The sequence below is a fragment of the Trifolium pratense genome, linkage group LG2, assembly GCF_020283565.1.
Source record: "Trifolium pratense cultivar HEN17-A07 linkage group LG2, ARS_RC_1.1, whole genome shotgun sequence".
Lineage (NCBI taxonomy): Eukaryota > Viridiplantae > Streptophyta > Magnoliopsida > Fabales > Fabaceae > Trifolium > Trifolium pratense.
In genome coordinates this window covers 28,216,309-28,356,895 of record NC_060060.1, presented here as the reverse complement: position 1 = coordinate 28,356,895, position 140,587 = coordinate 28,216,309, and the positions used below count along the sequence as shown (strand labels likewise).

At 33.4% G+C, this 140,587-nt stretch overlaps 12 protein-coding genes and 1 long non-coding RNA gene across 20 annotated transcripts; 6 read left to right on the top strand and 7 right to left on the bottom strand.

Annotated features, from left to right (window-relative positions):
* The first annotated feature begins 3,710 nt into the window (after nt 1–3,710).
* LOC123905510 (receptor-like protein 4) lies at nt 3,711–9,359 on the top strand. The gene is made up of 10 exons (XM_045955140.1): nt 3,711–4,099; nt 4,705–5,760; nt 6,315–6,462; nt 6,814–6,885; nt 7,118–7,189; nt 7,612–7,683; nt 7,762–7,839; nt 7,982–8,163; nt 8,810–8,950; nt 9,048–9,359. Exons 1-9 carry the CDS (start codon nt 4,027–4,029, stop codon nt 8,932–8,934), a joined length of 1,878 nt encoding a protein of 625 aa, XP_045811096.1. The 5' UTR covers nt 3,711–4,026; the 3' UTR covers nt 8,935–8,950; nt 9,048–9,359.
* A 16,099-nt stretch (nt 9,360–25,458) lies between these two features.
* Nucleotides 25,459–26,956, top strand: LOC123905509 (ethylene-responsive transcription factor 12). The gene has a single exon (XM_045955138.1). The coding sequence runs from the start codon at nt 26,204–26,206 to the stop codon at nt 26,741–26,743; it is 540 nt and encodes a 179-aa protein (XP_045811094.1). The 5' UTR covers nt 25,459–26,203; the 3' UTR covers nt 26,744–26,956.
* A 6,233-nt stretch (nt 26,957–33,189) lies between these two features.
* Nucleotides 33,190–35,906, top strand: LOC123904499 (60S ribosomal protein L35-like). The gene is made up of 4 exons (XM_045954158.1): nt 33,190–33,193; nt 33,263–33,392; nt 33,488–33,566; nt 35,719–35,906. Exons 1-4 carry the CDS (start codon nt 33,190–33,192, stop codon nt 35,791–35,793), a joined length of 288 nt encoding a protein of 95 aa, XP_045810114.1. The 3' UTR covers nt 35,794–35,906.
* A 7,212-nt stretch (nt 35,907–43,118) lies between these two features.
* LOC123905508 lies at nt 43,119–46,468 on the bottom strand. Of its 3 annotated transcripts, none has more exons than XR_006808385.1 (7): nt 45,653–46,462; nt 45,349–45,395; nt 45,206–45,246; nt 45,027–45,128; nt 44,725–44,817; nt 44,322–44,361; nt 43,119–44,084 (listed from the first exon to the last, which is right to left on the bottom strand). It is a non-coding gene; the product is annotated as an uncharacterized LOC123905508 (long non-coding RNA). The 3 variants fall into 3 exon arrangements; XR_006808386.1 differs by lacking the exon at nt 43,119–44,084 and having other exon boundaries at nt 44,099–44,361; nt 45,653–45,998; nt 46,274–46,468; XR_006808387.1 differs by lacking the exon at nt 43,119–44,084 and having other exon boundaries at nt 44,098–44,361; nt 45,619–46,460.
* A 6,358-nt stretch (nt 46,469–52,826) lies between these two features.
* On the top strand, nt 52,827–59,913 carry LOC123905507. Its single transcript, XM_045955137.1, has 3 exons — nt 52,827–53,760; nt 53,887–54,619; nt 58,656–59,913. Exons 1-3 carry the CDS (start codon nt 53,378–53,380, stop codon nt 59,661–59,663), a joined length of 2,124 nt encoding a protein of 707 aa, XP_045811093.1. The 5' UTR covers nt 52,827–53,377; the 3' UTR covers nt 59,664–59,913.
* A 7,593-nt stretch (nt 59,914–67,506) lies between these two features.
* Nucleotides 67,507–74,565, bottom strand: LOC123905506 (protein EMSY-LIKE 4-like). The gene is made up of 10 exons (XM_045955136.1): nt 74,281–74,565; nt 72,823–73,031; nt 72,616–72,725; nt 72,240–72,492; nt 71,858–72,076; nt 71,700–71,768; nt 69,389–69,625; nt 69,218–69,286; nt 69,038–69,101; nt 67,507–67,918 (listed from the first exon to the last, which is right to left on the bottom strand). Exons 1-10 carry the CDS (start codon nt 74,306–74,308, stop codon nt 67,869–67,871), a joined length of 1,308 nt encoding a protein of 435 aa, XP_045811092.1. The 5' UTR covers nt 74,309–74,565; the 3' UTR covers nt 67,507–67,868.
* A 2,029-nt stretch (nt 74,566–76,594) lies between these two features.
* On the bottom strand, nt 76,595–81,954 carry LOC123905505. Of its 2 annotated transcripts, none has more exons than XM_045955134.1 (7): nt 81,746–81,954; nt 79,430–80,933; nt 79,258–79,339; nt 79,024–79,090; nt 77,533–77,718; nt 77,359–77,419; nt 76,595–77,170 (listed from the first exon to the last, which is right to left on the bottom strand). In XM_045955134.1, the coding sequence occupies exons 2-7, from the start codon at nt 80,745–80,747 to the stop codon at nt 76,968–76,970; spliced, it is 1,917 nt and encodes a 638-aa protein (XP_045811090.1). In that variant the 5' UTR covers nt 80,748–80,933; nt 81,746–81,954; the 3' UTR covers nt 76,595–76,967. The 2 variants fall into 2 exon arrangements, with proteins under 2 accessions (XP_045811090.1, XP_045811091.1); XM_045955135.1 differs by having other exon boundaries at nt 77,359–77,416; nt 81,746–81,937.
* A 4,833-nt stretch (nt 81,955–86,787) lies between these two features.
* On the bottom strand, nt 86,788–95,864 carry LOC123905504. Of its 2 annotated transcripts, none has more exons than XM_045955131.1 (6): nt 95,426–95,864; nt 94,187–95,231; nt 93,355–93,561; nt 91,532–92,432; nt 87,933–90,525; nt 86,788–87,329 (listed from the first exon to the last, which is right to left on the bottom strand). In XM_045955131.1, exons 2-6 carry the CDS (start codon nt 95,118–95,120, stop codon nt 87,300–87,302), a joined length of 4,665 nt encoding a protein of 1,554 aa, XP_045811087.1. In that variant the 5' UTR covers nt 95,121–95,231; nt 95,426–95,864; the 3' UTR covers nt 86,788–87,299. The 2 variants fall into 2 exon arrangements, with proteins under 2 accessions (XP_045811087.1, XP_045811088.1); XM_045955132.1 differs by having other exon boundaries at nt 94,187–95,122.
* Nucleotides 95,865–99,409: 3,545 nt separating this feature from the next.
* Nucleotides 99,410–107,161, bottom strand: LOC123905502 (cleavage stimulation factor subunit 50). Of its 4 annotated transcripts, XM_045955127.1 has the most exons (14): nt 106,804–107,158; nt 106,636–106,719; nt 104,871–104,983; nt 104,063–104,135; nt 103,858–103,941; nt 103,691–103,777; nt 102,936–103,006; nt 102,750–102,801; nt 102,602–102,659; nt 101,946–102,046; nt 101,694–101,848; nt 100,381–100,489; nt 99,995–100,051; nt 99,410–99,915 (listed from the first exon to the last, which is right to left on the bottom strand). In XM_045955127.1, the coding sequence occupies exons 1-14, from the start codon at nt 106,909–106,911 to the stop codon at nt 99,763–99,765; spliced, it is 1,305 nt and encodes a 434-aa protein (XP_045811083.1). In that variant the 5' UTR covers nt 106,912–107,158; the 3' UTR covers nt 99,410–99,762. The 4 variants fall into 4 exon arrangements, with proteins under 4 accessions (XP_045811083.1, XP_045811085.1, XP_045811084.1 ...); XM_045955129.1 differs by lacking the exon at nt 106,804–107,158 and having other exon boundaries at nt 104,063–104,246; nt 104,871–104,992; XM_045955128.1 differs by lacking the exons at nt 106,636–106,719; nt 106,804–107,158 and having other exon boundaries at nt 104,063–104,246; nt 104,871–106,147.
* A 3,734-nt stretch (nt 107,162–110,895) lies between these two features.
* LOC123905501 (protein COBRA-like) lies at nt 110,896–114,514 on the top strand. The gene is made up of 6 exons (XM_045955126.1): nt 110,896–111,257; nt 111,630–111,709; nt 112,318–112,774; nt 113,066–113,222; nt 113,562–113,839; nt 113,949–114,514. Exons 1-6 carry the CDS (start codon nt 111,197–111,199, stop codon nt 114,233–114,235), a joined length of 1,320 nt encoding a protein of 439 aa, XP_045811082.1. The 5' UTR covers nt 110,896–111,196; the 3' UTR covers nt 114,236–114,514.
* Nucleotides 114,515–114,944: 430 nt separating this feature from the next.
* LOC123905500 (COBRA-like protein 4) lies at nt 114,945–118,290 on the bottom strand. The gene is made up of 6 exons (XM_045955125.1): nt 118,120–118,290; nt 117,915–117,994; nt 117,070–117,526; nt 116,422–116,569; nt 115,733–116,028; nt 114,945–115,396 (listed from the first exon to the last, which is right to left on the bottom strand). Exons 1-6 carry the CDS (start codon nt 118,217–118,219, stop codon nt 115,110–115,112), a joined length of 1,368 nt encoding a protein of 455 aa, XP_045811081.1. The 5' UTR covers nt 118,220–118,290; the 3' UTR covers nt 114,945–115,109.
* A 9,268-nt stretch (nt 118,291–127,558) lies between these two features.
* LOC123905498 (UDP-arabinopyranose mutase 3-like) lies at nt 127,559–132,562 on the top strand. The gene is made up of 4 exons (XM_045955123.1): nt 127,559–128,013; nt 130,962–131,212; nt 131,367–131,535; nt 131,990–132,562. The coding sequence occupies exons 1-4, from the start codon at nt 127,699–127,701 to the stop codon at nt 132,329–132,331; spliced, it is 1,077 nt and encodes a 358-aa protein (XP_045811079.1). The 5' UTR covers nt 127,559–127,698; the 3' UTR covers nt 132,332–132,562.
* A 1,462-nt stretch (nt 132,563–134,024) lies between these two features.
* LOC123905499 (cuticle collagen 2-like) lies at nt 134,025–135,112 on the bottom strand. The gene is made up of 2 exons (XM_045955124.1): nt 134,967–135,112; nt 134,025–134,755 (listed from the first exon to the last, which is right to left on the bottom strand). Exons 1-2 carry the CDS (start codon nt 135,076–135,078, stop codon nt 134,139–134,141), a joined length of 729 nt encoding a protein of 242 aa, XP_045811080.1. The 5' UTR covers nt 135,079–135,112; the 3' UTR covers nt 134,025–134,138.
* Nucleotides 135,113–140,587: the final 5,475 nt, after the last annotated feature.

The window sequence follows — 140,587 nt, the reverse complement described above, 5'->3', positions numbered from 1 at the left end:
TCAATTTTTGCTCTCTTATTGCCTTGAGTATAGGGGTGTGGAAATAATCAGATTACCATTACCCAAATTACTATACAAATTTATCAATTTTTTAAAACCCAGTCCAAAGTTAAAAAAAGTAAACCGGTGGCTCATTTGTAAATAACCCATAAAATTTGTTACCCAAAAATCCAGTTTCGGATATCCTACTGGTATTCATTCCTTTTAAGATTTTTTTTTTATTTTTTTTCAAAGTATATTTATTAATTGATTAATAAAATAGATTTATATATTATTTTAAAAATAAATTTTTATTTTATTTTATTTTATGAAATGGTGTATAATAAAACACTTTTTTTTGACAAAGCCCAAACATTATTTTAGTGAGCCCAAAACATTTTTTCCACGCCTCCCTAAAATTTTTTTACTTAAAAATTTTACAATTTTAATAATAGGATTTAATAATTTTTTATTTAATGTAATTTAATAAATATTAAAAATAGGTGGTGGTGCTGGGTGGTCAACGGCCTAGTCAATGCCGAATATCCGGCACGGCGGCAGCAATTTAAATAAAAATTAGTTTTAAAAATTACTCATTTTTAAATAATAAAAAAAAGGTTTTAAAAACAATCCAAAAGACAAATTATTTATAAAAATAATAATAAGTAGTAACTTTATGTAAAGAAAATGATTATAACTAAGGCCTGGAATAATTTGAAACCCTTAATAAAAACATGAATTAAGATTGTACAAAAAAAAATATGAATTCAGATTTACTCTTGATAACTTGGGTTTGAGTAGAACAATCTTAAACTCCCCAATTAAGTGTACTAAATACATGTGAACTAAGCTATGATAACTTCAGTACATCCAAGGAATCAACCCAAATATTGTTAGCCTCTGTGCTAATGGAATCTGATAATTAAAGAACCCTTTTAGAGAATAAGTGTAACTCTAAAAGCGAGTATAGATTTTATGAATTGGTATTGGATGAGATGTTGGATAATTTTTTTTTGAATAAGTTAAATTAGTTCACCCAAATTAGCACCAGAGAAAATCGAACCTCAGACCTCATATTGGATGAGATTTTCAACTACTAATATTGCTTTGATCGATTAGCCTTCGTGCTAATATAGATTTTCATAAATTATTAGGAATCCGGATTGTGGAATTTTGAGTCTTGTTCCCTGTTAATACACAATTTTCTTCCATATTCTAATAAAAAAGGTAATTTGGAGTCCTTTCCTATCTGCAATTATGCTATCTTTATTGTCGTTAAGGTCATTTTTTTTACATTTATATCAACGAAGATTTAGTCAGACATCTGAGACCAGCTTATCTTAAAGTGTCCTAGGAGTATTAAAATTTGACAAGATAATTTGATTTAATATATTGAAACATTTTCCTTAATCAGATGAAAGATAGATGTACAAAAATTTAAGATTTAGATTGAAATTCACCGACACTTCGTCTCATCTCCCACATTATTGTTTCAGTTAGACAGGTAAAGATAGCAATTGGAATTGGACTGAGATGGAGTTGCTTGAAGGACTCTTTGCTGCTATTTATTTTCATCTATGCAGTTTAAAATATGTATGGTACCGAGAATTGTATAATTTGTTTTTGCACTTTTACACATGTTAAGAAAGGTAATTAATGTTGTATGGAAAAAAAAGATTATGAGTTGATTTATAAAATTGTCCTTCATTTATGATATGAAAAAAATAAATTGAAAAATTGAAAGAATAGAGAGTAATAAATAGTTAAGGGTATAATAGGAAAAATAACATTAAATGTTTCATTGGTAATATAAAACGACATATATTGTGATACAATTTTTTTCCCTAAAGTGACATATATTATAGTATGGAGGGAGTATTTAGTGTATGTATCCAACAACTATTTGTCAGAGTTAAATTGTGTGTTGTACCATAAATAAAAAAAGTTTAGCCATTGTGTTGTAATTTTATTTTATGCGGTAATTTTTTTTATTTTTTTTTCGAGTGGGCTAGTGTGACACATTTAAATGTAAAGAAATATGAAATTTGATCTTCGAATCCCAGCTACTCTAATAATATTACTGATAGCTATCATTTGAGCTACACTTATGAGACATTTATCCGGTAATGTTTATTAATACTCCAAGTAATATTCAAAACAATTATTTGGGACGTTATATCAACATTTTTTTTATCAAATAGTATAATGACTATAATTTTAACTCTAAAATGAATAAGTAAAATACTACTTATGGTTCAAATTATGTCATTTCATACTTATCAGTTAGTTCAACCGGTTAATCACCTCCCTCATAGTTTGTATGAGATTTCACTTATAAGTTAGTTCGACTATTAATTTTATTAAACATTATAAACTCAATCGGTTAATTTATAAATTATTTATTATAAGTTCATCTACCATAAATTAATTTATTTATCAGATATCCACTAATTTAAGTTGAAATTATTAACGTTGAAAAGGGACAAAAATTTTCCAAAAAATATTCCTTAGAATTTAGACCCTACTACATATGCGCTGCATAGGCGGAAATTGCCCTCCGATGATTGCGGCGCACTAAACCAAATCTCTATCATCCAATGTCAAAAAAGCACACCAGTGGAGTCAGTTCAACTCAACAAACAACCATTCTCCACCGTCCGATTCATCATAAATAATAGTAGTACATCACATAATCAAATTTATTTATCACTAGTGAAGGTTAATCTTGTAATTAACTTCATTTGGTAACATAGTATAGTAGAATAAAACAAAAATTCATATTCCCTACCCCGTGAACTTGTATCCTTTTCACATTGTTTTTGTCGCTTCTCACACCCCAAAAAACTAAATCCACCTCGACTAGCAATTTCCTCTTTGGAACTACTAGGAATTCAATTTATACTATTTTATTTCATTTTTTAATTTTATACCTAGTAAAGTGGGGTTCATCTGCCCCAAGTAAAGACACAAATCCACGGTACTTGCTACACTATGTCAAATCACACCCGTTAGATTGTGTAATTTTGCCTCCAAATTTTATTTTTATTTTTTGTAAACTAATTTAGTATTAGAATTCCATGGCTAACATCTCATGAGCTTAACTCAGTTAGTAAGAATATTATATTATATATATAGAGAGGATTAGAGTTTAAATCCGAACAATCCACTTATTCATCTCAAAAGTGAAATTTCTAATAATAACTTGACAAAAAAAATTTCATCGCAGACTAAATACATTATGTATTTGGAATTGCGACAAAACCACGTAGGTTTAAGTCAAAACTACTATTTATAACTTCTTCATTTTCACATAAAAAAGTTTGAAACGCCAAAAATATCATGTAAATGTTGATCCAAACAATGGCCAAGCAAAGGAATCTAAGTTTAAATTTGACTCCAACTTATTATAATGTTTCTATCAATTGATTTATGTTTATGGAAGATGCAGTTTTCTTTTAGATCATTATGATGTTGATACGAAGTTTTTATCGTAATGACTAATTTTTATTGTAGAACGCACAAGATGAATTCTTCTCTTTCAACCAATTTTTCTTTATACCAGAAATCAAACTCCTAATCACATATTTAAGAGAATCAAAATCCTTATAACTTGAACGGTTAGACCAATTCATTATTTGTTGCCGGATTTTTTAATATTTAAAAATGAATGTAAATGAAAAAAAAAAATTTTGGAAGTCAAATAAATAGAGTACGAAAATAATAAAGAGATTAGATGCGCAGCTGTAGCGGTTGTAATAAAGGTGAGCAGTAGAGTGACAGCTCTTGATTCACGAGTCAACTAAATGAAGAAAAGGGAAATACTAATAGATAATTAATTATTGTTAGTTAACTAATTAATACTAGTATAGTTAATTGATTTTGTAATAAATATTCAACTGTGAAGTGTTACTTACTTACCAGTGCAAACACGTTCAAGCACTATCTCTCTCTCTCTCTCTCTAGGAAAAGCAGTGATGTGAGAGAGAGCAAGAAGAAGAAGAAGAAGAAAGCATTATCTATCTATATATCTATCTATCTCTATTCACAATGCTTCGATTTCTTCTGCTACGGTTGTTCTTCCTCTGTTTTGCTTCTTCTGTCACCAATGCAGCTCAACGAGGTTATCTTCCTTTTCTTCTTCATTCAATTTCAAAATTGATTTGTAAGGATTTGTTTCAATTTTTACTTTTTTAGCTTTCAATTGTGTTATTAATCTGTGTAATTGGGGATATATTTGATTCCTAATACACTGGCTGAGAATTTTGGTTATTAATTATGCTTCAGTAAGAAACAAAAGGAAAATTCATGAATTTAATCTCTAGAACTTGTTGTTTTGCTTATGGTCTGAGTTTGAATGCTCTGTGTAGTAAATTGTTTTGTTCTCAACAATAATTAAATTGCTTAATGTTAACAACCCTCACATCGGTTGCCAGATGACCTGAACATGATCAATTAATGCAATTTTATTTGTTTGTGTGTTGTGTGTGTGTGTGTGTGTGTGAGAGAGAGAGAGAGAGAGAGAGAGAGAGAGAGAGAGAGAGAGAGATCCGTTGTCAATTTACGAACTGTTTGAGATTCACAGCAAGAGGGTAGTTAGCACTTCCCATTGTTTTTGCTGTTTTATTCTTTGACTGCTTTGTGCATACCATAATAGTATTAGGATTTTCATTATTTGGAGATTTGTTTTGAGTTGGTTCAGATTTATGAAACTCTGTATCGTTGCAGGGCCATTTGCTATGCGCATAAGCTGTGGGGCTCGTCAAAATGTTCAAACACGACCAACCACTACCCTATGGTATAAAGACTTTGGATATACAGGAGGCATACCTGCTAATGCATCTACAACTAGTTACATTACACCTCCTCTTAAAACTCTTCGCTATTTCCCCTTGTCTGAAGGTCCTTCAAATTGCTACAAGATTAATGGAGTGCCAAAGGGGCACTACTCAGTCAGGATCTTTTTTGGACTTGTTGCACAAGCTAGAGCTACCAATGAACCTCTATTTGACATATCCATTCAAGGCACTCAAATATATTCTTTAAAACCAGGTTGGACCACTCAGGATGATCAACCATTTACTGAAGCCCGGTTGTTTCTTATGGATCGTACTGTCTCAATCTGTTTCCATAGCACTGGTCATGGGGATCCAGCTATCCTTTCGATTGAGATTCTTCAAATTGATGATAAAGCTTATTATTTTGCACCAAACTGGAGTCAAGAGATAATACTTAGAACAGTTAAAAGACTGAGTTGTGGATTTGGGCAGTCAAAATTTGGTGTGGATTATGGTGCGGATCCTAAAGGAGGGGACAGATTTTGGCAGCATATTAAAACTTTTGGTCAGGATTCTGACCGACCAAGATCCGTTGAAACTAGAATTAAAAAAGCTTCACTTCCCCCGAACTTCTATCCAGAAACTCTTTATCGATCAGCTCTTGTTAGTAGTAGTAGCCAGCCTGATTTATCATATACATTGGATGTAGATCCCAACAGAAACTATTCTATTTGGTTACACTTTGCTGAGATTGATAATTCAGTGAATTCCATTGGCCAAAGGGTTTTTGACATTATGATTAATGGCAATGTTGCCTTTAGAGATGTTGACATTGTAAAATTGAGTGGGGATCGTTATACTGCCCTTGTGCTTAATACAACTGTTACTGTTAATGGGAGGTCATTAATAATAACTTTGAGACCAAAAGAAGGTAGTCTTGCCACAATCACTGCCATTGAGATATTGGAGGTTATAATGCCTGAATCAAAAACTTTATCAGACGAAGGTTTGAATGCCAACCCTTACTTTTGTTAATTTTTTTCAGCATAAATTTATTTTGTGTGGGTACTACATGAATTTTCATCCTAATGACATGCAATATTAATTATATGATTAATTAAATTCTGGGTTGTTGCATGATTTTGTAGAACTGTACGCTCATGCAATATGGATTTTCTTTAGGTCTTTGTTAAGTGGGCAATAACATAATATTTTCATTATTGGGAACTTATTAGTGATGCAGAATCTTACAGTTTCTGCCTTCTTTTCTCTTATTAATTAACACATCTCAATATACTCTAATTGGGTACTCGTCTCATTGTTCATTATGAATATAACATGAAATTGGTTTTGACCATATTACATGCTGGTACTTGTTTGTTTTAGATCATCATACTTCTTAGGTCTCTTTGTCTTGTCACATTTTTCCTTAACTGATTGCTGTTGTTTTTGCATCCTCTTTCTATCAACGATGACAGTCAAACTTTGTATCGATTTGTTATGTTTACTTGTTCTCTGCATGTAAAGTTTTGCTAGTTGATTATTGTCCTTTTACTCTAGTTATGGCTTTACAAACATTGAAGAGGGCTTTGGGGCTTCCTCCTAGGTTTGGGTGGAATGGTGATCCATGTGTTCCTCAACAACATCCATGGACCGGAGTGGATTGCCAATTAGACAAAAGTAGCGGCAATTGGGTCATTGACGGACTGTAAGTTTCAGTTTACAATTATTTCTCCTTGCACAACAACAATATACAATAAATTTCAGTTTACAGAGATGTTTTCTTCACTCATTGGTTAAGTTTTGCATGCTTTCTGAAACAACCATTTCACGTTCATTATTTGATTAACCCTTACATCAGCCCTCCCTTTTTCTAAATTTCTTTGGGCTCTGGTTGCATTCAAAACATATTCTGACCTCTTCTTTGCACATAGCAAAGAGATTGATAATTGCCACTACCACTAGGGTAGAAAGCCACTGTGGATATGTTGTAAACTGTGTTAAATTTTTAATATCAACAATATCTTGCATATTTGATGTTGTATCTGTTGATGAACAGTGGTCTTGACAATCAAGGTCTGAAAGGTTTCTTGCCAAAAGATATATCCAGACTTCATAATTTACAAATCCTGTAAGTTCTAAATGTTTTCCTTTCAGACAAGCATTGAAATTCTTTATTGAATGGATGTATGAATTATTCTTATGTAGATCTCAACCAAATAACAAGTGGTATGACAATAACTGATATTTTCAATAGTTTGACCTTTTTCTTTCGTTTGTTTAATTCATTATCCCTAAGAAATAAAAACAAGATACACGTTCGTTGGCCAATTTCTCATGCTCATTTTACTTGTACGTCACAGAAACTTGAGTGGAAACAGCATTGGTGGAGCTATTCCGTCTTCACTTGGAACAGTAATTACCTTGGAAGTGCTGTAAGTGAATTCTTGTTCTTCTTAGTTCACATGGCAAATTGATTTAGTTGTTTTTTATATTCCAATTTCATGAAGTATACACTACAATGCCAATATGTGATTCTTATTTTCTGTACTGGTGTGTTTGGAGATTTATACGAGCTCTATTCCTGATATCAGTTCTTCCGTGAATAAGAAAGATTGAAGCAACAAGATATAATGAGATTGAAACATTAACTTTTATATGCTGTTTTTTTCATGGTTAATGTCATTTATGAATACCATGTATGATTTTGCTTTCATGGTTAATGTCATTTATGAATACCATGTACAAATGTCATTAACTTTTATATGTATGATTCCTGTTAGATTACTGGGAGGTTTGAATCTATGATTTTGCTTTCATGGTTAATGTCATTTATGAATACCATGTACAAATGCAGTGACCTGTCCTACAACATTTTCAATGGATCAATTCCTGATAGCCTTGGACAATTGATGAAGTTAAAGAGATTGTAAGAATCTATTCTTTAACTTGCTCATATGACAAATAAAAAAACTGTTAAGTCCATATTAAAATGTTTATCATGCAGGAACCTTAATGGAAACCTTTTGTCCGGAATGGTACCGGCAACTCTAGGAGGAAGGCTTCTGCACAGAGCTAGCTTCAAGTATGTTGTGATCAAAATGTTGAATAAATTTAAGGAGTATTATTTATATATGCAACATGAAGAGAACTGTTATATATACATTCTATTTCTCCCCTTTCTTTGTGGTTAAGGTTGCTAAATCTAAACATGTGGGCTGCTGCAGTTTTACAGATAATAAAGGTCTGTGTGGTATACCTGGATTACCTGCATGTGGACCTCATCTTTCCGCGGGTGCTAAAATTGGTATTGGGTTAGGCGCTTCTTTTGCTTTTCTACTTCTGATTACCTGTTCAGTTTGCTGGTGGAAAAGGCGACAGAATATCATCCGGGCTCAGCAAATTGCAGGTAAGGATGTTATTATCATAATATGCTGTTACTGCATTGAGCTTATTTTAGTGGTATAGATCTTGTAATTGTACTTTAACTTGATGGTGGCTCTGCAAGTGCACAGAATCGCAACCAAGTAATAAAGTGATTAGTTATCGTTTTCCACAGGGATAGTGCCAAAATTACTAGTTTCGCTTAGGAATTTAGATAGTTTGCATTCGCTTTGTTTGTTTAAAGATAGTTGTGCGGGTAAAAGTAAATAGCAGGAAAGTAAATGACTATAATAATAAAATGGTGCGTGTGTGTCCACGCGGGGTGGTTAAGTGTTTTCGAATCCCTCCCTTACTTCTGCTTGATAGTTAATTTCCTTTGTTCCCCTCTATTTGGATTAGTCTTTATAAAATAGGTTCAGGAGCACTCTTTGCCTATTTCTATTACAAACTGGTTAGAGCCTAGTTTAGGTTGCCTTTACTGCTTATATGTATCTTGCCCTAGTCGGTTCCACTCTTTGCCTATTTTGGCACAATGCTAGAATTTATCATTCTTCACTTATTTATTAATAAGTAAATATAGCAATGCATGGTATCGTGTGAACTGTGAAACACTATCAATAATGTCTTACTTTGAAATCACAATAGTAAATATTTTTTCTTTTCTTCTGTAGCGAGGGCAGCACCATATGCAAAAAAGAGGACCCATTTTTCACGCGACATTCAGATGACAAGGCATAATAATTATGGCAATTCTCACACAGCTGCGGAGAATGGACCTATCTTGCTTGGAGGATAGCATCCCATTTATTCTGGTATTTTTGGAAGACTATCCTAGCATTCTTCACTTTCTCATCTTCAATTGATTTTTTTTTTCATTCAAGATTCCTATTTATGTGGTATGTATGGCAGGGTATTCTGATCTTCTGATAGCCGTACACCATTACCTGCTTCCCCAAATATTGACAGTTTCTTGTGCCCATTGAATCACCTTCTTACAGGCTGGGAATCCTACTAATTTGTAAATCACAAAATTTTGTACATTACCACGTTTACGTTTTTTATTTCTCATTCTACATTTGCACTTAATTGTATACCTTTTTTAGTGTGTTGATAGAATACTTGTAACAGTTCACAAATTGAAATGTAAACAGAAATCATAATATTCGGTGGAAGATAAATGAGGGATGCTTTACATAACAAGTGCTCTGGTTCTTTCATTTATATCCATCTTTTGTATATGTTTTTTCAATTCAAATGTGTGGATCATTAATGGGAAGTGTCGTTGACAGTTGTCTGTGTCGATAAAGGGGAAAAACAACCAAGTTGCCAAATTGGCATCAGCTGAAATTTGGTTCCTGATTTTTATATTTTAAAGGCAAACAAATTTTATCAATGAACCAAGATGAACAAAGGCTCCTGAATTGTAGTGTACAAGTGGTTAAGCAAAGATTATTCGCAGAATGAAAGTAAAACAAAAACCATTTGGAACCATGTCTGAGCTAGATTCCAGACTGGCAGTGGAAATCCAAAGGGTTCTTGAGCCTTTGCATGTGGAGCACAAATTGGAGGAAGAAGGAAGAGCATTAAACATGGGTTTGGAAATACGAATTGAGTAGGACTCTTGCGGGAGCCAATATCGTAAAATAAATACAAATCAGCCTTGCACAACACCCACCGTTTTATTTGAGAAGTTAGATTTGTAATAAAGAAAATGAAGATCACAACTGTCTGCAAAATGGCTTGTTAAGTATAGTGCATCTTCTGATGTTTCCCTTAAAACAAGGTCTCAATGTCCTCCTCCTCAGTTGAACCTGATTCCTTATTGATGATCATTGGTTATACAAAGTGTAGTTTCTCTTCTGTTTCTCTTTTATTTCTTCTTGATAAAAAGAATATATCACAAATGTCTATTTTGATCTAGCAATTGAATGAATTGGTCATTTCAGTAGCTGAAATGCATCTATTTTATTAAAGGGGGAGCAGGAGCAGAAACTCTCAACAGGCCAAAACTAAATGCTTAATATGAAGTGAAGGACGATCATAGATCATGAAATCATTATCCAGCTCACCCAATGTTTCACCTAAATCATAATTAAAACCCAACATTGAGCACTACCAAGTACCAACATAATCTCATTTTAGACAAGTAACAGAAATATTATTATCCACATAATATAACTAGTGTCGATGATCATGTCGCGTCTTTACGGTTGTTTGTGAAGTGAAGGTACCTTCAAATACTTTAAAATTTCTGTCCAATCCAGAACAAATAGTGTATTGATTTGTCTAGCTCAATTTTAGTTTTAAAATTTTTCTTTGAACTATTGGCGCACAATTGCCGGCTTAAGTGTAATCTCTAAGATGTATGCTAGCTTGAGTTGTGTATGCGTAGATATGTTTATTTTTCTCTACTACAAATATTATCAAGAATCATATGAGAAATTTCATCAAAGAAGAATGATTAAACGATTGCTTAGTTGCTATATAGAAAAATATTTTTATTGATGTTAAAATATGTACTCCTCCGTTTAATTATGATGTATATAATCCTTCCGTTTTAAAACAAGTACGTATTTTTTTAAAGTTTTTGTACGTAAATTATAAAATGCAATAATATTGTCAAAAGAAAATGACAATTTTACAAACTAACCATATTTATTATTGTTGTAATGTTTTGAAAATAATGTACACTAAATTAATTAAAGTACATACTTTTAAATAAGCTAATCGTAGATTTCCATTACCATGAAGACAAAATGGAATGGAATAAAATGATTTGGAAGGAGTCTTGTGAGCATAGTTCAGTTGGTAGAGATATTATATTATATATGTAGGGGGTCGGAGTTCGGATCCTCGGTAATCCCACTTATTCACCTTAAGGGTGGAATTTCTAGCCACTAAATTACTTGACAAAAAAATAATTTGGAAATAGTCTATCCAATAAACCCTATATTTTAAAATGAATATCGTTTAAATTTTTTATAAATAAATTAATAAATACAATAATATTGTTACATAATATAACAATTTTACTAAACTAACATGATTTACTAGTGTACTATTTTGTATTTTTCTCTCTCTCTCTATTATTGTATTTAGGGAAGACATTGAAGCTAGCTTATAATTTATGTAGCATATAATCTTATTTGGTTAAAAAAATTCTGAAAATAACTTATATGTTATTTTATCAAATGTTATTTTAAGGTATCGTTTAACACTTTAACCTGACTTTTTTTTTCTCTTATTTAGAATTTATGCAAACAACTTATGCAACTTTTATATATTATTATAAGTTTGTCAAGGTAGTTTATGATAAGATAACTTATAAAATTACAATTTTTACTAGTGTGAACTTATAAAATAACATAAAACTTAATTTATATTGCATAAGCTCAAAAAAAAACTAGGCCAAACGGACCCTAAGTAGTTTATGAGCTTATATCTTATAACTTAATTTTTTCCCAATTTTATCCTTATCATCTTACTTAAAAAATATAAATATTAATTAAACATATAATTTTTAGGTCATTTCATACTTATAAAGTAGTTTAACTATTAATTTTACCAAACACTAAAATTTTAATCAAATATATGCTATAAACTAAAAGTTACGCTATTCGTTATAACCTAGTCCCATAATTTGAATAACACCAAAGAGATGTACTCCATTCATCCCATACTATAAGCAAAAAAAATTAAGTATTAATTAAACATATTTTTTTATGTCATTTCATACTTATAAGTTAGTGATGACAAATCGTCACACTCTCTAATCCATGCCTATTTTAGCAACATTAGATACATTTTAGTAGGTTTTTAGCAATAAATATGAGAGAAATCTAACCATTTAGCTTGATTACTTGATTTGCAAGAAAACAGGAAAAACTGCAGGAAATAAAGGATTTTCACTACGCTGGGGGCGTAGCCCATCACGCGCCGCGTGATGGAGCTCACAGGGAGCAAGGATTTTCACTCTGATCACGCGCGGCGTGATACTTGACCACGCGCGGCGTGAAGCTTGGTGCAGGAACTGGATTGCTCTCTGACTTGACTACGCGCGGCGGGATACTTGACCACGCGCGGCGTGAAGTCTTGATTGAAGATGAAGATTGCCTCTGACTTGATCACGCGCCGCGTGATTCTGTTACCACGCGCGGCGCAGTTGATGGATTTGCAACCACGCGCGGCGTGATGGATCTGGCGCGCGGCGTGGTTGCCTGCTGTATATATATTTTCTGCATAATTCTGTTTGGAGGTTGGAAAATTCTGCATCTTTTCACTACATTCTGGTCTTGGAACTTGAAGATCGTGATTCACACTCCAGCGGAGAGCTCCAAGCGCATCAGATCATGGATTCACAAGCCGTGGCGATGAAGCGAGGAAGCGTACGAAGAACGATGAGGAGCTAAACTCCCTCGGAGGTAGAATCTAGGATAATTTAGAATGTAGTTCAGTTGAATGTAACCTGCAATTGTGTAAGATCATACTCTCTTTATAGTATTCATTCAATTCAAGTCTGTTTCTAATGCTTTACAATCCTTCATTAGTGTTGTAATGATTTTGAGTTAAGTCACGTGCGAGAGTATTGATTTAATGTCTGAACTGAATTGTATTGAGCACTCGAGTGTCTCCGGTCGAGAGATTGAGGCATAGAGTGTAGCGAACGATTGACGCGCGTTAATATCATTCGTTGTAGGTAGCTTCCGCCCGAGAGATCGGGGGAGTATCGACAACGAATAGAGTGGATTTTGACAAGAGATTGCGATTCACTATTTTGTCGATCTAGTTGTGAATACTTGAGTAGTTCTTATACATTGTAGGTTGCATGCGGTTAGCTATAGCCTAGATGATTCCGATGATTCTACCTCACTTTTCCATATTATCAAGCACATTTTCTAGCAATTCATTACTCAACATACCCCCAATTCATGTGTAGTTTTTGTATAATGTCTATGAACACCGTTCGACTAGTTTGATCACACAATCCCTGTGGATCGATATTTTATTACTACGTGATTTTCGTACACTTGCGAAATTTATCATCAAGTTTTTGGCGCCGTTGCCGGGGATTGTGATTGATTCAACTAGGCAATTGTGTTCATATTTTCTGTGTTTCTGTATTATTTTCTGTTTTACATTTTTCTCCCGGAGCGTTCTACTTGTGTGTTTCATTGTGCATGCGGAGAACAGGTCCTCAAGAGTTGCATTTTGATCCAGAGATTGAAAAGACAGCTCGCGCAATTCGAAAGGCAACAAGGGAAGCTCAAGCTTTAAGGGGAACAGCTTTGCTAAGAGATACACCGGACTGTCAAGGAAGGACTGCAGCAACAATGGAGGAAGAACAGGTTCCACCGGTTCCTCAACCGCCAAGGCGTACCCTTGGTGATTATGGGAGGAGAGACAATGACGCGTTGGCAAACCAAGGTTTTCAGCCGGCGAATCCTGTCTCATTCGACATCAAGAACACGGTCCTTTCCGCCTTAAAAGAGAATCCGTATTCGGGTTCGGAAGCTCAATGTCCGAATTTACACTTGTCTCACTTCTATGAAGCATGCGACTATACCGATCCACCGGGGGTGAGCGAATCGGACAAAAGACTGAGGTTATTCAAGCATTCTCTCACCGGCCGTGCTAAAGATTGGTTAGACACGATACCCGCCGGAACTATTGAGACTTGGAGACAGCTGGAGCGGAAGTTTTTAGATCGTTACTTTCCTATTCATAAGTTCCTAGAAAGAAGGGCTGAAATTAGCAACTTCGAACAAGCGGATGGTGAAACATTGTATGATGCTTGGGAAAGGTTCAAAGTCTGTCTTAAAAGGTGTCCGAATCACGGTTTCGATGGCCACAATCAGATGCAAATGTTTACCCAAGGTTTGAGGGCTCAAACGCGAATGATTCTTGACGCATCAGCCGGTGGTTCGTTGAAGAACCGTGATGAAACTGAAGCAAGAGAATTGGTGGAAAGCATGGCTCAAAACGAGTATAGAGCTACTAATGATAGAGGAGCCAAAAAGAAAGGCGGAGTGTTGGAATTGGATACTCAAACAGCACTATTGGCACAGCAAAAGCTCATGACTAGCCAAATGGAAGCAATGATGAAGCTGCTGTCCAATCCACAAGTTCAATCTTCTCCAATAGGTAAAATTGACAATGTGCGCTGTGATTTTTGTTTGCAGGACCACCCTAATGGCGGATGCTTCCCGGAGGGTTCAGAGGAGGCTCGCTACTTGGCCAATTTTCGGAAGCCGTACAACAACAATAACAACGGGTCCGGATGGGGGAACGGTATGCAAAGTCAAGGTGCGCAGCAACAGCAGCAAAGGCCTCCATCAAGGATGGAAGAGACTCTAAATCAGTTCATGCTCATGACCCAAAGCAACTTTGAAGCGATGAAATCGAGTCAAGCAACCTCTAACAAGAATCATGAAGCTTCTATCAAGAATCTTGAGGTGCAAATGGGTCAGCTGTCAAGACAGTTTTCTATGTTGCAAAACCAAGGAGGTTTCGGTGGAAACACTCATGATAATCCGAAAAATGAAACTTGCAATGGAATCACTTTGAGGAGTAGAGAGATTCCGGAAAGGCCAGCTGTGGAGAAACCCTTGAAAAAGAAGGTCATTGAGGGAGAAGTTGAAAATAAGCAAGAGGTCGTAGTCGAAAATGAGAGATATGAGGGAGAAGTAGAAAAGGAAAATGTGTCTAAAGAAGTGGAGATTAGTGAGGATGAGAAAGAAGAAGTTGAAAAACAGAGGGAGATAAAAGAAAAAGAGAGTAAGAAGGTTGAGAAAGGTAAAGGAGTTGATGAATCGCCATATGCTAGGATGCCTTTTCCTAGGAGGAAGAAAGCTAAGAATCTTGAGCGGGAGAAGGAGTTCAAGAAGTTCATGAAGGTGTTAAACAAGCTTGAGATGGCTATACCTTTAGTTGAGGCTTTGGAGCAAATGCCGAGTTATGCAAAGTTTTTGAAGGAGCTGCTCACAAAGAAAAGAAAACCATTGGATGACGAAATGGTAAGTATGACGGAAGAGTGCAGCGCCCTCATCCAAAGGAAGCTACCGCAGAAAAAGAAAGATCCGGGGAGCTTTACAATTCCTTGTTCTATTGGAAATCTCACTATTGAAAAAGCTTTGTGTGATTTGGGTGCTAGCATTAATCTGATGCCGTTATCAATGATGAAGAAGATACCGGGAGCGGTAGCAAAGCCGACAAAGATGAGTCTCTCTTTGGCGGATAGATCGGTTGTGCATCCGGAAGGTATTCTACATGATGTGTTGGTTAAGGTGGCTGGGTTTGTGTTTCCCGCGGATTTTGTGGTCTTAGACATAGAAGAAACTAGAGAGTGGGAACCTTTGTTGCTTGGTAGACCCTTTTTAGCAACTAGCCGTGCCCTAATCGATGTGGAGATGGGGGAACTCATGCTAAGGACTGATGATCAGCAGGTCACGTTCAATGTTTTTGATAAGATGGAGTGTGATGATGGTGACCCCCAATGTTTTAAAATCCAGGTTTATGATCATATTGTTAAACATGCGCTTAAGTTACCTTGGAATGCACACTACTTGCCACGTGGTGGCGCTTCTTCTCCGTGACCCTTAGGGGCATGGAACGTCAAGCATCGGGACGTTAAACAAGCGCTGGTTGGGAGGCAACCCAACGGTTTTTAATGTTTTCATGTGTTTTCTTTTGAAGTATGTAGGTAGGTGTGCAGCAGAAGCAAAGACGAAAGCAGAACAGGGCAAAACAGAGTTCTACCACGCCGGGGGCGCAGTACAATCACGCGCGGCGTGATCCTTCATCACAGAGGAGGAAGTTTTCAGAAGGCATCACGCGCGGCGTAGGGGTATATCACGCGCTGCGTGAAGACTGGAGAAATATGGAGTCTCTGACTAGTTGCCTACGCGCCGCGTGATGGTGATTACGCGCGGCGTGGCCTGTTTGAAAGAAGTTCTTGACCGTTACAATTGGTACCACGCGCGGCGTAGCAGGGGTCACGCGCGGCGTGGTTACACAGGAAAGCGTGTCAAATTTGAATTTCTTCATCTTCTCAACCACTCCATCCGTCCCATCATCAATTCACACGGTCTCCCACACGGAAAACTCCATTAACAACCCATTTTCACTCTCCAAACTCCTCCAATTTCACTTCCAATCACCTCCAATCATCCATTTCATTCACATTCACATTACACCCATATCACCCACTCCTAATTCCACTCCAAATCCCTCATTTCATCTCATTTCACCATTCCCCCAAATTAACCCATTTCAATCGACCATCACCATGTTGACTAGGCTAACTGGTAAGGGAAAGAAGAAGAGTGATGCTAATCCACCACAAGAGCCTCCGAAGAAACCAAGAACGAAGATGAGTGCAAGCAAGGGTCAATCTTCTCGGTCTGCTCAAGCATCTCCTCCTCGCCGGAGCAATGTCACTCGGCAACAGGTTCATCCCCACTTCATCAGTGAAGTCCATGAAAAAAGGTACTCCCAAATTCGAACCTTTACTATTAATCAAGAGAAGGGTTTTGGTGAGGATTTGTTGAAAGGAGTAGCTGAGTTAGGGAATGAGATAAGGTCTAGGGGATGGGAGAGATTTAATAATTTGATGATTAAAGATGAAATGAATCCTGGAAATCAGATGTGGGCTAGGGAGTTCTTTGCAAATGCTTATTTACCGGATCAACCTATGTTTCCGGAATATGTTTCTGTGGTTAGGGGTGTTAAAGTGAGCTATTCTTTTGAAACTATAAATAATCTGCTTGGTTGTGCTGCTGGAGGAGTGTGTGAACTCTTGCGTGATAGAGAAAGGATTGACAAAAGTGGGATTGAAGTTAGGGAGGAACTAAAGAATATTGTGTGTCGTCCGGGAGCAATGTGGCTACCCCATTCTGCAGCTTCTCTTCCTAGAAGGTTGAGCTTAACAAGTTTCAATCCGGTTCACCGTGCTTGGGGCGAGTTTTGGTTGAAAAATGTGAGGGTTGTCGGCAACAATTCAGAAATTCAGCTGGATAATGCGCACGCGGTTCGGTTGTTGGTTGAAGGGAAATTTATTAATCTTGGGTATTGGTTACAAAAAGATCTTCACGAGATAGCCAATCATCCAAATCCGACCTTTACTTTGGGACATTGTAACCTCATCGCTGCTTTGTGTAGGGCGAATAATGTTCCCATGAATGTGCAAGAAGGTGATCTTCATCCCGTTCGTCCATTGTCTTTATCATACTTCATCAAAAAGTTTGAGAGAGGACCCATTGTGCCCCGAGGTGAGGGGAATGCTGCGAGAGAGGAAGCCTTGAGGGAGGAGGAAGAAATTAACAGGTTTGAAGAAGGTAACCATCCGGATCAACAGGGGGATCCGGTATATGAGTCGCAAGAGATACCAGCTCAAGACCCTCCTCGCTACTCTCATGACATGAATCAGCTTGCTTCTATGTTGCATCAAATGGAAATTTCCCAATATTCCGGCCTGCCGAATCTCTATTTTGATACCGCCTCTTCCATGTACACCGAGGCGATGACTTATCGGTCTACTTTCCCTCCTCCCACTTTTGGGACTTTGTATCCCATTGATACTGATTGGGAGGCCCATCAGGCGAGGGAGCTGCACTCATTTCAGGCCAGACAAGCCTATAATTCAGGTCTGCGAACTTCTGAGTTGGCCGAGATCGAGAGGCGACGCCGGGTTGAGCAGGATGAGGCTGCTGCAATTGAAAGGGAAATGCTGGATGTGGATGGGCTGAATTTGAATTTGAATAGCCCGTTCACAAACTACTTCACTGGCCAGCCGGATGATGCGGTTTGATGTTGTTGTGATGATGTTCTGATCTGCTGCTGCTGCTACTACACTACTACTCTATCTCTATCTTTACTTTTTGTCTTTTATTTGCTTGGTTTGTAATAATATTTGATGTTGCTTGGATATTGGCTGGATACTTTTATTTTGTACTCTAAATTTGAATCTTCTTTTGTTTAATTGTGGAATGATTTTTACCTTTAGAGTTTGTTTCAATATCTTGGCATGTTCTTTCTAGTTACTTGAGTATCAATTACTTGATTTTCTCCGTGTGTGATATGTGAAACTTGCAGTGCAATAGCTTGTTGCACTCATGTGATCAAGAGACAAAGGAAGGGAACGCACACTGTTTGACCGGTTCTTTGATTCGACCCAACCGTGAGGTATTGAGCCAAACACTCATTTTTCTTCTATGTGTGATATCCACTCTTGTATTGTCTCTCGATTTTGCTTGTCATCTTTGTATTTGATTGGTACTTTTGTAGCACACACGAGGCATGTTTCTTGGTACCTTTGAGCCTTTCTATCCACCCTTACTTATACTTATCCTTTGCTTAACCAATTTGAGCTGAAAAAGAATATGTGATTTTTGCAAAACCTTAAGAAATTTTTGATGAAAAAAAAAAGGAATGACTTTCTTGGAGGTTAGGCACCTAATTAGTGGTTGATGCGCATTGCTCACCACTAAGTTTGGGGTTGCTCTTTGGAATTAGCAACAAATGAAGTTTGGGGTGAGGGTACTAGAGAACTTACAAAAAGTTTTGAGTTGAAAAATTGAGAAAAATTTCAATTTTTGCAAGGCAAAGAAAAAAAAAACAAAAGAAAAAAAAAGAGATGTTTGTGAAAAAAAAAATGGAAAAGAAGTACAAAAAGAAGTGATAGCCTTGAATTCAAAGAATTGCAAAACTTTGTTTGTTGATATGAAAAAGTTCTCTAGTCCACTATAGTTCAAAAGGGGGTTTGGTTTATGAAATTTTGTTGACCTTAGGGGGATCTAACTCCAAGTTTTTCTACTACTTATCCAAAATGTCACCATCCACCCTAGCCAAGCCACGTTATAACCCTAAAGACCTCTAATGTGTGTGCACAAAGTGAACCGAATGAATTCTTAGATTACTTGCAAAATTATTGTTGACTTGCATTGATGTGTTGATTTGAGTGTATTACCAAAACTGAAGAGTGCATGTGAGTAGTGTGATGAAATCATCGAGCTTTGGTCAAAAAGTGTGAACTACTTGAAAATGTCTTGCGGGAACGATTGTGCAATTGAGCATTGTTTGCAGGTGGATCATTGATCATCAGGTGAGTCTCACGTATGTATGATTCGAGTGATTTTAAGGAAAATGCCAAGGTCTTGACACGAAAGCTTGAGGTAAAAGTTGTTTCCTTGAGGACAAGGAAAGGTTCAAGTTTGGGGTTGTGATGACAAATCGTCACACTCTCTAATCCATGCCTATTTTAGCAACATTAGATACATTTTAGTAGGTTTTTAGCAATAAATATGAGAGAAATCTAACCATTTAGCTTGATTACTTGATTTGCAAGAAAACAGGAAAAACTGCAGGAAATAAAGGATTTTCACTACGCTGGGGGCGTAGCCCATCACGCGCCGCGTGATGGAGCTCACAGGGAGCAAGGATTTTCACTCTGATCACGCGCGGCGTGATACTTGACCACGCGCGGCGTGAAGCTTGGTGCAGGAACTGGATTGCTCTCTGACTTGACTACGCGCGGCGGGATACTTGACCACGCGCGGCGTGAAGTCTTGATTGAAGATGAAGATTGCCTCTGACTTGATCACGCGCCGCGTGATTCTGTTACCACGCGCGGCGCAGTTGATGGATTTGCAACCACGCGCGGCGTGATGGATCTGGCGCGCGGCGTGGTTGCCTGCTGTATATATATTTTCTGCATAATTCTGTTTGGAGGTTGGAAAATTCTGCATCTTTTCACTACATTCTGGTCTTGGAACTTGAAGATCGTGATTCACACTCCAGCGGAGAGCTCCAAGCGCATCAGATCATGGATTCACAAGCCGTGGCGATGAAGCGAGGAAGCGTACGAAGAACGATGAGGAGCTAAACTCCCTCGGAGGTAGAATCTAGGATAATTTAGAATGTAGTTCAGTTGAATGTAACCTGCAATTGTGTAAGATCATACTCTCTTTATAGTATTCATTCAATTCAAGTCTGTTTCTAATGCTTTACAATCCTTCATTAGTGTTGTAATGATTTTGAGTTAAGTCACGTGCGAGAGTATTGATTTAATGTCTGAACTGAATTGTATTGAGCACTCGAGTGTCTCCGGTCGAGAGATTGAGGCATAGAGTGTAGCGAACGATTGACGCGCGTTAATATCATTCGTTGTAGGTAGCTTCCGCCCGAGAGATCGGGGGAGTATCGACAACGAATAGAGTGGATTTTGACAAGAGATTGCGATTCACTATTTTGTCGATCTAGTTGTGAATACTTGAGTAGTTCTTATACATTGTAGGTTGCATGCGGTTAGCTATAGCCTAGATGATTCCGATGATTCTACCTCACTTTTCCATATTATCAAGCACATTTTCTAGCAATTCATTACTCAACATACCCCCAATTCATGTGTAGTTTTTGTATAATGTCTATGAACACCGTTCGACTAGTTTGATCACACAATCCCTGTGGATCGATATTTTATTACTACGTGATTTTCGTACACTTGCGAAATTTATCATCAGTTAGTTTAACCGTTAATTTTATCAAACACTGCAAATTCAATCAGATAGCTTATCCCTTCAAAATTCATACAAAAGCTTATCCTTTCGGTCCTCTATATAAGAAAAACTTTACATTTTAAATTGAATGATTCATTGAATGATTGGAGTATTTGATTTAAAAAATAGACTAATACATCAATTATTCAATGAATCTAAAAAATTTATTTTTTATAGTATAAAGAAGTAAGGATCATGCTAACCGGTGCCCCCGGGGCACTGGTTAAGAAAACGAAAAAAAGAAAATTTTGAATAGAAAATAACATTTAAAATTTCTAAACTTTTGAAAAATTGACTGCACAAGTTTCAATGTCAAATTATTATTTTTGCTTCCTTAATCGGTGCCGAAATAAAGGGAGTAACTTTTTAACGGATGAGTTTATTTGCGATAGTAAAAATGTACTGCTAGTATTAGTTTATTACCGTCTGGTGGTACTATATATTTAGGTGTAGTCCAAATTACGTCATGTCACGTAGTATAGTAGCAGTAATATGTAAAAACATGTGCACGGAAGTGGATTGAAGCTATAGACGACGCAAGAAACAAGTAAACAGTACAACAGTACTAATCCCAGCGTTCAACAGAGCAAAGCAAAAGAAAGTGAAGAAATTAATTTTATATCAAAAAAGTTTCATTGCCGTCCTATCTTATCATCGTCATCATCATGACAATGAATGAATGAATGACTACAAAATGAAACCAAAGCAACACCATCTCCCAAAATAACTTTGTCCTCGTGCAGGGGAGAGAAGAGAATCAACACAATATGCTCCAAAATATATAAATCATACATACAAATGCTTCGTTTTGCTGCCACAAATAAACCAAAGACAACAAGCACGCACACAAAAATATAAATTTTGATGTTATTTTTTTATTTTTAACTTTTCAGTATTAATATGCGGCATACGGAACCGTCTAATTTGATTTTGAGAATAGTTTTGTTGTCTAGGCGCGGATACGGTACCTGATATGAGTGCGGATACTGGTACGAGATACGCCATTTTTTAAAATTTAAGGAAAGGTAGGTACGTTAATACAGAATATCAAAATAATTACTCCATCTAGTACTTTTTATATTAATTAAAAATTTAATGTATCTGTTTTGAGTGAATTTGTCCACCAACTCAACCATTTTCATCAAAAGCAAGATAAATAATTAATATGTAATAAAAAATGAATATTTTATGCTATTTTTCTACCACATGCATCCGCCATCCTGAATCAACAAAATAAAAATGGATTTGGATTTGTAAGTACCTAACGAGTACCATATGCGTAACCAGTACTGGTGCGTACCCGATACGGGTACTTCACCATTTTAGGAGTACCTATGCTTCATAAATTCTGGCATCAAATCGTTTTTGTCCCCTCCCATCGCAGTTGCAGGAGATCAAACAATGACCCTTCCTATTAAGTCCAACACCTATTAACACTGAATCAACTAACAATTGGTAATTTGATTTTAAATTTTGATGGACATGATTTTTTTTTTTACACAATAATGTACATGATTTTGATACACTCTTAAATTTTGATTTTAATTTTTAGTGGACATAATTTCAATCAATTTATATTTATATTAATGTCGAAATTATGATCCTTTATCATATTCCTTCTGGTTTTATATATAATACTTCTTCTGGTCCTATATATAAGAGAAAGTTTATTTTTTAGATTCATTAAGAGTGTGTTTGGTAGAAGAGAAAAAGGAAAGAGAGAAATGAAAACACGGAAACAAATGCATGTACTTGGACTGTCCAAGTATATGCATCCGTTTCCGTGTTTTCATTTCTCATTTCTCTTTTTCTCTCCTACCAAACAAGACCTGAGAATCTAATACATCTGGAGCATATTATGATCCAAATACATTAAATTTTTAATGAATCTAAAAAATAAACTCTTTCTTATATATAATCCCGAAAGGAGTATTATGTTTAAAAAGTAGAGATGATTGACGTGTAGTAGTAAAATAATGCATTAATCTCTTCATTCTATTTGATTGACATGCTCATGGACGATTTAAAAATATGGTAACAAAGATCCAATGTTTGATGTCGTAAAAGTTTTGGCTTGTCATAAATTAAAGCAAAGGCTAATTTCCTAATTTCTATCTACTTTATTATAGGACTTAGATTCTCTGGTGTAATTATTTGCCATAGTTTGTCGAATTAGCTAGTCTGAGCCGTTAATCATCAATTAAGTATGTATTTGGTTCTGCGGTGGACAAAATTTATTTTGACATAATTGAGTTTGACAGAATTGATTTTGATAGAATTAAGTTTGATAGAATTGATTTATGTTTGTATATATTCATACAAAAGTGAGTTGAACAAAAAATTTGAGTATAAAAATCAATTCTAGAATGAGAAGCTACAATTTCTAGCTTCAAGTAGAATCAATTCTTGAGGCAGAATCAATTCTACTTTTGATAAACCAAACAAGACAGAATCAATTCTACGGGTCTAGAATCAATTCTGGCTGCTCCAGAATTGAAACCAAACATACGCTAAATGGTTAAAATTACATGTCATCAAAATCAAGTAAAAATCATTTGATCGTAGGTGAGTAACTGCGTCACATAGTTATTGCACCAAATCCATTACCCTTTTATCAAGTATTCAACCTCTCTCAACATCGATGTGGACAATATCAAGATGCCAAAACCATCTATATATATAACCCCAAAGGCGAGGTTCGTGGAAGCCAAAAAGTCACGACATTATGGAATGGGTTCGATAGTTGATCGCCTCAATACAAGCACTACGCCTTAGTAAGAGTCTAGTGCTTGGGAGTTGTAGACTAGGCGAGACACAAAAAACTGGTTGGGCTATACAAGAGAGGTCTAATACGCAGTGGTCCAAACCATCCCTATTACGAGCTAATCAGATAAGAGGTTTTCCTTTGTCACCCTACCAGTTACTCGTGTGTCATACGCCTTTTCTATTTTACTGCGAACGTTATAAAAATAAGAATTTTCGAAAAATATCATCCGCTTCTTTAGTAACAAACATGAATATTTCGGTAATTTCGTAGGGCGCGTCTGAAAACCAGTATAATGACAAAAGTAAATTTCATTGGATAAGCATGAACCATGTCACATTGAAAATAGATTGATCCACAATAAATAGGTCACATGAAGACACGTCAAGAGACTATTGGGTCATATAAGGGGATAGTCCACGGGATCATCCACATTCAAGAGCAACCATATATATAATTAAATTAGACATCACACTTTTAACCAAAATCTTAAGACACTATATTTATAAGTTCTCTCACTTATAAAACATATCTCACTTAAATTTATGAAACATTAAATTTTTAAGCAATATGAAACTTAATTAACCTCACATTTGCCACAATAGAGACAAAGCGGAACTAACCACTCCACGCCCATAGGCGGAACATTAGCAATATCTTTTGGCGAGGGACTTATATATAAGATTCTAGCGTCGTTAGGTCGAATCATCACATTCTACGTACACACTAATTCTATGACTTAAGATTCGAAACATTTTTGACCAAATATTCACAAATTTTTCACAAGCAAGATTGTGATTTGTGGTTACACTAACAAACTGAAAATGAACAATTATGTATGCCAAAAAAAAAAAAAAGAGAAAATAGTAGTAAAAAATAGTGGTAATAGAATATGAGTTCACGTGACTCGCATTATTATTACTACAAATCCGTATCTGTAGGCATACACAGTGTGGCCATCTGCTGCTAGCTGCAGTCACTCAACTCTGAATCTGAAATGAATCACCCCACCACACCACAACCCTGACTTTCACCACTCACTGATTCCACTTTTCAATTTTCGTCCTTTTTTATTTCTTTTCTTTTCTCTACCAAAACAGAACAGAGCCCAACAATACAGTCAAACACGCCAACGAGACCAGAAACAGAGAGAGAGAGAGAAAGAAAGCCCATCATCTTCTCATTGTGTTGTGGCCCAATTTCACCTGTTCCCTGCTTCTCAGACATCATTCCACGTGGGTGGAGGGTCTCTCTGTACACTGCACCAACCCAACCCCCATTCATCCCCACATTTCCCCCCTATCCAATCACACTCATCCACCCACCTCACCTTTTCCCTTTCATTACGTCAACTCAAACTCCCATAAAATTTAAAATACTATTCCCACTTTTTTACTACTCCTTCCTGTATACTATTATCGGAGTAGTATATGTCTTGTTAACATGTGTTTAAGTGTCCTAATAAATCATCATGCTAATTAATGTCCTATAGGCGTCGTAAGCCAAGGCTCAATAAATCTAGGCAGTTGTCCGGAATCTGGCAAAAATAATTTGGTATTTTTAGAGGTTAGCTTAGTGCAAAATTGAAATTTATAAAAGTAAAATTGCGATTTTTTTGTCAAGATTAAGATTTTTACAGGGTAGTTTCAAGAAAACTAAAATTTTATGCTAACTATTTATTTATGTCATACGTAAAATTTTGTCTGAATTCTATAATTTTTCTGACTCCGCCACTTAATAAAAAAAATAAAATATTACTTTAAAAATTATTTTTTAAAATTTTAAGGGTCATGTTAACTTGTGCCCTAAGGGCACATGTTAAGCTATCTAAAAATAGAAATATAGCATTTAATGATACAAAGAATTTAATGTTTAAATAATTAAATACACCACAAGTTTAATAAATTTTTTCCACATTTATCTTCTTAACATGTGCCCTTAAGAGCACAAGTTAACATTCTCCAACAATTTAATGTCATCTTTAAATAGGCCATAGTTACATTAGAAATTGTTAAAACTTAAACCATTTATAATTTGGGACACAAATGGCACAATTAATAGAACAATTTGGGACACAAGTGGCACAATTGAGTTTGAAGTTAAAATCTAACTTATTCACCTTAACTCATAGAAAGAAAGAAAAAAAAAAAACTCCTTATTGATGACAACTCCTCCCAATAAACCACTGTTCATCTCAATGACATATCTCAATCCCCAAAAAAACATAACATTAAATAAATTTAATAAAAATATAAAACTTAAAAAAGTGTCAGGCGCCGCTGATTAAACACCGTACAGCATCAGTAGGGCTTACGTCACACTCTTACCGCCCTCTTCAACCCCCACACACACATCTTTTCAGCCGGCGGCTCTCCCAATAGGTCCCACCACTTTCTCTCTCCCTCAAATCACAACCCTCCATCAACCAATTTCAAAATCAACGGCTCTCCTTCACTTTATCCAAATTTGTTTCCCACCCCGTGCGGTGTTTTGTGTCTATATATACAAACACAAACACAAAACCAAATTATAAAAAAACAAAGACAAAGTAAAAGTAAAGAGAAGAGATAGTGGTGGTTGTAGTGCCGGCCAGCCGACAATTACGGGAGCCAATGTGGGTCCCATCACTTTTATAGTCTCACTCACAAATCACTTCCTCACTTCAATCTTCATTTTCAAATCTCTCTTTTCTTCTTCTTCTTTCTATTTCTATTAACTAGTAATAAACTCGTGCTATCGCAATAGTTTCTATGGCTTCTTCATCATCTTCTTCAGCAAACCGCGAAGGACACTACAGAGGTGTTAGGAAGCGACCATGGGGTCGCTATGCAGCTGAGATTCGTGATCCATGGAAGAAGACACGTGTCTGGTTAGGTACATTTGATACACCTGAAGAAGCTGCTCTTGCTTACGACGGCGCCGCTCGTTCTCTCCGTGGAACTAAAGCAAAAACTAACTTTCCACCGGCGCCGGGAGCTGGAGGTTTATGTGTTGATCTCAATCTCAACGCTCCTTCTTCTGATCTTAGGTGGCCATCTGTTGGTTGTTCGCGTGGGATTAAGCTTACTGAGTTTCTTCAAACTGGTGTTCTCAAAGATTTCAACGCTCCTCATCAGCTTCCTCCTCAAGCTCCTGTTGTTACGGTGGCTGGACAAAGACATGGTGAAGATCCTTTTGGTGTTTCTGGGAGAGTTATGGTGCCTGAGAACTCTCCTACGGCTGCTTATTTGGGACTTGTTAGACGTGGGATTCCGATTGATTTGAATGAACCTCCACCTTTGTGGCTATGAAAAACCCTATAAAAATTACATGGTTTAGTTTTTTAAAGGTGTCGTTTTAGGATCTTATCTAATTAGTTAATTAATCTGCCTTTATTTTTATTTTTTTCCTTATTATGTAAGGATTTAGGAGTATCTATCTATTGTCTATTGTTGCAATGTATGTAAGGGTACGGCTATCTAACATTTTGGAGAAGAAAAAAAATTAAAAATAGTAACTTATCATTTTGCTAATTTCCATATTTTTTTAATTAATTGTTTGGTTTCCGGTATCCGAAAGTTTCGATAGTTCATAATTTCATCGTGAAATAAGTAAAATTTTGTGAAAAATTATAGTTTAATTTGTTTTAGAAGTTAGTTCTGGCATCAAGAGGATCTCAGGACCCTTCAAGCTTAGTTGTGGTGATCAAATCTTGATCATTCATACTAAGTTCAGTGTCAATATTATTTAAACTAATTGTCTGTTTCGTTCTATGAAAAGAAACTAGGAGGAAAAAATTATGCAAATCAATTTATGAATTTAGAATACTGCTAATTTCCGTATGAATTGATGTGATCTATGACTAGTATGAGCGTTATTGAGCTAGATTCTCACGTTGAAATAAATGCTAATGGTTCACATCAAGCATTTTTTTGTTTGGAAAATTGTTGTGTAATGACAACTTTATCTAATCTTGGATTAAAATCAGTCAATATTCAACTAATCTAGCAGTAGTAGAGTCTAATTGAAGTGGTTTATGGTTTGGCACATTTGGAATGTTGGGCGGTGTGGGAGACAACCGACGAGGGATTGACATTGGACAACCGTTTACGTTTGATGCTGTTGGATTTGGACTATCTACGTTTGGCTCCACGCGTGTGTTGAAAGCGAGTGGGTCTAGGAGCGGGAACTGCGATGCGTGCGTGTGGGTATGAGCATGATGATGGCATTCCTTTTCTAGTCAGAGATCTGGTTCTATTATTATTTTGGCTGCCAGCAGTATATTTTCCTCTACTTTTAGACCCACTCGCTTTCTCTACCGCGTTTCACATGTTTATTATTTTCACTTCTTTAGAAAAAAAAATGCACTCATGCCTATTCTCTCCTGATATTCAAAATTGGTTGAAAAGTGTTTCGATAGACCTCAATTTTATATCTTCGAGAGATTGTCTTTATTAGGGATTCTTAGCCTCGATTATCAAGAGATTTGGGATTATTTTTAGTGTATCCGGAACAGTAGCCTTTCAGAGGTTAAGGGACTAAAGGGTATTGAGTGTCGACCTACGAGCATGCGCGGATTCGTTTCTCACAGACGACGTCATTTTTCGCTATAAAACTCAAGTTTTAGTTTTATATGAAGAGATAAAAGAGAGTGTAGATAACTCATAGTGGTGGACTGGTGGAAGAATTCTCCGAGCTAGAGGTTGGAATCCAAACTTGAAAATGACTGACGATGACAAAAAAAGGGTACCTATGGAAAACACTCTTACACTCAAGTCAGTATCAGTTTGAGGTTGAAGTTAGTAATACTAGTACATACTTTATGTGGTGGTAAAAAATTGTATATATAAGTCAATTGATGTGGCGTTGAGCCGATAAATGTGGAATTAGGTTTGGTTAGCCTAAAAGTCTGGTCCAAAACAAAAAGTTTGTATTATGTATGAAAAAAAAGTTTATAAGTTTTAGTCCCTAATGAGATATATCAATCCCTCAAAGAAAAAAATATAACAAGATCTATCAACAAATTAAACCGTAGAGTTATTTTAATTCAATGACGTTGCAAATGCCATGTAGGATGAGTTAAAAAAATCAGCAAAAAGAAAAAAAAGAAAACAAGAAGAGTGAGATAACAAAAATGTTCAATGCTCTTTAATGGTCTATGAGCATTTAAGTCAAATTTGCAATTTTTCTACTCCAATTAACGAACAAAAAACCCTAACTCAAATGAATTTGAAAATCAGCAAAATATAAAATTGAATATTTAAATAGAAAAATTTCCTGCCCATAAAAGAAATTACTCATCAATAGTACTCCCTCCGTCCTATAATATAAGCAAAAATTGGTCAATAAAAGTTGATGTATTTAGTGTAAAATTTGGATTAAATACATTAATTTTCGTTGACCCATTGTTGCTTATATTTTAGGACGAAGGGAGTATTGTATAAAACTCAATGCATCAAAAAAAAAATTGTATAAAACTCAAAATAAATTCCATTAAAAAACCATATAACATGCTCTGAAAATTGGAGCATTAATACCAACTTTTTGTCTCTCCATAGTATGATAGGTTACATCATCAACAAAACACATGCTCCCTCCGTCCTATTTTATAAGAGCTAATTTAACTAAATGACATTATACATGGGAAATGTTAACATGTGCATATGAGGCACATGTTAAGAATACAAATATAGAAATATTTTCTCAAAAAATGTGTATTATATCTTTTAAGCATTAAATTCATTTATAATATTAAATGCAAATTTCTAATTATAGAAACCTTAACATGTGCCCTATATGCACATGTTAACAGCACCATTTATTTATCTTGCTTTGATCGTATTTTTTAATAATATATAAATATAAATATTAGCATATACGTAAGATCTTGTTTGATTCGTTTTGATGAATATTTTCAAAATATCAAGTTTTTATAATTTTTACTAATACGAAATTTAAAATATTAGCGATTAAAATTGTGCATTGATATACGTGCATTAGTCAAACTAACTCTTATATTTTGGGACTGAGGGAGTATGAAGGGCAATTTTGCATAATGCTTGCATTTATGGCGTCAGTCAAAGTATGGTTGTTTCTTTATGACCATGTGACGGAAGGAAACGGAAATATGCTGAGATGCTGATGCTTAGTAGTATTTCTTGCGGAGCTGTCTGTGGGTGAAAAGGAAACAAACAGTTCTCAGTTTTCACACATTCACCCCTTTATTTTTAGTATCTTTTCTTTTCCATATTCCGTCCCGTCCTTAATACTTCCTCTGGTCTTATAAGAAAATATTGATTTTTTAGATACAATGTAAAATTGTTATATCTAGACTATAATATTGTCTACATACGTTGATTTTATAATGAATCCAAAAAAAAAAAAAATTCTTATATATAGGACCGAAGGAGTATAAGAAAAAATTCACTTTTTAAATACATTAAAAGATTAATGTACCTAGACTATATTATAGACTATATACATCAAATTTATTTTATTTTTGAGAAAGATATACATAAATTTTTTAATGTATATAAAAAGTGAACTCTTTCTTATAAGGACTAGAGGGAGTATTAAATACGATTAATTTCTATTTTTTGTGTTATTACTTTTTTGCTATCAAAGCTTAGATCATATTTGTTATGTACTGGGTCTAAAGTTGGCCCAAATCCCCTCTGCTAAGACATCAAGACGACCCAACAAGATGTGGCCTTGCTCATCCACATCAGCATGCACATTTGTCATGTGTTCCTCGCCACGAAGATGTGTGTCCATCCAAGCCTACTCTTTATCCCTGGTAAGCGGAACAACTTGACCCAGGATGATGACCTTAAACAGTTTTTCCTCCATCCAAGGAGAAGTCCAGACAGTCATCCTTAGTGGGCTACTCAACACGGCACATTAAGGAGACCTTTAGTTCAGCGTTGAGAATATTATAAAACCCTAATCTACAGGAGGGTCATGTATTCAATTTTCATTTTAACCTAAAGCTTAAACTTGTTTTCTTATCTCAACTTAGGCATCAAAGTGTTTGCAAGTATAAATCCCCCTTTTCATTGAACGATCAACTATGTTTGCTGACCATCATCCTACTCTCATAATCAGGTAAGATCAGTATTATTATGTTAAATAGAATAAATTATTTTTTACATTTTGCACACTGTTCAAACTTCAAACCAAATTGTGAGAAAGCTATTATGAGTACACAATTGAGTGACAAAGGGACGCAAGACTGCAAAAGTGCAATCCAACCAACACACCCTATTCCACCCACAAGCAAACAACTGCAACTCCCACCCCCATCGAGATTCCACAAGTAACACTATACTATTGAGGACAAATACATAAATAGCAGTAGTAGTACTAGTCTAATCGTCTTGTTTTGAAAAGAACAAAACAAGTTTGATATTTTTAAGAATTTTTTAAAAGAAAATAGGGAAGGGAATTTTTCTAAGAAATTGAAAATATAATTTTTTAAATAAATTATACTACTCCCCTACCCCGTTTAGTTAAAATATACTTCATTTATCCTTAATTATAAGTAAAAATATATTTTTTAGATTAATTCAAAAACTAATTTATTTGGTCTATAATATAAGTCAGATACATTCATTATTAAATGAACCTGAAAAGTTAATTTTTGCTTATAATTAAGGATAGAAGAAATACACTACATGCTAGTCATTTTTTTTGGTTGTTAGTTAGTCCCCTTTAATCTAACATTGTTAAGTAATTTTATATTTGGTCAATATTTTTTTTTATATTGTTTGAATAATAATAAGGCTTAAATGCATCCCTCTATTTATTAAAATGCACAAGCACAATTTTAATACTCTTATTTTTTTTGTACGATTTTGGTTCCCTTACGAGTACCACTTGCAAATTAACTTATGTGATGATTTTCATTCAATGTAGTACAAATTATCCACAATTTTTTAAGACCAACTTAGGCCTCATTACCATACCATCATTAGCCATCGATGATGATGACTCGAGTTATCACTTTCACGCATTCTTGAATAATTCCATCGTTTCATATAAACATTTGCATTCTTTCACATGTAGGGATGGAAAAAAAACCCAAATCCGAGAGACCTACCCGAACTCAAACCCAAATCAACGGATGAAATCCGATTTGACTGAGTTTGAGTTTGGGTTCGGGTGACACCCGATAATATGGGTGTGAGTTTGGTATCAGTCAAACCCACACCCGAAACTCATAGAACCACCCGAAATATTTTATAATTACTTAATTAACCCCCTTAGTCTCCTCAATTTCCTTGAAAGACCTTAATTTTAGTTATAATTTAATTCAAAGTTTATGTTGGAATTTAATTTCTTAAATTTGCAAATTATTTTCAAATGTGCTGCGGGTTTGGGTTTGGGTGGAAAAACCCGAACCCAATGAGTGTGGGCGTGTGTGTTGTTTTGCCATCCGAACAGCCTTTGGATTTGAGTTTGGGTGATGATTTCGGATGTGGGTTTGGTTAGTGTCAAACCCGCACCCATGAGCGCCCGTTGCCATTCGTATTCGCATGAGCCATGCTTATTAATTATTTGTACATAGTTGTTTTGTTTTTAAACAAAAACCATTTTAAGCCACTAGATTTGGTCTAATGGTGAGAGGTTTGGTAGTACGTTATAGGTTCTGGGTTTGATCCACAGCTCATTGTAAAAAAAAAAAAAACCATTTTTAGCACCCAAAAAAAAATCCATTTCCAAAAATGGTCTTAACAGAGTTGACACGGCTTTATGATGTGGCAATTTTTTTTAATGATTGGACTTGTCCAGTGACATGTGGCAAGTACTTGTATTAATGAATTAAAAAAAATTAAAAACTGAAATTTATATATTTTATTAGTTAAAAACTTAAAATTGATAATAGTATATTAAAATAAACTTTAAAATAAAATCAAATTCCTAAAATACCAAAACAATGAAAAAGTGAAACTAATTTTCGTGAAAGTAAATCCCTAAAACAATACTTAGGTCTTTCTTCTTCAATTAACAAATCCTAAATCTACAAATTTATAAAACTGAAACCCCAAAATCAAAATCATAACCCCAAAATCGTTTCCATTCCATGTCAGTCGCAATGCTGATGGTACCAAACGATTAGATTGTCTAATTTTGATACAAACACAATGAAGAAGTACAGACAATTGTGATGGGGATTCAAACAAACACGAAACCTAACAAATGAATAGTTTTCGTAGAGTTTTGAAAAGAGTGGAGGTATTTTTGGGGACCATATTATTTTTGGTTAATATTTCTATTTTATTTTACCGTTTTTTATTAGTAATTTTGTCCAATCATAGTTAAAATGAATAAAAAAATTAAGCCATCAGGTTTGGTCTAGTGATGAAGAGTTTGGGTAGTACGCTATAAATCATGAGTTCGATCCTCAGCTCATTGTATATATAAAAAAAAAAACTAACATGGCCCAAATAGGTAAAATAAGGCCCAATTAAAACCAAAATAATGACCCAAACCCAAAGTCTCAATATATTATGATGTTTTCTCTTTCCCCCTCCCATGAATCTTTTATACCCCCAATATTCCAATTTTGCCCTTGTAGAAAAATTCGGTTCGCAGAAACCGAATTTTTTCTAGTGAAAATTCAGAGTAAATTTCGGTTTTTAGAAACTGAAATTTGTTTTCAAGGGCAAAATTGGAAACTCAGGGGGATAAAAGATTCACGTGGGGTGGGGAGAGAAAACATCATATATTTATTCATGATATTTGCATCGTCTCAATAATGGGTAATTTTCTTAAAACCCTACTTTCTCATATGATTGATATCACTAATTGACGTGTATTGTGTTTTGTAGTCAAGGTTCACGAGTTGAGACAGAAAACCAAAGCTGATCTAATAGCTCAGCTGAAAGACCTTAAAGCTGAACTCTCCTTGCTTCGTGTTGCTAAAGTCACCGGTGGTGCACCCAACAAGCTCTCAAAGATGTAAAAAACATAATTTTATTGTTTTAATTATAATGGGTCTGTTTTGTTTTTATGATTGATGTTTTGTTTTTTTTTGAATCATTTTGGTTTTGCAGTAAGGTGGTGAGGTTGTCTATTGCTCAGGTTTTCACAGTGCTTTGCTCAGGTTTTAGTTTAGTGATTGTTGTAATACTGGTAACTTGACATTATTAGTATACATTAGTATTTGTATGAATTAACATACTCCAATGTCAATAAATGCTCGTGGTTTTATGCCATGAAACACAAATATCAGACACGACATAGACACTTACACGTCAACACTGAAAATAATTTGAGAAAATGAAACAATTTAATGTAACTATAAATATCGTTGTGGCGTTGGTGTTGCATCTGACACCGGGACATGCCTAATGCGTGAAGTGTTCGTGTTTTTATTATGAATTCAATTTGTTTTAATGAAATCTTTAACATGATGCTTAAGAGAAACAAACATAGGATCTACATTTATTCTTTAACATGTATGAACTATGAGTAAATTGATGCAAGTGTGTAAAATGTTCCTTATTCAAATCAGTTTAGGTGTTGTAGTTGGATAGTAGTAACATATAGAGGAATAGAGGATAAATAATCAAATTGAGGAACTCATCATCTTCCTTAATCAAGTTCTTATTTCAAAGGCTTGCTTTTATTTTAGTCAGAATCGAACAAATTATAATCTATATCTATTCTATTTTTAATTTAGAATAGAAGATAATCACTGAAGAGAAGTAATAGATTAATTTATTGTAAGATGTCACTAATGCTTTGATGATCTTTTTCACCTTAGGTTAGTTTAAGCCTGATAAATTAATTTTAGGATGCTGGTATCTTAGTTTAAGTCTGTCTTTCTTTATAACCTTATCCTGTTGAAATTGCTCAGAGAACCCGAGTTCGATTTCTGGTATGAACAATTTTTGGCTAGATTGTTGGATTAATTATTTAAGTAATCAATTGTCGATTGACAATAATCAATTATTAAAAATTATTATTCATATAAATTATGGTCTATTATATTAAACACTTAATTATTGATGAATTATTTGATTAGACTCTTGTTTCTGAATGGACCGTGATGAGTTAGACCATTCAGTTAAGCTCAATGAGAGGTTCCTGTCCTCAGCCGTTCAGTTATATAAACGTTATCCCATCAAACCTTTCAACATAAGGTTAAACCTGCCGCTCTGATACCAATTGAAAGAATTTTATAAATCATTTTATAGATATGAAGGATAGCATAATTGTATAAACATGAATATTGAATTAAAATTTACTGTAATCGTGTACCCGGAATGAAAGAAAAATCCATTGACTGAAATTGAGAAAAAATGTTAAGATGCTTCTACCTCTCACTGATGAGCCATTATGTGTGTTCTGTTTTTCAGTGTATCCAACCTAATGGGATAGCTAGAGTATATACTCATTAGTGGAGGCATGAACCTTTCAATAGACTGACTAGAAAGAACGGTTCAACCCATCACGGTCCGTTCAACATTAAGCCTTATAATAATATTTATCTATAAAATAAATAAAACATTACAAGTTAATATATTTGATTTTATACACATTTAATTGTATTCTAATAACTAACTAATTAAAGTAATCGAAGTGGGAGATTGTTGAATATTTTGGATTCACTTTAATTAATTTATTAAAATATAATTAAATCTGTATAAAATCAAATATATTAACTTGCAATATTTTATTTATTTTATAAAAAAATATTATTATAAGGCTTAATGTTGAACGGGCCATGATGGGTTGAACCGTTCTTTCTATTTAGCTTATATAGAGGTCTCTGCCTCCATTGACGAGTATATACTCTAGCCATCCCATTAGATTGGATACAATGAAAAACAAAACACGCATAATGGCTCATCAGTGAGAGGTAGAAGCATCTCTTAACATTCTTTCTCAATTTCAGTCGATGGATTCTTCTGCCATTCCAGGTACACGGTTACAATAAATTTTAATTCAATATTCATGTTTATACAATTAGGCTATCCTTCATATCTATAAATTGATTTATAAAAATAGACTTTACTTATCATGCGGCTGAATGCTTGATTACTGGGGGCTCCTTTCCCTGTTAACTAGAGGGTTAACACTTTTTTTTCCTTTTTATTTTGCATAAGTGCAATCAATATCTGGCATTTAAAAGATTTTTTTTCATATTTCTTCATCCATTTTACTATATACAAAATAATTATTGCAATTGCTGATGATCATTATTCTTTCTTTTTTTGTTGTTGGAACTGAACAGTATGGTTTGATCGTTGCTTATGATAATTTTCACTTGTTAATGTAGGCATCATTGAAGACCGAGAGGGAGAAGAAAATGGAGACATATTTCCCAGTAAGGAAATATGCTATCAAAGCTTAGTGCTATAGAGCAATAGTCTCTTCCGATCCGTATACAAGTTTTGATATTTTCTTGTTGGTGTTATTAAGTTTTTCTTCATCAAACCTGAGTTTTCCCTCCTGAATCTACTAGTATTTCAGCATTTTTAGTTTTTGTCTTTTAAGTAACAAAGCACATTGGAGATTGTCAGTCTCTACAATCTTTGGAACTATTTTGGTTGTTGGAAGAAAATTAAGTTGATGATTAGCCAATTTGTATAAAAATTTATAGTTTTTTTTTTGACTAAAAAAATTTATAGTTTTTAAACCTTTTTTTTTGTGTGTGAAAAGAGTTCAAAGCTCATCAGATTCTCCAAAACTTAAAAAAGCAGCATTTGATACTCAACATGATAACTAAAAGAATCATGTGAAATGTTGTAGTTGGCTAGCCAATCGCCACTCATGTTGCCTTCGTGCTAGAATGTGACGAACCTTCGTGCTAGAATGTGATGCGACGAACTAAGATTGGGACAAATTCGTCAATCTTAACCTTTTATGTTAGTTACCATGTTAACAAGAACATCATAGTCACTCTCCACTTGTATATGTATGACCCCCTATCTTTGCGCGCCATGTCTAGTCCTAAGATACTTGCCACATATACATCACGATTCTCAAGCTTTTGAGAGTGCCGTTCAGCTAGCATCTACCATATGAACCTACAACTTTTTCATTTTCTGTGTTCAATCATGGTTAAGTTTTACCCTCCCCTTTCAGCATTTTTCCAACCGATGAACACAATGTCGTGCTAATCGATTGTCCAATAGTGGTGATTACATTTGTCAATATCTTTCGCCTTCTTGATAATAACATATATAGACAGGCCTACTTTGAGCCAAATTTGTTCGTGCAATCCTCATGCTACATATGAATGATGATAGTTAGATTAGTTTCCTCACCAAACTTTTTTTTTTTTGAAAACTTTTCCTCACCAGACTTGCATCCATTACATATGGAAGATATTTCTTACTCTCTATTTACTCCTACAGCGATAATTCCCTACGAGGTGTTGTTCATGAGCCGTTTCACATAACCATGCCTACAAATCCCAGCACTGCCTCACAATAGGTTGAAGATTTCCCCAATTGCATGTTATAGTTCCTCCCCATCTTATGGAGTTAGGAAGATCAGTGTCAATATTAGGACACATTTAATCGAGACATCGGGGACACTAATTAACAAGATCTTACTTTAAAAGGGTTCAACGTGATCGAATATCGTATTTACACACATCATGGTTTGAAATGGGCGAATCAACATAAACAAGCAAAATTTCCAACACATGGTTTTCATAATTTCATAGTCTTTTTCACACTATACATGCCTATTTGAAATTGGATGGAATTTGTGGTAGAAGTCAGATTGGAATGCTTTTGCAATTTATTGTACCCCTTTGTTTGAACACTTTCAAGTACTATTCTCAATTTCAACACACACACACATATCAAAGTAGGATATGAGCTATAAAGGCCACAAAAAAACTAGTACTAACACATTAACACTACATCAAACTTCATGCAATGCAAGAGAAAAACTACTTTTTAGATAATTCAATGTATCTAGCTTATAATATAGACTAAATATATTAGATTCTCAATGAATCTAAAAAGTAGATCTTCTCTTATATTTAGGATCGGATGAAGTATTTTTTAGACGACTTTGAATTCAAAGTACTATGTAATTTTAGTTTTTAAAAATAAAATCAAAATAGTATTTTTCTTGGACGGTCACATATTGTTAAGAGTTTTAAAAATAAAAGAGTAAACTGTCAACTACCCCTGAAATTTTAAAATTCGTCAAATACCCTCATGAAATTTGGAAATAGGCAAATACCCCCAAAATTTTAAAAAGTCAATCAAATTGCCCCTTGACACTACCAGTCAAAGTCCACGCCAGAGAGCAATTTGATTGACTTTTTAAATTTTCGGGAAATATTTACTTATTTCCCAAAATTCCATATCATTTTTTCTTTCTTCCACCTAATCATTCAACACACATTCAACTTTTATCCTCTCCAATAGTTTTTTTATTCAACACTCTACCTCACCACTTTTTATTTCATATTCTTATTTAAATTTATATTTTGAGTAATACTAGGGACACACCCTTAAACACACCCCCTCAAACACACTTCATACTATTGGGCCACATCATAAAATGTTTGTAAATCCTTACCTGTTTACGGGTTAAACCAGTTAATCTATTTTATTTTATTTTAATTTTTTATGCGATTACGGGTTTCAAGTTTCAAAACCGTCACAACATTTGTTGGAAGAGAAGAACTAGAAATCGGCGATGAAGGGGTCACGATGAGCGACCACCGGTATATGACGACGATGACACAGTTGCAGCTTTGGTCGGTGGTTTTCACTCTTGCAATGTCGGTGAAGAGATGTAGTCACAGATGCTTTGGGTTGCAACTTGCAACGGCGTCGGCAACAAAAAGCTCATGTTACCTGTTTCGAAACTCTTCTTTCTTTCACTCTCTGAAATTTCTTCTCTTTCACTCTGAAATTGTTGTTGTGTATTATTTTTTTTTCTTCATTTTTTGTTTTGTTTTGGAATATTAAAAGAAGGGTTCCTCACATGAGCCCAGATCCGTGAGCTTTTTGCTTTTCCACCATCACTTTCTCCATCTTTGCAAGTTGTTTTCCTACCACCACCAATGACGAAAACACTACAAGAAAACAGGCATTTATTGGCGGCCAAAAGCCCTCAGGAAGAGGCAAAAACCGCCAATAAGTGAATAATTAGTGGCAGCCAACTGGCGGCCACGTTACGCCAGTAAATAAGGCGCTGGTAACGTTCTTGGCGGCCAAAGCCGTCACAAACTGGCATAGCGAAATATACTGGCGGCCTAGACCGCCACAAGCCAGCAACAGTCATTTCATGTTCCAAAGCCATTATTGGCGGCCTAGACCGCCGCAAAATAATAATGTCAGAAGCCTGCAGCATAACTACTGGCGGCCTAGACCGCCACTACCAATTCCCAGATTTGACCAGTTAGCGACGGCTTGAACTGCCACTATGGCTTATTCGAATTTTTTAAAAAAAAACGTTTTTAATTAATTATTTTGTTTTAAAAAAACGTTTTTTTAAATATTAATTGCTTTTTTTTGGTAAGATAATATTAATTGCTTTAAAAAAACATTTTATTTTATTTAAATATAAAATTTAATAGTTTTAATTTAAAACATCATTATTTATTATTTAAATATAAAACATTTTATTTTTTAAAAAAAACATTTTTTATTTAAATAAAAATTAAAACAGAATTATTATATGACATGTTTATTTTATTATTTTATGAAACATAATCATTTATTTAGAAAAACGTTTTTTTTATTGAAATAAAAAATTAAATTGTATTAAGTATTTTGTTTATTAAACATAATCATTTATTATTTTAAAAAACCATGTAACATTTATTTATTAAAATAAAAAATAAAACAGAATTATTATATGACTTTAAAAAAAAATCAAATATTAAACTTGCATAAATATTAGAGAAATACTTACCAAAGTGAAGAAGAACAAGAGTGAAATGATAAAGAGTTGGAGAATTTTTAGAGAGATATTGGAGAAATTTTAGATAGAGAATGGATTGTGGGAAATGAGAGTTGTGAAGTGAAGGAAGATATATATAGATGGGGAAAATTCCGGTCAAAGCTGGTCTTGAAGCTTATTGGCGGTCAAAGCCGCCACAAAGCCCAAAGACACGCCAACAGTCTTTTTTTTTTTTAAATCCCAACAATTTTGCGGCGGCCCAGACCGACAGTAATGGCTGGGCAAACTTCAAGGAGATTATTGGCGGTCAAAGCCGCCACAAAGTTCAAGGACGACAGGCCAACGACTATTTTTTAAAATTTCCAACATGTTTGCGGCGGCCAAGGCCGACAGTACTGCTTGGACGATTTTCAAGGCGTGTAAAGCTGTTTTTTTTTTTGAATTCTTGAATAGGTAGTGGCGGCCTGGACCGCCGATAATTGAAAAGACAATTACAGATGGTCAAGACCGCCAATAAATGTCTCTTTCGCACACTTTTATGGCGGCCTGGACCGCCACTAACAGAAAACCTAGTTTCTGGCGGCCAGGTCCGCCAGTAAGTTTAAATTTTGTTGTTTAAATAATATTTGTTTAAATGAATGTTTTCTTGTAGTGAAATAAAACATAGAGAGAGCAAGGATGTAACAAATGCAGCGAGATGCCAAGCATTGAGGGTGATTTACCTCAATAAGAAACTTGGGTGGGAGTAACAAAATAAGGGTGATTTACGAATGTAGCGAGATGCAGAAATTACCTCACATATTAATTAAATTACCATGTGGATTCCTATAATGCGAAATCCAACCAACACGGTCGACTATAATACGAAGCTCATGTGGTGCCTCAAGGACCATGTACAAAATGTAATTATAATCAGCACATAATAATGTATGCACCAGAATTCAAGTATGTTGATCAACTGTTAACTTGTTATTAAATTAATTTCTATAGGCTAATTGGGGAATTACTAAGTAAAGTCCTTATCCCTAATTGTAGTTTGCAATTGCCTTAGTCTTGTCATCGATAGTTTATACTAAACTATCACTTGGGGTACCTAACGGATTTAAGTTGCAACTAATGGCGTTTATTCTAATTTAGTCTCCTAACAATTAATTAGGGGATAGATAAACTATATTTTCCTAGTCCTAATTATCAACCTAAGTGCCTTATTATTGATCTAACCTAGTCTAATGTTAAGACTATTATTCCATAACAGTCCCTAGAATTATTCCATAACAGCCCCAGGCATAATGACGCACTTAGAATCATTTTAAGGCCATTACAATAACAGCACAAGCATGAAATTAAGTTACTATGCATCCCAAAATCATACTACATTACTATGCCATAACCATAGAGAGAAAAAGGGGAATTTCTAGTTTTCTCATCAAGTGATAATTTTCACCCAAATATTAATTCTAATGAACCCTAATTTGTATGACCATAATTTACCATTTAGGAAAGGCAAGGGAAACTAATTGTGGTGGGTTCTATCTAAAGGAACTCACCTCATATGAAATGCAACAAAGATGCCAATTACCATACTTGATCCAAAATTCCAACCCTTCTACTAACTCATGTTCTTAGTCTTTTCTACAATTCCTTGATCTGCAGCTCCAGAATAATTATTCGGTGCTTCTTTCTCCACAAAACCTCACATGCAATGCAAGTGCCAAAATAATAATGATTGAATTTATGAAGGGGTTAAGGGTTCAGCCAAACAGAGGGAAATAGGGATAAAAGATGAGTTTTTCTTCTTACCTTTGCTTCCTAATAGCACAAACTGATGAATGGAAACAAGAATTGGCACATGCAACTTTAATTAAAACTGAATTCCTCCGATACTTGAAAAGAATTAATTTTCCTTCTTTCACTTGGAATTTTAACTTTTTAATCACCCAACCCAACAAGGACTTTGATCAACAAATGAAGAAAAGGGATTTTGGGGTTTCACGATGACAGAGGGAGAAGAGAATAGAAAATAGAAACTGAATTTATTTCTGGTTGTGTTCATGTGAGATGATTTTAGAAGGTAATTTACACATATAATATAATGGTTCCTAATTAAAAGGTATGATGAAGAATTGAATTTGGTTTCACGCAGAGGCAGAGAGAAAAATAAAGAAGAAGGCGTGTGGTGTTCTCTCCAATTTACCCTTTTCTCCTTGTTCAATATTCTCATTTAACTTACTATCCAATTTACCCTTTTCTCCTTTTAGTTCCTAAACAATGTCCAACTTGTCCTTTTTCAATATAATTTCTCCAACACTCAATAACTAAATCCTATTTTATTTTATAATTAGAGTATCTAATTAACACTGTTATTATTAATTAGAGTTGGGTTGTTACACTTGTTCTTATTTTCGGCCCTCATAAGTAAGTTTCTGAATCTGTTCCTGATATCAATGAAGTATTTAATGTTATTTTTTATGTTGTACTCTTAAATATTTATTACCCTATCTTTTCTCGATTGTTCAATTAACTAATGAATATGGATGACAATGGGTTGCTTATAAAATAAATAAATGGATGACAATGGGTAGGGTATGAGTCCGTGGCGGAACTAGGGGGTGGCTGGGGTGGGCCACGACTACCCTAGAAAAATAAGAAATTACTATAATACCCTTAGTATTTTTATGCATTTGAACCTATATATTTGTTTACACACAATTATGATTGAAACGCAAGCGTATCCAGTGTAACTGAGCAAGACACAACACGCTCATAAATCATGTTCAATTCTCGGGGGCACTGTTTAGCATTTTCCTATATATATATCAACACAAATAATGGACAATTTATATTTTTTTTCTAAAAAAAAGCACACCTATTTTCAAATAAAAACAATCATTATTTTTTAAGTATATATGTAATATGATAAAATATATAATTTTTTGATGATCAACTTTGTGCAAGTATTAACTGTTAGGAAAAAAAAACTTTGTGCAAATTTTTGTTTAAAGTAAACCATTAATAATTTCAAGTCACTTGGTACCCATAGAATATTATTTAGGGTATGCAATTTAATTTTTTTATGATCAAAGTTGTATTTTTTATTACTTAAGTTTTGTATGAAATATAACTTTTTGTTTAATTTATATATTATAATTTTTTTGATGACCCTCGAATGTTATTTCCTGGTTCCGCCACTGGTATGAGTAGAGTACTATAGTATCTATCCCCATATCCACACTTTGAAAAAATACACGTACTCATCCTTATACCTGCATGGATAACAATCTTTGTACTCGTCCCCATAAACTATGGATACTAAGTACCCGTACCCGTTACCCGCACTTTTACTAAAAGTAAATAGATCAATTATAAATATCATATCATATTAATAAAATTAAATTTTTTTAAATATTTTAATGTTGACTCATGAAAATTATACACAAAATTATTACTAAACTCATGTTAAAGTTCATATTTTTTTATGGCATACTCACATTTTGTTTACATTATGTTATAAATAAATGTTTTTTATTAAAATTGTGTAATAGTTTAATAGTGTTGTATTTTATTTAAATTGATATTGATATACATATATTATTATATAATAATTTAAATAAATAAATAAATATATATGGGGTGCGGTGGATACTAAGACACCCATACTTGCTCACTTTTATGGGTAATTATCCATACCCGTGTCCGTATCCAAAATGCGAGTTTTTACCCTACCTGTTGTGAGTACCCAACGGGTATGGGTCTAATTGTCATCCCTACTAATGAAGAACAATTTTGTAAATTAACTCATAATTTCTCTTTTCCAAGCGACATAAATTACATAATTACATGTTTTAACTTGTGTGTAATATCATCTTAGTAAAAAAAAAAAAAAAACTTCTGTAATATCATCAAAATGATTTATAATGACCAATATATGACCACTTAGGTCTACGTTGATGACGGTTACTTAGAGTTATGCCTATATAGGAATCTGAACAATATGGGGTATGGTGTTTTCTTGAAGATGAGAGTTGGTGTTTAGCTAGCTGGGTAATATGAAAAGGGTCTAACATCAGAATGGAGTAAACATTATATGAGGCTCAATTTGCTGGTTTAAAATGTTATCATTGACGTGGGTGACAGAGTCAAATGCATGATTCAACTATCAAATACAGCAAGAGGGTCGCGGCGGTGGTGATGAAATTGTCAGCATATGAGAATTTCACATGGCTTGCTCGTGAGGGAAGAAGCTAAGGGGAGGAATGTGAAAGTGGGCCTTGACTTTGGCCCAAGACTAAGGTGTGGAAAGGAATGAAATAATGATGAGGTGGCATGAGTGCATGAAAAGCATGAGGACTTATTCCACTATATAAGGAGTGTTATGCAGAAGGAATAAGTAGCTAAGAATTGAGATATTTCTTGGTAGGGTCACTTTATGTGATTTGGGTAAAACGTTCCACGTTGTGGGCTAGTAGCTGCATTGCTATTAGTTCGTTCTATCTTTCTATTCAGTTTTCCATTGTAATCGCATATTCCATTAAATATAATTCCTCCATTTATCATCTTATTATCATCATCTTTGCATTTGTTCATATATTAAATCACAAAATATATTCACATACATATTAATTGGTCCGACCTACCGGATTCGAACACGCGAGGAGCCAGTGATAGAGGACGTTTGGACTATGAAGAAGCAATTACCAGATTTCATGGGAACCGACCCTGTTGGCTGGATCGCTGCGGCCGAATGGTTCTTCGAGAAGAATGAAGTCCCTTTGCAACAATTAAGAAATTAGGTTTCAAATGAGAGTAGAAAGCAAATCAATAAAATGATATAACTTTTAGTATAACCATATGGACAACGTAAAAAGGCTTAAAAAATAGCAATTGGGGACAAAAGAATGCAACAGGGTTATGGAGAAAACAATTTATGGTCAATAACAGCAGATGAGAACAACAGCATTAGAGAAAATCCATTATGACTAGTTAGGACTAAAAGCATGTACAAACCTGGAACATCATGACGCTGACTTATGCCAGATAACATTTTCTGCATTGTACACGAAAGATAAACAAATAACCACATCAGCCAAAAACATATTGAAGTTAGATGTTAACAGAGTTAGTCAGAACCCAATAGGATATTAAGCTTCATCTTTTATGGATTCTGCAATAGGTTAAGCTACCTTAGGGACCAATCTACTATAACCTGCTTCGAAAGTTTTATGATACACGTTTACTCAACCACACATCATCATACATCCAAAACTCTAAATCAACAAACAATTTCTATTGTGCATCATTCTTAGTATCATTAGCATTGTCCTTTAACAGTATCCAACACAAAAGTGCAGTAAAATGAACTGTGTGGTCTAATAAGAAAGGTGCCTAACATAATTAAAAATAGACAAACCTTTGATCTGGGATTAAGAAAGGTGCCTAACATAATTAATGCTCCACCTCACTCTCTAACAACGTCACCAAAATCCTCCACACCTTTGTTTTCCTGTCACACAAAGTTATATTAAACATGTGTATCAACATGACAGCATCCTATCAAATCACTAAACATGACCTGAGATTTTTTAAAACTCAAAATGAGATTAAGGAAAAAATTATGTGTGGAAAGTACTACTTAAAAGCTTTAAATTTTAGGTCTGGTGGTAATATCAATGTGGCTATCAAAATTTAAAGCACGAGAAAAGAACAGACAACCTGTCTCTGTCGACTTTGAATGAACTTATCCATAGACAATGCAGCTACACCTTTGCTCATATGTCCAAGTGCACTGCTTGCATCACCCAATAATATCAACACCTGAGAGTAGCTGAAGCGGTTGGCCTAGAAGATCTTTCCGGATATTTTAGATAGCCATGCTAATCAGAGAAGTTTACCTCATATTTATGTTCTCGTTGAACCTCTGGTTTATCCTGACCTGGATCAGAAGCGTGCATTTAATTAGCACCATGAAATTCTCCAAATCCTAAAATCGAGTAAACTTAAGGCATAACATCTCATTTGTCAAAAAAAGGCTTACCATCTCAAAACTTATCATGCAAAGATTTTCAGCATTTATAGATATATCTGCGGAAAAGAAAGGTTTCACAAATTGAGATTATTGCATAAAAATCAATGACAAATTGTATCACAATGCTTCAAGATGAAGACCACTAATCACATACGAGTAGCAAAATCAAAGAATCAAACTATCAAATCATCATCCATTAAAAGAATCAAAACTGAATCTTCGGCAAAACTTCAAGAATCGAAAGATACACCACCAAACCAACAAATCAAATAGCCTAACCTTCAACAGAATTTGATGAACAATGTAGACAAACCTCAAGGATTGAAGAGAGCAAAATTCAATTCTGCAATCAGTATCTTCAATGGTGACAATAACACCACTCACAATGAACCGAAACTCAAGAATCGTCAAATCATATCCACCACAAGATCGGAAAGAACCGCAATCTCACCAATAACTGCCGCCAATGCCGGTGAACTCAAAGAATCAAAGTAACATAATGAAATAAAGAACTGCCGCAAGTTTTTAACGAAGAAATATACAAAGAATCATCGAAATTGAGATTCTCATCTTCGTCTCCTTAAATCATTATCGAAAATAACACAGCACCAGAAACAGAGTGCAGATGATATGCGATCGGAAGCGGAAATGGAAATCAACTGAAATTCAATCAAAATGAAGTCTCAAACCCTAGAATTTGGGGAAAATAATGAATTAAAATTGCTAATAAAACAAAATCGCAATCAAACACGGAACAAGAATCAAATAAAAGAGAAATCAAGAAGTCAGATCAAGAACATGAATTGGAATCACGAAAAACGCAAAACCAAATTGAAACGGGAAATGAGAAAAGAACTAAAATCGAAAACTGAAAATTGAATCAAGATTGAAGAATATTCTGAAAGAGTAGTTAGGGTTTTCAGAACTCGCGTACTCTGTGGGAGAGGAAATAAAAGGTTTCTGGATCCAGATTTTTTGTTATTCTTGATGATATCATATAGAGAGCGATAGACATGATTGAAAATTTGAAAATTTGAGAGCAAGAGGGGAAGGGAGGAAGAAGAAGAATCTAAAGAGTGGATTGAAGAACGTTAAATTCGTTTGTTTGTGAGAGTGTATTGTATAAGAGTAATATAAGGCAATAGTGGAAATGTTAGTATGTAAATTCGGTCGTTTTAGGGTCTGTTTGGTAAAAATAAGCTATAAGCTAGCTGATAGCTGAAAAGCTAGCTTATAGCTGATAGCTGAAAACCTAACTTATAGCTGATAGCTGAAAAGTTAGCTTATTGAAATTAAAGTGTTTGGTAAAATTAGCTTTTAAAGTGGTTATTAAATATAAAATTACATAATTGATAGTGGGTAGTTTATTTTTTAGAGTGGGTAGTTATTAAATTAAAGGGTAAAAATTGAATAAAGTGTAAAAAGCTATAAGCTATAAGCTCAAATGCTACTTGAAATAACATCTGAAAAAAAACTATAAGCTAGTACAAAAAACTTGTTATCAAACACCTCTAATTTTTTGAAACAAACTTATAAGCTCATATAATAAACTATAAGCTAGCTTATTTGTGTTACCAAAAAGAGCCTAAGGCTCTGTTTGGTAACACAAATAAGCTGGTAACACAAATAAGCTAGCTTATGGCTCTGTTTGGTAACACAAATAAGCTAGCTTATAGCTTATTATATGAGCTTATAAGCTTGTTTCAAAAAATTAGAGGTGTTTGGTAACAAGCTTTTTGTACTAGCTTATAGCTTTTTTTCAGATGCTATTTCAAGTAGCATTTGAGCTTATAGCTTATAGCTTTTTACACTTTATTCCATTTTTACCCTTTAATTTAATAACTACCCACTCTAAAAAATAAACTGCCCACTATCAATTATGTAATTTTATATTTAATAACCACTTTAAAAGCTAATTTTACCAAACACTTTAATTTCAATAAGCTAGCTTTTCAGCTATCAGTTATAAGCTAGCTTTTCAGCTATCAGCTAGCTTATCAGCTATCAGCTAGCTTATAGCTTATTTTTACCAAACAGACCCTATAGCTTATTATATGAGCTTATAAGCTTGTTTCAAAAAATTAGAGGTGTTTGGTAACAAGCTTTTTGTACTAGCTTATAGCTTTTTTTCAGATGCTATTTCAAGTAGCATTTGAGCTTATAGCTTATAGCTTTTTACACTTTATTCAATTTTTACCCTTTAATTTAATAACTACCCACTATCAATTATGTAATTTTATATTTAATAACCACTTTAAAAGCTAATTTTACCAAACACTTTAATTTCAATAAGCTAGCTTTTCAGCTATCAGCTATCAGCTACCAGCTAGCTTATAGCTTATTTTTACCAAACAAACCCTTAAACGCACGACCAGTTGAAATAGACAATTTTGCCGATTACTCTACATACTCACTCTGTGACAAAAATGTAGTTGGTCGTATATTTAATGTATCTAGTTCATAATATACTTCAGATACATTAAATATATAATTAACTTAAAAAGTGTATTTTTGCTTATAAAATGTCACGAAGAAAATAGTTTCTATTTTTTATAAATTTCATTTGACCAAATTTACTCTATCATTTTAATAGTTTCTATTTTTTATAAATTTCATTTGACCAAATTTACTCTATCATTTTAATAACAATAGTCATCATATTTGCCACGATTATGTTGTCAACGTGAATTTTATTAATATTTTATTGGATTAAATAAGTATATGGTTACTATAGTTTTCCAAAATTTTATTTTTATTTTTTTCGCGATTTTTTTGTTCTTGAAGTATTTCCTGTCATACTTTTTTGCCTTACTTTTCATTTAACTTGTGCATATCATTCGAAATTTTAAATTTTGTTCATTATATGAATTTCTCTTGCAAAAGTTTAAATTTTTTTAACAAGAGGTGAATTAAATATTTCATAAAAAAAGTATTGAATATGATTTTTTTTACGCATAAAAATTTATAAATAATTCACCTAATGTTAAAAAAATCTAAAGTTTTATCGGAAATGTTCTTATAATATTATAAAGTCTAAAATTATATTTAACTTATTTTTATATTAGTTTTTTTTAACAATTGTCCTAAGTGTTGAGAGTCTCACATCAATGTTAACAAGTCCTACATCGGTTGTCTTTCATGACATTTCATGGGTCTAGGCCAAAAAAAAAATCTTTCATTTAATATAATAGCATTAATAAATATCAAACTGATGACTTTTTATTCATAACCGCCACCTTATTATCAATATCAGTTACATTTGGCACATTATTAGGAACAATTGAATTATCATCAACATCATCATTTTCATGATCCAAATTTTCGTTTGACTGATTCAAATTTTCATTGCTGCTATTAGTCAAATTTACTTGTGAATTTTTCTTTCCATTTTTCATTACCAAATAAATGTTTCTTAGGCAACATGTTCTAAGCTTCAAATAGAAACAAAAAAATAAAACTCAAGTAGAGAACAATAGAATATGTGAAGTACAATGCTGGCTTCGAAGAACAATTGAAAAATCGTAAGATTCAAATGGTTGAAATTGGATGCAAAAAATAACCCGTTAAGTATTAACAATTTGTAGAAAATAAATTAAATAACTTGTTAATAAAATTAGGAACACAAAAAAAATAAAACAACGTCAAAACCTAAACAAGAAAAACCTATAACATTCATACATACCTTACAAGAATGCAAGAATTAGAAAAAAGAAAAAACGAAACAAACTCAATAGGAATTAGGAACAAAAACAAGTGGTGCCGTCTTTTTGTTGTTCTTTTCTATTTCTTTTATAGAGTCTGTAGGGTGCTATTTTAATCCTATCATTATGCCTAATTATTTACTAGGTATAAAAAAAATTGGACGTCGATCACTTTTTTTTTTTGGTAACAACACATATTTCCTAGGCTTAATCATATTTTCTTTCTTTTAATATATTGATTTTTTTTTATAATAGTATGTTTTCTTTCTTTAAATATAATTATTATTTTTTAAATAATAGTAGGTAGATATAACAAAAAAACTTGGGCCCCTAAAAATAATGGGCCCTTTGGGAATGAAGAACAAAGGAGGAACAAATGAAGAAGTTTGTGACAGAGCTCGTAGAGGAACCACGAGTTGCAAGCAACTGATATGGTGGGCAGTGGGCACTGTGTGAAGATCAAAGCAAGGTTGTTTTCATTTTGCTTATTTGAGTAGTGGCCAATGCACCTATTCACGCCGACAATGAACCGAGTTCATAGTTTGAAACTCTGGTGAAAGCTAATGAACTTGTCATAAGTTGGTAATTCTTATTTCACATGTGTAACCTTTAGTTGCTGTATATCTATTATCTAAGACAGTGAAAAATAGAACAACATGACTAATGAGAAACTATATGCTTATCAATCAATAATAAATAACAATGAGAACTCATACCGTAAACATGATATGCAAAAAAGTATAGGTATTCATGATGATTTTACTTCCACGAGATCTCCAATGTTTACAAATTCAATTAATTCAAAATCAACTTTGACTACCGCATAACCAAACACAGAATAATGTACTAAAACAGCTCCATGGATAGGAGTTACATTACACCAATCCATTTATTATATATCATGAAGAACTTGAAGTCCACCTATCTGATCCTTCTAGTTTGTCCCGGAGGTGAAATCTGCCATTTTAATTCCTAAAGTATACAAAAAAAATATGTAATGATGAAAGCCGTTTTAAATACAAACCTGCAAACTTCAAAGATCCTAACAAGACCTATATCATCAGTAAATTATTATTATTATGTAACTTCAATGATAATGGTGAAGAAGCCCCATTTCTCACATCCATTTTGAACTTTTCTCATAACTTTGTCTCACAAAACAGAAACATCCATGGATACTTGTTAAGTCGATTATAAGGATACTAACCTTTGAAATTTGATTCATTGACTGAACAACACAGTCTGCCACCGGCAAAGTTGATAGTATCACACCGAACCAAGGACGTACTGTTTGGTCTAGGAACAAAAACTAGTGTTTCAAGATGCGTCGACAGAAATTTTAGAACTTTTTACAGGCCCACTGAACCGAAAGAATAGACTACAAATACAATGCATAATAAACCTTTATGCAAAATGTTTCAGTACTTGGTAAAACATAAATCTACTTGGTGTAGCTTCACCATACAATGATAATGTCTTAAAACCAAAACCAATGTACTTAGCAGTATATTAGTTGCAAGACATAAGTAAAGCACAAATTTCATGTGCACTAAGACCTGTCCTGAAAACATGCAACAGATATTTTTGTACCAATGTTATCTGCAAGTATTCATTCATGTGTCATTATTAGTTATAATTAGCTGCAGTTCATTAAAAGTTATAATTAGCTTCATTCATGTGACGATAGTTTCAAATACATTAAGAACTTGTGAATTATTGAATTTGTACATCGCTTTTCACTTCATAGGCTTGAGGTGCACACATCCACTTGCTAGCTCCATTTTGAATCCAAGGATCTTTCATCGCATTAACCTTGCTCTTGTTGCCAATAATCCACCTACATCCACCCAAAATAAATCCAGGTATAACTATGATTAAACCCAAGATTAGCTTCAAATAAAGAACGATCCGGGAAATACTTAGATTTTGCAAGATATTCCAACATTGTCTAGCAAATAGTTGATCATCCTCTCTATTTCCCAAATAGTTGTTGATGGAATAATGTAAATACTCAGTAATATATATGAGGGAATAGTTTGAAGGAACGATTTAATCATCACCTGCCCACCTGCTTTAGACAACGACCGCCCTCTCCAAGAATTAATCCTCTGCCAAATCTGGTCTTTGATGTAACAAAAAGCGTCTCCTTTTTTTTTTTTGGGGAGTAAATGGTTCGCTAGTTCCCCTATTATTAAGTTTTAAAAACTAATTCAAAAAAAATATATTTAAAATAAAAACTAATAGTTGCATTTTTGGTCCTTATTTTACAAAAAATAAAGTTTTAGTCCCCTATTTTAAAAACCAACTCTTTGATCCCCGAATTTTATTTTTTTGAGTTTTAGTCTCCCACCCTATTTTGAGGTAAATTTGCTGATTGGCATTGTCGCTAATGATGTGGCAGAACCTAGTGGACAAATTGTTTATCTATGTTATTACCTATGAAGCACGAACTCCGACACGGACACTGTGACACGACATCGATATGGACATCACGACACCACTAATGTAAAAAAATATAGGACACCGACACCGCTACGTATTTATAAAAGATATAAATTGATGATTAAAATATATACATGTAAATCTAAATTGAGCAAGTTATTGTAAAAAAAAAAAATTAAAACAAGATATAATGATATTTTACCTTTATTTATCAATCTACTATCGAATAAAACTAAAAATATTGTAATCAAAATGTAATGTCTTCAATTACTCATTGATCAATATTGTATTTAAGCACCATATCTTAAGCACCATATCTTGCATAGCCAGAATTGTCTGTTGGTTTTATTTCCGCAAGAACAAATTTTTAATTTTTTTTAATTTTTTTTGGTATTTTCTTTTTGAAATATTTACAATTCCTAAACTACGCTAGTTACTTTGTAAACACAATCTCCGACAACGGCGCCAAAAATTGACGGTCGGCTCTACAAGTGCACAGAATCGCTACCAAGTAATAAAGTGATAAGTTATTGTTCTCCACATGGATTGTGCCAAAGTTATTAGTTTCGCTTAGCAATATAGATAGTTGTCTTCGCTTTGTGTATTTAAGAAGGTATCTTTGTGGGTACTTTAGTAAAATGCAGGAAATAAATGCAGAAAAGTAAATTGCAGGAAATAAAAGGTGTGTGTGTGACCATACGAGATGGTTAAGTGTGGTCGGATCCCTCCCTTACTCCTGCTTGGTGGCTTAATTACTTTTGCGTGGTGTGCTTATTTATTCCATTTTTGCCCTTTTTTGCTGCTTTTTTCACTTTTCTTGCTTCTGGTTCTTGTGTCTTCACTTTCTTGATATTTCCTTGCTTTTGGTCTCTATTTACTATAGAAACTACTCTAATCTACTGCTAAAAACGTCATATAATTGACTGTCATGAGTACATCAGTGAGTTTTTTGGATTTTTCATTTTTGAAATTCATATACACCACTTGTCCGATCCAACCCACTTTTTTGGGTTGGATTGAGTGGATTTGACATGATGAATCAGATTTGCCAATATGTACACCCCTAGCATTGAATGAGGAATTGCAGAATTTGACACTTTTCGAAAGATAATTCCGAACCAACCAACATAAATTTGGATTTGGATTTGGATTGTAATTTCTGAATTGGAATAAAGGGTAAAAATGAAATTTTAAGGGGCCTGGAAGTAACTTTGAGGGCTTAAAAAGCAAATTTCCTGCGGCATAATTAAATTGGGCCATTAAGCAGCAACGGCCAAACTACAAAATAAAGCCCAAGTCCAATATCTATACTTATAAAACCCAAAGGGACAAATAGGAGAAATTACAAACGAAATTTTGCGGTCCGTATTTCACAAGGAAAATCGAAACCCTCAAAACTCAATTAAGCGTGACTAATTCAATTCAATATTATGTAATGTGCCAGACCCGTGTATCACAGCAGCGAATACGTTACTACTTCACAGTTTACACTAACTTATTACGTACAACACATAAATCATACCAACTTCACAATTCGCACCATTCCTTTCGCACCCAACCAACCCACACAACACAAACATAACACCATAAAAGTTCAAAACCCCTTCACCCCCCATGAACACCAACATCAAATCATATAATTATAACACGTTAGATTTATTTAACTATAAAATAATAACCAATCCATTAAATTAAAAAAAAACCCTAATTGGTCCGTTTTTATTTTTTTCAAAAAGGAAAAAAAATAAAAAGAATTAAGAGAGTGGATTTGGATTTGAAGAGGTGTTAGAAAAGGAGGCAACAAGAAAAAAAAGGGTAGTACTCTACTCATAGGAGAAGCAGTTTATGGTTAATAAAAACCATCCTGTTTAATATTTTTATTTTTCTCCTATGATATGGAAAATCACCAAAACCAAACCAAAAACCCAGACCAAGACCTACACAAGAAACAACACCACCAACACCAAGAGGGTTGGGGCACGTGGGAAGAGCTTTTACTAGCGTGCGCCGTCAACCGTCATGGTTTCAAAGACTGGGACACCGTCGCTATGGAGGTTCAGTCCCGAACCAACCGCCCTACGCTCCTCGCCACCGCACACCACTGCGAACAAAAATTTTACGATCTAAACCGTCGATTCACAGACGACGTTCCTCCGCCGCAACAGAATGGAGACTCCGCCGACGTTGATTCCGATCACGTTCCCTGGCTTGAGAAATTGCGTAAAGAACGCGTTGCTGAGCTCCGGCGTGATGTCCAACGCAGCGACGTCTCCATTTTGTAAATCTTTCTGTTCCTTTCTCTCTCTATATATATCTTTTTCTCTCTCTTCGTAGAATATTTTTGTTTTAGATTATTTAATATTTTTAGATCTAATTTTTTGAGTTTTTGATTTTTTTTTTCAAGGTCGTTGCAGTTGCAGGTGAAGAGATTAGAGGAAGAGAAAGCGAAAGAGAATGACGGAGAAGAAGATAATAAACCAGATCTGGCGGTTACCGGCGAGGAACAGCTGCCGGAAAATGAAAAAACCGGGGGAGAAATGGAGGAGGATGAACCGGCTAATTCCGAACCGGATATTCGACGACTCGATGATAGCACAACTAATACTGATAAACTATTACCAACCACTGGAGAGGAATCGGACCGGGATAATCAATCGGTTAATGAGTCGAATTCAACCGGTTCGAGGTTTGATGCAGCGAAAACCGATGTAAAGTTAGAAACCGGCCCGGTTCATGTTAAATCCGGTCCAAACGAGCCGGTTCAAACCGGGAGGAAGAAAAAATCGATTGAAGAAGAATCGAATAACGGAAGCTATAATAACGAGGCTAAAGTTTTAACGTGTGAGTCGGTGCCTCCGAGTGAGGAGAGGAAAGTGGAAGGTGATTCGTCCGAGTTACATGATTCGGTGACTCGCTCGGTGGAGACAGGGACGAGAGAGAGTAGCGAGGTGCAGAGTTCTTCGAGTTTGTCGAAAACGAGGAAGATACGTCGGAGGAAGGATGTTTCCGTTGGAGATGTGGTGCCGGAGAATGAGGACGTGGCGATGGTGAAATCAGAACCGTTGGTTGGCGTGTTGGAGATGATCAAAAGACATGAAAAATTTTCAATGTTTGAACGGCGTCTTGAAAAAAACCAGGTATTACAAATTTCATTCATTTTTTACGTGGACAAAATCGGTATTTCAGATTTTTTCAAAAGTTTAAAAGAAAAAGTAATTTAGTATTCATTTCGATCTAATCTATCTATAGTAAATGTTTTTTATTATTGAATTGTTTTTATTTTTTTAAAATTCGTAAAATAGAACTTGACGAATAATTACAAGTACGAATATTGGATACGATCTTAAATCATGATGTTGAGCAAAAATGGACCACTACGTTTTAAGATTAGGTAGATTTCTTATAAGTACGAAGTTTGTGAGGATAGTTTGCCTAAAAAAAAATGTTTGTGAGGACAATGAAAATGCAAAACTTGGTGAAATTAATAATCAAGTTTAGTTTATTCTAAAAAAAATATACAGCATCTTCGGTTTCAAGTTCCAATCTCATGGGTCCAACGAAAACTATATACTTGTCCAAGAAGAGTTGTATATTTGATAGTATCCTAAAGCTCAAAATGATAGGGCTCCATAATAGTATTTTTGTTTTGTTGAAGGCTACCTATTGCTATGCGTTCAAGCTTGATATCCCTAGTACGCAATCTTTAGCAATCTCAAGACTTTTAGTTGATGCGTGTTGTGTGTGTGTATGTTTTTTTTTTTTTTTACTCCCTCCGTCCCAAAAAGAATGACCCAGTTGACCGAAACACGCATGCCAATGCATAACTTTGGCGACTAATATCTTTAATTGTATAATAGTAAAAATTATAAAAAATTGATATTTTGAAAATACTCATCGAGACGAATCTAACAACATCTTATATGTTAATATTTATTTTTATTTATTAGTAGAAAAATATGGTCAAAACAATATATATGAATAGTGCATATATTCAAAATGGGTCATTCTTTTTGGAACGGAGGGAGTAATAAAGTTCGACTTTAGAGTTTCAGTTCGAACCCATGCTTTTAATAATGTTCTTAGTAGTTACCAACTTAGCCACCTTTCTAGGATGATGTGTGTTGTGTTTTTTTATTGGACGATTAAACTTTTCTAAAAATGAACATTTTTTTTAATTTAATTTTTATTGAATTTTCATTGAATATTTGCTAAATTAATTTTTTTTTGTTACAAAAGCGGCCTAAGCTCGCTAAATTGAATTTTATACGCATAATTTGGTAAATGACAATTTAAGCTATAGTAGAAGAGAAAAGTTTATTTTTTCCTAAGTTTGGAAAAAAAAATTTAGAGCTTAGATGAGCACGTGCATCTCCTGAGCCCAGGATTGGGTGCATCTCCATGCAACGTGCCTAACGATGATTTCAGGCTGAAGCTTTGTTAAGCCCAAGAACTGGTTTAATTTTGGGCTGCTACCAAATCCCTCATGACCCAAAATAATATTTTTTGACAATAGTCTCAAAATAATCTTCATATCCAATATTTTATTATTGCACATTTATTGAACCGGACAAAAATAAATAAATCAATACTACCCCTTTATTCCCTTTATCAGTTTATTGCCTCGCGGTGGTGACGTGTTTGGTCACAAGTCGTAATCATCCAACTGTCTTTATAGTTGAACGCCTATGGAGTATTTTATCTTTCACTCAACTCTATTCCTTTTGAAAATAGATTTCTTTTGTTGAAAATAATGTCATTTTAGAAATTATACTATAAACTAAATCATAATTTTACTAAATCAATTTATTAATTACTAGTTAATTTTTGTTATTGACTATTAAAAATAATTAAATTACTTTGAAAACTAAATCTTAATTATTATTATGTCATAGGGAGCATATATTATTATTATTCTCATGTGTGGATATCACCATGTTTCTGTTTAACCATTTTTTCTATGTTAAGAGAAATAGAAAAGAGAAAAAAAGAAAGCGAGAGGTTTGAGTAGTACACTATAGGTCATGAGTTCGATCCTCAGCTCATTTTGAATATATAACCTTGCAATAGGCAATAGACAATAGTTGTGTTGTGTGTATGAGTTTTAACCTTGCAATAGATAATAGAGATTAAAAAAGAGTGTTGTGGCAAGTGTGAGTGATTAAGTCTCACATTGCTTAGAAAAGTGGAGGTTGAACACTTTATAAGTGAAAGGACCCATAAATCTAACACCTTAAGTGTTATTTGGATTAGTAGATTTTTTTTTTTTTGGTAGGGGGGTTAGTAGATTTGAGAAAAGAGAAAGAGTCTGTTAAAGAGAACTAAAATAATAAAGGCTTTATCTAGTTTGGATATGGGATTTGACCCACTTTAAAAACTTTTTTTTAATAAGGCCAGACTTGTGCCGTGAAGTGTGTGGGGGTATTACTATCTTTTCCATGCCGCGCTCCATTTATTTCCCTATATTTATCGGTATCAAAATAATCGTCACTTTTTATACTTCCTGCGATTCTATTTATAATGAAGTATTAAAAATAAAGTTGAAGTATTAATTATTTTTTAATAAAAATGAAGTATTAATTATTATATCAAAAAACTAAAAATGAAGTACTCCCCCAGTTCTTTTTATAAGGAACACTTTGAGAAAAAACATGGTTCTTTTTGTAAGAAACTTTAACCACTTATGTCCTTATTTATTATGAATGAAAATATTAAAAATAAGTAAGTTTGTTGAATTAAGAGTAATTAAATAAGGATATATGTGAAATATATTTAAATTTATAAAAATATTAAATCGAATTTAATAATATACTTTTATTTATTGTAGTTTACTTTATCTAACTACTTCCTTAATTACAATCAATAAAAATATTTTAATAAATAAAATTTATTTTATCATTAAAATCAACATATTTATTTTTTAAAAAAATTGCGCACAACTTAAGCAAAACATTTTTTATGTGAGCGAGAGGCTAATATTTTTACCTATTCAAATAAGATGAAAGAAGATTTAATTTATTATTCTTATTTTATCTCTATACATTCAAATGACACAATTTCTACTTAATTTCTTTCTTTTTTATTTATCTTCTCTTTTATTTCTATTTCCTCTAATTCTCTCAACATCCTATCAAAAAAGTGTAAGGTCTATTTTTATTTAAATTTGTGTTAGATTTTCAATTTTGATTAATTTTTTTTTTTATGAAATAATTTTGATGAATCTATATTTGTTTTGTCTAGTATTAGTGGTAACATATTTTGATAAATTATATAACATTTTTTTATACAGATAACGATCAAAAGATTAATATAAAAAAGAATTAAGTAATTGGAAAATCCACTGCTCGTCATTTAATGTTTATAGAATATTTTTTCACTTCTAACATCATTTTTAAGCATCCAAAAACCCCTCTAAATTACCGCCAAATTTTATACATCCAATTGTACATTTATATGCTTTAGAATGTGCGGTCTAGATCGCACTTCAAATAACACGAGTATTTTTTTAGAAAAATTCTTAGATGAGTCCCCATTTAAGCATTAATAATTAGGTACAACCAATCATATAATTACAAATAATTAATAATTAGACGGAAACGTTGTGGTATTGTGGGTGTATGCTGTTAAAGCTCGAATTTATTTATTAGTAATAAAAAAACAGAACGATAGTGGAACTAAAAATGGGTCCAGTCTCTTTTGAGCTCTTTCCTTTTTGGTTCCTTCGCACGTCCTTTCTCTTTTAAACTACAAAAAGTGAGGTGATAGATGTACCTTCTTTGGCATGATAATTTGTTGCTGTTTCTATAGTGAGGGTTCTATTAAATTCTTTACGGGTGAAACCTAAAATTTATACGATTACTATTAAATGACACGACAACACAAAATTAGATATATATGTAATTTTTTTTTTATACGGTATACGGTATGTGAATTAAATTCCTAATGAATATCTTACACCCCAAGATATTTAATTTCATAATGCTCCATGAATTTTCTGGATAATATTCTACCTGTTCTTGTGATAATTTAATGATAAAGCATATCGATCTAAAATATTCTCTCATGCTAAAATTTTGATATATAGTGTAAAAGTTTTATAACATTATTTTGGGAAAGGTGACGAATTTCATATGGGCTTCTAATTCTAAGATTTACTTATTTTTGTTGTGGTTGCAGGATTTGGATAGATACAAAAACATCGTGAGACAGCACGTGGACTTGGAAACTATACAATTGAGACTCCAAAAAGGTCACTATTCCTCATGCACTAGCTCATTCTTCCGTGACCTCCTCCTCCTCTTCACCAATGCCACTGTGTTCTTCCCTCGCAATTCATCCGAATCACGGGCGGCGCATCAGCTGCAACACCTGGTTATTGCCGAGATGAAAAGCTCTAGCCAAACACAATCCGACCCTATCACTCAGAAGACCGATTCACTCCCTCCGAAAGCTGCTCCTATATTAGTTTGCCGCAAACGCAGTGCAATCTCAACTAAGCCTTCCGCAACCACCTTGAGCCAAAAGGGTGATCACCAATCCGTCATCAATGTCAAGAAGGAAAGGCCATCTTTTGATGCTAAACCAACCTTGAAACCAAGTAATTCTGAGACAGATGAAGAGGAGCCTCCTATGGCTATAGAAAAGCCTGTAACTGGAGCCAGAAGCAGAAGAAGCAACAAGAATCTCAACAGCAATGCCGACAACAAGAAACTACCGTCTAACTCCACTCCTAAAACAGTTTCCTCGGCAACCAAGCCTGCCGAGAACCCAAAATTAGATAAGAACAAAGCAGAGGGGGGGTCCGACAAGAAGAAGAATGCTGCTGCTGATTTCTTGAAGAGAATAAAGCGAAATGCCTCTGTGGAGGTGCTGAGAAGCAGTGGTGGTGGAGGAGGAGGTAGTAGTGGCAGCAGTAAGGGTGGTGGAGGTAGTGCTAATATGAAAGAGCAAAAGAAAGTAGTGAATAATGGAAAGGGTGAGAAAGGTAAAGAAAGAGCTTCAAGGTATAACGATGGAGGAGAGTCCGGGAATAAGAGGAATAAGAATATTGATAACTCTAGGAGGAATGTTGGAAGACCTCCAAAGAAAGGAGCAGAGACCAATGTAGTTAGTACAAAGCGTGGAAGGGAAAGTAGCGCAAGTGGTAGCAAAGATAAGCGACCAAAAAAACGTTCAAAGAAATGATTTTCAGTTTCATAGTTAGTCCTTCTTTCCCCTGTATATTATTATTTGTTATTATTATTATTATTATTGTTAAAGCATGTGTTTGTTCTATTATACTGTTAATTTATTGGTCAGCTTTAGCTTGTAGTCAGTTCCTAGGTAAAATGTAACAATGTTTTTCATTTGGGCGAAAACTTTTAACAACATTGCCCTGTGGCACACTGCTTTTCTTGATTTTTTGTTTAACAGGAAAGCCTAGCCAGTGCTTATATGCTCGTGTGTCACTTGTTCTGTTTCTTTTTGGATATATATTCAATTGCTGTGTTTCTTTTTGGGTTACATTGGCTTATATAAAGTTGTAGTATCTTCATATATACACATTTTATCTCTCATAGTATAAACATTTTATCTCTCAGGTCTCCAAATATTCTCTACATTGTTTTTTGCTTTCTTCATTGCATTGTGGTGATGAGGTGGCCAATAGAAATCTGCCTCACCTTGATACTTGACGGTAAAAAAATTACTCTTAATTTTAATTTTTGGCGTAAACTGAATATCCTTTACGCGTACTGCAGAAAATAATCTTTGAGCTTTGTGTGATCTAAATGGGTAATAAACTTTGTCTAAGAATTTTAACACTGTTGCATGTCCAAGTCAATGATCGAATTCAGGATATTGATTAAGGTAGAAGAAACACGTGTCGTCTCGTTTAAGTGCTCTTGGCTAATATGATGCTTTTGGTCATAAACATTTTAAATTTTTTGCAATTGTGGTTTAACTATTAACTCCTTTGTAAACAGTTTAGATGTTGTGAGTACATGGCATTTTGGATGTTAACGTGGCATCTGCCGAAATTGTTACGTCGGACGTCGTGATTCGGGTTCGAACCCGGGATCTCACAATTATGTGAGTTTAATTTCAGTTGATTTACCACTTCTTCTAAGAAAAAAAAAAAACCCAAATGTAAAAGAGGAACAAAACTCTGGTGTGACATTTGGGATTTTTTGAATCGATTTTATGACGGTAACACCACATGGTGTAGATCTTTGATTGATGACTCAAAATGCTTTGGTGTGTACCTTGAAGATTCACCATATACATGCTCGACACTATCAAACACGGACTCTGACACGGACACTACGATACGATATGAATACCACGACACTGCTAATATAAAAAATATAAGATACCAACATTGTTATATATTTATAAAATCTAAATTGAGAATCAAAATATATACATGTAAATCTAAGTTGAGGAAGGAAGTTATTTCTTAAAGAAAGTTTTAAAACAAAATATGATGGTATTTTACTTTTATTCATCCATCTATTATCGAAAAAACTAAATATATTGTAATCAAAATGTAATGTCTGCAACCCCTCATTTATCAATAATGTTGTTTCTACACATCTTTAACTCTTGTAGATATGTCTGATATATGAGGAGAGTATAAACAAAGAAAAAACAATATTTTTTTGGACACTTCTCCGACACGTGTAATACGAGGGTCTTACAGGTGTCGGACACCGATCAAAAGAGTGTCAAAGTAAAGAAAATTTTGAATTTTTTGGACACCGATCTGAGCTATCCGACACGTGTTGTACAAGTGTCGGACACCGCGACACGCCTAATCGTAGAGGTTGGTACGAGTTCTCTTACCCCGGTGACATGATTGAGCATGGATTTATTTCAAATCTGAATTGAGTGCAGTCGCAAGTTAGAAAATTAGGAAGTTTGTGGTTATTCCGGTCTATAGATTTAAGATCGAACTTTTGATTTTTTTTTTCTACCCCTACATTTATCTCTTTATCCCAACATATTTTAAAATATTCTTATTTTACCCTTATCTTACTTTAGTATATTTTATTATTTTTTTACTTTGTCGTTTTATCACTTTGCCGGTAAACTATTTCCAAAGTTGTGCACCCCTTCAAAACTTTAATGGTAAGTCATTTATTGTGCCGGTATGTTAATGTTACCGGTACATTTTTCACAAGTGTGCCGGTGTAGAAATATTTTTTTAAAATTTTACTGGTACACTTTAGTGAGAGTGTATCAATATGTTAAAATTTTGGAAAATTATAACTACATACCGGTACACTTTTGAAAACCGTACCGGTATGTAAAATTTTTTAACATACCAAAATTTTCAAAGTTGATGCAGGTAATTTCATCCTACCAGAAACAAGACGACTCAAATTCTCGTGTGGACTTTGACCTAAGTTTTGTGATTTGTGCAACTTCATGAACAAGATAATTTGTCCCTTCTCCATCAACTCCACTTGCTCTAGATTCATTACTACTTGCCATTACCATCATTCATATAGTCATTTTTATCTTTGTTCAACTCACTCATAATTTCTACCTTGTCACTAAATTTTTCTATACCCTTCAAAATTGCATCATATCAAACAAACTCTTAGCCAAAGGAATTCATAATCATAAATACACAAAAAGATGCAAAAAATTCTATCATTTTGAACTGTTTTAAACTCAAATTACCATCTAAATACAAAAAAGTTGAACCCCTTTTAGCATCACACTAAGAATAAGTGAAATTAGGTGAAAACACAGAAAATAAAGCAATGTTTTTTCCTGTTCAAGTTGACTTTTTTGATTGATGTAATAAATAGGTTGGTAAGAAATCGAATTAATTGATCAAAAAGAACTGAACTTTAATCAAATTATGAAAATGAAAAGGAAAATGAATATCTTGGTAAGTACCAATTGAAACTGAATTCACCGTCACCGAAGGTTATCTTATAAAGCAATTTTTTTTTTAAACATTTTATCAAGCAATTGAAGAACAAAAAAATGGGGGTTTAGATAGATGGTTGAGTAATGAATCCTGTGATTGGAATATGAAGAGACAAAATCTTAATTCAATTGCTTCTGGTTTCATCCACCATGTTTGTGTGTGAGTGTTGTGTTTTGTCAGAGTGTGTGGGGGGTGATGAATTTAAGGAATGAAACATTGGAACAGTGTCCATGATTAGATTTTGTCAAATCTCATATGCGCTGCTATGCCTGTTTTTCTTTGCTCGCATATGCTTACGTAAAATTCTTTAACATATCAGTCCAGTTTTCAAGAGTGTACCGGTAGGTAGTTATAATTTTCCAAAATTTCAATATACCGGTACAATTTTCAAAAGTATATCGGTAGGTAGTTATTCATACCGGCAAACTTCAAAAAAAGTTCCTCGGTAACGTTTTTAAACGAGCACACTTCAAAACAAGTGTGCCGGTATGTATTATTTCATTTACTCTCTCTTGCGCCTCCCCCTCACACCGGTACACTTTTTCTGAATAGGGTAGAGAATGATTTTTATTTTTTTTTATAGTTTTACATTATATATGAGGGTATATTTGTCATTTCAATTGTTGGGGTAGAGTGAAAATTGTTGGAGTAGAAAAAAAAATTCCGAACTTTCATATTAAACAAAATTAAAATGTTGTCTTAAAATGTGATCTATGTGATCACAATTTGATGGTTTTGATCACCGAATGCATGCATATTTTGATCACCTAACTGCATGCACATCTAATCCAATTCCATTTATTCCACTTTTAAGTCCGGTGCCTAAAATCTCACAATTTTTCATTCAACACTAAATAAGATAAAAGATTTATTTGAAAATAAATAAAGGATAAATTTATTACAAATAATTAAGTTAGAAGCCGACATTAGACTCATTTTCTATTTAACACTAATAAGATAACAGATTTATTTGAAAATAAATAAAGGATAAATCTATTACAAATAAATAAGTTAGAATACTAACCGAAACATTAGATTCAAGTGGAATGAATTTTTTTTATGATGAATCATTCAAGAGAATTCGAGTTCGATATTCATGATAGAAACAATTATTAACCATATTTTACTTTCCTCGTGGTCAAACTTTAAATTACTGAAGCTTATTTTCTCTAATAATCAGAGAATTTAAAAATAAAATAAAATAAAATAAGAAGACACTTAGCGTAATTTTTCCTAAACTATATTGTGTAATAAGAGGCACAAACTGTGTCGTTGTCACACTAGTTTTTTTTTTTGGGTCAAGTGTCACACTAGTTTGAAATTGGACAATTGTTAGATCCAAAATATTTTGAAGGTCAAAAGCCATAGACATAATTGCATAAATCACGGGGACCGGATGATCAGGAGAGGCTAAAAATATGTGAAAAAGTATAGTACTCCTCCTTCCCATTTTATAAGAGACACTTTGACTAAATGATACTATTTGCTTATATTGTTTTGACCATATTTTTTTAATAGTATATAGATTTAAATATTAACATATAAGATCTTGTTTGATGAGTATTTTCAAAATATCAAATTTTTATAATTTTTACTAATAGAGAATTAAAGATATTAGTGATCAAAATTATGTGTTGCCATACATGCAGTAGTCAAAATAGTTCTTATATTTTGGGACGGAGCAAGTAATATGTATATAGACTAATGCTTAATTGCACGACAAGCATTTGTATTTCCTCGGTCCTAAAATACAAGAGAAAATTGGTCAAAGAAAATTGATCTATTTGGTTAAAAATTGGACTAAATACATAAACTTTGTTTGACTAATTTTCCCTTATATTTTGGGATAGAGTGAGTATTTCTTTTAATAAATTTTTGAATAAGTTTTTTTCTTTTTTACTTAATTTTTTTGAATAAGTTACTACTTACTAGATGAAAAATATGCAATAGAACAAATTTTTTCAATAAGTTTTTTTTTTTTTTACTTAAATTTGTTTCTCAAGTTAATCTAATTTTTATAAGTTTCACTATTTAGGTAGCGAACTATTTTTTCTCAATTTTTTTCTATTTACACACTCGTTACCTAATCTGCAAGGGAGATAAAACTAGATATTCAGGGAGTGCGAAAATAAATAGTCACTGAAAAAAATGGCGTGGGAGAGAAATAAACCCAATACACCAACAAATAAGGTTGGTCTCAACGAATGACCGTTGAGACATCTATTGAATTTATAATAAAACTTAGAGAATTTTAATAATATATATCAATATTCATTTATATCAGTTTGTTGTCTGTTTGTATTTCATTTATTTTCTTTTTGACGAAATTCATGTGTTATTATCCTATGTGATTTAATTAAATTCCTTTCAAACTTATAGCATCAGTAATATCAGTTTGCATTTCCTATAACATCCTTAAAAGCATCACATGACAGACCCTACAATTGCCAAAATAACAAAATCCAATAAAGATCAAGATGTTGAATAAGTATTGAAATTATAATAAAGAACAAGATAAGATAAAGATGTTGAATAAGTATTGAAATTATAATAACAAACAAGACTTTAGTTAACTTTCAAATTTGTTTGACACCAAATAACTTCATTTGAAATGCTTCAGATTATACGTTATGAAATTCCAGTATATTTTAGAACGTATCTTTTAAAATGTGTTAAAATAGACAATGAAATTCTAATACAGAAGCTATATTCCGAAATGCAAAAAAAATAAAAAAAAATCAACAAAAATAGAAAATTCCACATTAGGACATTTCGAAAAGGATCCATGAAGGTCAGTTTCAGAGCGTACCTTCCAAACCATCCTAAGGGGTATTTTTTGTTGGGTCAATGAGGGGCCACCTGAAACTCACACTTGCAGCAACAATCTCCCCCCATAAGCCACACTGCTCCACGGGACTCGCCGCCAGACCACCTTTTCCAGGAAGACTTTTGATACAAGGAGCCAGTTCAACCCTTCGTCGAACCATCGGCTGTGATACCACTATTGGGTCATCACGAGGGGCCAGCCGGAGGATCATCTACATTGGGCTCAAGAACAACTCTACAAGTGAGTTGGACACCACACTCTTACCCAAAACCTTAAGATGTTAGGTTTATGGATCTTCTCACTTATAAAGTGTTCAACCTCCACTTTTCTAAGCAATGTGGGACTAATTAACTCACACTTGCCACAACATTTTTAAACTTTGGGGGCCTGAGAGCAATTAAAGGGCCTAAAGTTAATGATTCTTATTTTCTGTCAAATCGTTCATAACAATATTGTTTTCTGGCCTTTATGTGTTTTACAAACTGAAAATTCATATAAAAGAACCTTTATTGGTGTTGCCATCTTTGTGCATATTAAGCTATATGTAGACAGTTAGTTGGAGGAAATGAAAGTATTGGGAGATATAATTTTTATTTTAGTAATCAACCTACCTTACTTCAAATAAATCATTAACTTTATAAATATTTTAAAAAGATTATACTCATATTATTTCGTCAAAATAAAAATTATACTCATATTAACCCTTCAAAAAAGTATATGTTAGAGTCTGTAAATTGATAATAAGTGGATAAATTTAGGAATGAAATTAATAAGTTGTAAAAATATAGAAATTCAATTGATAATAAATAATTAAATATATGGACGAATTTAACATTTTAATTGAGTTAGGGACTATTTTGAGATAATTATAATCTCAAAGACCTATTTAAATTTTAAAAATGACATACGAAGTCAAAAACTAATTTGATTTACTCACTTTTTATTTTTCACCATTTGTTTGCCTTTTTACTCGAATGTAGCTATAATATTCTTGGCCTAATTTTGGAAGCATGAAAATTCACAAAATATGTTTTTGAAAAAAGCATCTTCAGTTTTTGTTTTGTCTTTATGTTTTTGTGTTTAAATTATAACCTACTAGAAATCAGTTTTTTTTGTTACTAGAAATCAGTTGAGTTATGTGTTAAGAATAATAAGTGTTCAACAATTTGGATGGATGATCATAAATCTGATTTTTAAGTATTGGAAAGAGTAGTAGAAATTTCTTTTAATTAGGTCATGTAAGTAGTAGAAATCTCTTTTAATTAGGTCGTGTTGGGCACTTTACTATTGTATCATTATAGAAGGATGAGAGTGAAACACAACAAGTGGAATTGAGAGTAAGTACATGTAATGTTCCAAGTCACTGCCACAAAAACATGAATATCAAGTTATAGAAAACCTCAAATTTGAATAGTGTGGGTGTGGCTACTATGTGCACATCTTATATCTAGATCATGGTTTTAAAATGGGGTCTACAATCACAACTAAGTACCTTTTTTTTTTTTTTTTTTTTTTTTTTTTAACTAAGTACTTATTAGTACTTATGGTACTTAGTACTATCATTGGAGCAATACTCATTTGAATACCTAATAGGTACTAGTTCTACAATAAGTATTAGTACCTATTTTGTTTTCGTAGATCTCATTTATAATGATGTATAATTATTGGTGAGATGTGTTATTGGTAGAGCCTATTTAGAACTTTTTAAGAGATTTTGGGTTGGAGAGATTGAGTACTTATTAGGTACTATTATTAAAAAATTATAAAGGAGTGATGTGTAGACATAGAGCCCAGTTAAGTACTCAAAAATGAGTATCTCCATTGTGGATGCTCTTAAAAGTGATAAAAAAAAATCTTGGAATGACCAACAAGAATAGTTTATCAATAAAATGTTCATTTATGTTAAAATAAAATTATAATATAATAACCACTAAGGTCTCATGCATGATTGGTACACCGAATTTCTAGAGATAAGAGAAATTCAAGTATTTTAGAATTAAAATTTAATACATCTGTTTATTTTTAACATAAGAGATAAAGTGTAATTCTATGCTTAGGAGTTAGGAGTGTAATTTATCCAGTATTTTAAACGAAAACGAAAGAGTCGACTTTTTTTTTTGTTACAAAAAGAGGACAGAGCCTAAAAAATAAATTAAAACACTACGCGAACACTCCGAAGCATGCAGGCGTCAAATACATCATCAAAAAGGAGACTTTGAAGTTCTCTAGGAGGACTCTCTAGAACATGCAAATCAAAAGAATTCAAAGTTAGACTGAAATTAGCTAACCAATCAGCTGATCTGTTTCCTTCTCGCCATGTATGGTTAAACTGAACATGTCAATTCATGTTCTAGTCGACTCTTAATTTGATACAACAAATATAGGAATGTATTCACTATCATCATAATTTTTATACAAGCATCGGCTGATCCTAGGTCAAATCTTACCCTCAATAAATAATTATTACCAAATTACATAATTGTCCATTCCTACTTGAATGACTAATGCACAAGACACAAACTCCATAGCTATCACCTGTCAGTTATCTTTTATGACAAAATACAAGAGAAAATCTAAGCTTTCCCATGACTTTTGCTACCGTAAATGCTTCTTTTTCCCATTGTACATTGTTGGTGTTCCATCATTCTCGATCCGTTGATTTAGCATGCGAGAAATGGTGACCACCCTCATCTGTTTAAACAATAAGAACATCAAGAAAGGTTATACACAGAATCAAGTTTGAGACTGATCACAATTACACAATTACATTGAGTAACATAACAAACCCATAACTTGTCAAAAACAAATAAAATAATAACAAACCCATAAATACCAATACATATTATTATTAATATTATTATTATTATTATTATTATTATTATTATTATTATTATTATTATTATTATTATTATTATTATTATTATTATGGTAATTTTCACATGCCGAAAAAGTATTTATACCATTTCATGCTTTAGGCTATGGTTGTTTCAATATATAAAAAGGGCAATGAAAAGTACAATACAATGGAATCAAAATAACTTCCCCCTTGCTTGGTACATCAAAATCTTGGGATGACTGAAAGTGGGGTGTCACCACACATGGAAGTGAGTTGAAAGTGATTTTCCATTCTATCAAGCAATAATCTATGAAAATCAAATCCTTGTCATCCCAAACCATTGTACACTCAAATTAGCAGAATCCCAGGTAATTGGTGAAATCAAAATGTTAGTCCTTCAAAGTGAACGTTGTTAAATGACCAAACTGTTAGACTATTACCAGTTGAGGAGTGCTAGCAACACACTCTTTAACAAACACACTCTAACACACTATCTTTTATTGGTTAAAATTTATATGGGTCCCATAAAAGTTATATGGGTCCACATTTTTTATGGGACCCATGTGAATTTCAACCAATAAAAGAGAGTGTGTTGGAGTGTGTTTGTTAAAGAGTGTGTTGCTAGCATTATTCTTGCCAGTTTTTTTTTTGTCTTAGATGAAGTGGTAATCCACTGAAAGACTATTACCAGTTTATATCACAAACTAATCTGTATTATGCCAATATCCATATCATGTGTAACTCAATTCTAATTGCACGTACAGAAATCCAGTGATTTTTTTTAAAACCAGAAATCCAGTGATGAACCAATGCAAAATATGATTTTCTATGCCAAGAAACGAAATATTAAATAAAACACCCAAACAAAGTTCTTAGTATTTAAATTTTAATTTAGAGGACTACTTGTGAAAGAACAAATGTCATATGATACTGCAAAAGTGCAAATAGGTGTGCAAAATGAGAATAAGAATTACCACTATCGCCATCAGAAAGATCTGCAAGTCTTGCAATTGCATCAATAAGAGCTTGCTCGTGATCCTGCATTTAATTCATTATATCGATTATTCACACATACACCATTTGCAAGAACAAAAGATAAATTAGCAGCAAGCAGTAAAAGAAATGGCAGAGTGACGTATAAAATTGTCTCTTACCTTCAATATTTTCTTGGCTTTCTCAATTTCATGTACATCAGGATGATTTGCACTGAACACCCTTTCCACCTGACAAGTCACCCAGAAATTTAAACATTTTCCATGAAAAGATCAAAAAATCTTAATTGAATGAAGAGTCAAGAGTATTCTGATTGAACTGTTTTCAGCTACCTCTTTAACTAGCGTGTCTGTGTGAAGTATTTGTATATCATCAGGAGCCTTTTTTCTGGCTCCGTTCTGTGATGGCAAAAAATCTTTTTTGGATTGACCCTTTGTACCTCCCCTACCTCTTCCAGCTCCTGGAACACTATCACGACCTACAGACCTATTAATCCCATGACCAGATCCGCCAAAACGATGGTTGGTTCCGGGATCCTCCTTTACCCACTGAATATCTTCCGGAGAGATCTGCAGTTACAAGAATATATCTAATTAGGTACTGGCAAGTGCTAAGCATATCAAGCAAATAGAAAACCCAAATTCTAAATGTTATTGAACAATCAAGGTACTCAAGAAGAATAGCAGTGCTTCAATTTTATGAAAGTTCAAATAACCGTCACAATTCAGGATTAGTGAAAGTGTAAACAAGTCAAACTTTATTTATTTTATTACATATTACTTTCATTTGGAATTGGCAGCTGCAGTCATCAGCTGTGGCGTTTAATACCACATTATGCATTCATTGATAGATGAAAATAGTTATAAAAAGAAAGTAATGTAAGCCAGTTTGAAAACTCAATTTGGTGCAGAAAATGAAAAGTTTGTAATACATGCAAAAATAAACAAACAAAATGCTAAAAATAATTCAGTAAGAGGTCATAACTGCATTTATGAACCGCTATTTCCTTATTTAACATGTTATGCGAAAATGGTTTTCAACAATAGTACAGTCAATTTCATTACATTAAATGGCTAATAGTTTCCTTCAAAACATTTTTCGCATTTAAAATGAATATGTTCTGAAATTTCAAATTCAGTGTCTAATTTATGCTAAAAGTTATTAGACACATCCCATCCTCTATTTTTTTTAGCCCCATAGCATTTTACCCAGTAGGTAAGACTAAGAGACAACTAGGGAAGAATTTCCTCAACAGTGTATAGATGGAAGAATTTCGAGGGACTGCACTTCTCCTAATGCCCAAAGGTCCTAACTCTCTCAAATGCCAAGATGCTCCATTATTCTATTCCCTTGTATACACCACAGGCTAACATCACTAACCACAGGGGCACCTAAAGAAATTATTAGATTAGACGCCATAGTTTGAACACATCTCAATAGTACCTTTATCATTCATATGAATCCTAGGATTTAACTTACTGAGGACCACATGCTTATGGGATCCAAACCCTTTCACAATTGGACCAACACACATTGGAAACCTAACTCTTAATTTAAAGATGGAAATGGAAGCTTACCAAAATATTCCCACAGACAAACTATAGAAATACAAACTTTTCACATAATTACTGGATATGATACATTAAAAACTTACTGAGCTCAGAGACATTAAATTACTAAATAATAATATAATAGATTAGTTTATAGTTATTTTAGAAGTTAAATTATTTGTGATAGAAACAACATAGGAATTAACTGAAAGTGACTGAATTGTATTGATAACAATCTCAGAAGAAAATGAACAGTAATGAATTGATAATGGTTGGAGAAAAGACCCCCTTGCAGATATGATAAAAACAGAAAATGATACTCTCACGTATGAGCAACTCCTTACGGAGATGGGGAATCACTTAACTACTTAGTCCTTAACTTCTTTCTTTTTTTTTAACAATACTTAGTCCGTAACTAATTTCCCACTTGAACACATATCACGCCCCTTTCCCACTTGAACACATATCACCCCCCTTTTCACTCCCTTTATGATCATCTCACCTCATTCCAAAATCACAGTCCCCATTCCCTAAATACCACCTGTTCATGCATTTTGTTATATTGCAACCCATTGCGAGTGATATTTACAATATTCCCCAACCTATCCTTCCAACATCCGTGGATCTAACAATTTGTTTCTAAAAACGTGATATATTCATTATAGGTAAACTCTTACGAACTTTTTGCTGTCATATACATGGAAGATCACTTTTGGGCTCATGAGAAGACAGGAAACCTTTCTTTAAAGTGACATGGAGCATTGTCAGCAGTTGGGATAGTAAAGGAAAATTAAAGTGGTTGGGATTAGTTAGGTTAGTTAACTAGTAAGAGAGTACTAGAAACAAGTGAAGCAGGAATATAGGGATTCATTTGGTGCATTTGAGAATTTGTAGGCGAATGGAAAGATTGTTCGGAGAGGAAATTACTCTGTTTCTATTTCAGTTTTCAATAATACACTTCAATTTTTTTATTCTTTCGTTTCAATTTCTCTAGGTTTGGAAAAACACGTTTTTGAGAGGGTGGCATTTTGGGGAGTCAGTGAAAGTCATAACGGAAAGAATTACATGACAGTAATCAGTAACAGATATATACCTCTGACAGATTAACCCATTCCAATGATTCATTTGCACTCCCCATGTCATAAACCAGATTGTGTAGACGCTGAAAAGTTAAGAGGTAAAATTTAAGCATATGCCAGCTGTAAATTAACTGACAAACAAATCTTAAACCAATTAGGTGGCTGCAAGTACATCTACTGGATTGTAGGCGGCGATAACCGCTTCATAGAAGTTATTGTCATCAGGCCATCTTGTTCGTACTCTCCTACCAATGAGTGACTCAAGTGATGCTCCCTCAGCAAGCTCAGCTGCGACCGTACCAGAAGTAACTCTATTAGGTACTTGATTCCTTCCCCCTGGTCCTGATGAAGGGTATTGCTTTATTGAAGATACTCCTGGTAATGCTTGGCCCTGCAAATAAAAGAGCCAAAATTAACACAATAATGTTGCTGATGTAGGTTTTCATAGTGGCAAATAACTTTTTAAGGAGCTATGAAGAGAATAAAACCCAGCTCACTGCAGATAAACACAGAGAGAAGAAGAACAATGTTACAGTACTGTTACATTTACTTACTGGTTTCTGCTTCTTTCCCTTAGATCCCGGAACAGGTCCACGTTTTCCAACAGAAGAAGATGGCTGGTGGGGTGCAGCCACTGGTTGGGGATGAAATGAAGGAGAAGGCCCACCAAAAGATTGTGATGGTACAGATGTTGTTACCTTCTGCTTCTTACGAGATGCCGAGACTGTTGGACTTGGAACCGAATCATGAATAACTTGTCCAGAACTCAGCATACCAGGCTGATGGCCTCCTGTCTGTCTCCACTCCCTTAAATCAACATACAACAAAGTATTGATTAACAAAATAGCAATGTGTATATGCAAATAGTAACGAATATCTCACTTCTAAAGCATAGATCAATAAGCAATCATGTTTTGCAATTTTTTACACCTTATCCTTCGTATGACATCATCTGCATTAACACGGCCTAGTAGTTCCCTGTGTTCCTCATTTGATAATCTTAGTTCTTTTCTCAGTTCTGTAATCAAGCTTTCCTTCTCCTGAAGAAGATACACGTATTTAGAAGTCATTTAAACCTGGTCAAACAAATTAGAAAAAGAAGAAAAAAACAAGCGAAAAGAAATTCAGAAAATGTACCCATGTAATGGCATCAGCTTGAGCTTTAAAGGCTCGTAAAACTGAACTATACGCTTCCTGCTCAAGTTGGTGAATTTGAGCTTCCATGTCAATTTCACCATACATCCTGGGGTATGACATTGAACCTACTGCTGATCTTCCATTCCCAGCAAGACGTGCCCCTCTAGGAATTCTATTTTGATGTGTTGGTGGAAGATCGTCATCGGTTCCTGCAATCATTATATCAAGTGAATGTATATAAGTATAATAACAAGTGTGGCCAGACAATAAATCCTTGAAATATACATCAAGTCATCAACCAGATTTCACCAAGTGCATCAGGTAACGGATACGAGTATTTACTAATATGCAAAGTGTGGCGACTATCTACTAAATGCAACAAATAACTACATAAGAAATACAGCAACGAAGGTATCAAATCAACAAATTTACAACATGGGTATAATGCAAGAAGTCTGCCATATGTCGGTGCTACGCTAAACAGTAGAGTGAATCATTTAGCCAATATTGTGTCAAAAAAGGGGAAACCAAAAGGTAGGCCTTTGAAGGCATTAAAAAGAAAAAACCTCTAATTTAGAAAAACTCTAAATCCCCGTAAACATGTGGAAAGACAATTCAATAAGTTTCTCCATCTTTAAGTTTGAAAATTGTAAGGGACTGCTTCCGACTAAAAGTGTTAAACAGTATCGTCAGTCCACGAGCACCAGAAGCGGTCAGCACCTCTAGTTGGTTGAGGTGCTGCCCTTTCAGTGAGTCACAACCCTCACACACCATTGGTGTGCCTTTCTTGTTTAGGTGCGTCATGCATTATTGCTAAGGTAAATAAAGAAAACCAAGAGGCTCTCATAACTAGTTAATGGTGGTCTTTGGAACTCAAGCAGAAGGAAATTTTGAATTTTAAAACCGAGCATTTAATCTTTCATGTTCACAATGAAAAACATGCTTGACTTGAGTAGCTCCCACTAGTATACCGACTTGAAAAATCAGTTAGTTTAGTGATTCAAACAAGTTCATGTCACTCGAAAAACAAGTAAACATAATTCAGATTTCGCTCTTACAAAACAGAACCAGACAAGTTCGGTTATTCCAAGAACACCAACATTTTCAGTAAATCCTTCACTAACAAGTAAAATCCACACTTTGAAAACAAGACATTACCAATTTCATCACACTCTTAAGTTAATAACCAAACAACATTTTGATTATAATCATAATATAATCACACTCTTTAAGTTACTCACCATTCCACAGATTACAGAAAACCCATACCACAAAACCACAAAATTTTAGTGCTAATTGAAATTCTAACCCAAATAAAATCATCAACAAAGCTATAAATCAATCAAAACAAAACAAAACCCTAACCCTATAATTGAAAAAGAGAGTCATAAGAGAAAGATTAAAATTTATGGAATAATGAGGCAATAAAGTAACGAGGAAGTTAAGAATGAAGCTTACCGCTACTATCGTAGGGTTCGTAATCCATAGCCAGATTTGAAAGGAACAAGAGAAGTAGAGAGAGAGAGAGAGAGATCGAAGGGAAAAAGCAGAGAAAGTGAGTTTTTGAGAGAAATTGAAAGAGAATTGAGGAATGGAAAAGAATAGAGGAACAATGAATGATTGATTGAGGTTTTGGTGAAAGAATCGAAGATCGTAGGTAGGTTTGTGTTTGTGTTTGTGTAGAGTTGATGAGTTTCGATTTGTCGTGTCGGACTCGGACACTGAGTTATGGGTACGAGCGAGTCGCTTCTTTTTTCTTAATTATTTTAATTTAAATAAAAATAAATAATTATGTTTTTCTTGTTTTATTTTATTTTTTATTCAATTAGTTTTACTTCGTGACTAAAACACACACAGGTTGAGAGTATGCCTTAAAATTTCAAGTTACAAAAGTCAGAAAAATTTATATTCAATTAGTTTTATTCAATTATTTTTTATTTTCCTGTTTTCTATTTCACAAAAATTTATCTTTTTTCCTTATGGAAGTGATGGATCCAAGTTGTTTTGATGACCCTTAAGTCGGTTCGATGATGCTTAAGATGATCTAAATGCAATCTTGCAAATTGTGCTAACTTGTTGAAAGTTTTTGTATGACTCTATAAAATATGATATGGTGAAAGCAAAGAGATATTCTACGCATTGTTTCATTCTTTTTTTTTTCTTTTCAAGAACAACAATATAATGAAACACAAAGCAACGACTTATGTAGAATTTTGGCGAAAAGAAGTGCACCCGATTGGAACATAAAGCAAATGTCTTGTCGAGTGTTTTCTCCGATGAACAACATTCATTTTTCTATGCCAAAGAAACAACATTCAATTTTCTCTGCATAGGAAAAAGTACCCTTTTTTACACTTGATAATTCAAAAACGTTCAATCTTCTGCACGAAAAAACAAAACACTTTAATTGAGGAAACATGATATGTCCCAAAACTCTATTTGACACTAATGTTATGAAAGATGATTTTTCATATGATCAATTTCTTGACAAACCTCTATGAATGTTGGTCAAGAAACGGTTTTACAGGTTGAAATACCAATTTTTCTCTCTTTTTTTTTTTGCCGTACAGTTTATAGATGATTATATGTTGCCTTGATGACCCTTGCCTCGATATGTGGATAAATGTTGCCTCGAATAAGTCCAATTTCTATTGGCTAAATGTTGCCTTGATGCTATATTGTCAAAGCGGAAAATCGGCACGGCGCGGACAAGCCCAAAATTGACGCAGCGCGGTAGCGGCGAGCGTCGCGTTCACTATTTTAGCAACGCATCGTGGACAATAAAAATTACATGATAAATTCCAATAATCAAAATACATACTTCATTAAGTTTAAAACCAATAAAAGTAGTATATGTCTAGCAAAATTCAAATACCAATAAAAGTATTTCTAGTTCGTAGTCTCCAAACACAAAAACGGCGATGGAATAGATAGAAAGAGGCGTAACAATTCAATAAGGAATTACGGTTTAACGAAATTCTACAATTACCCTCTAAAACGTTTAACATTTAAGGGCAAAATTGTCGCTTTGTTTTTTAATTAAAAACCTGGGATGGCCGCTCATCCTTGTATTGAATCGGTTGACTCCAATTTAGATACTGAATTGTACTAGTATCAATCTTGTTGCAATCTTAGGGCTCATTTGTCATGAATATCGAGGCCTAACTCATCCTTACAAAACCGGCAAAACCAACTTGTAAGGTGAAGATTGTCTCCTCATTATAAACTCTTCTCAAGAATCATACCTATCCGATGTGGGACTAAATCCCACCAAGTGTTGGCTGCTTACATCATTGAACATTTTTTTTTGTTGTAAATTTTCTCATGTTAAACACTAGCAAGCAACACACTACTTGACCAACTCTTTCATAGGGCTCATACTCTATTTTCAGTGATTCAAGGTGATTTTAGCCTTTCACCTTTAATTCCTATATCTGAATTAAGTGCACTCTTGAGCTATAAGGATCATCATGCGTAACTCTTATTTTATGTTTATGAATTTTTGCACAGTAGCTCGAATTATGCAGTGATGACATATTTTACACCAACATTTAAGTATAATGCATAATTTTGTCAAGCCTTAAAAACACCTAAAGCATGGATGGCAAGTGCAACATAAAAGAACAAGACATAATTTGTTGACATCTTAGACTCTAACTATCATATGAAGCAATCTATAATAAATTTATTTATCAAATAAGAAGAAATAAGTAGTCAAAAAAGTGAAGGAAAAAAATTACAAATGCAAAAACATAGTAAGACATCGACGATCTCAATGGGAAAGGAAAAACTATCTGAACCTGAAATAAGTTACATAAAACCTATATATAATATGAGAAACTATGATAAAATATAATTCAATTCTAAATATATTTCAATTTTCAACTGCTTCGGACGTGCATTTGGCCGGATAAGACGTATTCTTGGTATGCAGTTAAGAAACTGTAAATGTACGCATCTATCTAGTTTTTCTAAGGCAAATATACTGTGCGCAACAAAAATCGAAACACATCAAAAAATGTTTGCCCTCGTATCTGTGTCCTAGTAGGATTACTGTAATTTGTTTGTAACACAAACAAACACACTCCAAAATATGAACGGTATAAATCAATTTTCATCTCCATGGCTTTCATCCTGGTTCTTCTTTAAGCAGTTTGCTCCTTATCTGATGCTGAGGGCCTATCATTTTCCCTGCATTTAACAGATTCTATAACTTTGAGATAGTAACCCCAGGATGGATTTGCTTCTCTTATGCACCGCTGCCCAAATGGATTTGATTTCACAAACTCTTGAACATTGTGCGCCATAGCCAACCTTTCTAGATAACCCCTAAGATCACCTTTAGGTCCTGTTAATAGTAAAAAAGGAATAGGTGGGTAGACATGAATAAACAATCTTAGATACATATATATCAATATGGTAAAAGCATAGGAATTTAAGGCTTTGAATATGTCAATCAATGGAAATTACTAATTAGCCAGCATTATGCAAAGATGTAAAGGGTGTGAGGAGAGCAAGATGAACAGAAGACTGTACCTAACGCTGAGTCTCTAGTGTGGTAGTACCGGTAAGAATAAGGGAATATAGCCGTATACTTCTGAAAATAATTCCAATAGGCGGAGTGACCACATAGGTGGAAAACAATGTATGTTACACAAGAAAGCAAAGCTTAATACTTATAATTAACAAAAGGTAAAGAATAGAACTTACGGGATTCACAAGTGCTTTGTAAGGGGAGTCATCCAATAATAATGTGTTCGACTCATGGAACTCTCCCTTCTCCCACGGAAGACCAGGTTCCAATTTATCCCATAACTTTCTGAGTTCTTTCAACACAAGGGGCTTGTCTTTATTCTCAACAGTACTGAATTTTGTTGTAGTACAGTGGGATTGATTCTACAGAAAACATATTACAAAGATTCATTAGCGTGTAGAAAAATTCCATGTAAGAATGAATTTCTAGCAGTAATCATTTTCAACTGCCTCTTTAATTTAGTAATTTGTAGTATGAAAAACAAACTATTTTCCAAAGTGAAATCCGTATATAAAGTTTATTGCCTTTTTTTAGTGATAGTAGTAGTTAGTAAATGTCTCTGCAGCAGAAGCATACAATAACAATCAAGCCATATCCAATTAGGTGTGGTCGGCTATATAGATCAAACAACGCTACGAAGTTCTATCATGAATCATATTTCTTCTAGCCAAATCATAGACCTCTAGTTTTTTCTTAGTTTCTCCTATAGCTTTTTGGCCTTCCTCCAACTCTAGCAATTGGGTTATCCTTCTTTGACTTACTCTCCTTACAACGGAATCTAAAGGACTCCACCCCACATGGCCAAACCACCCAAGGCTCTAGTCCATTTCATTTTCAACAACCCCGCTTGAATATGAAGGTTTACATCTCTCTCTATTTGTACAATAGATATCCAAGATATTTAAATCTTGTGACAAGAGATATCCAACTTTCACCTCTAAGCTAAGGATGCTTTGCCTTATGCAAAACTTACATTCCTTATGTTCCTTCACATTTCTACTCAAGCAGAAGCCATATGCAGTCTCTAGCCTCCGATTTATTTCCTCTCTTATGTTTTAACTCTTCAGGTAGCACTATATTATCTAAAAAACATACACCATTGGTGTTGGCTCTTGAATGTGCTTCATAAGTACATTAAAGACTTTAAAAAGATGGGGACTTAAGGTTGACCTTCAGTGCAGTCCTGTAGCTATCAGAAAATCTTGTGTGTCCCCCTTACATATCCTTGTGGATCTAATGTAAGAAATCCAAACCCCTTTCTTTTCAAAACTCACTTGGCACACTACCATACATTCTCCAAATCAATGAAAACAATGGAAATGTCTTTTTGATCCCTCTAATATAAGTCCATCACTCGTCGTGCAATAATTATTTCCCACATATGTATTGTATGCTAAAATTAAATAGGCAACGGAATACTGCATTATTTTGTTGATCAGCAAGAATTCTTATTATTCAAAATACAATAATGAACATTTAAAATAATCGTAATAAGCACCAACCATCTGGCAATTCAGAGTAAAATTGTTAATGAAGTACAACTAGTAAAATATTTATCGTATATCCCAATATTACCTTGAGATATAAAAATTATTTACAGCAAACTTACTTACCTAACCAAAATCCCCTAAAATGATGGTAAAAACTAAAGAATTAGAATAGATTACCCAACAAAAGAGCAGTCTGGATGCAGATTTCCCCATTAGACATTTGATTACTTCATCAACATTACACCTGCCAGTATACACAAACATCAAAGCGTAAGAATAAATGTATAAAACCTAAATTCCAAAATGCAAAAAAAAAAAAAAAAAAAAAAAGCCAGCCCATGATTGCTTCGTAAACCCAAGTCAAACTAATAAACACAAATACGATAAAACCAGTCACAGATGAGCAAATACTTGGCTCTAGATGACCAAACGCCCACATGAAATTTGTCAAAGCAAAACTGTAGAAAACTATCACAAAAGGGCCTCTTATACACTGCAAAAGGCACAAGTAAAATCTTGTCAAATTCAACAAAGATCAGATATGAACTCTGATATGAGGAAACTTGGTATTTGACCATGTTACCTTTTCTCCTTCGAACCCAAAAATGTGGTTCTGGTTGATAATATCCATTAGGAACATCACTGACACAATCAGCAAGTAGCCCATTCACATCAAGGATGAGAAGCTTGTTCTTTGAGTTGCTGATAATAGTTCTCTCCACTGAGCATTGTGATATCTTTGAATTACCAACGTTTACAGCGACTGAGCTTAAACCAGAAACATCACCTGGACAGCACGTATCATTTCTTGTAACCTCAGCATGATCTACCTGTCTAGCATTTGTTTCTTCAAGTTGTGTCACCGGAATGTCTACAACAGAAGATGTAGTTGTAGTTTTTTGCTCAGAAACACCACCTGGACAACACGTATCATTTCTTGTAACCTCGGCATGATCTACCCGTCTAGCATTTGCTTCTTCAAGCTGTGTCACCGGAATGTCTACAACAGAAGATGTAGTCGTAGATTTTTGCTCAGAAACATCACCTGGACAACACGTATCATTTCTTGTAACCTCAGCATTATCTACCTGTCTAGCATTTGTTTCTTCAATTTGTGTCACCAGAATGTCAACAACAGAAGATGTAGTCGTATTTTTTTGCTCAGAATTGTTCTCTGCTATCAACTCAATTTCCTCAGCTTTAACTTTGTTCTGATCAATGGAATGCACCGTTTCTATTTCAATTAAACCATCTGTCAATGGTCCATCAGAAACTTCATGCGAATTATCATTGTGATGATCCTGGATAGTTGGTTCCTTGTTACAATTTACAGGACTTGGGCAATCCAAGTTTCCCACACAAGTGTCATTCTTTGATCTTTTCCTTGAATAGGTTTTACTGAACCGAGATTTATCAGACAAATCATGAACTTCAAGGTCTTTATGCTGATTCTTTACCAGACTTCCATTCTTCACAGAATCACTCGTTTCCTCAGGGATGGAACTGTTTGCAGTTATAGTCTGCTCTATGTTCATTTTGACAACTTCTGACACAGACTCTTTTGCAAATAACTTTGCATCAGCTACGACTGAATTGAAGCTGCACCCTTTGTCTTGAATACCACTCTCTCCATTGCCCTTCTCAGCAGCCTCACTGATGATATTCTGTTCCTTTTTTTCATTTTCCCCCAAACAAATATCCAATGCCGATGTAGAAGTTTTTGATGAAAAAGTATTCTTTGGAGTGGCACAAGCATTGACATCACTTTTGACAGCATTACATTCAGTCTTCTTTATTTTTCTCTTATTATTTTTCTTCATCAATTTAACAGCTACATTGTTTTGGGAATCCGACAAATTAGGCAAAGCTGGGGAATCATGCATATCAGTATCCAAATCCATCACGGATCTTCAGATGACAACAAACCTCCTGAACTATTAAAAACAGTGAAACTCCAAATTAATCTCAATAGCGTCAGTAAGATCACCCAACGCCTTTCACAACCAGTTTATTGCTATGTTGATTACTCCAAATTCAATACTTCTATCAATTACTATATCCTCTCTCTGCCCCTTCCATTAAAAAGCCTGAAAGAATAGTGAGTTAGAAACAAAACATAAATACTAAAATGGCCCAACAAAGTTTAGAAGTACACTGAGCCCTCACTACTGTATCAAGCCACCAAATAATGCTCTAAAATTCACTAGCCGTTCCAAAACAGAAATATACTAAACATTTTAAGCATAAATCAGAATTTGAAAAATCCAAACATCTACGGAAAAGAAATATATGAAGCACTAACACAGATACATACACCGGACACGACACAGACTCGTCGACACCAATAATAATTTGAAAAAAATGGCATAATTCAACGTAGTGTCAGAAATTGACGTGTGACACTGCGACACATCAATTCCGAGGAGTGTATGTGCTTCATTGAAATTGAAACTGAAAGCAACATATATCACTAGAGAAACCTGGTTTGATTTTTCCAAATCATTGACCATAACAATGCATTGTTCCACCATTCAATTTCTATTCTTCCACTATTATATTACAAAATTATAAATCCATGAAAAACACAAACAAAAGGAAATGCTATTATCACTAGAATTATCAATTTCGAATTTGTAAGTCAAATAGTTTAATACTAATAATGTTGAAAATGCAAAACCGAAACACAGCAATGTAGAAATTAAGCATCAGATTCAAAAACAAAGTTGATATCCTAATTGAATTTTCAGATCTTGAGTTTTCTAAACAATTGAAAGTAAGTAAATGCAGTTTACAGTAACAGATTGGAAAAACAGAAGTAGAATTGAAAATGAGAAAATTCGGAATGCGTTGAAATGAAGGAGAAATAGAGTTGAGATTGAAAGAGAAAGAAGGTAGTTACCTGAGTTGAGTTGAGAAGCGAAGAGTGGTGAGAGAGAGAGAGAGAGATATTGGGATGTGATTCTTTTTGTACTCGAAAATGGAGAGAGAGAGAGAGAGAGAGAGAGAGAGAGAGTGCGCGAGGGTTTTGTACTTTTCTTGGGTTGTTACCGAAGAAGGTGAAAGACGAAACGAATGTTCTACTGAGACACGTAAGTAACAGTTAACACTAATTAATATTTAATACTACTCCGTCCATTCATTAATATAAAAAAGCAAAATTACACTACAGGTTCTTAATCTTATTTTTTTTGTAACACTTTGGTCCTTTATCTTTTTTTGTAACACTTTGATCCTTTATCATTTATTTGTAACACTTTAGTCCTTTATTTTTTTTATTTGTAACACTTTAGTGTTACAAAACTGTTACAAAAAATTCAAAAAATACTAAAATCTTTATTTTGTCCTTCCACTATAATATAAAAAATAAGTGTTACAAAAAAAAATAAAGAATCAAATGTTAAATAAAGGAATTAAAGTGACAAAACTGTTACAAAAAAGGACTAAAGTGTTATCTACGATCTTTATTTTTTAAATTTTTATAAAAATTTGTGAATTGATTCACCAAAGATTGTAGAAACAGGCCTCTCTCAAATGTTATCACTACTAGTTGACGGCAGTTTGGAGACTGAGTTCGATCGATGTGCTTTTCATATTCTCTGTTTCTCTACTTTCTATATATATAGGGATTTAGTTTGTCATTTGGTTGTTTAGTTACTCCTAATTTTTATCTAACATATTTTCTGATGTAAAAAATATTTGCTTTATTAATAAAAACGTACGTAGGTGCATCTAATTGGAGATTTTGAATATGCTGTGATCTTTTGTGCAGCATGATAATGGTAGCGATGTGTCAGAAAGTGATGCGGAGGATTTGGATGGTCATTCCCTTCCTTTGTGCTCAAAGATTGTTCCCACTTTATGGTCAAGAAAAGACAAGTTTCACATCCAAACTACATGTGTTTTTGGATATCTTTTACTAGTAAAAGGAAGGTTGAGTTGCTAATAAGCAAGCATTGTGATGATGTGGCATCTTTAAAAAAACCAAAAGGGATTCTGAAGGAATCACTTATCCTATTTTAATGGATTTCTGGTTAGTTTTTTCTCTTAAATATTCTCATCTCAGCTTGTTCATGTTCCATCATTACAAAACATATATACTACTTATTAAGGAATCATAGATCCGTTTGACGGCTCGGGTTGGATAAGAAAGAAAAAGATAGAAAGACGGATAATGATAATAACCTGATAATAAGATTGAATAATAAAAACACTTCTTTAAAGTGTAATTTCCCTTAAGGGCCGGATTGGTTCAAGGTAGATAAAGGGGATAGGGTAATCTTGACAAAAAAAGATTTTTGTTTATTAAATCTTTTTTTTTAAATAAAAAAACGTTTTTTATTCTTAAAAAAATGAAACAAAATTTAAATACAAACTTTTTTAAAATATTCTCTCACAATTTAAAATGTTCTATGAATTTAAAATATTCATTTTGTCAATTTAAAATGTTTTTTTTAACCAAACAAATTTCTCTAATAATTGAGATTTTTTGTTTTTGTTTTTTATTTTTTTTCAAGAATAAAAAATGTATTTTTTTAAAGAAAAAGTTTTAATAAAAATAAATATTTTTTGTTAAGATTACCCCCCTCACCTCCCCTCCCTCCATCTACCTCGAACCAATCGGGTCCTAAATGAGCATTGTCGATCTAAAAAAAGCATGCAAGTATGTTGTACATTCTCTTATATGAAAGGTGGATACACCTTGTTCAAGACTAGCGTCATGTTTTTAAATAACAACTTAACTAATTGCTTATCATATAAGTGCTTATGTGTAAGTTATTTTTATAATAAAAGATCAAATGAAGTCTAATTGTTTTCATATAAGCAATTTTCATAAGTTCTCCTGTAGAGCTTATGGACATTGTGTTGTTTCCATAAATTCTTCCAAACAACTCACAAATGCTTATGTCAATAGATAACCTCAAATAAGTCTATCCAAATATGATGATAGAGACTCAGGTGTGAGGGGATTAGGAAAAAGGGGTTGTTATGTAATAAAGAGTAGGGTGAGGTTATATGATAAATAGAGAGTGGGTTAGGATGCTTAGTTGGCAAGTTTGTTTTGCCTTAGTATTATAAATAGGGAGGGAGTTGAGTCAATTGCAGTAGATATGGAAGATTTTAGTTGGAACCATTATGGTTAGGTAAAGAAAGAGTGCTCTCTTTCTTTGAGAAGCTTAGCTCCAAGGGTAGATTGGAATTCATTTCCTTCTAGATTTTATCTCATTTGACTATTTTCCACCGTAAGAGCTTTTGCTCCATTTTCAGTCAATAAATACATTATTTCATATACTTGCATTTCCGGGTTCCAACATATGCCAAGTCAATTCTAAAGGTATGTTTGGTTCGGGGTAAATGGAGGGGAGGAGAGGTATTATTATTAACTAAATGTGTTTGGTTTAATTTTGAGGAGGGGAGGGAAGAGGAGGTGAGTAAAATCCCTTCTAAACTCAATTTTTGCTTCCCCCTAAATTGGAGGGATTTGGAGTGAAGGGGAGGTGAAGAGAGATGCATTATTACAATTTTAATTACATTGACATAATTATTCTCATATTTATTTTAAAATACCAAAGTTATCCTTAAATCCATTTTTTTTATATTGCTGACTTATTTATTTTCAAAGCTTTTTGTTACTTATTTTTTTGACGTATTGTTACTTTTTTTTGCTACGTTGAATAATATCCATTGTTATACATATTTTTCTTTGGCTTAAATGCAGTTTTACCTCCCTGTTTTGATTAAATCGGAATTTTACCCCCTGTTTTAAAACGCGGACTTTTACCCCCTTGTTTTATATTTTTTTGGATTTTGTCCCCCTAGAATTCTGCTTTTGAGTCACAACTTCAAAGCGTCGCACACAACTCAATTTGGATCAATAATTCACCAAGCGTATACCGAAATGACCGTAATCGAGTTATCTTTCAACATAATCAAACCTCACTAAATTTGGAGTTACAAAGAAAGATTAATTACCGTTTTAGTGAAGGTATGTCCCCCAAAATTCTGCACAAAATCTACTTTCGAGTCACAACTTCAAAACTTCGCACAGAATTCCATTTGAATCCATAATTCACCAACCTGATACCGAAATGACACATTCACATACACATACACCTCTATATATTTCCTTAAAATTTTTAATACAGATTTCCATACAATCTTGTTGCATTGATTAAACAATTTTTTCATACAATATTTTTTTGGCTTTTTCTTTCTTTCATTCTATTTAACGTTAATAGTACTTTTTTTTTTAACTTTGTTTTGTTATATTACAAAATTATTTTAAATTTCTGTGTAGGGATTAATTTTATAAATTATTTATTAGGTTAGATCAATCATCAAGATAAAAAAATTATTATTAACAAATGATTTGATTTGTGGAGTTTTCGAGTCTATTGAGTTTTTTATATTTAATTATTTGTATAGTGGATAATTTTAATATTATAAGATTTTTTTGTAAGATTTCAAGGATAAAAAGTAATTTAATTTTATTATCCCTCCCCTCGTGAACCAAACATATTTGTAATTAAAATTCCTCTCCTCCCCTCATCTTTTTTGAACCAAACATATAAATAATTAACTATAAATTAATTTGTATTCTACCAACATGGCACAAGTGGTAGATACTTGGGTCCTTAACCATTTGGTTCTGGGTTCGATCTTCGGCCAGTGCGTATGGAGAAGCATTTGTTGGGAGAAGTCAACCCCTTAAATAAATCTCAGCTACCTCGAGGGGATTAGTCTCTGCAGTTGCACTCGGAGGATACCTTTGATTTTAAAAAAAAATAAAAATTTGTATTCTCTTGTCTAAATTTGCTTGATCAATCATTAACAACATTGTAGATTTAAGAATTGTCTAAAGTACATGGAAGTCCTAAGGGACCTAAGGAAGAAAAAAAAAGTTGCAACTTTCACATCTAGTATTTTTTTTTTAAAAAGGACATCTAGTATTTTGTTATAAAGTGGACTATCTCAACTTCCCTTTTTTTATTACCATGATATTGGTACGAAGTTTCCACCGCCATTAGCGATGACTAATCTCCATCGGGAAACCTATAAGACACACAAGGTGGGTTCTCCCCTCCCAACCAGATTTTCTCCATATGCATAAGCCAAAAATCAAACTCCTGACCACATACTTAAGGAGACTAAGACCCTTACCACTTGGACTAATTCTATCTCAACTTCACTTTAAGCATATTATATATTTAAATGTGCAAGACCTAAGGTTCTGTTTATATGTATTATTAAATAATAATATTTGAAAATAACATATTTGTGTGTGCAAACTATGTTGCTAATTTGTTCAATTTTAGGGTGGCAGATCCCAACAGAAATCAATAAAAATAAATACGTAGAAAACTATAAACTCCTGTGTGTGCTACACAGTGAAAACCAATGGCAGTACCGTTAAGTGTATGTGATATAATTCATGTTGTATAAGGTAGCTTGTACTGCGAGTTAAGTGTCTAGTGTTAGTTTCAGTTTTAAATTTTTTGTTTAAGTTGTAACTACTCTGTGAAATGTATAGGACCATTAAGGTGCATGTAGTCATCATTAGTGAATGTATAACTTATTGAGATCATTAGTGAATAAAGGTTGATTCATTTTGTGACTAAATCCTTTCATCTTTCTAATTTTCATTCCTTCTTTATCTCTTTCTTCTTCTCCAAGAAACTATAAAAATGTGAAGAACAGAGTGATCTTGTTCCAACAAGTACCAAAGAGTATTAGCCTTAGGTGCTAACCTGATTTTCTACCAGAGAAAGTTATTCAAATCCCTTCATCAGTAGCAAGCAAATGCCTCAAAGAAACTTATAAAAAAAAATATAAAAAAAATAAAGTAAAACAGACCTATGAAATTTTGCAGTATATTCAAAATCATCATCATATAATTCATCATAACCCTTCACAATTGAAGACAATTTGGATTAACAGCACCACTGCAAGAAAAGTTATTCATTTCCATAGTTCAGGGAAAATATTTGATGAGGCCACAAGGAAGATCTCTTTCAAGCATGAGACGCTTTGGAACCCATGGTACTTGAAAAGTCAAAAGAAAAACTGTTGTACAAGTACTTGAAAAGTCAAAAGAAAAAACTTTTGTACAAGAAAAAAGATTGGGAAATTTTACTTTCCTTGCGCCAATTTTTTTAATGTAATTTCTTTAAGTTAATAGCTCATTAAAACAACAAAAGAGAGAACTTGGGGAAAAAGTTCCAACTTCACGATATTTATGGGCGAACCTCTTCAAAATACTACAAAATAACTATATCACAATATACATACACATTTGAGGTTGACCAAGAAATCTTCATGAAATGGAATGCTGATGAACAATTGTCACAGATCATCATCTGATACAAACTCCAGGTAAGCACCGGTATATCCTACAAAAGTGGTGTAAACTGGCAATTGAATGTTGAAGAAACATTGGCATAGTTCACTTCCAACCTTCACACCTTAACATACTTGTCAACATAACCCTGCAAAAAATGAAGGACATGAAAAGTCATTAAAATTAATTTGCATGTTAACCCTAAGACGTGTTATATGCTTAAACCAACTTTACAATTCTGACCAGTAATTTATAATTTTTTGGTTATACAAAGTTTAAACCAACTTCTTATTCTTCTTTTACCAAAAAAGATAGAAAAAAAAAAAAACAGTTCTATGAAGTTCAATAATCTCTAAATTCTGTCTTCATACAAGCAATACAAGTTGAAAAACAAGAATTTTGGGTCTAGACAACACATGAGCAACTTTTTAATTAAAAACACAAATATTTATACTCAAGATTAAGATGCAAACAAAACCACAGCACTAGCCCTCTCAACCAAGTTACAGAGATTTTTTTTCTTTCTTTGCATACACTCATATCAAGACAGAAAAACAGAAGACTGTGTATGCAGACTCTAGTCATTTTCTCCGAACAGAGACTTGTTATTAACAAAATGCAGACCAGAGTTATTTCTGTGCAGTATGCACCACTTCAGATGGGGATGTATAAACATAAAACCAACATAAACAGTTACCTAAACACTTCATTCCAATGAAGTAAAAACACTAAGTGATGAGAAGATCATTACCATCACAAGTTTAGTCAACTTCCGCTGTGATGACTCAATGTATTGATTTATCTTCTCTTGAGATTTGGGTATACGGTGGCCTTTCATAGCTCCCGACACCTTATCTACAGTCTTTTTCACAATGGTTTTAAAAGCCACCTTACTCATATTACCCTGTCTCCATGATGGTTTCAAAACCTCCTTCACAAAGTTTGCAATGGAAACTTTGAATAATTTCATTGATCTGGAATCCTTGCTCTTCTTTCTTTTCCCTGGAGATTTTATCTGATTAATTTCATCCTTCCCCGGAGACATGTTAGCATCATCCATATCATTACTTAGGCTCTCATTTTCAACAGCACCCACCTCAGCATCTGCTGTTTCACCATATTCATCATTATTTAGAGAACTGGTAGAGGCAACAGCCCCAACCTTCCCATGCTTCTTCTCTTTGGCATCCAAAGACATATGAGAACTTTTAGGTCTTAGGCTGATATTGGATTCACCTGCAACTTCCTGCTCCTGCTCAAAATCAAATTTCTTCAAAGAGGACGATGGTTCAATGCTGTCAAAAAGTGGATCATATTGTTCACCAGGCCCTGGCAAGATCTGACCAACAGCTCTTGCTGGTTTTGGCGATGCTGTCTCTCTTGATCCAACAACATCCCCTTCGCTATATCTAGAAGGACCATAATTGTTACCGTAAACTATATCATTTTCTTGCTGTAAAAAGCTTGAACTGAGTTTTGAACTTAGTGGCTGCTCAAAGGTTGATGCATAAGGATTATAGTGGGCAGAAGCTCTTGATGCTCCAAAAGTCGGAAGAGACGTTGAATGATTGCTATCAGGAACATCTGGTGGATATCTGGATACAGTAGCAGTCCCTCCAGGTCCAGCCAAATTAACATCAGATGAAGTATATTGTAATTTATGAACTGATTGCTGCTGCTGCTGTGATAATGGAAGAGTGAGGGATGACGTGCTGAAATGTCCTTCAGGAGGCAACCTGCTGCCCAAAGGAGGCTGTGGTCTGTTCACATCTGACTCCCAAGAAAAATGTTTTGGTTGATGATGCAGGCCGCCAAAAGATGTGGAGCTTGAAAGCGATTGGTATGCCGGGTTCCCCTGATGAAGTTGCTTGGGAGAGAAAGATTCTGTGCGCATGAAAGTTCGTGAATGATCCTGCATTGGAGGGTAAACTTGATCCTCAAATTTTGAACTTTGAGAATGAGTTGGTAACCCGGGAATCATGGAAGTCTGAGAAACATAGTCAGTTCTTGAATGCAGTTGATTCTGATTAAATTCTGAAGAAATGAATGATTTTGCAACTCCCATGTTTGAACTGGTATTATACATCGCATGTGATGGTGGTGGTGGTGGTGGCGGCAAGGATGTCCAAGAGCTATGAGGTGGTCCACTGAAATGAGAATTTGATGTCTGTAATGGAGCTGGGTAAGGTTCAAAGTTTTCTCTGGCAGTGGACTGGAAAGGAAAGAATGCATTTTGCTGCATCACACCATATTGCCTTGGAATTTGTGGCATATGCACAGCATTTTCACCCTGGGAATGTGAACCAACAAAAGCAGGCAATGGGTGAGTATGAAGTGGAAATTCCACCGATGAAACACTTTGTGGAGGTAACTCTTTAGAAGCCTGAGAATGCAATGAAGGATGATCTGATGGACCAACAGAACTAGTGACTGACTGTAGTTGTGTATCTGGTAACATACATGGTAAAGGTTCACTATCAGAAACCTCATTAGCAGAAATCATTGATCTTTTATCGGATGACAAATCATTCACGCAGGCCGCATTTAGAAGCTGAGAAGGGTAACCAGAATGATCGGGAACTTCAGCAGAAACATTGGACTGTAGTTTCTCAACAGATGAACCATCTTCTGAAGGAATAATGTCTTTAGATGTAGCACCAGAATGTTCTCGAACATCAACAGAAACATTGGATTGTAGTTGCTGAACAAATGAACTAACTTCCGAGGGAATAGATTCTTTAGCAGCATCAGCACTGCTTAAAGCTTCAAGCTGAAAGTCATCAACCAAGTGCTGCTGATGAGAATTTACTGCATTCTGAGAACTATCATTATTATGTATTGAAGTCTTTGGCTTTTCTCTAACTACCAAGGTTTCCTGCACCTTAGGAGAAACCTCTATGACACCTTCAGAGCTTGGATTGCAATTAACCGATTGATCAAAGGTAGTAGACACAACAGCCCGACCCTCAGAATCTTCCATTTTTGGCACTACTTCCTGGCCAGTTATATTCTGGTGACGATCTATGTCCTGAATTCTGACTCCATCATGCTCATAATCTGACACTTTAGAAGAAGATATACTCTTCACTCCCTCATTAATCCTAGAACTTTTTTCACGAGAATAAGGTTCCAGATCATGTTTATTCCTAGAGCGCCTTGATGTAGCATTCTTGTCAGGTTCATGATGAGAGAACCTACATAATGCTCCACGATAGCACTTTCTACGTGAGAAATCAAAACATTGAGCCTTATCCTTGTCCCTTCTCACATTCTCACTGTGAATGTCACCTGAACGTCTTAAGATTGGAGACCTACTCCTGCTTCTACGCCGCCGAGGAGACCAGCTGCAACAATCAAACGTTGAAAATTTATAAATATAATATTTTTCAAAGGAATAATCAAAGTGATCAAGATCCAGGACTAGCAATGTAAGAAAGATAACCAATCCTCAACTATGATGTAAAGATACGATATGAGCATTAGATACGAAGTGTATGGTGTATCGGATAAGGTGTTCCTTGAAAAATGGAATAATTGAAGTGATCAAGATCCAGCACTAGTAATGTCAGAAAGATAATCAATCCTCAACTATGATGTAAAGATACGATATGAGTATTAGATGAGAAGTGCATGGTGTATCGGATAAGGTGTTCCTTTAAAAATATAGGATGCAATACATTTAGAATACAAATATAAAGTAAAAAATCCATAAAATATAATAAATATAGTATGCAATTAACAAAATAGAAAAAAATATATATTACTGCATTTCAACAATCATGGCTGAAAATAGTGATGAAAATATGAATATGGGTGAAAATTGTCAACAGGTAATATACATTGCATCGGTTGCATATATATATATATGCAATAGAGATAGATTAATTGCTGAATGGATGAAGTGGTCATATAAGTTATATTTGTTGCTATTAATGAGTGTGAGCTTCAACATATTATAAAATATGTATCTGAGATGTGACGAGTCATGAAAAATGAGGTATCTACAGCGTGTCAGGAGCATGTCAAGCTGTCAACGGCATATCAAAACTATCCGAATTTATTTTTAATTTTTTAAATGGTCTCTAATACTGCCCTAACACTTATTGACGGTGTAATGGAGTATCGACGTGTCACAGATAATTGAGTACAATGCAGAAAGAAAAATAAATATCAGTGCATCGTAGATCCTCAACTAACAGGGAGGTTTTAGCCAAGGTTCAACTAATGCAACAAAATAACCTAGGAAAAGACAGCCCATGCATGCTACACAATCCCCATTTGTCTGTAGATAATACTCAAGTTAATAGAAGGTAATCAAGGCATCCTACAATGCACTACAGCAGTACATACCTGCGAGAGCGGCTTCTTTTATCCTTTCTCCTCCGAGGACTTCTTCTCCTACTCCTTCTGTCTAGCGGAGATCGAGACCAGCTGCGACTCCGGCTTCTATCTCTTTTTTTCATCCTCTTAGTCCGATGACTGCGAGATTCATCAGAGTCACTATCTGTAGCACCTTCTCTGATATTCCTCCCGAATTCATCTACTTTCAGACCAGTTGGTTCAAATTTTGAGGTTTCCTTCTCATGTTCCTGTTCAGCAGTACCACTCTTACTATCAATGTCAAAGCCAGTATCACCAAATCCATCTTTTCCTTGGAAAGCCTCTACTGAAGAAGCAAAATTAACATACACATGATTTTCAAGAGTAGGCTCAACACATCCATCACCAGTAGTATGTGACACGGATCTTTTACAGGTTTTGTCAGACTCTTGTACTAAACATGGAGATATTTCGGAATTATCCTGTGATGATTTGGAGAACAACCCAATCTCCTTTTGACTAAAGGAGGGATTTTTAAATCCAATATCAGTCTCCAAACTACTCTCACAATCTTTACGGGCATCCGGGACACGAGGAACAGCTCCTGCAGAGACTCTAAAAACATTATTAGCAGCTTCTGTACGGCCTTCATCTTCATTATCTGAAGTTTCATCAGAAGCATAATCTTGAAGAAGTCTTATTGGGCTGCCAATTCGCATAAGTTGCTCAGAATCTCTGTTGAGATTAGCAGCTTCGCTATGATCAGAAGTACCATATCTTATAAATTCCTTGTCTAGAGGAACTGCCAAACTTCCCGACCCAGTGCCCAGGAGTGATTCAGCCACTTCCTTTGAGTCATTCGTGGGACTATGAATCTTGGTAACTGATCTTGCAGATTTCATGGGCTCAACACCAGATGAAGGTCCTGGTCCTGCATTTTATTTTAAGAGTCTTATCAACACAGAAATATAAAATTCTCTGAATAAAGGAATATACAAGATAGCTAGCATGGATTTGGCATCAAATAATAAATAGATGCATAATATTCTTCTTCTTTTTTTTATAATAGATGCATAATATTCTAACATTACTGTTCGGATAAAGTGGTAGGAGATAGTGTGGTAAGGGTTAGTTTGGGTGGTTAATCAGCTAGGTGGTATCGGTTATAAAATGGGGGGGATCAGGAGATGGAAGAATTCATTCAAACTATTAGAAATTTTCTATGAAAGAGGAGGAACTCTTTGTGAAGAAGAAAACCATTGGAGAAGAATTCTTTTTAATTTTTCTGTTTGTTCTTCTTTCCATTTTCCCTACTTCCATTGTGAGTTCCTAAATCCTAGCAAGTAAGAGCTATTGAATTCTGAGACGGCTACCTCCGTAACAAGATAAAAACTGAGTACTTTCACATAAGCAATTGGCATATAACTTCTGATTAATTTGTATAATCTTTTTTTATAGTTTTTATCATTTAGATTTGGAGTTTAAACATTAAAGTGAAAAGTTACTGAACACTAAAATACTTGATGATTCAATACTGAAAAATCAATGCTAGATCAGCATTATTTAACGGCGGCCATGGTGCCACCTTGGCAGAATGGCATGATGGAGTTTTTGCCCATCATGGCTGCAACATAACCCACAATGACATGATTATGTGCCACATTCCACCATAGACAACATTGACTAGATTCCAGTGCTTAAAATTACAGTGTATTGGAAAATATTTGTCTCTAATCTTGACAAATATCAACTGCCATAATGAATAGTTGATTGACTAAATATATAACTGTACGGAAACTTCAATCACACAAGTAATACAAAGATCAATCAAACAATGAACAATAAAATGAAACCTTCATTTTGTTTGCTGACTCCTGTAGATCCAAAGCATGATGCATCACTGGATAAGACTGTCTTGGCAGGTTCGTTTTCTGTTGAATTCTGCTGCAGCTGTATTTTCTCATTCATGCTAAGCACCTCATCCACCCGATCATGCTGCTGAGTTATCACTTCAATTGCATAAGTTGATCTTTGGTCTTTGTCAGAAAGCGTGATATCATCTTAACCAGACCATGAGAAATAAAATAAAGTAGATCAGGCTCAAGTTATCGAATAAAATTTTATTTGTTAAAAAAAGCCACTCCTCTCTTCCCCTAGTCATTTTCAGCCAGCTATCATCCAAAAATTAAAATGTGTACCAACATTTAAACTAAACCAATTACACCCACTCCTCACCCACGGAATACACTTTTACAGTTTTACCTATTCAGCTATATAAACACAGCAGAGAACAGGTTATCAGAAAACAATAGCTTAGATATTCACTAGTAAGGTCACCATCATAGAAATTATATCAAGTAACAATGTATTTACTTTTTAAAGCGTATGCAGTAACCCTCGATGGAATACTAAGGAGGGATATCTATAATTTGTTATCCAGTTTCGTGTATATTATATTATATTACAAAACTCTAATCCATTGGCATCGCTAAACAACGATAATAAACTCCACATTTTATTAGCATCCAAATTCAAAATAAAAAAGTAATATTAAGAATACATAACAGTAGATTCATACATTTACTCACATATTCAGCACTCACACCAATTCTAGACCAGAACCAAAGATATCATAATTTAATAAAACATCAAAAAAAAAAGTGTTAGATAACAATGCAAACTAACCTTCCATCTCCATGTCAGAATCAGTGCCTACAGTATTTTCTTCCGCTGGCTGGGGCGGAGGTGGGGGGAGACTCATCACACTTCTAGGTGTCTCATTTCTGAGGGAAACCGGCGCAACCTCTCCACAATTTCCACCATCCTGATTAGCGTCAGAATCAGAATTATGTACAGGAGCAATATCAGATGGACATGAAGCGACAAACTCATCTACTGAATCCACATCCTTTGATTCAAAGCTAGGATTCTTCGTAGAGTCCGGGACATCAGTGAATGCAGCTTGGGAGGATGTAGAAGTCGTGACAGAGGTAGGAAGCGGTGGAGATGGCAGAACTGGTGGTCGAGAAGTTGGCAATGATGGTAGTGGCGGCGGAGGAACAACGGAAGGTACTTGGTGTTGGTAATTCCCAACAGTAGAATGGAAATAAACTCCATCCGGAGACGGAGCACGAAAAGGGGGTGGTGACGGTGCATGAAGATGTTGATTATGCAAAATTTGTCCTTGGGAAGAAGAGGGAGGAGGTGGCAACACTCTACTTGGCAGCCCAGGAGCCCAAGATGTGTCCTGATGAGAGTGCCCAATATGGGTAGGAACCGAGGGAGGAATGATATGACTCTGGACACCTAAATTAGAAGAATGTTGTGAATTTTGTCCAAGGGTAGGGAATGTTTGCGATGCCATTTGAGATGGGATGGAATATGAAGGTCTTGTATTTGGCGGCGCAGGGGTTCCATGTAAATAAACATGGGAAGCTGCTGATGGAGCTGGTGGTGGTGGCACTGGTGGTACAAAATGCTGAAAATGAGGTGGCGGTGGAGGAGGTGGCAGTGCCTGCTGATAACTCGGTGGTACTGGTGGTGGCGGCGGCAGGGCAGCCGGAGGTAGAGGGGCAGAACCCTGTCCCGAGTTCGGACCGCAATTCACTTGATTATGCATCTCTAAAGCATAAACCAGATATTCAAATTTGAACTAACCCTCGATTAAGCAACAAAAATATATATATAATTATAAAAAAAAAAACCAATCTTCACAGTGAATAGAGAATCCCTGAACAAAAATCAAACATAAACAACAAGAATCAAGACATATATATAAAAAATAATAATAATAATGTTAAATGTGCAACTTTTCAGAACTAATTCAAAAGCTAACTCAACCTATAACAGAATAATGTTTTCAAAAAAAATAAAATAAAACCTATAACAGAATAAGAAATGAATCCAACAAACAAACGAACATACCGTAACAGAATTGTTAACCGTTTTGGATGAACACGCAGACGACAATTATCGACATTGTGCAACACGGAACAGAACTACAAAAAGTGAAAAGCAGCATTTCATGTATTTTTCCAGCAATGTTTTCGAAATGGAACCATCTGAAAACACAAACGCGCAGGTGTTAGAGCATGGAGCGAGGGGGATTCGCGAAAAGAGAAGGGGGAATCGTGATTGGGGAAGAGTAGGGTTTGCGGTGTCAGAAGATTGAAAGGTTTGAGAATAGGGAGATAAACCCTAATTCGAGAAATTGTTATTGGGGGTGGGGGGTGAGGACTGAGAAAAACAAGAAGAAGATGATAGATAGATAGATAGATGCAGAGTAGTTTAGTTTGGGATGGGAGTGGTGGTAACAGAGTAATGTGGGAAAATCGAAAAGGCAATAGGGCATCTTCCCTTACTTACTCCAAAATACTTGTTCTTATTTTTAATTAACTCAGAGTAAAATATTTTTTTTTTATATTTAAACTCGGTAAAAAATATGGGATAATTGATAAGTTAGTTTATAATAGATGAGTTTGTAACATACTTCCCTTAGTTCTTAATATAAGGAGATGTTCACTTTTAGATACATTGAAATGTTGATGTATCTAGACTATATCATATACTAGGTACATTTAATATTTTAATGTATCTAAAAAGTGGATTATTTTCTTATATTAGAGACTGGATGAAGTAGCTTCTAAGTTAGTAGCTTTTAAAGAATAAGAAAATTGATTGAATTTGTAGTGTTTAATAAAATCAGCGGTTGAATTAGCATATAAATATGAAATGACATAAAAATAATATATGTTTAATTAATATTTAATTTTTTTCAAGTAAGATGGCAGGGGTAAAATTGAAAGGAAAAATAATAGGTTATAAGCTCGTAAGCTACTTAAAATAACATTTGAAAAATAAGTTATAAGCTAGTAAAATAAGCTATAAGCTCTTTTTGAAAAATGCTTATCAAACATATCTTTTTTGGTCATATGAGCTTATAAGTTATAAGCTATAAGCTCAAAATCTGACCTTACCAAAATTTTGTTTCATTTCATCTACTAAAAAACTCGAGACTAGTATTTACCCGTGAACATTCTGATACACGTCTTATTTGAATATGTAAATGTACATTGTTTAAGTGAATAATTTTTTTTTGTTTACATTGAGTTGGAAATCGAACTCATAACCTATTACATACTACTCAAACCCCTCACCACTAGACCAACCCTAATGGCTTAAGTGAATAACTTTAATAGGTCCACAAATAATTTTAATATTAAAAAATTGATAAACATTATTTACGCACCTATCATAATTTTTTTACCTAATTAATTTAGAAACATATTATAAACTACAAAATAGGTAGCTAGAGAATGAAAAGAAGAAAAAGAAAAGTATGAATAAGCAACTACCTCATGTAATTGCAAATATAGTTAAATACTCTCTCCGCTCCTTTTTATAAGAAACATTTTAAAAAAATCACACAGATCAGGAAAACAAATTATAAATATTTATTTTTATTTAATACTCTTATAAATTTAAATTTATTTCATTTATACCCTAATTTAATGGGATATGCTGCAATACACCCACAACCATTTGTGAATTGTGAAGGTGTATTTTAGCAATGAACACCTTTTTTGTTTGGACCAAAAACCCATTCTTTTCTTTGTAGGAGCTATTAAATATGTAGGTTTAATTGTAATTTACAAATTATGTTTTTTAAATTTTAATAATAATTTTTTATTCCTCTCTTGTCTGGTTCCATTCCGTCTGCAACTAATTTCTTCTTCCTATTCTCTTCACCAATTAAACGATCTCATTATTTGAATCAGACATAAACAAATTATACAATCTCATGATTTTGGAATTAAAAAACAACAACCCATTTTTCTAATATAAAACTAAATAAAAAGAAACAAATCTGAGGATAACATTGTGTAGCTCTTAAAGCCAATACCCATTTTTCTAATGAACAAGCCATCTCACTGGCATTTCAATACATACTAGAACAAGTGCTGGAATGGATGTGCTGCCGCCGAGCCTGCACCGGGGAAATGAGCTTTCATCACCTTTGTAATGGCGTAAAATACAATGGAGGAGGAGCAGAGCAGAAACAAAAATAATATTGAAAAATAATATTAAATCGAAATAACATAAATGTTAAGAAAAGAAGAAAGATTTATGTGAAAATTCGTGTAGAGCTACATGTGGTAAATTTAGCATATCTCTCTGAATATAAGTCGTATGCTAATAATTTTTAATCTAGCGTAAAGAAGACAAAATTTACTACATGATTGACACCGGAATTGTTAAATTTCATTAAGTATAGTATGAGAAAATCTACCTACACATTAAGTATGTTAAATTTCAAACCGTAACCCTCAAAACTAAAATTATATTTGTAATCTTGACACCCTAAGCTTTCCAACGAGTGGTCGTTTACTCAAATCGAACATCGTTTAGTATTTCAAATAAATTGTGGACGTTGAGGGTCTGATGCTGAATTTATGCAGGAAATTTGAAAAAAAAATTGGAACACAAAATTTCGATTTTTATTAACCGAATTTTTTGAGCATGACAAAAAAATCCGGTTCGTACAAACCGAAGTACCCCAAGGACAAAAACGGAAATTCAGGGTAGAAAAGAAAGGCGGGGGTCGAGAGAGAAAACATTGTAGCTTAATGATAGAATAAACAAGATGTTTGGAAGGCATATATGTTGAGTAAGATGAAGAATTTATTAAAGGACAATGGAGGTGACGATGTTTGGAAATGAAGAATGATGAAAAATTAGTTATTGGTTAAAAACAATAGTAGTGAACAGGTGTGGAATGTTAGAACAAAATATGTTCAAGCAATATCTCATTCTTTAAGTGTCTATGATTGAGAAATGACCTTTAAATTCTTGCTATTTAAAAATTATATTGAAGTCACATGCTCGTTATCGTCGCCATAAATTCCAGATATTCACGAATCAACGTATCAAACATATTCCTCGAACACAAAGTTACACGAATTAGTTCGACGATCATAATCAACATTGAAGATTTCCTTCATCCCAGACATTACTAAACTGGCAATTAGTCATCTCACTCGTCAAGATCCTCGACAAATAATCGTTTTGAAGAAGCCTCGAGTTAATATACTTGACATCAAGATATGTTCACAATTTCAAGCTCGACAACACAAATCCAGCGGCGAAATAACTTCAAGTCACCCCTCCATTGCACAATACTAACAACTTGGGGGGCTCTTGTTCTGGACTGTACCTCAGCCCAACTCAGTGTCGAGCTCGGCACAATTCAATGTTGACCCAGAGCAACGCTTTCCTGTCCAACGCCCACATAAGCCTCCAATTCTGTAAAAGTCGACACCAGAATGATTAATATTTACCGTCAATTATGGCTCTTCAGCCGTTATTCTAACAACCATCAACAACGAGGCCACAAAACCTGCCCTCACATTGATAGTCTTGGTTCCACACCGAGGGCTATATATACCCTTCTCATGTAGAAGGGACAAATATTCATTCTTACTCTCTTAACCTCTCACTTCACGCAATACTTACTTGAGTGTCAGAGTGTTTTGCATGTACAATGTTCACCAACCACAATCCTTCTAATCATGTAAGACCAGAAACCATTCCATTTTTCTGTATATACTTATTGCCCTGGTTTACTTACATTTGCTCCTTTCTACTGATTTTGCTCGATCTCACTTTTCTTCGAAGCCATCCAGATAATAATCAATGTCTTAAGTTTGTTGTAATGATTTCCAAATAGAGATCGCTAGGAAAAGAATTGCATATTAACATTTGAACAATCATCTACCTAATTGAATCCTCTCCTTATCTTATTTTCTTTTTGATTTTCAACATTGATGAAACTTCAAACTCATTTTCCACGATTTTATTCGAGCTTACTATGTACAGTTTAAACAAGTTCATGTCAAAATTGCCCTCCTGTAGCTCAAGTCGATTCTTGTTCATTTATAAATTTAGTTTAAGGAACTTCAAATAGAAGTATGTGAAAATAAACGATGTCAAAATGGGTGAGGGGGATACAAAACAGACCTGTTAACATTATACATATCAAAATTAAGCTAAGTTGGTCCAAACAGGGACTGTGAAATAAACAGTTATTAAGAAGTACTTGAAAAACTAAGCGCACAACATCAACACAAACATAATCCTCTAATTTTATGCAGCAAATACATTTACTGATTTTGCAGTGAATAATAGTAGCATAAATTGGGCGAGAGAGATTTCCTGAGCTAAATTTTATTCATTGATCGCTTTAATTAGGGACTGTATATATATTAAACCTCCTTCCAGAACCGAATTGATCTATCAGTTCCACACGAAATAAAAGCAGACTCTACTGGCGAGTGTTCAAGCCAGCGTGGTGCACCAACATGATTAGAAGGCCATTTTGCTACTATATCTGTTGTCATCGCATCCCAGATAACAACCTGCAAAGTACACAAGATTCTTCATATAAAATCCGTTGTATAAAGCTAACATCACCAAACAGTAGACAGCTAAATAAACCTCGTTGTTCAGTTCATCTATGGATAGAATAAATTCTTCTGTCGCATTAAAAATAGCCTGCACAGAGAGTAGACAGAATGGTAAATTGGTAACTATGAGAACATGGATGGAAAATGTGATAACTACTTATTGTTCCCCAAAAGACGAATGCATGGGAATGGAAAGTTTTCACTAAAACTTTTTATTTCCAATAACATTGACAGACAATAACTGCTTGTGATTGTATAAAGTAGATCAAACAAACAATTTTTAAAACTAATGGTAGGTCAAATTAACTAAGAAAAAATGACAAGCACAATCTCTCTCGTTGCAAGTTAAAATTCTATGCATCTGCCTCACTAAAAAAAGTTGGCTTATCAGTATATAAATTGACCAAATCAAAGTACCTGGCATCTTAGTTGTGTATGTACGGCACCGAGATATTGTTTGACTAATCTTCCAGAACCAGCCTCCCAAAGCTTTATGGTAGAGTCCTTACCACAGGAGAGGACAAACCTAGAAAACAGCAGTTATATTGATACACCAATCTAAAGCTTATTCGACAAATTTGAAGTGTAAATAGTTGGTCAAACCAGCATTGGCCATTATATCAATCTAAGCTTTTCTCTTCTGTTTTTTTTTCCTATGCTGGAGAGGGAGTTGGTGATTTTGCTAAGATAAAGCAAACATAGCATTGATCAAATAAACTACAAGATCTTAATGTGTATTGTAGTAGTAATTAGTAAACATGGTGTTCATTGCAAATTGGTTCATTCTCTGGTGTTAAACTGTTGAGATATTCTATATTTATGACTAGGATATTATGATTTGATACTCATTACCTATTTGGTGACTCATGTACCTGTATATATACATTGTATATTCCTCTTTCAATATACAGAAAATAAACCAACCTTCAGTTTCAAGTTGGTATCCGCTGGGCCGTCTGCTATCAAGTTCTGATCGGGTCATTCACCTTTCATATCCGCGCCTCAAGCCCATAGCGCTTGGCGCGAGGGGGTGTGTTAAAGAGTCTCACATCGGTTGCGAGATGTCCTGAATATGGGTTTATAAGTAAGAGGCAATCCTCACCTTACAAGCCGGTTTTGTAGGGTTGAGTTAGACCCAACTCTCAATTCTAAGATAAACCAATAAGGTTCCGAACTCCAACAGGAGCAATAACTTCAAAGTAGACTTGTCAAAGTGGGGCATTGGCCTGCGAGCCCGGGGTGGGTCGAGCCGCATTTATTTTTTCTTCTGGCTCACTAAAAAAGTTGAGTCGACTGACTTATCCGTCAAACTGGGTGAACCAGGCTGGCTCATATGCACAGTTCTACAATCTTTCTTTCTGTTCTAGTTTAAAAAACATCATCAGTTTAACACCACTTCATTATGTTCAAAATCAAAGGGAGTAATGTTTGTACAGGACTTTATAATTGGTATATGGATTATAGTCCCCTTCATACTCTATATTGATAAACTTTGCTTATAAAAAAGTCAGTGATGAAGTTTTACATTGGTTAATAATGGGTTAAGAGATTAGTTATGGTGTGGTCTGTCACTTAAGCCCGTGGTCCGTGGAAAGAGGCCCCTCTGTTGAACGCTCCCTCGTCACTAGGGACAGAACCAGGAATAATTATTATAATGGTCTATGTCTTTTACTGCATCAATGTACATGTCAGTCACTTAAACAAATATCTGCTCCAAAATGTATTTATACCTTTGATCTCTTGTAAAAATTGCACTGGTAGCCTCTGCTGTTCCATGTGCTGCAGTTATTGAGCGCACACAATTGGCAGTGATGCCATCCCACAACCGAATAGCACCATCTTTCGATGCTGTAACATACATGGCACCTGTACAAGAATATCTAACCTACAAACCAGACAAGGAAATAATTTGATCACTGTAGCACCGATGAAAGTAAAATAGTTAATATTAATAGTTTGTGAGCAAGAGAGGATTGACATGCCTGGTTTATGGCTCCATTAGGGCTATTATCTGGGACATTTGCGGAAAGATAACACTGAAAGGTATTTATATCATACAAATGTGGAATCGCATGATCAGTGCCTGTCAGAAATTGATATTTATCATCTTTGATGTTTTGAGAAAATCAAGGAAGAAAGCAAAGATGCTGATTGGATGGTAATCTATAAGCCTAAAAGTATTGGTTTATTGATACCAACCAAAAGTAATTCACTGGACCACATGAATTCCTAAGCTCGGTTTCATACAAATAATACTGAGAGGTGAACATGACATGATACTGTTGATATTTAATATTATTGTAAATATATTCTAGAGTATTCTTAGCATAACATATTCCATTCCATAGTAATATTCCTTTGTAATTAATGCTCTTAATATTATATAATGGAATGTCCGTGATGCTCTATGACACACGGTTTTCACCATATGCCTCTTGTGTTCTCTGTTATTTTCTATTTCAACAGATACAATGAATATAGCTCCACAGCAAGCATGATGTTTGTAATTGAAAATTTGCACACTATTAAGAAACACGAAAAGAACACATAAATCAAGATTGAATCCATTTTATTTTTAGTAATGAAAAAGACATTGGTAGCATATTATTATGCAGAACGATGTGAAAAATGTAAATACCTGCCAACAGAAAGTCCCCGGAGGGGTGAAAAGATACAGAGCGAACATTGTGCGTGTCCTGCAAGACAATTCAACACAAATGAAAGTTTATGCTTAATTCTTATTATTTCTCATTTGTTGCTAGTATATAAATGTAGAATAGCACTACCTGGATAACCCTGTAAGATCTCTTGGCATTGGTTTTTGAAACATCAAAAAACCTAAATGATATTACACCAGCATGTCAAATTCTAAGAGCAATTCCAAAATATAAAGGACAGAGACAAGAAAAAAGAATAAACATGAGACACATATTACAGAAGAAATCAAATAATTATACTACAAGAGATCATACTTTATTGTCTGGTCTTTGGCTCCAGAGACCAGGATAGTACCTTGCGGATGAAAATCCAAATCATTTACTGGCTGCAGTTTTGTTATATATATAAGAAAAGTCAGATATATGACGAAAGTTTCTCAGAATCATTTTATAAGCTTTACATTTCACCACATAAAAGCATAATAGGATATGTAAAAACAAAAACCTGCCAAACATTTCACCACATAAAAGCATAATAGGATATGTAAAAACAAAAACCTGCCAAACCTCGTCAGTATTAGAGCAAGTGTAATACATGTAAAAACAAACTCCACAACAGCACAGACAAATAGAAGTTGGCACGTTGATATTCACATATTATGTTAGGCTGCTAATGTAAATTTATCACAACAACGATAATTTTGAACTATGAGCTTCCGTAGGTCTGGTGAAATATAGATGAAGAATAAAACCCATACAATTTTAGTCATTTGTAAACTGACGCTCCGCTTTTCAGTATGCTAACTAAAAGTCTCCAAATCCAGTAACCATAAAACTTCCAATATTATTAGATTTTAAATGAATACTAACAATATGTAATATTTTCGAACTAAGGGAAATTATCTATTTGACACCTTAGAAATTAAAAGCTATCGTGAAGCCAGGTCATTGTCAACAATAGTTGAAAAAGACAATTATTAGTTTAAAATCATACAGAAATATCAAACTATGCAATAGAGGAAACAATTTCGCACGAGAAACTCAATAGAACTTGGAAAAGTGCAATATACTTGTATATGGTCATAATATGTTTTTACAACAGACCGCACAGGACCATCCTTTGCATCTGGTAGCAACATTTGCTTGATTTTTGAAACCTGCCAAATAAATTGAAGCATAAGTTTGAAAGTTGTGTCAAGAAAGAGCAATACATTTATTCTAAATAATAAATTAGCACCTCAAATAGCTTTATTGATGTATCTGCACTTCCAGTGGCAACAAACCTTCCGTCAGGGCTAAACCTAGCACATCTGGCAACATTCTAGAAATTAAGCCAATCAGTTCCAAAATCAACAAAAAGTAACTGCTCATTCGTAAGGTTTGCATGGTATTTTGAAATTATAATGCAAGATATGTTGAAATTATTAAAGCATATTGCATACCTTGTGTTCTGAAAGGTGTCGTGTCTCGTGCTTTGGGAAACCTTTTGACGAACCTTTTAAATCTGGCAAAGAGCTGTTACACCAAAATACAGAGTTGCCGTTGAGAGCATTATCACCAATGAACAATTGATGACTTAACATTATCCCTATATAGCAAATTGGATAGGATCCCTAGATAGGAACCCTGTCAAATATTCTATATGAGAATGAAGGAAACTTAAAAGAGTATTCCAAGTAGCATGAGATAAATTATGTTTGATGATGAATGCAAAATATCATTTTGTAACTCTATGTTAATCTTAAAGATGGGATCAAATATGCAATCCTGCTTTCCTTAAATCATTCATTTCCACAACCAAAAAATAAAAACAGGTAAGAGAAACACAACAACGGCATATCCCTGCATCCTAAAAACATACGTGCTAACTTTCACTTTATTCATTTCCAATTAATAGAAGTGAATGTTAGTCTTGGTTGAACTGTTACATACTCACTTGAAAATAAAATAGATAAGCTTGAACTGCTTTTCCCTTATAAGTTTTAAAAATATAGGACAGAAAATACTGAATTAAACCAAAAGCAATAATTTTCCACAATGGCTATGGAACCATATGCTAACCATTCCTCAGTTTTCTATTCAAAAAACATATAACAGTAATTATGAAACACCATAACTGGCAATGGTGGTAGCAACAAGTAACAACATAATATCAAGCATTTCTCTGAACAAGGAATTAAACATTGTTCCATTCAATTCAAATGCAAAAGGTGATCAACCAAAACAGTAGAACAAGTGTAGAAAATTTGCCTAAAATCAATGGCTGTTGCACCGGGACGAGGCAAGGGTAATGATGCACCCAAATCTTGAAAGGGAGAAGATGAAGTCCCTCTTGACACGTCATCCTTTTCCGCTGCAAGACCCTGTTATTTCTTTAGAACAAAATACTTCCTCATGCTCACATTAAAGGGAAAGTTTAGATTACACAAAAGAAAGGAGTAAACTCCCAAGTTTATATTTGATTAGCTTTCCCGCAAGACACATTAGTCCCTAAAAATGCAAACAGAAAAAAACCACTATAGTCCCTAGGTACCTAGTATGATAGTGATAAGAGGATATGAGAAATTTTTGAAATTCAGGATACTACGAGACCTGGATACATTAACAAAATCATATACATGTAAAATACTTGCAAAGAAAAAAACATAAGCATTCATCAAAAAAATACAATCACAATATCCACAATTTACAAAAAGATACTTATATTCCAAGCAAAAACTTTAGAGTTTTGTCTCTAACATAAAATCTAACTCAAATGACTTGATATCAACAAAAGAATCTTTAGGAGAACTCAAAACAGGGACTACAAAAAAATTGTCGATGTCCAAGGAGTACCAGGACTCGGGAAATATAGGAAGTATCCAAGAAATATTCATAAAAAACAATAAAAAAATACTTTTGGAACATGTGTCTGAAAGTATCCGCAGAGTCTCGGTGACAGAGGACATGGTGGAAGATATCCACCTACAAGGGGCCATCTACATTAATTGACAAGAATGTTTCTTTCCCTACTCATTTCATTTTTCTTGTCTTATTTTATTGTTGACTGCATTGCTATGTTCTATACATTGAGGACAATGTAGTGTGACTAACTTCGCATGCAGAAATAACATCCGGGTGCACGCGAAGACAACTGGAACGATAAAATTTTGAGTTTCAAGGGGTTTCACGCTCTTGGAGGAAGTTAGAACGGCAAAAACTGCAGACTCGGAAAACTGATGACTAGTGATGAGTTTGCACACACTTCAGGTACAACACCCACCCATTTCATATTTTGGAGCATCTCTAGCCTTCATAGATAGCGTTTAACATGACAGACATTTGAGCATTACAATAACTAGACTACATTTTTAGGGACAAAATTTATTTATCCATCACTATAGTCAATAAATAAAGGTTTAAATATCATTTTAGTCCTTGTAAATATAGAGTTTTTTTTACCCAATCGTTAGTTGGTTCAGTGGTTATTGGCACTGAACTTGGTAGGGAGGACCACGGTTCGATCCCCCGCAACTGCGATCGGGAGGGGCTGGAACCACTTGATGCCAGAACTGACCCACAAACCAGATTAAACTGGTGGTGAAAAACCAATATATATATATATATATATATATATATATATATATATATATATATATATATATTTGTTTTTAGTCCTGTAAGTTTTTTTGTTTAGATTTAGTCCCTACAAATTCAAAAATTGTTGCTTTTGTATGTTTGGTATGACGGTGTGTATGTCAGAATCACAGTGATCCATAGTGATTTTCTAACGTGATACCAAACATAGACTCCTTGATGTCATATGTGGCCCAATATAGTCATGACAGGTGGCGCCACATGGCCCAATAAGGCAATTTTAGGAACTAACAACTACTATTTTTGAAATTGTAAGGGCGGAATCCAAACAAAATAAATTACTGGAACTAAAACCAAAATACATTGTTATTGCAGAAACTAATATCATATTTAGACCATAAACAAAATATGAAATTAGGGGGTTTGTAGAAGCAAGAACCTTAGCAACCAAGTCAAGAAGCTTATTGGGCGGGGCTTCAACATTCAATGGTGTCATAGTTGCTGAAGCAACAGCAGTTGCAGCCTGAAATGAAAAAATAACATTTTATTTAATATAAAAAATGAAGAATATTTTTGAAGAAAAAAAAAAAGAAAAGGAATATCTAACCTGAGTTAGATTGTTGTGACGAAGATGAGAGACAATTAGAGAATTGAGGTGTCTGTAGAGTTTTCCATCTTGCACTGTTTGCTCCGAGATGATACTGTTGTTTTCCATCTAATCTACAAAGTTGTTGATTTGTTCTACTGAAAAAATGTACAGTATATAGTAGAAATGTGGAATAGAAAGAACCTAATGAATTGCTGAATCAGAATGAGAATAAGAATCTAATGAATTGCTGATTGGTTGGGTAAGTAAAGTTGTCTAACGAGAATGAGATAATCTTCTCACTTTGTTTTGCTGCTGCCTTCGCCGTCAGTCACTCGTGTGGGTTTTGTGTTGGTGTCAAAATGACAGAGGGTATGTTTGTATGTTTGGGATTTTTTAAAGACTTTTTTTTTAAAAAAATAAATATATATATATATTTTATAATTTTAATAGTGTCTGTTATAATTTTTTAAATATTATTTTGGAAAAAAAATATTATTTTTAACTTCAAAATGAAAAGTTAATTCTAATAATTTATTTTTTACACAAATACTAGTAACTTTTGTAGAATCTATTTTTAAAAAAATAAGCTAAGGAACTTATATGTAGGAGTTTCACATTTTAAGAAAATAATTTTTATGATATTAGAAAACGAAAAGTAGTATTAAATTTTTTAAAAAAATTAAAAAATAATTTCTATATTTTTTTAAGTTCAAACAAACGCACACAAATTTATTCTAGAAAATGTAAGATCATTCACAATGACATTTTAGCTTCTTCAAAAAAAAAAAATCATTCACAATGAAACTCTTCATTGTTGGATACTTATTGGCACACATTGCTTGTTTATAATTTTTACAATAATAGTATTAATTACTATATTTAATAAATAGTCTACCGATAATTCTATATCATTATAAATGTGTTTCACAAAAAAAGTACTCCTATTATAATGAAGAGGTTTATCATAGAAGTGGTGTCGATTTTGTTTTCCTCCAATGAAATACCTAATGAGTACCAATACTTAAAAAAAGTAGGTACTCTTGTAACAGTCCGGACCCCTTTTCTACGTATTTAGTAGGCAATCCCGGTTGTCACCTCACGATCTTCTCCACCCCCCTCTCTAGTGGAGTTTTTGCCTTCCGTGGGAATCGAACCACGTACCCTGGGGTTCAAATACGTGTTCAATCCATTCCCACTACACAAGACAAACATTTAAGATATTGAATAAATTTTGTGTTAATTTTGTACGATGTTTAGTAGATAAAATGTTATTTTGGTATTTTAGACAACTTGTGCAGAGGACAAAAAGTTGTCCCGTGGTTTCGTGGGGGACAAAAATTTTAGTTTTTTTTTTTTTGTCTTTTGGCTCACAGTTTATCCAGTACCAGAAACAGTTTTAAAAACAAACACAACACAATTGAAATTGTCTAGTACGGTCCTTTATTTTTTTAGCGTATCAAACACGTTCTAAATAAAATATTAGGCTTAACTACACATTTGGTCCCTTACATTTATTTTATGTTTCAATTTGGTCTCTTACGTTTAAGAAGTATCAATTTGGTCTCTTACGTTTATTTTAGGTTTTAAGTTAGTCATTTCTGTTAGTTTTGTCACAAACACCGTTTAAACAGTACACATCTCAGTGTGTCCAAGTGCCACGTGTCTGTCCACATATGCAAATTGGCTGCCACATGTGACAAAATTGACAGAAAGGACTAACTTGAAACCTAAAATAAATGTAAGGGACCAAATTAATATATTTTAAACATAAGAGATCAAATTAAAAGTTAAAATAAACATAAGGGACCAAATATGTAGTTATGTCTAAAATATTATTTATCTGTTTTCAAAATAACTCAATAACAAACCACCTAAAACTATGTCAAAACAATATGTGTGAAGAGTGCACAACAGTCAACTATGTCAATAAAATTGGGACGGAGGGAGTATCTTGTACCAAAAGCTTTTCGAGAAAAATAATTCATTTACGTTCCTTCTACTTGAGTGATGTTGCATTATTGCTTAACATGAATGGGACATGAAATAATGTTCAAAATATATAAATAACAGTAACCCAATTTTTTTTTTCACCAATAAATAACTATTGCTAGTTGCTCATATTGTAGTGACTCATTTATCATATCTATTTGTATGTAATAAATAGATCTATGTCCAATATAATACAAAGTTCTTTTTGTTTTTTTTTTTGGTAGAAAAAAGTTCTTTTTGTTTAATATAGTACAAAATTTATTATTCGTAACACACAATTCAACTAATTAGATTGAACACTTTTAATTGAAATTTACTATTATCTCTTTGTCTATATATAAAAAAAAAATATTGGTCTTCCCTTAACACCAACCGAATGTGAAGCCTCTACTTATGTCTTGTTAATTGCTATGACAAATGATTTTGAGAGGGTCATTTTTGAAAGTGATCGTCAAATAGTAGTTAATGCAATTATTAATGATTATAGATATGAGAATGAACTAGGTACTCTTTTGTCAACTTGTAAGTCCATTTTATCTGCTAATGCTAATTACAACATAACATTTATCCAGTAGCAAGCTAATAGAGCCGCTCACAATCTAGTTAGAGAGTTTGTATTTCAGTCTAGCCCCACTACTTTTATCATCCTCCAAGTTGTATTTCTTCTATTATCATTGATGAAATGAGTTTAGTTTACTTCAAAAAAAATTGAACACTTTTAATTAAAATTTACCACTATCTCTTTGTTTATATATAAAAATTATTTGATTCAACTAAAATATTGAGTTTAAATTGTTACTAATTTCTCTTTTTTTAAGTTAGCAACTCACTCTTTTTATATATACGCAAGATAATAAATTTATTTTAGAACGAATTATTCGAGAGAATCCAAATTTAATTCCTTATAAAATTGGTTTTTAGCTGAATTTTATTTATCATGTGATCGAATTCTAGATTATCAAGACTCTTTTCCCCAGAAAAATCAAAGAATTAAAACCAAAAAATAAAATAATTACTTTCAGAGTTTATTAAAATTAAATAAAACTAAACATATGATGCATAAATAAGTATTTTGCAAAGACAAAAATGAGCAACTTCGATGAGCACCGACAGAAAGAGGAAGGAGAGACATTCAACTTTATTTTTTTATTTATTTATATTCACATGTAGGCCCACTCATACTCGTCACTTTGTTTGTCTTTCTTAATTAGTTAATTCACAGCTTTTTCTCTGTCGGTACCATTCATTCTTCCCATAATGTCCCCAAATACTATGGAAATTACTAAATCAGAGCTTATTAAATTTTTCTTAAATAATTTAAACATACACCACCCCTTATATCTATACCTATATAGGAGTATAAAACTTCGGTGTCGACTTTTCATATTACCAATAATATATTTGATTTTTTTTAGTAGCAACAATTTTTTTTATTAACAAGCTCATCATAACATAAAACACATTTTTTAGCGGTAAAAATCTTTTATTAACAAACTCATCATAACATAAAATATGTTTTTTTTTAACATAAGTTAGACATGGACAACGCAGAACGCATCTGTCTAACCCGCTAGTTAATATAAAAAAGGTCATACTGGTGTTTCCGAAACATTAGTTAAGGATAATTTTTCCTTGAAAACAATACTTATAATAATATTTTCCAAACAAATATTGACTATACAAATTTTAATATACTTTTTTTTGTCATAATATAAAAAAAATTTATCTTTATATATGTGATCTATAATATAGATCAAATATATTAATTATACAATGAGCATAAAATTATTATATATGTAGGGGTTGAGATTCAAATCCCGATCCATTTATTCACTATTGGAGGTTACTTGACAAAAAAAATAACACACACCAACCTTATTATCGCCTATCGTAAAAAAAAAAAAACCTATTATTATGTCTTTCATTCAATTAAATCGTTTTTTTATAAGCAATGTTATTACAATCTTACGTTAGTTTTTTCTCCTTTAACATGACTTGAACTTCATGCTCCTTAACCCTTAGCTCGATTAAATCGTTCTTTAATCGGATACACCTAGCTGGCTTTTGAAAATCTCAATCAATGTTTATATATACTAGTTTGAAAATTATAGACTTTGATGGCTGTCACTGACTAATAATAAGGGTATTGTTGATATTTGATATTTAATGTCTTGTTTCATATCTTCTTCCACATGTTATTATTTCTTAATTTTACAACTACATAATAAAAGACCGTGATTACATTGATTTATAGTTATAGTATAGTATATCACTTCATCACAAAGTCACAACTCTTGCTCTGCTCATGAAACTATAGAGCTAAGATTTCTTACTCTCTCTTCACCTCTTACTGCTTCTGCAGATCTTTAACTTGAGAGCTTCATTGTTAGAAAAAAAACAAGCAAATCTGCATCAAGAAAAAATGGAGTCTATTGTAGTTTTACTCTTGTTACTCTTCTCTTGCTCAACATTCACTTCCACAGGTAAATCTACTTCTCTCAATTAATCACTTTACATTTTCTGTTTTCTTATAAAAGTCGTTAGTCTCTTTTTATTACAACTTTGGTGAATGATGGTTGAATTGTTGAAGTGTATTTCTATTTTTGAGATTTGAATAGATAATATATAGTTAGAACCATTATGGATATGAAAATTGATTTAAGTAAGTCAACATTTTTGGTGATTCTACTTATGGATTTATGATAAAGATCTTTTTTTTATTTTTTATTTTTTTTATATATATATATATATATATATCTTTTGATTAACAATCTAGTCAATATAGAGCTTTAATTTGTTAAAAAAAAATTGGCTTGAATAGTAGTGATAATTTGAAAGTGATTTTTGATTTACAGAAGCCTATGATCCGTTAGATCCAACTGGAAATATAACACTCAAATGGGATGTCATGAGTTGGACTGCAGATGGCTATGTTGTAAGTGTTCACAACTTCCTTAATTTGATTAAGTTCAAGGAAAAACATTAAGCACACTCTGTAATTTGACTTGTGATTTGAATTTTTTTTATGGAATCAACAAGTAAGAACTATGTAAAATGTTGATTAAATATAAGGAAAATGTAAAACTATGCTTGATGGAATGTTCTCTATTGTACATACCTGTTTCAATCTGTACTTAAAAGATTTTTTATTGGGTTAACTTGTTATTGTTGAGAAGTCCCGTGTATGAGTTGAAAACGAGTTTATAAGCGGGAGACATCTCTCACCTTACATGTCGTTTTTTAGAGTTGAGTTAGGCCTAAACTAGATTTTATCACGATCCATATGAGGGGATGATGTTCGATGAAATATGACCTGAATTATTGAATTTATAAGTGGGAGATACCCCTTACCTTACAAGCTCATTTTGTAGGGTTGGAAAATAATGGAAAACAAAAATAAAGTTGTTTCCAACGTTTTCTGTACAAACAAATTGACAATTTTGCAATTAGAAGCGAAATCAGAAAATGAAAATATAAAATGTTTTCTGACGCCAAATAGATTCGAGTATTTCTAAAACATTTTGATTGGTTTGTGTTGAGCAGGCTATTGTTACAATGTACAACTTTCAACAATATCGACATATTCAAGAGCCAGGATGGACACTAGGGTGGACATGGGCTAAAAAGGAAGTAATTTGGAACATGATGGGAAGCCAAACAACAGAACAAGGAGATTGTTCGAAATTCAAAGCAGGAACTCCACATTGTTGTAAGAAAGATCCAACGGTAGTTGATATGTTGCCAGGAACTCCTTACAACCAACAGATTGCAAATTGTTGCAAAGGTGGAGTCTTGAATTCATGGGCTCAAGATCCAAGCAATGCAGTAAGTTCTTTTCAACTTAGTGTTGGTTCTGCCGGAACAACTAATAAAACAGTAAAACTTCCGAGGAATTTCACACTCAGAGCACCTGGTCCTGGTTACACTTGTGGTCCTGCAAAAATTGTTAGACCAACTCAATTTATTACCAGTGATAAGAGGAGAGTGACACAAGCCCTGAGTAAGTTGCTAATTGTCTTTTCCTAACTTTCTTGATAATATCAGCATCTAGATCATGGTTTTAAATTGCGATTACATAGCAAATCGTTATATTGTGGGAAAATGCGGCCTATGCATTAAAATTGCGGTTGCAATATTGATGTAGAGATCTCAAAATCCTTAACATAGCGGCCGTAATTGCGATTGCAAACCGCAGTTTAAAACCATGATCTAGATATAAGATGTGTGCATAGTAGCCACACTATTCAAATTTGAGGTTTTCTATAACTTAATATTAATGTTTTTGTGGCAGTGACCTGGAACATTACTTGTACTTACTCTCAATTCTTGGCTCAAAAGACACCAACTTGTTGTGTTTCACTCTCATCCTTCTATAATGACACGGTAGTAAACTGCCCAACCTGCACATGTGGCTGCCAAAACAAAACACAACCTGACAGTTGTGTAAAGTAAGTCTCCAATTTATCATTTTCATTCATCTTGTTCCAGAAGACTGTTTGAGAGAGCTTATGAAAATAGCTTATGACATGTTCACAAGCTATTTTCAGCTTATTTTATAAACTCTCCAGGATAGCTCATAAAAGCAGCTTATAGCTTATATGAAAACAATTTGATTTGATTTTTTCTTTTGTTATAAAATAGTTTTTACACAAACACCTACTATATGATAACCGCTTAATTAAGTTGTTTATTGAAACGGAGCCTGGTACTTAAAAAGAACGTTTCATAGTGGATTTTGTCATCATTTTACCAACTCATGATTTATTTTTGCTGAATTTGTGTTGCAGTCCAGACTCTCCACATTTATCTTCAATAGTATCATCATCAGGAAAACCTGCAAATACACCTCTAGTTCAATGTACAAGTCACATGTGTCCGATACGAGTGCATTGGCACGTGAAGCTCAATTATAAAGAGTATTGGAGGATCAAGATCACAATCACAAATTTCAATTATAGAATGAATTACTCACAATGGAATCTTGTGGTGCAGCATCCCAATTTTGATAATCTTACTCAGCTTTTCAGCTTTAAGTACAAGTCACTAAATCCCTATGAGGGCTTAAGTAAGTTCTATACTTTCATAAGGCTTAAACATATTTTGGACTTTATATCTAAACATGTTCATAATTTTATATTTCAATACTGATGTTGTTTTTGGATGTGGTTTTACAGATGATACAGGTATGTTGTGGGGAGTAAAATTCTACAATGATTTTCTTTCATCAGCCGGATCATTTGGAAATGTGCAATCAGAAATCTTGTTTAGAAAAGATAAATCAACTTTCACATTTGATAAGGGATGGGCCTTTCCAAGAAGGATTTATTTCAATGGTGATAACTGTGTTATGCCTCCTCCAGATGCATACCCTTGGTCACCAAATGCATCTTCAAAACTTGTTTTTTCTTTAGTTATTACACTCGTAGCCACTTTAGCTTCTTTATTAATCATATTGAATTGATCATAGTAAAATTCCATTCTGCGTCAAAATGTTAAAGATGGTGTCAACCTCATTGTGAGAAATGCACAAGAAGCTGCCAATGAAGCAATAAAAAGAGATGCAGGTGGATGAATAGTTGCCACAAGAATTCTTTCCTGTTATTTATTCAAACCTTCATATATGTAACATATTTTCTACTTTTGTGTTGTATAATTATTTGATAGGGATGATTATGTTAAGTTACTTGCTTGGATGATTATTTTTCCAATCAGAGAATATCCAATTTATTTTTCGTGTTCAGATGAAGTATTTAATTGTTTTTCTCCTAAGGACTATACTTAAGGGAGTGGTAACTCTTTTTTATATACATGTCAGAGCCAAGATGCATGTAACTGATAGATGACCATGTAGCCTGAGTTCCTGTGCTACCCCTAGGACATGAATCGCAATGGGGTGTTTGTTAGTAAGGGTGGAGATATCTTAGGTTAGACCATATGTGCAATTTTTAGGGTAGGGAAGTGTTCATATGGTCCGCAATAAATTGATGCTTAAAAACCATCCGAAACTCTAATAATGACTGATGGTGCTTCAAGTAAGTAGAAATTGATGATGTTACTTTTCCCGAGTCAAAGACTGTGACTTAGTTGGTGTCGGTTCAGCAAAAAACAGCGAAACAAATATTAGTAATGGATGGTTAATAGTATATATATGTACGTATAAATAATCGTGGGAGATGCCAACTTATACATTTTATAGATTTATATATTTTTCTCTTTTGGTGATAATATGCATCAGTGGTCACGAGAAATTCCATTTTGCATATTTCCCATCAAAATCAAAACTCATCATAAGCTTCATATAACCTAACTTCCAGCCCTTATACATCACAAAAGAGTCACAACCAAATGAAAAATGATGCAAAAATCACATAGGCTACCATTGTTACAACACTTTTTGGTAGCCTATCAGCAGAATTTGGCAAAAATGGATATGAATCAGGAGGTGGTAGCATACATTCATCACCATTGAAGTATACCCTTCTAGGAAAAGCCCATCCTTGCTTGAGTGTAAAGGTGTTCTTGTCCTTTTTCATAAGTACCTCAGATTGTACATTCCCTTTAGCCCCAGCTTCCATTAATAGATCATTGTAGTATTTCAAACCATAGAACATTCCTGTGTCATCTGCATACACAATTAAATCATGCACTAAGTGAAAAATAAATGAATGAAACTCGTCTCTAATTTCGGCTAAGTGAAGCATAAATTTGTCTTTAGTTCTGTCAATAAGTATTAAATGGATTTGGGTTGCATGCAGTCAGAAGAGTCTGCATTCACACTGTCAGCACATATGTGCCTGTTCAGTTAAGATCAGACAATCTAGATTTCAATCTCAGTATCCACTTGAAAACGGGAACATTCGATATTAAATATTAATCACTACAAATGTGCTGACCGAAGGATGCATGCAATTCTGTCTACATTCAGTTTCGACTATTGTCGGAAATTCAAAGGACTTACTTATGGCTTGATAGGGAAGAAGTGGCATGTATTCAAAGCTATAGACTTGTGTAACATTATTAAGATTAGGGTGTTGCACAACAAGACCCCATTCTGTGTAATTCATTCTATAGTTGAAGTTGATGATTGCAATCTTCACACGCCAATAGTCCTTATAGTTGTCTTTTATATGCCAATGCACACGAACAGGACAAAGGTGGCGTGTACATTGTAACAATGGTTTTGGTGTCAGTGTCATAATATCACTCTTTCTAGTCTTATTATTCTCAGCCTCTTTCAGTATCTTCGAATCTTTCCTGCATTTCCATAATCACAAATCAAAATTAGCATTACTATTTCCACATTAGGAGTTAAGATTCAACATTGCAGTCTGCAATTGGCCACAATATAAAGATTTTAAAGGTTTCTGTTTCTGCAACAGCATTGCGACTGCTAATTGCGGCCAGATTTTGCTGCAATATCAAGGGTTGCAACACAACCGCAACGAGGACTGCAACCGCAATATTTAGTTAAGCTCTCGTTATCTAGGTTGCGTGATCAATGTTTTTTATGTCTCCACAGTGGCAATTGAGATGACATCAATCAGTTGTACTGGCTGTGCTTTTTGTCCTATTAAGGATCATGATGGATCCTCCACTGCAATTTAAAACTTCACCAATGATGTGAAAGTAGAAATTAAATCGGCTTACGTGACACAAGTAGCATTATTTTGACAACCACAAGCACAGGCTGGGCAAGCTGTGACTTGGTCATTGTAAAAGGTTGACAAAGAAACACAACAGCTAGGGTTCTTGGAAGCAAGAAATTGTGAATAAGTACATGTCACATTCCAGGACACTGCATAGGAAAAAAACATAGGAACATTAGATAATAATTAAATAATACTAATACATTTGTAATCAAGGTTTTAGATGGAAATGCCAATCATGCAGGCACGCACGTTCATATTTCAATCTTTGTAATTGAAAAGAATGTGGTCGAATGTGACTAATGCAGCCGCAATTGCAGGGCTGGTCCTGAGACTTTGAGGGACCTAGGCGAAAAGTAATTGCGCAATTGCGTTCATGAGGTGACTTTAGATATATAAAAACCCTTAACATTACGGCCACTTAATTGTGGTAAAGGACAATTTTTTATAAAATATGATTGTAACCATCAAGATTTTAAGAAAAAGGTCTTCGATTACAATCTGGATCGCGAATCATGTTTTTGACATTGCAACAACTGCTATACTACTCAGATTGAGGCTTTACGTCAGCTGTATCTGATATGGAGACGATAACTATTTGCAATATATAATGCACATATAAGTTTAACAAGGGAATTAGAATGCATACTCAAAGCTTGAGCTTTTCGCCTACGGTCATCCGTAAGAATAACAGTTGAAGGAACTCTCTTAGCAGGGCCACACGAATATCCAGCGCCCGGTCCAAGCAATTTAAAATCCTGAGGGAGTTTCACCGTCTTGTTAGTTCTTCCAGAGAGTCCTACACCCATTTGAAATGCCGCGATTGCACCTGAAGGATCTTGTCCCCAAGAGGTTAACACACCACCTTTGCAACAGTTTGTGTATTGCATATTGAAAGAAGCTCCAGGTAATAAATCAACAACTTGAGGACTTCTTTTGCAACTATGAGGAATCTTTAACTTGAACTTTGCACAATCTCCTTGTTCTGTAGCTTGTGCTCCCATCATGGCCCATATGATTTCTTTCTTTGCCCATGTCCATCCTAGTGTCCATCCAGGGCTCATAATATTTCGGTATAGTTGAAAGTTAAATAATGTTACAGTTGCCTGAAAAAGTTCAACATGATAGTATATCGCGATTAGTTTGACGATGGTTAGAACATTGTTTAGGTGAATATTTTTTAGGTAAAATATGTTGCAACTACATAAATTAATCCTTGGGGTAACAAAGATTTATGTAAGGGTTTGACTTCTCACTACATATGGATTTCCATATGTAGTGACTAGGGATCGGACCCTCGACCAAATAGTCATGGGATCTAAGCATCAATAATTTATGCCACAATTTTTTGGTTAGGTGAATATTAAGATGAAATAATTCTATCGAAATTGAGTATGATTATGTGACATGGAATCTATTATGTCAGGAATATCAAGGAATCCGATTATCGGAATTGCTCGGAATAAGAATGATAAGAATTTAGAAATTACTTACCATATAACCATCTGATGTCCAGGACATGATATCCCATCTTATTGTCACATTTCCTGTTGGATCCAATGGATCAAATGCCTCTACAAGCACAAAAAAAAAAAAACTAAGTTAAAATGAATCCTTATGATATGATAATGATATAAACAACTATATTATATTTTCACTACTAGTTTCCTATGTTTTGTATATATGCAAAGAAATTTACCAGCAGGAGAGATTAGAATGAGGCATAAAGCGACAAACGAAACCAACTTCAGTTCTCTAAATGTGCAGTTATGATTCTTTTTACCATTATCAAATTCCATGCCTGAAGTTGAAGTTAAAGAAACAAGTTCTAATGTGTTTACACAATTTGCATGTGTGTAAATGTGCTTGTGTTTATAGCAAAATGTTATAGCAATGTGATTGAAGTATGTTGTTATCACCTAGTAGTTGTAAGGTCCTTGTGAAAACATTGTACCATCTTCATATAAAATATTCTGTTTTGCCTCAGGACACATCAAGTGTTAATCAGTTATCTGTTTCTTTAGTTTTCACTCACTTTTCATTCATGAAACCATTAACTTTAAATTAGTGATTATGCTTTATGGTTTGAGATTTTTTAAGTCTTAGTATATTAAATTTTTTTTGACATGAAGTATATTCATATTTTAAGTCTAACATCGGTTTTATAATTGTCATCAAGAGGATTTAAACTTTGGCTTGGGACCTGGGAGTGTGCTTCTCTTGAGGTTTGAAGTTCGATTCTCTCTGGCGCCAATTTGAGTGGGCTAATTTAGCTTCTTCAAAAAAAAAAAGATTTAAACTTTGTCCCGTTGAGCTGACACTTGATGGACAATCCAATTTAGTCACTTTTATGATACACCATCGGTATTTTTTTTATCAAAATATTTCATCATTATTGAATATATAATAATGATGAAGTTAGTTATTTTTTCTAAAAAAAATTATCGGAAGAACAATTTAGTCAAAAAGTTATAAAAAGCTACCGGAAGAACGATTATCAATTTATTGGGAGTGATTAATTTCTTAAAGGACCTTAATTATTTTAAAAAAATTAGTCTTTACAATTACGTGAAAAAAATATATATTGGTTTCAAAAATAGAAATAGTCAAGTACTCCATATATCTAGATTTAGTTTTTGTGTGTAGGGGTTATAATCAAACATCAACATCTATCAATAAAAATATTTAGGTTTACAGAGAAAATAGATAAGTCATGTGTTATCTCTATGATATAATATGGCAATCAAGGCATGTAGTGGCTTGAGGAATGTGATGTTGAGTTACCATCTTAGGATTGATTGAAAAATATTATAATGTTGCAACGCATATAATATTAACATATTTTTTAATTTCAATATTAATATTAACTATACATTGAACAATTCGATTTCCCCAGCAATAAATGGGTCTTAAATCCAAGTTACAGTTATTGGGCCATCGTCTTGAGATTATCTATCAAACAATAAGGGTTGCTGTTCGGACCCCACGTTTTGCTACTAGCCTACTACTAAGTTTGTTTCTCCTATGTTAGCCTCCGACATTAGTAAAGCATATTAATGAAGAAATTCCATCTTGGAATTTAATCATTCAACACTTTTAAAATATAAAAAGTTACATTGCCAACATTAGTTTTGTCTTTCATTTACTTTTTTTGTATGATTAACAAGTCCACGAGAGCACAATTTAGCATAACCCTTTGTATATTAAACAAAATATATCTTCTACTAGTCCTAATTCAATTGTCAATGACGATATTGCTAGATTAGACACCGTGAGCCAAATTTGAATATGAGATCTTCCAATATTAAATGTGAGTTCTAATTAAATTTATCACCTTGAGAGAGATGGACCCAAAGTGGACAGATGTCCCTTGAGTATTGGGTCGAGAGATTTACTTTTGTCATCCTATCAGTTTTTCGCGCACCATACGCTTTTCCCATTTTATTCTTCCGCTACTTAAGTAGCGGACGACAAGTGGACGTTATAAGAATGAGAAATTTTTGAAAAATGTGTCCTCTACTTAAATAACGGACGTTATAAAAAAACAAATCTGGTATGATGTTTCTCTACTTAAGTAGCGGACATGGATAGTTTTATAATGCCATAGGGCGCGCGAGAAAATGAATAGGGTGGCAAAAAGAAAATCCCTTAGGTAGATCATGACAACAAGTTTGGAGGGTGGGGCTTAATTTCTCCAAAACAATTTCCATTGTGCTTTTTTTTTTCCAGGTTTATTCTCTTATTCTCTTGTGCTATATATATATATATATATATATATATATATATATATATATATATATATATATATATATATATATATATATATATATATATATATATATATATATATTGCTAAAAACTGAAAAAGGTGAATCTGTAAATAACCTTGCAGCACATACACTAATAGCATACGACGGGAACATGAAAATGTCTACGAATATAACAAAATAAAAGTAACCGAAATATTCATACTCCCGGATCTGCAACGATGACATCCAAATCTTCATCTTCATCAGATTTGTAATGAGTTTGAGTGAAAGGGACGCTTGCTTAATCTTAATTTTATTTTATATATATATATATATATATATATATATATATATATATATAAACAAAGAAAAAAAATTATTTTTTTATTTATGTCAATTTGAATCAACGAAACATCGTACTAAGATGAAAAACCAACAAACGATGCACAACACAATGAAGAAACAAAATGCCGCACTAAGATGGCGAAAACTTAAAAAACAAAAGAACGAAGAAACAAATCTATGTGGATAACCACTTATTTAAATAAAAAGAGAAAAAAAAAATGGTGTTGGGGGGTGATATCAGGCCAAAAATGGCCAAAAACCACCTCCTATGATGAAAGAATGAAAAGAGAGAAAAGTTGAGAAAATGAGTGGCGGCTAACCCTACTTTTCTTAAAGAAAAGGCAACGGTGGATAACTAAATGAAATATGATTTTTTGAGGATTTAGGATGAAAATAAAATTGTTGTAAAGTCGAGTAAAAATCATTTTAGTTCAAATTTAATTTTAAATGAACTATCTATTTTTTTTTCTTCTTCTTTTCACTAAGGCTTTGTTGGGTAAAATTAAACTATAAGTTAGCTGATAGTTGAAAAGGTAGCTGATAGCTAAAAAACTAGTAAAATAAAATTAATGTGTTTGGTAAATTTCGCTGTTGTAAGTACAAAATGACATTAAAGTACATAGTTATTTTATGTTAGTGGGTAACTTTTTTAATTAAAAAAATAAATAAATTAAAATAATAAGGTTAAAATTGAAATGAAAGAAAAAAAATTACAAGTTATAAGCTCAAACACTACTTAAAATAATATATGACAAAAAACTGAATTTCTTTTATTATCAAACAACTCTAATTTTATGAAACAAACTTATAAGTTAATATAATAAGTTATAAACCAACTTATTTATTTTACCAACTACACATTAACTATATATAAATTTTTTCCACTAACTATAGATATAATTGTTGTTACATGAAAAAGAAACATTATATATATTTGGATATATTTCTAATGTAATTAAAAATTTTAAATATATAATTTTAATGCATAAATTTTGATGTAATGATGCTGGAGAGTGGTGACTCCTCCTAGAGAGCTCCAAAACATTCTTTTTAACAATACTAGAATATCGACTCGTGCGGTGCACTGGTCTAATTAACTGTAAGATATGTAATTATAAATTATGATATGATAATTGCAATAATATAAGGTATATGAATTTTTTTGAGTAACATAAAACGATAGTTCAACAATAATTTTGAATAAATATTCATACAAAGGAAGGTATATTACGGAAGACTTCCTTATAGACCACATTCAAAGTCTTAGTCGTATCTTCGCCGTCATCGTCGATGATCAATATTTTTAATCCTTCTCTAGAAGTAGCTCTTGAAATCGCAACATACAGCTGACCATGTGAAAACACTGGCGACAGAAGATATATCCCAACATGCTTTAAAGATTGTCCCTGACTCTTTTTAATAGTCATCACAAAAGAAATCATTAAAGGAAATTGTCTCCGTGGAAATTTAAAAGGAATTCTTAGGTCAGATAGTGTCAAAGAAAATCTATGTACGAAAACTTGATCACCAATATTACTTCATGAAATAATTTTTCCTTCAAGAGCACGTTTTCCCAATCTTGTAATAATAAGTCTTGTCCATTGCATAATCCTAAATTTTGATTCAAATTCCTTAATAGCATAACAGGAACTCCAACTTTAAGTCTCAACTTGTGATTTGGGAGTCCCGACGTAAAAATCATGTTAAAAAATTTGGGAGTATGAACATCATTCACTGTTTGACCATCTAAATCATCGTCGTTGTCATCTTCAATTTCTCCATCGCCAACACCCAAAACCCATTTAGAAAACAATCTTCTTTGATCCGGAAAGGTTATGATACATTGTTAGCAAAAGAAACAAATGTGAATCAGTGATTTTTTTCGTAATTAATAATATAGTCACGTTGATATATACCTGGAGTCAACTATCATTTGCATAAATATCACCTTGATATATATTTGTAGTAATACGATCAACTATACTCCTCAACATGAACAAACTTTTAAGTAGAAAGACATAAAAAGGTATATTTTTCTTAGTATGTTTAGTTTAAAAAAAAAGGTAACTTTTAAGTCTAATGATTTTTTTTCTTTCCGTAAAAAAGAAAAAAACACTAAGAAAATGATTAACATATTTGGTTAATTAGTAAAAAATATTGAATTAGGATAAAAAAATGTAATTTTTTTCGAAAAATAAAACATTAAGAAAATGTATGATTTGATGATTTGCCTGATTTCTAATTATCAGTTTTTAATTGTTTAAACTGTGCAATGTAATTTGATGGTGTTTTTTTTTTTGTTTACAATGAGCTGAGAATCGAACCCAGGACCTATAACATACTACTCAAACCCCTCACCACTAGACCAAACATAGTGGCTTGATGGTGTTTAATTGTTGTATGAAATCTTTCCTATGAAAATCGACGGTGCTTATCATTTATTGCACATAATTTTAATCACAATTGATATACTTACCATAGTGATTGAAAATATTGCCTTAAGAGATTTCTGAGCTTTGCCCTCTTCATGACAAAATAAATGAGTGAAATGACAAATACCCCTCTGAAATTTCAAAATTCGTCAAATACCTCGAAAAAAAACACATAAAGTTATTTGACGAATTTTGAAATTTCAAGAGTATTTGACATATTATAGAAAAAGAAACACTTTATATTGTTCGCCTTGCTAAACTCCAAATCTGGCCCTACCCTTTCTGTATAGTGACTGCTAAACAAAAGGTAATTTGATAATATTGACCAATTAAACGAGCAATATGAGTAGTAGTATTTTAGATCTCTAAAATGGTTTCAACATCGATCAACTTGTATTTAGTACTGGATGGATTCCTTCCACACAAGTGTTGCATTTTGTTGGGTTGGGACCATTTCATTGCATGGATTTGAATAATTTAATGTAAGGGAACTTTGAAGCCATCGCCAAACTTTAGTGGCGTCAATGTTGATTATTATGAATCCTGCCAAATATTTATCATCTATCGTTTTCTGGTTGCTCAAAATGCACACAGAATAGTCATTGGAGTTTTAACAAATTGTTGTTTTGTCCGAACACAACCAATACACTATGATGTTTTCTATTGGGATTCTTTTATACTTCCCAATATTCTAATTTTACCCTTGCAGAAAAATTCGATTCGCAGAAACCGAATTTTTTCTAGTGCAAATTCAGAGTAAATTTCGGTTTTTAGAAACCGAAATTTTTTGCAAAGGCAAAATTGGAAATTCAGTAGGTATAAAAGAAACACGAGGTCGGAAGAGAAAACATCATACACTATTAGAGGCAGGGCCGCCCAGGCCCAGTGCAGTAAGTACTGCATAGCTGGGTCCAAAATTTGATGATTTCTCTCTAACTCTCCGCCTTTCTTTTATACCCAAAAATCTCATTTTGCCCCTTGCGGTTTGAAAAAATTTTGCCAACAAATTTCGGTTTTTACGAACCGAAGTTTTTAAACATGCAAAAAAAATTCGGTTTATATAAACTGAAATAACATAAATTTACCCCCAAATAGAAGAAAGATTTATGTGAAAATTCGTGTAGAGCTACATGTGGTAAATTTAGCATATCTCTCTAAATATAAGTCGTATGCTAATGAGTTTTAATCTAGTGTAAAGAAGATAAAATTTACTACACGATTGACACCGAAATTGTTAAATTTCACTAAGTATAGTATGAGAAAATCTACCTACATGTTTGAGAAACGTTTCTGCAAAATGTTGTAGAGACACCTGTGGTAAATTTAGCATAGCTCTCTGAATATAAGTCGTATGCTAACGATTTTTAATCTAGTGTAAAGAAGACAACATTTACTACAAGATTGACACCGGAATTGTTAAATTTCATTAAGTATAGTATGCGAAAATCTACCTACAAGTTTGAGAAAAGTTTCTGCAAAATGTTATAGAGATACCTGTGGTAAATTTATCATATCTCTCTGAATATACGTCTTATGCTAATTACTTTTAATCTAGTGTAAAGAAGACAAAATTTGCTACAAGATTGACACCGGAATTGTTAAATTTCATTAAGTATAGTATGAGAAAATCTACTTACAAGTTTAAGAAAAGTTTCTGCTCTGTTTATGTACCAGTACCTATTATTTGGTCAAACTGAACCAATTGGATAGTTAACCCTCAAAACAAAAATTATATTTCTATTATTGACACCCTAAGCTTTCCAACGATTGATCGTTTACTCAAATCGGACATTGTTTAGTATTTCAAATAAATTGTGGAAGTTGAGGGTCTCATGCAGAATTTATGCAGGAAATCTAGAAAAAAATTTGGAACACAATATTTCGGTTTATATATTAACCGAAATTTTTTAGCATGACAAAAAATTTTGGTTCGTATAAACCGTAGTACCCCAAGGGCAAAAACGGAAATTCAGGGGGTAGAAAAGAAATGTGGGGGGTAGAAAAGAAATTTAGGGGGTACCAAACAAATAAAATAAACTTAAAATATTAAATTAACGATGTCCTTTTATGTCATTTTACATTTATCAGTCAGTTGAACCGCTAGTTTTACCAAACACTTCAATCAGCTTATCAGCTAGCTATCAGCCTCAACCATAAGCTAGCTAGCTTATCAGCCATAAATTATTTTTGCCAAACAGAGCCATAATGATAAGTCATTAAAAACCCACACACACACAAAATGGGGAGACCAAAGTTCGAATCCCGATTATAGACATGATTTGAATCAATAAATTTTGTCTTTGTTTTTATTTTTTATTTTTATTGGTTAATTAATAATGTGATTAATTAGAACTGCAAGCTTTTTTTTTTACATAATTAGAACCGCAAGTAACAATCGTTAGTTGGTTCAGTGTTAATTGTCGTTGAACTTGGTAGGGAGGAGCACAGTTTGATCCCCCGCAACTGCGATCAAATGGGGCTAGAACCACTTGATGTCAGAACTGATCCCCGAACCAGATTAAATTGGTGGTGGGAAAAAAAACTGAAGCTATTCATGGTTTTTTAACCGTTTTCTGCAAGGGGAAATTCATGACTATGCAGTTTCCCTCCAATATGGGCCCGTTTATCCTGGACTCATAAAAAGATTGGTCCATCTTGGACCCATTAGTTTGAACCACTGATCAATTAAAGTATACGGATTTTACGGTAGACCATTCACATATAAGTACTCCCTCCTGCTTATCTTCTCTCTTTGAGCTTCTTCACGCCAACAACAATGGTGGATCCTTATTCACTCATCATACAAAAAATAATCCTTTTCATCTTCTTCTTTTACCGAATCTGAATAATTTCTACTGTGTTAATTAAAACTACTACGCAAAGACTCTACCCACTGCATCTGTGGATAACCATTACTAAGATTGGAAAGTGGAAACCCATTGTTTCAACAAAAAGCTAGTATAATTTCTTAATAAGTGTAACCGGTTGGCGCTTATAAAAAAAAAAAAAAAAAGTGTAACCGGTTGGCAATTGCTTAGTGGTGGATTCGTTGTAGGAATCAATGGAACTTATATGTATTTAGAATTTAAAAAAAAAAAGAATTTTAGATTAATCCAATGAATAAAAAACTTGGTCCATTATATGTGTATTTAGATTAATCAAAGGAATCTTTTAATGGGTGGATCCGGATTTCGTGCAGTCAGGTTGTTGGTGCAGTCGTGCATTCACGCTATTTATATATAGCCATCCGATCAAGATCGAACGGTCATGATTTAAAATTTGTATAAATTGATTGTATTTGTTTAAACCGTCCGATGTCATGATTTAAAATTTGTATAAATTGACTGTATTTATTTAAACCGTCCAATACGATCGGACGACAATAAAATGACTGCACTGAAAATTCAACTGCACATAATTCATTTTCACTTTGTTGGTATTGATGTTGCAGAGAGAGAAAAGAGGTGAGAGAAGAAAGAGTAAAGTAAGAGAAATTATTATATGGTATATAGGGTACATTATAAGAGCTTTAATTTTTCTTAATTTAATGGTTGTCACAAATTTGACCAAGATGCACCGATACATCTTTTGGTCCATGCTAAACACGGACCCTTCCAATATTCCTAACGTAAGGAACGGGATCCAAGAGAATCTGGTAACAGCGCACAAATATACGCGCAAAGATTTGTGAACAAAGCCATTTTTGGTTTCTACAAAGCAACATTGACATCGTGAAAGACGCAAGCATAGTGCGGATGTACCAAAGAATTCAGGGCCAGTCACTCACTTTTGGAGCTTTTGATTATTAAAAAAAAAAGGAAAATGCTAAACAGTGTCCCGGAGGCAGTGTTTAAAGAAACAAATATAGTAATATTATATTGAAATTTGTGCAGTCAATGCCTCGAAAGTGTAAAAAGTGTTATTTTCAATTTTAAAATTTCCTTTTTTGTTTTCCTTAACCAGTGCCCCGGAGACACCGATTAGCATGACCCAAAAAATAAATAGTAATTTGATGAGTTAGTGTACTATATTTACAATAATTCAAGACCAATTTAGACTCCGTTTAGATTTGACTTATGTTTGAATTTATAAAAATAACTTAAGCAAATAAATAATTTTTTATGTTAATTCATAAGTTTTCATTATCAAAATTTGTATTTTATAACCTATTTTCTCATAAACTATTTTGAAAAAGTTATAATAATACATTTTTTCTGACACAAGTTATAATAATTACAGTAATACATAAAAGTTTATTTATTTACATAAATTATTTCACATGAGTTCAAAAATAAGTCAATCCAAACATGTTCTTATTTTGTTGACTACATAATCAAAGACCAACTAATATATACATTGAGTTTAAATGGTTAATGAAACTTTTTAGCACGAATAGTTCATGAGAACTTCAGTTCGATTCCTAATGAGAATAATTTTAGGCTAAATTTTACTTACCTTGCAGTCAAATTCTAAATTATCGGTCCCCTTAATCTGAGAACTAGAAGATTAAGAAATAAAATAAAAATCAAAGACCAACTAAAATGACAAGTTGGGATCCTCTCTAACTCAAAAGACCTACCAAAAATAATACTCCAACTTAAAAGATTAATTATACTCTCACACGCATCAACATAATTGGCACGTACGAATCAAAATCCCAAGAAGTTTCAAATACAAAAACCCCTCAAACCCCAAAAACAACAACACATTTCATTCCATCCTTTATCCCGGTCCTTGTCTTTCTCTCCAACCATGCCATCATCAATAACACCAATTCTGAAAGATGAATTAGACATAGTGATTCCAACAATAAGAAACCTCGATTTCTTGGAACAGTGGAGACCATTCTTCCAACAATATCATCTAATCATTGTTCAAGATGGTGACCCTTCTAAGGTCATCAAGGTTCCTGAAGGATTTAATTATGAACTTTATAATAGAAATGATATTAACCGCATTTTGGGTCCTAAGGCTTCTTGCATTTCATTCAAGGATTCTGCTTGTCGTTGCTTTGGTTTTGCTGTTTCCAAAAAGAAGTATATCTTTACTATTGATGATGATTGCTTTGTATGTCTTCTTTATCTCTATTTTATTTTCTCTTTAATTTAATTTATTTTTCTTATTTTTCATTTGTTAAATGCTATGAAGCATAGACACACCTATGAGGACACAACACCGACACTTAAAAAGATTACACGGAGTTATGTTATTTTTTCAAATTATTATCGGTCGTGTCTGATCCGCGTCAATGTGCTTGTCATTTGTCAGTTTTACTTTGTTTGACCTTCGATTTGACTTGTTGTTATTGTGAATTTGACAAAATTCCGGTGATAAAATGGTTTTGTTTTAGTGTTAATAATAGTTTTGGTCTAAATTGTTATGACTTGTTATGATTCTGTCACGACCTTACTTGAAAAGTATTGTGTCCTTGATTTCTAAGAGATAAGACGTTACTGTGAATTTGACATAATTATGGTGATAAAATAGTTTTGTTTTAGTTTAATGGTAGTTTTGATCTAAATTCTTACGGTTTGTTATGATTCTGTCACGACCTTATTTGAAAAGTATTGTGTCCTTGATTTCTAAGAGATAAGATGTTACTGTGAATTTGACAGAATTACGGTGATAAAATGGTTTTGTTTAAGTTTTAATGGTAATTTTGGTCTAAATTGTAATGACATGTTATGATTCTATATCATGATTCTGTCCAGTTCTTTTTTTTTTGTTACTGTTTTTTTTTTGGGTTACATTATTCTATCAAGTTCAACGTCAATTTAAACATGCACCTAAATTTTTTATTTTTGTAATGTGTTGGATAACAAAATTTTAAAATCATCTTTGAAAATGCACATACCGTTTGGCCTAACTTTTTTTCCTCTTCTTTTGAGCTTATGCAAACAGCTTATGCAATATAAATTAGGTTTTATGTTATTTTATAAGTTCATACCAGTCAAAATTGTATTTTTATCATAAACTACCTTGAAAAACTTATAATAATACATAAAAATTGCATAAGCTGTTTGCATAAACTCAAAAGAAGAAAAAAAAAAAAGTTAGGCCAAACGGTACCTAAATTACTTCTACTTTAGTTTCTTTGGGACAATTTTAAAAACTGCCTCTGAAATTCTTTTACTAGAGATTACCAAAATGAAAGAATTTCCGAAAAGAACTAATGTGATCTAGGATGTTTAGTTTTAAGAATTGATATTTTTGAATTTTTTTAAACTAAGGATCAAATCAACTCAAAAGAATTAATATTTTTTTTGTTTACAATAGAGTGGTTCAAAAGAATTAATATCATCCAACATATTTTGTTTTAAGAGTTACAGTATTTTTTTATTTTGTTTTTTTGAACAAGAATTTTTAATTTTTTTAATTTTGTTAATTTCAAGGATCAAATAATCAATTTTTGAGACTACATTGATAATTTACTCCCTCAGTGACAATATATAAGCAAAAATTAACTCTTTATGTTCATTGTATATTTAATGTATTTGTCTTATAATATAGACCAGATACATTAAATATATAATGAACCTAAAAATGTGACTTTTGCTTATATATTGTCACGAAGGGTGTACGTTGTTTGACTTGAGATCTTAGCTGGAATTAGACATGATCTATGTTGTTTCCTTTGTCATTTGGGATTTTAAAATCATAATTGAAATTATTTGTCTTTCTTATTGTTTTATTTCTTGGTTCTACTGTTTAGATATTCAGATCTATGCTTACAGTGAACTTTTCTGTAGTCCTTTGCATTGGAATATATGCTAGTGGTCCACCGTGGACACGTGATTTACCGAATATGAATTTTACGAAATTTACTGTTGGATTGAAAGTTTATATCGTATAGATCATCCATAATTTTTTTAAAAGTTTTTGAAAATCATTTGATATGTTATTGAGACCCATCAAGATTTACGTTATTTAATAAACCGTTAATCTTGATGTGTCTTAATAACATATCAAATGATTTTCAATATTTCTAAATTTTTCTATGGATGATCTATATGATATAAATTTTCAATCCAACGGTGGATTTTGTAAAATTCGTATTCGTTATAATGTTATTCGTGACTGATCCACCATGGATCACTTGATGAAGTGATCTATATTAGAATTTACCTAGAAATCTATTATGGTAGTTGAAATCTGTAGGACATGCTCTGCATAATGTACAAGGAAAGGGAAACATGTTGGTGGTTCAAATTCAATCATTAGAGACTCATTATCTTTTAAAATCCGATAGTATATGTTCTTTTATCATGGTAGTTGTCACTCTTTTATTAACATAGTATCAAGCATGTACACCTCTATTATTAAGTGTGTTAAGGTATTCGACATTCGTATGACACTTTTTCGATATGTGTCGGACAGCTCAGACATGCGTCCAAAAAAAAATCATTTTTTCTTTTACTTCGACACTTTTTGGATCGATGCCCAACACGTGTAAGACACTCGTTTAACATTTGTCGGACAAGTGTCCCAATTTTTTCTTGTTTCCTTTGCTTCTACTCTCTTTAGACACATATAAGACATATCCACAAGGATTAAAGATATGTCGAAACAACAATACTGATCAATGTGAGATTAAAGACTTTACATTTTGATTACAATATTTTTAGTTTTAAAACTTTTTTTAAGAAAATAACTTGCTCAACTTTGATGCACACATATATATTTTGATTCTCAATTTATATATTTTATAAATATGTAGCGGTGTTGATGTCCTATGTTTTTCATATTAGCAATGTCGACGTGTCTGTGTTCGTGTGGAGTCTCTATTTCATAGTTAACATATTGAAAATGTGTCCGATTTCCAACACTTGTCAGTATCGTACACCAACACATTTCATTACCTTTAATAACTTTTATTTTTTAAAATTATTATCAGTGTTAGTCTCGTGTCTGATGTATGTGTCTTGTCAATGTTTTATAGCTATGATAACATCATATGAGCAGTGTTTGTTATTGCTAGATCCTTCCTTGGTCTGAGGTATCTTTGATTTTTTCAGGTTGCAAAAGACCCAAGCGGCAAAGAAATTGATGCCCTGCAACAGCACATTAAGAACTTGCTGACTCCATCAACTCCATTTTTCTTCAACACTCTCTATGATCCATATAGAGAAGGTGCTGATTTTGTTCGCGGATATCCTTTCAGTCTTCGTGAGGGTGTTCCGACAGCTGTTTCTCATGGGCTCTGGCTCAACATTCCTGATTATGATGCTCCAACTCAGCTTGTCAAGCCTCTTGAAAGAAACAATAGGTATTGATTTTGGTCTTGCAGCCTATGTAGCACTTCTCTGATGTTAGACATAAGACACTTTCATTTGTTCAAATTTTTACCGATATCTACATGTTAACATTGTCTAAGGTTGTGTCTGGTATCTTGTTTTATAAGTTTGCATTTTTCTTCTAAGGTATGTGGATGCTGTTCTGACAATACCAAAGGGAACCCTCTTTCCCATGTGTGGTATGAATTTGGCATTCAACCGCGAATTGATTGGTCCTGCATTGTACTTTGGACTCATGGGTGATGGCCAACCTATTGGTCGCTACGATGATATGTGGGCTGGCTGGTGCATGAAGGTATTCCAAATTTCAATTTTAATGAATTTAAACTTCTCCTTCATGTATGTGTGTTATTTGAAGAGTGCGAGCAATACATTATCTTTTCAATACGGTCTCTATTATCGACTGAAATTGTATGGATCTGACATAAATATGTCGGATTAACACAAGGTTTGGCTAATAATAGAAAAAGTGTTCGAGGAAATTGGCTTAACGAAAGTCACTAAAGTGTAAAGGGAGAAAATCAAGGATTATTTTTCCAACAAATTCATGATTTGTTATGATATATACTTGCAATATATATCTTTGATTTGTTGATCAATGGTCCATAATACCACCTATACTCTCTAAAGCGATTTGCTCACTTTAGAGGAGTCGGATCTGTGTCAGAGAATATGTTGCTAGTGATTCTCACGTTACATATTGTGTTTTGGCTTTGTACTCACTAGACCCTCTCATATTGATGATGTAGGTGATAAGTGACCATTTGGGATTAGGAGTGAAGACAGGTTTACCATATATCTGGCACAGCAAAGCAAGCAACCCATTTGTGAACCTTAAAAAAGAGTACAAAGGAATTTACTGGCAGGAAGAGCTTATCCCATTTTTCCAATCTGTTTCTCTTTCAAAAGAAAGCACAACTGTTCAGAAATGCTACATCGAACTCTCGAAAAAAGTTAAGGCTAAACTTGGATTGGTCGATGACTACTTCAACAAGCTTGCTGATGCTATGGTTACTTGGATTGAAGTTTGGGATGAGCTTAATCCATCTGAAGAAAAATCTGTTACTTTGCCTAATGGTCTAGCAAAGTAGATTCTTTATCTGTTATTATGCAGGACAGACGATATGGCTATACTTATCAATTTACTTTATTTTTTTTTTTTGTGGTTTTTTCTTAGAACAATAATAAAGTTTTAATGGATGTTAATTGTATTGTTTTATATAATTTCTTCAGGATGGATTGTAGCTCTTATTATTAACTATGTTAACTTTCAAATTTTATAGTGAGATTATTGTACTTGGCAATGTTTTGCCATAATGAAATTTTCACCTTGATTGTTAATTTCTTGACTCAATTTTTTACATTTTTCATAAAAAACTTGGATTCAATCAAAGGACCTTGCTAGTCTTATTCTGAATTACCATTGTCAGAATTGTGCGGATTGAATTAAAAGGAAGAGATTTAAATGATTCTTTATTTTATTTTTTATTTTTTTTGGACCGGGCCAATACCCATTTGGACCCAACTTATAGGTTAAACTAAAAGAATTTCTTTTGCCACCGTATTCATTTTCTCGCGCGCTTTACGAATTTACCAAAACACCCCTGTAAGCTACTTAAGTAGCGAATACGCCCCAAAGACACTATTCAAAATTTATCAAACATTTCTTATTTTTATAACGTCCACTACTTAAGTAGCAGAAGAGTGGAAAAAGTGAAAATGAAAACGCGTATGACGTGCGAGAATAATCTCAATTTCCACCGGAGAGGGCCCACTGTTTTCTTCCACCACATTTAAGAATAATCTCTCTGTCCCAAAATATAAGCAAAAAGTGGTCAACAAAAGTGAATGTATTTGGTCCAAATCTTTAACCAAATATATCAAGTTTCTTTGACTCATTTTTGTTTATATTTTGAGACGGGGAGAGTATATATTTAACCGTAAATAAAATTCAATTATAAAAAGCCAGTAAATAAATTCACCTAAATAAAATGTCTTTTCTATATTATTCCTTTTTATTATATTTTTTAACAAGATATTATTGTTGTTATTATTATTATTATTATTTTATTGAAATCGATTTAAAACAAAATATTATTCTTTCTAACATTAGATGAAACGTGATTTTGTCCCCGTTTGGATTAGCTTATTTTTGAGGTTATGTAAACAGGTTATGTAATTTTTATGTATTATTATAAGTTTGTCAAGGTACTTTATGATAAAATAGCTTATAAAAATATAATTTTCACTAGTGTGAACTTATAAAATAGCATAAAACTTAATTTATATTGCATAAGATGTTTGCATAAGCTCAATAATAAGCTAATCCAAACGAGACTTTTGTTTAAGTTAAATATATTATTCGTCCCTATAAATTTATCAAATTTTGGTTTTGGTGTTTATAAAAAAAAAAACACATCTTGTGTAAAAAAAAAATATTTTGTTTTTAGTTCCTAATGAGCAATTTATCTTATTTTAAAGTCAATATTATAACTCTTTTATGTTGAAGATATATCTATATTATGTTAATAAGGCTTAACTACACATTTGGTCCTTTACGTTTATTTTAGGTTTCAATTTGGTCCCTTACGTTTAAAAAGTATCAATTTGGTCCCTTACATTTATTTTAGGTTTCAAGTTATAGTCATTTCCGTTAGTTTTGCTACTAACACCGTTTGAACAGTACACGATCAGTGTGTCCAAGTGCCACGTGTCAGTCCACCTATACAAATTGGCTGTCACATGTGACAAAATTGATGCAAATTGATGTAAACATAATATCAATAGATTCAATTATTATTCTTGTGATAATTAAGAACTCTTGCATCATGATTTCATTGGGGGGTGCATACCACCACTTGTGTACAATTAAGTATTATTATACATAATAACACAATTTTAAGTATGACCTCCATAATAATCTTTTTGAATAGGTCCACCTGGCGTATACGGTCCTCGATGACCACCTCTAGGCATCTCAGGTGTAAAGCTTCCCCCACTAAGTTTGCTAGGTGCTCCGTGATTACTGCCAGGCCCACTAGGTTCGCCAGGTTCACTAATTTCACCGGATCCTTCATGTCCTCCAGGTTCGCTAGGTTTTTCAGGTCCTTCAGGTTTGCCAGGTTCTTCAGGTCCTCCAGGCCCTTCAGGTTCACCAGGTCCAACGGGTTTTTCAGGTTCGCTAGGACCTTCAGGTTCTCCGGTATATCCTCCAGGTCCACCAGGTTTTCTAGGTTCGCTAGGACTAGTAGGTTCTCCAGGATATGCTCCAGGACCACCGGGTTTTCCAGGTTCTTCAGGTTTACCAGGATATTCGCCAGGTCCACTAGGTTTTCCAGGATCCCCGTAACCACCACCGGGGGCAGGCATTGCAGGTGTCATACCACCACCAGCCCCGGGCATCCAAGGTAGCCAAGGAATTATGAAACAGTCGGAATGACCATTATCGTCTCTTGTGCACATATATTTTCTATGTTTGGCATCACTTGCATAATTTTTCTCATCAAAGATCTCAACTGCAAACACAAAAATCATGAATATATTAAATAATGGAATAATGAAAAATGCTAATATTTTGATAAATTTGGTTAATTTTAATAAGTTTCATATGATGTAAAAAAAATGAAGACACGGAGTAAGTCCATCATCAATGAACATAACCCCTTCGCAACCATTTTCAGAAAAATGTATTTACATATACGATTTGAAAGAAAGAGACAATCTTACATGTTTTAGAGATTGAGGAAATCTTAGCCAAGTCTCTAGCTGCCGCCACATGGGAGATCAGAACAACCATAGCAAAGAAGCTTAGGATGAGTAGTTTTTCCTTTGAAACCATCTTTTAGAAATAAATGAAAACCAAAAATAGATGTTTTTCTAACCAAAGGTATGAAAATCTAAAGGAAATGGTACTCTATATATAGGTCTTGGAGAGGGAATTGAGAAATGGGTGAATAATAATTTTACTTATGAATAAATTCAAAATTATCTAAGAATTGAAAATATATACCCCTCCGGTCATATTTATAAGAAAGAAAAACACTTCAAAATTTTGTCACTATTATAAGCAAAAATTAATTACTTTTAACTAATTAATTGTTATTCATAATATATTCTTATTTAATTATACATTTTTCTTTAAGCATTTATTACATTTTACTTTCCAAAAGGTGTATGTGATTTTCAAGAAAAAGAATGCTTATTTATAAAGGGCAATATAGTAAACTTATTCATGTTTTATATTAAATCAAGAAAATTAACTACACTTAACTAAATTTCTTAAACACCATGCAAGTAGTTTTTTTCCCTATAAATGTGATAGGATGAAGTATTTTTCAACAAGTAATGAATCATATTTAATAAATATTAACATGAAAATATAAACTATCTTTATCTCTAGAGGGTAAACTAGTAAATTAATAATTATTGTTAACATATATTTAATAATACTAACAATTTTTTTTAATACTTGTGGTTTAGTAAATAAAGTTAGGGTCTTGTTAACATGTGCCCTAAGGGCACATGTTAAGATATACCAAAATAGAAATTCAACATTTAATGATACAAGAAATTTAATGCTTCAAAAGTCAAAATGCACAAATTAACATTTAATAATTTCTATTTTTGCTTCCTTAACATGTGCCTTAAGGACACAAATTAACATTCTCCATAAAGTTATACTCCCGCCGTCCATTTTTATAAGAACCTTTTCAAAAATTACGGGTATTAAGAAGAGTTGTTAGAGTAATAATGTTGTCATAAAAGTGTGTTATTATTACTAAATTGCCCTTGTGTATTACATTCATTGTTGATTTTTCATATTCCAAGATAAATTGATACTCCCTCCGTCCCAAAAAGAATGATCCATTTTGAATATATGCACTATTCATATATATTGTTTTGACCATATTTTTCTACTAATAAATAAAAATAAATATTAACATATAAGATGTTGTTAGATTCGTCTCGATGAGTATTTTCAAAATATCAATTTTTTATAATTTTTACTATTATACAATTAAAGATATTAGTCGCCAAAGTTATGCATTGGCATGCGTGTTTCGGTCAACTGGGTCATTCTTTTTGGGACGGAGGGAGTAATATTAATAAGGGGTATGTTTAGAAAAAGTGTAATAAATGCATCTAAAAATTTGTAAAGAGTCTTATATTTAGAGACACTTTTTTTTTTTGTTTGTAAAAGAGTCTTGTAATACCTATAATATTACATTTTAAGGTGAAACTGAACAATGCATATAAACACATAAACGATTAATCTTTCTCGGTCTCAATAACATATCAAACGATTTTAGATTTTTGTAAAATTTAACATGGATGATCTATATGATATAAGCTTTCAATCCAACGGTGGATTTTGTAAAATTTGTATTCGTTAAAGCGTTATTGAGCGGTGTAACATTACTCAAATGTTACACCGGTGTTATTTGATTCATCCCCTTTGAAAATAGCTATGAACCTTAAATAATATTTATTGTATATTCTTTAAAACATGAGTCAGCATGAAAAATGTGTTTGATTTTAAATCTTTATTCAATTTCATAGTTGACCCTAAAAGAGAAGGACAAAAAGAATCAATGTCGACTTAAATTTTCTTATGAAAAAGAGGAAATGATGTACTCCCTCCGTCAATTGGTCAACGAAAGTTGATGTATTTAGTCCAAATTTTTAATCAAATACATCAACTTTTGTTGACTTATTTTCCCTTATATTTCGGGACGGAGGAAGTACTTTTCCATCCCATAATATAGGCAAAAAAAAATATTTTCACACTTATTAAAAAAAGTAAAATATGATAATTTCAAGGATGACTTTTTGTGTTTTTATTGAAATAAGTTTACGGGAAGATGTAAAAAGAGTTTTTATTGGTTATTGATTATGGGAAGAAAAAAAAGAGAGTAAATTAAGTAAAAGTCTATCTTGAAAATGATAAAAGTTGGTTTTTTTTTTCTTATAATTTGGGACATGAAAAAATAATTTTTTTTGCTTATAATATGGGATGGAGGGAGTAATATTTAACTATTGCCAAGTTTTATTAAATGTATATTTTTTTTATTTTTTTATTTACAATGGAGCCAATGAGGATTGAACCTATGACCTCTTGCATACTATTCAAATCCTTCATCACTAGATTAAACCTAGTGACTTAAATATATATCACTTAAGAATTTTATGAGAACTCGGACTCTAAGAACATATGTTAAGGAGATAAATATAGATTTTTTTTTTTTTGAGAATTGTGTATTCAACTTTTAAAATATGGAGAATGTTAACATGTGTCCTTAAGGCACGTGTTAAGGAAGAAAAATAGAAATTATTAAATGATAATTTGTGCAATTTAACTTTTGAAACATTTAATTTCTTATATCATTAAATGTTGAGTTTTTATATTGAGATATCTTAACAAGACGACCCCTCTAAAATATTAAATATCTTCCATCATTAAATGCAAAATTTCCACATTCAACATGACCATTTTTTTATGAGCTGTGTTATTTAAACACAAATTTGGTCAACACGTATTTAACAACATATAAATACAAGAGGAAATGAGTGTGAACACAGATCTATAAAGAACATTATATTATTTAAAAAAATAAAAAGGTGTATATTTGTTTGGTTTGTGTCTAGAATTTGTGTTGATATATCATTTCTCTTTTTTTATACATGTAACACACTTTTCGAAATTACGATAACTAGTGTTTTCATCTAGGAAGCACTGACACTCCTCAGATTAGGCGTGTCCGTGTCGAACACGTGTCGGTGTCCGTGTCCGACACCAACACTTATGATTACACTAAATTATGTCATTTTTCCAAAAATTTTATCGGTGTCAACGTGTCAGTGTCTGTGTCATGTCCGGTGTCCGTGCCGTGCTTCATTGGTTTTCATAGTCAAATTAAGACCATGATCAACATTTACTATTGTCAATTTAAGACCATAGTCAACATCTATGATGATAAAAATCAAGCTTTGAAAAATGAAATTATTATCATTTAATTACTATTGTTAATTTTACTTTAATTACTATATTTTTAATTTTTAACTATTACTTTTTTAATATATAAGGCAAGAGCGTTTAGGCCTCAAGGATTGGTTAGACATCCCAACTATGTTTAAATTTGAATTAGTGTAGAATTGGTTTATTAAGATTGATTCAAGGATTGAATAAAACTTAATTTAAAATTTAAAGTTGAATTATTTAAAATTTGATTTCGTTCAAATTTAAAATTAGGAATAAATTTAATTATTTGATTAGGTTTTAAATCTTCTCGGAACGATTTTAAAATGAACATTAGTATTTTTTTTTGGTTTACAATGAGCTGAGGATTGAACTCAGGACATATAACGTACTACCCAAATCCCTCATCACTAGACCAAACCTAATGACTTTCATTTTGAAAGAAATAAATCTGAGTTTGATAATTAATTTTAAAATTAAAATATACAAAATACAATAAATATTTATTTTTTACCAAGCGAAATGCAAGTTATAATAAGAATAATAAGAGAAACTTTCAAGTTGCATTTAACAAAAATAATTTTTTTCTTCCCCATTTTATTTTATCAAACGCCTTCTAACGTAAACAACAATTATTGTTTGTTCCTTAAAACATGAGTGTCATCATGAAAAAATATGTTTGACTTTAAATATTTCTTCAATTTCATATCTAACCCTGGCTAAAAGAGAACGACAAAAAGAATCAATGTCAACTTAAATTTTCTTCTGAAAAAGAGGAAATGATAAAATATTTGACTTTTGTCAAGTTTTATTAAATGTGTCAATTATCATCGTTGATTTTTTTATAGATGTAACAAATAGTTGTACAGGTGGCAATTAGTAATTTTCATCGTATGCTTTTCTCGAATTTAGACCATAGTCAACATCTATGATGATAAATATTAGCTTGAATTTTTTGGATGAAATTATATCATTTACTATTGTTAATTTTACTTTAATTACTATACTTTTAATTTAAAACTATATTAGAATTAGTGTAGATTGTAGAATTGGTTTATTAAGATTGATTCATGGATTAAATTAGACTTAAGGGTCCATTTGGCCTATCTTTTTTTGAGTTTATGCGAATAGCTTATGCAATATAAATTAAGTTTTATATTATTTTATAAGGTCACACTAATGAAAATTGTAATTTTATAAGCTATTTTATCATAAACTATTTTGACAAACTTATAATAATATATAAAAATTGCATAAGTTGTTTGCATAAGCTCTAAATAAGAGTGAAAAAAGTCAGGCCAAACGATACCTTAATTTGATTACATCGGACTAAAGCCCAATACAATTAAGACCCAATGATAGTAAGAAGACGGAAAGCTCTAAGAAAATTACTTTTGCCACCCTACGAGTTTCCAGACGCGCCTTACGAAATTACCAAAATACCCTCGTCCGCTATTTAAGTAACGGATTTTACATAGGAGAATATTTTTTCTCTCAAAAATCTCATTTTTATAACATCCGCTACTTAAGTAGCGGAGGTTATAAAAGCTCAGTGAGTACCTCAGAGGGTGTTTTATGATCGTTTCGTTTTCTGCTTACTGATTTTCCGATCGTTTTATTTGATCTTTGTGTTTAACTTAATTAATTTCATTCATGTTTTATAATTTGATAATTAGTGAATAATCGGTGAATGTTTTTATAATTTGATAATTGGTGAATAATCGGTGTGAACGTGTTTATGTTGCTTTGGGGAGTGGTTATGGTCCATAAGCTTTTTCCTTATGCACCATGCATAAATAATGAAAATTGCTTAACGCACCCCCCAAATTGCTTAGCGCCCCCTCATATACTTAGCGCACCCCAACATTTTCTCGTGCGCCCCCAATTTTTTCTCTCGCACCCTCCAAATTTTCTCGCGTGCCCCCCAAAACCATTTTTGTTGTGGAATGGTTTCACATTAGATGTACTTATAATGCCAAAACCATTTTTACTGTCGAATGGTTTTAGAGGGTTGTAATCCAAAACCATTCTGCTTGTGGAATGGTTTTGTGTGTTATTTATGTTGGGGGTGGGGGACGCGCTTAGCAATTTGGGGGGGCGCGCTAAGTAAACTGGGGGGCGCTAAGCAATCTCAGGGGTGCGCTAAGCAAACCGGGGGGCTCATTAAGCAAACTGGGGGAGCACTAAGCAATTTGAGGTATTTATGCATGGTGTGCATAAGCAAGGCTTATGCACCATAACTTATGCGGTTGCTTTGCTTAGATCCTTTTATGAGTTATGATGATGATCCTGTTGTTGTTTGAAACGAGTATTTTGCTTATGAATTTAATTGTGAAGTAGCGGATTATAAAATTGTTGAGTACCCTCCTAC

What these genes read in the sequence shown, in the direction of transcription:
- LOC123905510 (XM_045955140.1), top strand. Translation starts at nt 4,027, where the DNA reads ATGCTTCGATTTCTTCTGCTACGGTTGTTCTTCCTCTGTTTTGCTTCT. An exon ending in CACCAATGCAGCTCAACGAG is followed by an intron (nt 4,100 to 4,704) that starts GTTATCTTCCTT and finishes GTATCGTTGCAG; the next exon opens with GGCCATTTGCTATGCGCATA. An exon ending in CTGCACAGAGCTAGCTTCAA is followed by an intron (nt 7,840 to 7,981) that starts GTATGTTGTGAT and finishes GGGCTGCTGCAG; the next exon opens with TTTTACAGATAATAAAGGTC.
- LOC123905509 (XM_045955138.1), top strand. Translation starts at nt 26,204, where the DNA reads ATGGCTTCTTCATCATCTTCTTCAGCAAACCGCGAAGGACACTACAGA.
- LOC123904499 (XM_045954158.1), top strand. An exon ending in CCCAACAAGCTCTCAAAGAT is followed by an intron (nt 33,393 to 33,487) that starts GTAAAAAACATA and finishes TTGGTTTTGCAG; the next exon opens with TAAGGTGGTGAGGTTGTCTA. An exon ending in TAGTGATTGTTGTAATACTG is followed by an intron (nt 33,567 to 35,718) that starts GTAACTTGACAT and finishes TTGTTAATGTAG; the next exon opens with GCATCATTGAAGACCGAGAG.
- LOC123905507 (XM_045955137.1), top strand. Translation starts at nt 53,378, where the DNA reads ATGGAAAATCACCAAAACCAAACCAAAAACCCAGACCAAGACCTACAC. An exon ending in CGCAGCGACGTCTCCATTTT is followed by an intron (nt 53,761 to 53,886) that starts GTAAATCTTTCT and finishes TTTTTTTTCAAG; the next exon opens with GTCGTTGCAGTTGCAGGTGA. An exon ending in GGCGTCTTGAAAAAAACCAG is followed by an intron (nt 54,620 to 58,655) that starts GTATTACAAATT and finishes TTGTGGTTGCAG; the next exon opens with GATTTGGATAGATACAAAAA.
- LOC123905506 (XM_045955136.1), bottom strand. Translation starts at nt 74,308, where the DNA reads ATGGATTACGAACCCTACGATAGTAGCG. An exon ending in CCGCCTACAATCCAGTAGAT is followed by an intron (nt 71,769 to 71,857) that starts GTACTTGCAGCC and finishes TTAACTTTTCAG; the next exon opens with CGTCTACACAATCTGGTTTA. An exon ending in TCTTTCTGATGGCGATAGTG is followed by an intron (nt 67,919 to 69,037) that starts GTAATTCTTATT and finishes TTGTTTAAACAG; the next exon opens with ATGAGGGTGGTCACCATTTC.
- LOC123905505 (XM_045955134.1), bottom strand. Translation starts at nt 80,747, where the DNA reads ATGGATTTGGATACTGATATGCATGATTCCCCAGCTTTGCCTAATTTG. An exon ending in GTTTGGTCATCTAGAGCCAA is followed by an intron (nt 79,091 to 79,257) that starts GTATTTGCTCAT and finishes GTATACTGGCAG; the next exon opens with GTGTAATGTTGATGAAGTAA. An exon ending in CACTAGAGACTCAGCGTTAG is followed by an intron (nt 77,171 to 77,358) that starts GTACAGTCTTCT and finishes TACTATTAACAG; the next exon opens with GACCTAAAGGTGATCTTAGG.
- LOC123905504 (XM_045955131.1), bottom strand. Translation starts at nt 95,120, where the DNA reads ATGCATAATCAAGTGAATTGCGGTCCGAACTCGGGACAGGGTTCTGCC. An exon ending in AAAAGAAGCCGCTCTCGCAG is followed by an intron (nt 90,526 to 91,531) that starts GTATGTACTGCT and finishes TGATTGTTGCAG; the next exon opens with CTGGTCTCCTCGGCGGCGTA. An exon ending in AGTTGACTAAACTTGTGATG is followed by an intron (nt 87,330 to 87,932) that starts GTAATGATCTTC and finishes CATTTTTTGCAG; the next exon opens with GGTTATGTTGACAAGTATGT.
- LOC123905502 (XM_045955127.1), bottom strand. Translation starts at nt 106,911, where the DNA reads ATGGAAAACAACAGTATCATCTCGGAGCAAACAGTGCAAGATGGAAAA. An exon ending in CATCAATAAAGCTATTTGAG is followed by an intron (nt 103,778 to 103,857) that starts GTGCTAATTTAT and finishes TTTATTTGGCAG; the next exon opens with GTTTCAAAAATCAAGCAAAT. An exon ending in CTAATGGAGCCATAAACCAG is followed by an intron (nt 101,849 to 101,945) that starts GCATGTCAATCC and finishes TCTGGTTTGTAG; the next exon opens with GTTAGATATTCTTGTACAGG.
- LOC123905501 (XM_045955126.1), top strand. Translation starts at nt 111,197, where the DNA reads ATGGAGTCTATTGTAGTTTTACTCTTGTTACTCTTCTCTTGCTCAACA. An exon ending in GAGAGTGACACAAGCCCTGA is followed by an intron (nt 112,775 to 113,065) that starts GTAAGTTGCTAA and finishes TTTTTGTGGCAG; the next exon opens with TGACCTGGAACATTACTTGT. An exon ending in AAATCCCTATGAGGGCTTAA is followed by an intron (nt 113,840 to 113,948) that starts GTAAGTTCTATA and finishes GTGGTTTTACAG; the next exon opens with ATGATACAGGTATGTTGTGG.
- LOC123905500 (XM_045955125.1), bottom strand. Translation starts at nt 118,219, where the DNA reads ATGGAATTTGATAATGGTAAAAAGAATCATAACTGCACATTTAGAGAA. An exon ending in CATTCTAATCTCTCCTGCTG is followed by an intron (nt 117,995 to 118,119) that starts GTAAATTTCTTT and finishes TTGTGCTTGTAG; the next exon opens with AGGCATTTGATCCATTGGAT. An exon ending in GGACATCAGATGGTTATATG is followed by an intron (nt 117,527 to 117,914) that starts GTAAGTAATTTC and finishes GAACTTTTTCAG; the next exon opens with GCAACTGTAACATTATTTAA.
- LOC123905498 (XM_045955123.1), top strand. Translation starts at nt 127,699, where the DNA reads ATGCCATCATCAATAACACCAATTCTGAAAGATGAATTAGACATAGTG. An exon ending in CCTCTTGAAAGAAACAATAG is followed by an intron (nt 131,213 to 131,366) that starts GTATTGATTTTG and finishes TTTTCTTCTAAG; the next exon opens with GTATGTGGATGCTGTTCTGA. An exon ending in GGGCTGGCTGGTGCATGAAG is followed by an intron (nt 131,536 to 131,989) that starts GTATTCCAAATT and finishes TTGATGATGTAG; the next exon opens with GTGATAAGTGACCATTTGGG.
- LOC123905499 (XM_045955124.1), bottom strand. Translation starts at nt 135,078, where the DNA reads ATGGTTTCAAAGGAAAAACTACTCATCCTAAGCTTCTTTGCTATGGTT. An exon ending in TTCCTCAATCTCTAAAACAT is followed by an intron (nt 134,756 to 134,966) that starts GTAAGATTGTCT and finishes TTGTGTTTGCAG; the next exon opens with TTGAGATCTTTGATGAGAAA.